Source organism: Miniopterus natalensis, chromosome 11, assembly GCF_054644295.1.
Source record: "Miniopterus natalensis isolate mMinNat1 chromosome 11, mMinNat1.hap1, whole genome shotgun sequence".
Taxonomy (NCBI): domain Eukaryota; kingdom Metazoa; phylum Chordata; class Mammalia; order Chiroptera; family Miniopteridae; genus Miniopterus; species Miniopterus natalensis.
Genome location: NC_142091.1, coordinates 74,690,544 through 74,821,978, shown reverse-complemented (window position 1 = coordinate 74,821,978; position 131,435 = coordinate 74,690,544). Strand labels below are relative to the sequence as shown.

The window sequence follows — 131,435 nt, the reverse complement described above, 5'->3', positions numbered from 1 at the left end:
CGACCACCCCTGCCCACCCCGCATGGGCGGTGTACACCCTCCTGTTGTAGTTGAGCCTTGATTCTTCCTGGCAGGTCAATGGGAGAGATTTACCCTGAGGCCAGTTGGCTGCAGAGACTGGCTGTGATGAACCAGATGTGCAGGGGCCCACCCCACAGAGCAGGGCTTACTTTAGTGGGACTCTGGTGCCCGCTGAGTCTGCCCCTTAAGTGCGTCTCTTGTGGAGGTGGTTGGGTGGTTCTTCAACATGGTCCAAAACTGTCCATCTGGTTCACTGGCTCTGGGGCCTTCCAGGAACACAGCCCGTTCTTATCAAGGGGTGACATGGAACCCCCTGAAAGGATTTTCAGAGCACATCTGCCGGTGTTCCCTCGACACACCTGTTTGAGAAGCTTTAAGAGATTTGGGTGCGCCTCTGGTTAAGATCAGCTGCTTCCCACTCCACCCCAACAGATGGAAGCTCTTAACTATAATTTGCTGTTTGAGGAAAGGACCAAGGAATGAATTTGAATTGAATCCAAAACATTGACTTTGAAGGCAAAATGATCATAGATCCACATTCATTTTTAGGACAGAATCATATGAGCACTATAAAGGTTTTGGCAAAAAGATGAACATTAAATGACAGAGGAGAAGATTGGGGATAAGAGCAGAAAATAGAAACCTTGACTGTTCTAGGCTTGGGTGCTCTTTGGACCAGAAAACAGACCTCAGACCTAAATGAGTGACTCTGGAACTTACTGTACCCACAGACCAGTTTAGTAGGCAGAATGCCTTTGGCCCCTTCTTTTATCCTCAGCACTGTCCACTGAAAGGCAAGTCAACCCTCACCAGAGTGGGTGGTACTGTTGTGACCTTTGACAAGATGCCAAGGGTGAGATTCATAACATGTTTTAAAATTAACAGGAGCAATAAAGTATTGATAGGTAGTGTTCTATTTTTGGAGTCAGTGACCTTAATTAAAGTTGAATTTTAAAGTCTCATCAGTATAGTGCTTTTAACATGGATCCTGCAAATTACTAGACCTGTTAACCTCTATTTCTTCATATTTAAATGTGGGTGATGATACATGCCTGATCATGGAGTTGGTGCGGGATCTGATGAAACTGCTCGTGGGAAAGCACTCTGATGCCTGGCCCACGTCACCCCTCGCTAATGTCTGGGTTGTTGCCATGTTTCAGGGGGCTGAGGCCATGGTTCTGGAGAGCGTGATGTTCGCCATTCTTGCAGAGAGGTCTCTAGGGCCGAAGCTCTATGGCATCTTTCCGCAAGGCCGCCTGGAGGAGTTTATTCCGGTAAGATGTGTTCACGTCTGGTTTCTGTCTCTTCACTACAGGAGCCTGAGATGTTGGGGTCTGAAATAGTAAATGACCTATATTTTTTCTTTTTCTTTTTTTTAAAAAATTGTTTTTAAAGATTTTTAAAATTGATTTTTAGAGAGAAGAAGGGGGAGAGAGCGAGAAACATCAATGTGAAAGCAAAACATTGATTGGCTGCCTCCTGCACTCCCCTTACTGGGGATCGAGCCCACAACCTGGGCATGTGCCCTGACTGGAAATCGAGTGCACAGGACGATGCCCAGTCAGCTGAGCCACACCGGCCAGGTTTGTTTTGTTTTGTTTTTTGGAGAGGAAGGGAGAGAGATGGGGGGAGAAACATCAGTGTGAGAGAGAAATATCAATCGGTCACCTCCCGCAAATGCCCTGACCAGGGATTGAACCCACAACCTGGGTATATGCCCTGACTGCCACCCTTTGGTGCACAGGATGACGTTGCAACCAATTTAGCCACACCAGCCAGGGCTACTGGCATTTTTTAAGAGCTCTAAAAGCTCAGTGAGCTGCCTTAATTAGTCCCTGGTGTCCTGCCACTAGAAGCTGAGTGCCCTGTCCCTGTCACAGCATGGTCATTGTGGAGTTTCCAGAGTTGAGAAGAGTGAGCCTGATGCTCTCAGCGGGCCTTAGCCCCAACCATAGGGCATCTGCCACTTGTTGCGACACTCCCTAGTTAGGTGCTGGTCCAGAGCCTCACTCACATTGTCTATGCTAGTTCAGAGCAGCCCTGTCAGGGACTTCATGTCATGTTGACATTTTACAGACACCAGAAAATGAGGCGCAGAAGTATAAGTAACATACCCTTAGCTGTGGAGCTTTAAAATGCGTATGGAAGCCAGAAGTTGAGGGGGGTGGGTATCTAGCTTGGGGACACTTGCTCTTAACCCCTTTGCTGTCCCACTTTGGATTTTCAGAGAAATGTTTCCGGGTTTCTGTAGGCCAGTAGTTTGTGTGGGAAAGATGAACAGGTCTTAAGTGACTGAGCTCCCATGAGTGGCTGTGGAAGGGCAGCCCCACACATGTGGCCTCAGGCTGTGTTGGGAAGCTGGGCATAAGCCCACCTCGCTGGGTGCCTTTTTCTTGTTGAAAGCCTTCTCTGTGCCAGGCTAGGTAAGTTCTGGGGACACTGCTGTGAATAATGGGACATGACTCACCTGAGCTCATGGCACTCCCTCACCTGCATGTGTGAGAGTGGACTATTCCAGCTGAGGAAGGAGCTAGATGCTGGGTCAACTAATAAACTGCTAGAGACCTGGGGTTTTTCACCTAGTGCTGGGTAGAGTGAACAGAGGGCAGGCATAGATTAGATGGGAGAAGGACTTTCAGCCAAAGGTTCAGAATGAAATTGACCTTTGAAGGTTGCTTGCCCTTCACTGAGTGCCCTGGCAGTTGCTGGGTTGCCGGTGATCTTTGGGCACCGTGCCCATTCTTAAGGAAATGTTGTGAACTGGCTGATACTTAGTCACCCCACAAACCTTGGCTTCTCTTCCATAGAGATTGTGTGAACTCACACTTCCTGGTTTACCTGGATAAATGCCATTTTCTAACTCCCTTTTTTATTTCAGAGCCGGCGATTAGAGACTGAAGAATTAAGTTTGCCAGATATTTCTGCAGAAATAGCTGAGAAAATGGCCACATTTCATGGTATGAAAATGCCATTCAATAAGGAACCGAAATGGCTTTTTGGAACAATGGAAAAGTAAGTGGTCAGATCGCTTTTCTCTGACTTAGTTTTGCATTGACAGCTCCTGGTGGTACCAGAGGTGAGCACCAGCTGGCCATGTGGTCAGAAGGCTTCCTTTGTGTGCTGGTGCGCCGCTGTTAGCTGGTGGTGTCTGCATCATGAATAGATCTTTCTTCCATGACAGAATCAGTTCCTGAACCAGGAAAGATGACTTGCAGAAATGCCACTGAACAGGTGGATGGGCGGGAAGTCTGCCTTCCAGGGCCCCTGGGCCCCGCTCCCTCTCCTTTCCCTGTCATTGAGATGGGGGGCCCCTGGATTGTGTGGTTACATGTAACTAGAGCCCAGGGACAGGCCATGAACTGAGCAATGCTCTTTTTGTTCTCCCCTTTCCTGCAAGGTACCTAAATCAAGTGCTGAGAGTTAAGTTTACCGAGGAGGCCAAAGTGAAGCAGCTCCACAGGTTCCTCAGTTACAACCTGCCTTTGGAACTGGAAAACCTGAGGTCAGTATTTGCTTCCATTTCCTGACTTAGAAAGTACACGTGTCCAGAAATGTAAATATTCATAGTCACTAAAGCAGCTGTCAGTAATCACTTACTAAGCATTGCCTCAGGTCTGGCATTTACATTTGGTGGTTGTGCAGGATGGGTTTAAACAGTGGCTTTCGTCACCTGGAATTAGTTTTATATGAGTGATGTCAATTCTCTGGTCATCCACGAAGGTTTCATTGAGGGAGTGCAGTTTCACAGGGACGGTTGGTGATTAGGGCAGTGGAGCACAGGCAGTAGGTTTTTTCTGAAACAAACCAAAACATCAAACCATGGGGACAGGCTGGGAATTCACATGACAGACATTACCCAGAGGCCATGTGCTGTTTGGAGCACTAATGCAGAGCAGGGCTTGCTGAGACAGCAGGACTATTTGCGTTGGACTTCTTAAAGGTTTGATAAGTAATAGCAAAACCTTCCTTTTCCAGATCATTGCTTGAATCCACTCCATCTCCAGTTGTATTTTGTCATAATGACTGTCAAGAAGGTAAGAATTGCCACCCACTCTGTGTGTGTGCACGCGCGCGCACACTGAAAGATTGCTTCCGGAGCGTATGGTTAATGCCGGGTGTCCAGGAAGAAAGAGGATTAGAGGCATTAACTTATGGCCCAGCCAGACATGACGTGTTGCATAACTATTAAAAGACGGGAGCGTTTGAGATCTTGCTTCTCAGTATGTCATGAGTTTGGCTCAAATAAACTCATAAAAATTCTCAAAAAAGAAAAAAAGAGAGTCAAGTTGAGTTTCATACCCGCCAACAGAAAAATCTCCAGGATGCAATAAAGGAAAAAAACAAGTTTTAGAAAAACATGTAGGATATCATCCCATTTTTGTAAAAAAATATATTCATAGAAAAAAATCAGAATATTCACTTAAACTGGGAGCTGGGTTAAAGGCCTTCAACTTCCTAAGCCACATGTTCAGTGTTTGACGCCTTCCTGTAGACATAGGACTCTTAACCTGAACAAGCAGTACGAAGGCAGGACCGCCTCAGTCAGTCTGGGTCCAGCCCTCTGCAGTGAGCAGCCCCTTGCAGCATATCAGAGCCACCTGCTCTCAGAACATCGGCTCACCTTCGGGCCCTTGGCCAGGCTGAGCAGTTTGTTTTATAGAACAGTCCCTATTGAAGACCAGTCATCAGTAAGACCTTCATTTAAGCCAAGTACCTCTTACTAATTAGCTGATCCGTTGCTGGCCAAGTCCAGTCAAACAGCCTGTGGCCACATCAACCAATTTTGTGTGTGTGGGAGGTCAGTTGGCCAGTGATGGCAGCATGTGGAGAGGACGGGAGAATGCGAGCTGTGCATTCGCTTTGTTCTGCTGTGGGCATCTGCCTCCACTTCTCCTGTTTTTGGCCAGTGGAAACAGAAAGTGTTGCTGAAAAGCCTAGAAACTGTGCCTCCTGCAGAATCCCTAGAGAGGGAGTGGCCAACAAATGAGCTCTGGCGAGCACTGCTCACACACCACCCCATGGGGACTGAGATGCTGGACATTGTGTAGAGTTGTGAGGGTCTCAGAACATAGGCCTGAGTGGCAGTGTGGCAGCCAACTCATTCCTGGCCCAGAATTCAGCCCTAAAGGAAATGTACAAACATTGCTTGTGGTCTTGGTTAGAAAACCTCGCAAGGGCCAAGTACTGGGGCCAGGTGTGGTCCCCGGAGCCCTGTGGAGGCTGACCTCACCCCTGGCATCCTCATTGGGAGGACACCAGAATACAGCGTCCCAGCATCCCCACCTCAGGCTTCCGGGGGGGTGTTGGCTAGCCAGAGCTCCAATGTACCAAATGGGCATTTCCCTTTGTTCCCCATGTGAAAAACTTGGCAAACACTGCTCCAGAAAACCAAGGGAGAGCCCAGGGCCATGTTCCTCTGAGGCTGCTGTAAACAGGTAGGGACCCCTGGCCTTCCGTCAAGGCCAGACCTCTCAGGACAGTGCTGCTCCAGGAGCCACCGGCATGGCAGTCACCTTTGCTCTGTGCGTGGTTAGCATTCCTTAAAGGATCAGGGACACTCTGGCTCTGCTGTCAGAACCTGTGCGTTCGAGTGTGAAACCTGCCCAGAGTGAAAGTCATGTCATGCAAACTTTTCTGCAGGTAACGTCTTACTGCTGGAAGGGAGAGAGAATTCTGAGAAGCAGAGACTGATGCTCATCGACTTTGAGTACAGCAGTTATAATTACAGGTAATGTGTTCCAATGTTTTCACTCCAGCACTGTTTTATTTGAATATGTGTATAAAACACCTATAGGGAAAACAGATAACAAAACCATTGTAAGTTACAACGTGTCTTCTGGAAGCAATGCTTTTTGTCCCCGTGCCACAATGGCCGCATGCAGACGCACAGCCTGTCCTTAGCTTGTGTTAGAGGGAGCAGGGCTGTGTGTGATCAGAATCCAGAATCTGGTTCTTTTCGTAAAAATGCTGATTGCAGGAGAAAGCTCTTGCACAGTTGCTCTTGAGCGGCAGGTTGGGTGGAGCTTTGCTGCTCCTGTTGGCCGTGGTTCTGGTAACGCCCCATTGGCTGTCCCTGTCCCTGGAGCAGGTGTACTCCTGGGACCTCAGGAAGTCTGCTCGTTTCTGGGAGGGATGCTCATGACTCAGCCTCTTTCTGTAAACAGAGCCTCATGGTGCGCAGGTTGCCTCACTCTCCGAATTTCTGACCTCTTTTTCAGGGGATTCGACATTGCAAACCATTTCTGTGAGTGGATGTATGATTATTCCTATGAGAAGTACCCCTTTTTCAGAGCAAACATCCTTAAGTTCCCCACCAGGAAGCAGCAGGTAGGGCTGGTGTGCATACACTGGCTGGTTGGTGAATTACCCATGTCAGCTTTATGTAGTTAGTGTTGGTTATATGTGCATTTTGAAAGATGCTCATTTTAAACTGTGTAATGGTTAGGCAAACGCTTTTGCTTTAAATGTTTTTTCATTAAATGTAAACACAAACATGACATTTGAGTCCAGCTCTGTGCCAGAGATACCTGTATTCATTCAGAGAGGAGCCAAGTCCCCTTTGTACTTCCTAGTTTTTTCCAAACAGCTCAGCCTCTGTTCTGCTTTCTGACTGCCTTCTGGAGATCACTGACCTCCCTCTGTTTCCTGCTGTGCAGGGAGGAGTCGTCTTGGGTAGCACGATGTAGTAGCTGCTGTGGTGTTAACTGTTCTCTAGCTTGTCCTGAGTTACGGGAGTCCAGTGACTAGGTTTTGCCTCCTGGAAACCCTTCTCTTCCATTCCTCAGCCCGCTGCTGAAGCCTGGGTTGAGGATAAGTAGGTAGCCAATGGAAGCAGACAGGGCTGGGGCAGTGCACGAAGCCCGCCTCCCCGCGCCTGCACAGGCGCAGCTCCACCACCCGCCCTCCTGGAACGTCCCGCCTGCTGAGAAGCATTCGCGGAGGCTGGGGGTGAGGACAGGGGTGCATTCAGTTGCTGCCATAGCCAACTGAGCAGGTGTTTCTTAGGCACCTACCCAGCTGAGTCAGGCACAGTGAGTCTTCTTTGTGGGCAGCCCACACTCTAGGGGCTGCCGTTCAAGTGCATGCAGGCTTCCTGTGGGGCCAAAACTGTGTTGCTCTCTTCTAGCCGTATTTTAAGGCTGACTATGAGGAACCTGGGTATGTCCAAAGTGTCCAGAATGGTCTGGACCTCAAGGTCGTGCTACATGAGAAGGAAGGGTGGGAGAAAGCCTGGGGAAGAGGGAACGCAGCACCAGTCTCCAGTATTCGACTTCTTGCCATGCTGAAGAGAAATCAGACTTCTATAAAAACCGGGTAGCTTTGGGGGTGAGGACTCTCCAACCGGTAAGGGGAGATCTTCAGCGCAGAGGCAGATTCATTTTAGTGGGAATTGAAGGCAGTTCTATTCCTTTTTTCTCGGAGGTTTTAAAAATCTTGCCGAGGTGTTGATCTTTGTGGGGTTACCTCATGAATGCAGAAAGGTTATGTCATGCTTTTCTGTCTCTAATTCATAATGAGATATTTTTAAATGTTAAACCATCCTGGAGTCGGCAGTAAGGGGATATCTTATTTTCTGAGTGATATCTGTTCTTTGAAAGTTTGATAGATTTTCGCAAAACAGTCTGGGCCCAGGGCTTTTTGGAGGGAGGGTCATTGATAGCATTTCATTAGGGCTCCGATCAGTTCAAGTCTTTTTGTTTTTTACCCTTCACCTGAGGATATTTTTTCCATTGCTTTTCGGAGAGTGGGGGGGGGAGGGAGTGAGAGAAAGAAACATGGATGAGAGAGAGACATCGACTGGTTGTTTCCTGCACACAGCCCCAGGGGCCGGAGCCTGCAGCTGGGGTACATGCCCCTGACCGGAATCGAACCCGGGACCCTTCAGTCTGCAGGCTGACTCTAACCACTGAGAAAAACTGCCTAGGGTTCAACTCAAGCTTTCTGTCTTCATTTGCCAGTTTTCAGCATTTAGTGTCTCCCAGAAATTAACCCTCCTAGTGCAGTGGTTCAAGTATGGGTTTTAAAAACTAATCAGTTTCCTCCTGCACACCCCCTCCCAGAGATCGAGCCTGTAACCCGGGCATGTGCCCTGACCGGGAATCAGCCTGCACCCTTTCAGTGCACAGACGACACTCAGCCACCTGCGCCACACTGGCCGGGCTTGGCACTTATCTTTTCTCTGTGGAGCTTTCTTCAGAGTGTCAGGCCCATCCCGGAGCCCCTGCCTAGGACAGTGCTTGAATTGAGGGACGCTTTTTGGTAGTGGAATGTGAAAGCTGATTTAAGAGAAGGAAGGGGGAAGAGGCCATACAGGGAGAGAAGGTGGAGGAAGAAGTGTGGGCACTCAAACTAGGTAACCAGTGAACAAGGAAGGGATGACCGACGGCCATTTTCTTGTGTACAAAAGAAAGCTCGGTGGTTTGCTGTCTTCTGTTGCCGTTTGATAGAGTATGAAATAACTCAAGAACCAGGGAGCTCCTAAATCCTAATGCACACATGGTCTAAATGTGCAAATCAAAATTAGACGTTGCCACTTTACAAGAAATAGTGGGTGAATAATCATGGCTGCTTAGGGGGGCCTTCACATTTTCTGGTCCAGCTCCCACTTTGAGGGAGCATCAAAACCTTAGAGCCACATACCTTGCATGCCTGTGGCCATGCTGGGGACTGGCTTACGCTGCTTTACAATCAGACGGTGGAAAGATGAGCATGGATTAGAGTAAAAAGATTCTAGCTAAATTACTTTCTCCAGAAGTAGCCTTAGGTTCCTATACCTGTTTGGTCAACAGTATGGCATGGAGCCAATTAGAACTGACTGTAACCCAGTGACTGCTGCTGAGGGGCACCTCCCAAGTCCCCCAGCCTGGGCAGAGTGGTGGTCCAGGCTCAGCCAGGCTTCCTCTAGGCTTCTCAGACGGGATCTAGCCCTTTGCGGTCATTTGTCTACTCTCAGCCATCAAAGCTTTTTTACCGTTCCGGTCGTATGTCTGCTCTCAGCCACCACAGCAAGGAACCATACGAATCTTAACTCTATTCATTCATGTATCAGTTCATAATTTCTCTTGTTTATCCTTCATAATCTTGCATGTTATGTATCACTGCTCTTGCAATGGAAATTAATTCCGACCAGTATGACACCCATGTCCAAATTTAATACGACCGCAAAGGGCTAGATGTGTGCGCTTCTGACAGCGTCGATTTCTAACCATCACTGGCCCTTACTTTTTTTTTTTTTTAGCTCCATTTTATTTCCAGTTACTTGGCTGCATTCCCAAATGAATTTGAAAACCTCAGTAATGAAGAAAAGTTCATTATAGAAGAAGAAATGCTGATTGAAATCAACAGGTAATTTTTTTCCTTTGCTGATTTGTAAAGAGCGCTTTCCTCTATGTAGAATTTGTTGGGTGCCTCCTGGCTATGGAGTATTTTAGGAGCTCTTAATAACCGTACCTCTCGAGGATTTGTACTCCATCAAAAACAGAGCATTGGTACTTCTCTTGGCTGAGTGTGTGCAGGTGTCAGCAGTTGAGAACAGGGCCTACACATGGACTGATGGAGTTCCAGACTAACCGTGTGTGAGACTCAGCTGGGCGAGGCTGTGGCCACCCAGGCCTGTGCACTCTTGTCTCTGGGGTTCATGGACTGGGGGTGCCATCTAATGATACGTCTTTAGAAAATAATTAAAAATTGTGTGTATTGGTTCTGAGTCTTTTTTTTTTTTTTTTAAATATGTCTTTATTGATTTCAGAGACAGGAAGGGAGAGAGTGAGAGAAACATCAGTGATGAGAGTGAGTCATTGATTAGCTGCCTCCTGCACACCCCCTACTGGAGATTGAGCCCGCAACCCAGGCATGTGCCCTGACCAGGAATCAAAGAGCGATCTCCTCGATCCTAGGTCGATGCTCAGCTGCTGAGCCACGCCCAGCCGGGTGATTCTGAGTCTTGCTTTTAACTTTTTCATTAGCTCTCAAAGCAGGGCTTGGAAAGTTTAAATTCTACAAAGGTCCAGACTTCTGTTGTTTCACTCACTTGACTCTTTAGACAAGAGGCCTGAATTAGTCTGAATCTTTGGGGTCTCCTAGAAGATTCTTTGGTAAAATGACTGTTGAAGTAACCTTGGCCCACCTTGCGCAGTGTGCCCCACTTCACTGATCACCTCTCCCTGGTTCACGTGTGTCCACACCCCTCACCGAGCACTGCCCTTTTCTGGTTCTTGACTGGATGGAAATCGAAGGGAGGTAGAGAGGCCCACACAGAAGGGGTAGTACCAGGGGACAGCGGTGGGTCGGGAACTGCCAGGAAGACAGGGCTGGGTTTAGTGAGGGAGCCAGAGCACTCATCCTCAGATGAGAGCTTTTTGTCATTTGTACGAGGCCCAAAGGTATGAATGTGAGGAGAATTTGGATTCTAGTGATGGGTATCGCGCAGCTTGGAGGGGTCACTGGCTCACTGTCCTGTGTTTGATTTCACTTCCTTGTGGGAGGAAGTGGTGAGGGCATCATCTCGCCTTCTAGAACAGGCTGTGAGCTATCAGAGGCCTGTGTTTCCTCTTGATGGTGATGGGGTGGGGGTGTGGGTGCTGTTCCTCACACACGGGCAGCACGGGGTCTCTGGGTGGCCCAGGCTTCACCAGCATGGCCACCAAGGCCTCCTGGTGAGCCCTGTGAATGTAGTCACGTGTGGGGAACAGGAAGTTGGGCATGGTCACACCTGCCAGAGGTGGGGAGAGGGCGGCTGTGGTGCTCCCAGTGTGGCCGTGGGACATAACCCCATGGAGTTTGCCCAGACAGATGGTTTGCGTCCAGATGAGTGGACATGAGTTAGGATGTCCGTCCAATAGAAGTGACCTCACCAGCCCTCTGATGGGGTCCCACACATCTATTCACGTGTGTTTCCTGCTTTTGTAATTACAGATTTGCCCTGGCCTCTCACTTCTTCTGGGCACTTTGGTCCATCATACAGGCCAAGATTTCATCGATCGAGTTTGGCTACATGGTAAGTTTAGAGGGTGGTTTTTCTCTTCTACTCCCCGGAGGAAAGGTTACAGTGTTTCGAATGCTGGTGGAGGTGATGGTCCCCCGTACAGCGGGTTACCTGGTCCCTCCCTGCAAGTTCCTGAACCAGGCACGTGGCACTGAGACAGCAGGCACAGCCAGGAAGCTGCAGGAGAAAGGCCACCTCATTTATGCCCCTCTGACTGAGGGCGCCCACCTGTGGAGGCTGCCGTTGCTCTCAGGGCCTGCAGGCCCTCCTTCCCTGCATCCGAAAGTGCTGTGTGGGCCTGTGGTTCTGATGGGCTGTAGAGATACAGACTTGAGAGGTATAGCCCCAACCTCAGTCTCCCCTGACATAGGGACACTGAGGGTAGTAGTGTGGGGTGCATCCATTACCACTCCATTCTCTGGCCTCCAGCCCCAACTTAGAGGTGGGAGCTGTGCTGAGTTAGACATCCTGCTTGTAGGAAGTTTGCATCACGCTGTGCTGTCATTTTTTATTTCAACCATAGGAACCGTCCTTGGCATAGACACTCATTACCCTCTATGAGTGTGGGCAGGGTGTCCTGGGGAGGGGGCCCAGAGGAAGAGTGAGTACCTTGCTTTGGGACAGGAGGTGGGAATTGACTAGTTCATTAGTTCATTTTTCCTCCTCGGACCTGTATTTCTGCTTCTAGGCAGAGGGTAAGGCATGCATAGGTGCCATGAGGCAGAAGAACTGGGGAAATTTGGATTTTTAAAGCAAATTGGAGTCACAGTCCAATGCACTGAGACCAAGTAGACTTTGTTCCATGTTTGGGAGTGCCCCGGGACCTTTTGCTTTGAAAGAGGAAGCTTTGTTAATATCCATCAGTCAGCGTGTTGAACACTGGAGATAAACAAGACGGGGACGGGGCAGTGCCAAATATGTAGACAAGGTCCTCTCTGGGTTGGGGGTGGCTACGCTGGCCATGGTGAACAAACTGGGCACCTTTAAAGTGAAGGTGTGGGGTGAACACTGCCAACAGCGCGAGATGTCTTTAGAGCAGATGAGCTCCTGGGCAGCTGAGCTGCGCTGTTGGTGGTCTGGGCAGGAGCCCCAGGTGAGGCTGCTGTTCCTGTATCTCCTAGGACTATGCCCAAGCGAGGTTTGATGCCTATTTCCACCAGAAGAGGAAGCTAGGGGTGTGACTGCGGGAGGACTTCATACACTCCATCCCTGGACTGCGTGGGGCAGCCGAGCCAGTGGGACCCTCTGCTCCGACCACTGTCCCTGCGGCAAGAAGCTGGGATGGCTCACCGCCGCACACAGATGTGTATGATATGAAAGACTATTAAAATTGAGTAACATTTATTTCATATCTTGTTTACGATTTCCTTAGGCCTCTGACATGAGCTCCGGCAGCAGAAACAGTTTCGTAGTGCAATAGTGAGATAGCTCAGATTCCTGTAGTCCAGAGCCGGCCTGAAGCTTGCTCGGACGTGCACACAGCCAGCACGTCACCGCGGCACTTCCGGTTAATGTTGATTTTTTTACAGGACTTTAATTACCCTGCTGGTGAGCACTGTACCTGGCTCTCTGTAGGTAACAATGTGTGTAGACACTGCTCATTCCTGAGAGTGGCAAGAGACAGGACAGACTGTGACGTTGCCCGTGGCCTGCCCACAAGTCTCCGGAAGCTGCTCCTTCACCCTTTTGTCCAAATGGCTAATGCTCCAGAAAGCAGACTGCACACAGCGGGTGCAAGCTGCTGTCTCCGTGTGATGACTGTAGCTCCCGGGACCTGCCGTGTGTTCTGTTGTCTGGACAAATCTCTCCCTAATGGGGTGTAACCTCTGCCATGCTCCCCTCACTGAATGTACTTTATTAACCCTGGCTCAGAGCCAGTGGCGGACCAGGGCCGCATGGGGGTGTGCAGACCCGTGCCTCCTGCCTGCTTCCCCAGGGGCAGCAGGGCTTTGTCTCCTCCCTGCAGCCTTTTCTCCTCGACTGTCCGGCCTGGAGCTGGCGGTTCTATGGCAGGACTGGCTGCCCCAGGGCCCCTTGAGAGGAACAGAAAACCCTGGCCAGGGCTCTCGGTGGCTGGCTCTCCCCGCCCTCACTGCTCCCTGACACCCCCGATGTCATCCTGGTGGGACCAGCAGCCTGTATGTGACATGTAGGGGTGTGGGTAGAATATAGCTGTGAAATTCATATATGTTAAAATATCCTTTGGGATAAAATTTTTTTTAACCTGAACTCTTATTTGAATTGTTTCTGTACATACATTTCTGCTACCACAGAGATTGTACTATACAAACAATAAAAAAATAAAAGCCCATCTTCGGCTGTCACCCTTGGTTGTGTCCTGAGTCGTGCCGACTGCGGGCCCCAGCTTGTGCACCAGCACCTGCGTCGGGGGTGCAGGCTGCAAGGGCACAGAAGCAACCAGCAGTGGAGTGGCTGGGAGGCTGGGCGCGGGGTCTGGGCAGGGGAAGACTTCCCATCGTTCACCTCGTAGATGTTTACAATTTAACCAGGTGAATGTGTTTTGATGTCCAAGCAATAGATGATACTGAGCTGCATGAGAGCTCACTTAAAGCTTCCAGCTCCTTCCTGTGCCCACAAGGCGTCTCCTGCATTAGACTGAGCAGGCAGCAGGCCTGTCCTCAGTGCAGGCAGCCTACCTGTCCATCACACCCGCGGGTACTCCTAGCGACCTCCAGGCCCCAGGAGTGCCCACTCCAGTGCCTTTGCATATACTGGTCCTCAGCAACCAGACCTGCAGCTCAGCTGCCATCCAACCATGTGTCAGCCAGCGTCTCCCTAGGATCATACCTGCCTCCTCACAAAACAGCGTCTGTCAGGGTCCCTCTGTCACCACCCTCACCCTGCAGTTCTCCCCAGGAAAGTGTAAGGCTGGGGCCTGAGCTCAGTCCAGATCCTTCCACAGCCTGAGTCCCACACTCCAGCTTTCTCTGTTCCTCACCAGACACTGCCATTGTTTCTGGGAGCCACGTCTGCCAGGTATGTGGGATTGCCACACAACCCTTGTACCCCAGCCTGGCATCTGGGGCCCTGGGGGACAGGCTCCTCCTGGCAGCTGGCCAGATGAGAGCCACAGTGATGGGGCCAGGCCACTGAGCTCACTGTGCTCAGGGCGTCTAGCCTCAAAGTGGCCTATGTTCCTGGGGGCTCAGCTATAGAAACTGAGGCCTCTGAGAAGCATCGACTGCCTCCCAGCTGGTGCTGGGACCCAGGCCAGAAACCTATAGGATGCCACCCCTGCCCCCCTCTAGCCAAAGGACAGGCCTGGGAACAGGACTGCCTGCCCAGAGAGACAAGAGGCCACAGCCTGCTGTGATGGGGAGGCGGGGCCTGGGGTCTAAACCTGCCATCTTCCTGACCCCTGGTGCTGTCCTGGCCAGCCGCTGCCCTTCTCTGCAGGATGAGGCCTCTGTGTATGACACCACTGCTCCCCCTGTGTGGAGTGCTTGGGGCCAGCGCCAGCATGAAGGATGGGAATACTGGCTGATTCTTGCCAGGCACCCCCCCCACACACACACCCATGGTATCCTGAACATTTTCTTACAACCAGTTTGCACACCCTCAAAGATGGGAAGCTCACCTCCCCTGGGAAGTAACTCATTCCGAGCTAGAATGTGCTGGGAACACCCCTCGGTCACTCACCCCAAGAATCTGGGATTGTTATAGATGGGCTCATGGTCCTCTCGAGGCCCCAGACAGTTCCTAGACCAGTGCCTCCCACCACCTCAGCTGTAAAGGAGGGTATAAGAGACAGGCATAGAGGCTGGCATGGGGTCCACCAAACCAAAAGAGGCTGACAGGCAGGACCAGCCCATGGCCACAGCCCAGGGCCGTGCCCCTGTGGTGTCCGCCCAGGCTCTGCCACACCAGCCTCCCGGCCCCTGCAATGCAGACAGGACCCAGACACAGTCCTGGACCTTTCTCTTTATTCCTTTCCTGCTTCAAGGCAGGCTGGGGGGGCACGGGTATGGCCACCTGCGAGCGCTACTCGTCCTCCACGGCAAAGGTGAAGGGGTTCAGCTTGTAGCCGGTGCCCGAGTAGAACTTGTTCTGGAACTCCACCCTGGGGTGAGAAGGGCCACTGGTGAGGGGAAGGCCCTGCACCCTGCCCCGAGCCGCCTGGGCAGCTGGCTGGGCCACTCACCAGTGCAGCCGCAGGGCATGTAAGAAGGCGGAGAGCCCCTCCATCACCAGCAGGATGGCCACGGTCATCACCGCGAAGGCGGCGAAGATGGGGACCAGCACGACGGCTGCCACACCCATCTCTCGGCCCATGCCCAGGCCCAAAGACATCACCATGGTCCACAGGACCTCCGACAGCTCTGTGGGTGAAGAGGGGGCGGTGGACACCAGGGGCCAGGGTGCCTCCCTGCAGCCTCAGCAGCCTGAAGCCCCCTTCTTGTGAGGCTAGCAGAGGACCTCCTCTTATGTCCCCACTTTACAGAGGGGGATCCTGAGGCCCAGAGAAGTGACGCGCCCAGACCACCCAGCCAGCAGCTTGCCCGTGGCCCGGCTGGCTGCCCACCACACTGGTCACTCACGGGCATGGGCCAGACTCAGGGCCCAGAGGCGCAGGTAGGAGGCCGTGTTGGAGATGCAGCCCAGGCAGAACTCGATGGTGTGGATGGCCTGGTGCATGAACACCTCGGAAAGAACAAACTGGGGGCAGGGGCGGCAGTAAGGGGCTGGCCAGGCGGCGGTCAGCCCCCCTCAGGAAGGCGCCACACCCACCTCGGCCTCCTGGAGGTCCCCTGGGTGCCCCGCCTTCTCCTCATCAACAGACGCATCGGGCGAGTCCAGAAGCCCAGGCTTGTCTTCGCCCTGGGGATGGGACGCAGGCACATCAGGCCCAGCCCTGACGGCCCGCACTGCCCCTTGCTGCCTGCACACGGACGCTCGCCAGAGGCTGGCGGGGGCCCCGCCTCCTAACGGCCCCCCCACACCCCACCCCTACCTGCATTTGGCCAGCCCGCCGCCGCCTCTGCCGGCGGTGACTCCAGTGAAGAAACAGGGGCGTGCCTAGCAGCAGGACCGGCACTGTGGCCAGGGCCAGGACCACCAGTGCAGACTGCACCGCCTCCTGCAGAGAGGGGCTCGGGTCAGGGTGCCCCCACAGGCAGCACACCCAGGGAGCCCGCGTCTGCCCCTCCCGCAGGGCCCCTCGCTAGGCAGGGACATCGCTGCGGAAGGAACACTCAGAAGGGCCTCAGGCTTCCCGCACCCACTGTGCCACCCCACGGGGAGCCTCACGGCCTCAGGCCTGCACCCCCCTCTCTCAAGAGGATCAGGGGCCAGGCCCCTGCAGGCGCTACCGCTCACCCGCCCCGCCCACCTGCGCCGGGAAGAGCGGCGGGTTGGTGGGGCTGCGGGAGAAGAGGAACATGTTGATGAAGTGGATCAGGATGCTGGGGGCGGAGGCGGAGTTGGCGGCCGAGACTCGCAGCCACTTGTAGGCGACCAGGAAGACCAGGTAGCCGAACAGGCCCAGGAGGAAGACCAGCTCGGGCAGGGTCTCCAGAATCAGCCGGTGCCACTGGCCAAAGTGTCTGGGGCGAGACAAGGGCCAGGTCACCGGACCACCCTGGCCCTGCAGTCCCCCGCCTCCCCCAGCACAGCCTGGGCTCTCACATGTGGTTGAAGACTCCTAGGACCACGCCAAAGGCCATGTGTGTGACCCCCAGGATGACAGACATCTTCATCTTGAAGGAGTTGAGGAAGCTCAGGTGGTTGAGGGACAGGCTCCAGATCTGCGGTGGCAGGAGGGGCAGGTGTCATGCAGGCGCCCTTCTGCCCTGGTCACTCTCATCACCCTGTTTGTCCCCCTTTGGGGCCTCAGCACAATCTATCACCTGCCCCCTGAGAGGCAGCAGGGGGCACTGGTTAAGAGCACAGATAGGGCCAGACAACCTGGCCCTCCTAACTGGGCGACCTTGGGTAATCTGTGCCTCAGCTTCCTCGTCTGTAAAATGGGAATGATGCTAAGGTATGCCTCGTGGAGTTGTCACAGGAATGAAATATAGTCACTGCACAGACAGGACATGCCTCTCTGCTTTGTGAAGTGGCTGCACGGAGGACCCAGCAAGGAGGCCCCGCATCCGTCTGGGGCCCCAAGCATCCTGCACCAGAACTGGGCTGCCCTCCTGCTTGCCCGCAGCACCCAGAGCCATCGGCCAGGACTCACGGGGTCGATGCCGAAGGGGTAGGGTCCCAGGAAGACGCCGGTGATGTTGGGGTTCAGGGTGAGCAGCGGGTGCTCAGCCAGGAACTTGTCACTGTGGCAACAGCGGGCAGGATGGTCAGGGCGGTGGGGACCGGGGGTGGAGGGGACTCGGGGACAGTGGGGCAGGCGGGCCTCACCTCCAGCCGGACTGGTTGGCCATGGCGGCCACGCTCCAGCCCGAGGGGAAGATGACCGTGGCGCGGCTGAAGCACTCGTTGTAGATGAAGCCGGTGTAGATGGAGAACAGGCCCATGAGCAGCAGCAGATAGCGGCCACTGAAGAAGGTCTGCCAGATCTGAGGGCGCCGCTGTGAGACAGGGCCCGCGCCGCCCCGCCCGCCCCGCCCGCCCCCCGCCTCCCGCACCCTCACCTCATTCTTTGCCGACTTTACGGCCGGCCGGTCCTCGGCCAGCACCATGGCCAGGGCGAAGAGAAACATGAGCAGCCCGTGGCCCACGTCCCCGAACATGACGGCGAAGAGGAAGGGGAAGGTGATGATGGTGTAGGGCGCTGCGGGACAGGGGCCTGCGCTCAGCCGGGCCCCGCAGCCACGTGCGCATCTCCGCAGAGACGACGTGGAGGCCCGAACCCAGGCTCTGGGGCGGCACCTGATTCAGACCTCCCCAAAACCACGATGTGGCCAAGCAGAACATGCCGCAGGCTCCTTGGGCCCGTGGCCTGCTGGTCCCCAGCCCTGACGACTGTGCCCCTTCCCAGTGCTGCTCTGAGTCCCACTTTTCAGGAGAGAAAACCGAGGCTCTGAGAAACTAAGGTGCCTATGGGGCTGAGTGAACAGGGACCTCAAACCCAGGCCCTCCTACTGCAGAGCCACTGCCCCGAGCTCAACCCCACGCCAGCTCCCTTGTAAGCTTCACCAAGGGGACGCTGGGGTTAACACCCCCAGCCCCCCACCCCTGCTCCACTGCACTCAAGTTGTGTGATGGGGAATGACAGGGAGTGTGCCGCTCCTCTCCAGAGGGCGGCACAGGCCCAATGTGAACGCCACCCTCCCGGCACTGTGGCTCTCACCGGGGTTGACCTCCTGGTAGCGGCCCACGCCGTAGGCGTCCACGATGCCCTGGAAGCTGGCCGTGAAGCGAGTGGTACGGATGAGCGTGGGGGGCATGTCCCGGTAGGGGATGCGGTGAACCACGGCGCTCACACCAGCCTCACTCTGGGGCACCCGGCAGGCAGGAAGGCAGGCAGGCACACAGATGAGACTGGTGGCAGGGCCTTCAGGGACCCTCAGACCCCCCAGGCAGACCCATATGGAGACACGGAGCACTGAGAGAGCTGGCTGGGTCAGTGCTGGGGATCCTGGGGCAACCCCTCCCTTCTCTGTGAAGTAGGCTGACCAACCCCACCTGCCCTCATTCAGGAGAATTTAGGGAGAGCCAGACACCAGCTGGCCTGGGAAAATGAAGTCTACCTAAGTGGCCCAGGAGAGGGAGCCCCATTGCCACCTGTGAGCACCTACCAGGCACCAGTAGCCTGTGGTGTGTTCACACTACAGTGACCCCTGGAGGCAGGGTCATTGCACCCACTTCACAGATGAGAATCCTGAGGCTCCCTCCAGTCTGCCCAAGGTCACAGGGCCAGAGCCTACAGAGCCTGGATTTGAACCTGGTTTCTGACTTAACGCCTATTGCAGTCACCAAGGTGCAACAGCCCACCCCAGGGGCTCTGGGAAGTCAGGGTGGACTCCCTGGTGGGGAGCGAGGCCCTGGCAAAGGCACAGCGCTGGAAACGGGAAGTGTGTTGTGAGGTGGACACAGGTGGCTTCCCAGGAGCAGGGGAGGGCAGGAGACCCCGACAGACTCACCGAGCTGTCATGCAGTGCCTGCTGCAGGGCGGGCAGGTCGCGTGTGGCGCACCAGGCCTCAGCAATGAGGCACTTGTACGTGGCACTAACGCTGCACTGGTTGAGGGCCAGGTACACAGCCTTCATCTTGCGGATCTGCACCTGCCAGGGCGGCAGCAGCCGCTGCACCCGGCCCAGCACCTGGCTCAGGAACCGCTCTGTTTCCCCCAGGACCTGAGGCCGGAGCGGGCAGTGAGGAGCAGGACAGGCCGGCTGGGGGTCAGAGGGGGGGCAGGGGGCAGGAGGAGCCAGATGGGAGGGGGGGACGGGCTGTGGGACAGGGCAGGGTGGGGGACGGGCGGGCACAAGGTCAGCCGGGCCACGGGCGCCCACCTCCCGCAGCTCCTGGCTCTGCTGCTGCAGCTGCTGCAGGGCCCCTTGGCGGACCTCCTCCTGCTCCTCGAACGGGAAGACGTGGCAGTGGAAGCTGGCAGGGAGGACGGGGACATGAGGTGAGGCCCAGGGGATTCCCGGCTGTGCAGAGGCTGGCGGCTGAGTCTGGAGGGAGCTCACAGGGCAGGGCAGGGACAGGGTGGGCTCCCTGGAGGGGACAGCAGGGGCCTGGGCACAAGGGCAGCGGGGGCCAGCCCCCCAGGGGCTCACCAGTCAGTGATCTTGCGGATCTTCTGCCCAATCTGTTCGCCCCAGTAGGAGATGAGGAAGGTCATCCACGTGGCAGGCTCGCCCTGCCAGAGCGGGGCCCAGGTTACCCTCAAGTCCCTGCTCTGCCCAGCACCCGACCCAGCCGGGGTGGCCCCCAGCTGGGGGACGGCGGACTGCTCACCGTCACTGGGTCCTCCAGCTGCTGCTCTGTCTCCCGGAAGCTGGCGATGAGGAAGCCACGGCAGGCCCTCCAGAGCAGGCGCTCCAGGGCGGCGGCCTTGTGCGGTTCCACGGCCCCTGCCACGAAGCTGCGGGCCAGCGGGGCTGGGGGGAGCCGCTCCTACCTCCCCCCGCACAGCCCCAGCCTGGCCGCCCCGAGGCCAGGCCCTGCCCAGGGTGGCCAACCAGGCACCCTGGCCCTGCCTCCAGGGAGAAGGCAAGAGCCTACCAGGCAGGGCCAGAGCTGGAGAAACCCCCATGAGTAAGGAAAATTCTAGGCCTAAGGGAGGAGGCAGGATGAGGGAGAGCACTGGACAAGGAGTCCAAGTTGGGCCTGGCCTGGCCCCATTACTCAGGGCCTCTGTGGCTGACAGAAAAGAGCGTGAAGCTGCCCCTCACTTACTTGACCCTCAGGTCCTGGTGTGGCCCCGCAGGGGACAGGAGCAGGGGGGTCCTTTCCGAGGGATCATCTGTGTGGGTGGCTGCCAACTAGGTGTAGAAAGGCACTGTGAGCTTGGGCTCAAATGAGGCCTGGCACCCCTCCCCTTCCCGTGCCCGCCTGGGTTGGAGCTGACCAGGGGGGCCTGGCCCTGGCCCAGCACGGCCACATGGAGCTGCAGCTTGTGCAGCTGGGCCCGCAGGGCCTGTTGGTTGCCCCGCACATCCCGGAGCTCCTGTGCCAGGCGATCAGTCTCCTCCTGAATGCGCAGCAGGTCGCGGGGTGGGGGTGCCGGTAGCCCACCCTCAGGTGGGGGCAGTGCCAGCCCAGCCCGCCGAACCTCCTCCTGCAGGAAACCTGGTGCAGAGGGACAGGCGTCAGGAGAGACCACACAGGAGGCCCCACCAGCTAATGGCCACTGTTAGCTAAGGGCCGACTAATGTCTAGGGGATCCCAAGTGCCACCCCAAACTCCACTGGCCATCAGCTAGCTGATTCATGGAGTCCAAGACCCCCAGAAAAAACCCAGGCCACACTTCTATCCCCACAGGTCTGCTCCCCTCCCTCTGAGCTCATCAGATTGCTCTCCCTCTCCATTCCCTTGGCCCCTGCCCAGCCCAGAGCCTGGGTCCCACAGTGGTCTTCTAGGCAGGTGGACCCTAGCATTGCAGGGCCTGGGGCGTGAGCTTGCAGGGAGGCCCACACAGCATCCGCCTGATTACTTATAAGCTATCGGTCAAACTCTCAAACCATTACAGTGTGCTCGATCCCACCCTGAAGGTTTCTCCAGAGTGGCACCAGAGCTGAGGTCCTGCTTGCCTAGGTCTAAGAAGGAGCTGCTCCCTGGGGACACCTGACCCTAGATCCTGGCCTCTGCCCACCCCAGTCCATCTGCAGCAGAGAAAACTGTTCATACTTAGAAACCACTGCAGCTCCATAGGACCCTCCACACAGTATTCAAGGCCGCTTCCAAGCCAGCTCTGGCCCAGGGCCTCTGCTCAGCTCACCCAAGGCTGCTCTGTTCCCAACAATGGAGGAATCTGTTCCCAAGATCAGTGGGATCCATTTCCACAGATCCCAGCTGCCCTCTCTTAGCTCTCCGGGGCCCAGCCTGGACCTCCCTTCTCTGTCTTCCATCTGGGTAACAGACTCTCCCTTTCAGATCAAGCTCCTCCTCCAGGAAGGCTGCCTGGGATGTGGGCCTGGGGCCAACTCACTGAAGGTCTTCTCCAGCTCCTCACAGCGGCGAACATCCACCACAAAGCGTCTCTGGAAGGCACTCACCGAGGCGTTGAGCTGTAGTTGTTGTGTGGAAGGGTCAGTTTTCTGGGGTGGGGGCCGCAGACTGTAGCTGACTCCCCCCAAAAGGTGCTGTGAACACCATGGACCTCCAGGTGCCCAGCTGCAGACAGACCAGACCCCATATGGCAAGGAGGGCATGGTAGGGCCGAGGTCTGGCTCAACTCAGACCATGTCAGGGGGACGTGACCCGTGAGAAACCCAGCCTCCTAAGAGCGCAGCATCTACGGCAGAGGCTGCGGGACCCCAGCAGGGCGGGCGCCATTGTGAGGGGAGAAGGTCCAGCAGCTGGGATGCCTAAAGACGCGGTCCCCTCCCACGGCCTACAGCCCACTCACGTCTCGGAACTCCACGAGGCCCAGCTCGCCCAGCTGGCTCACGCAGGTGTAGGCAGCAGCCGTGGGCAGGAAGAGCTGGACCAGCGACACCTCCTCACTCCGGAACATGGAGCCCATGGTCCTGCGGGGCAGGCCACAGGTAGGAATTCTGTACATCTCGGCTCACATAATCCTAGAGATCCTGCTACCACCCCTCTCCGACAGATGGGGAAACTGAGGCCCAGGAAGGCTCGATGGGGTGCTGAGGTCACATAGGAAGCAGCCTGGCCCACAGCCCAGCTTCAAGCTCTTTCCTAGCTGTCTCTGGCCTCTCTGAGACCCCTGCCCTCCACTCCTGGTGGATCCTGGTGACACTGGCTTTTCTTACACCTGGCCCCTGCTCCCATTGTCCCTCCTGTGTGACCTGCCCTAACCCTGGATCCTACACATCCTTGGGGCCCCAGGCCAAGGGTTGCCTCCAGCAACAGCTTCCTGGCTGCCACTGGTCACTAGCCCTTGTCTTCCTACCCCAGGGAGAGTCTGTGACAACCGACATGGCTGAGGTTGGAAGCCTGTCCCCACAGGCAGCTGGAGCCCTCCCCCTTCCCTGCGATGTCTGTGTATCCTAAGGGGATGGGCCTGTTCACTGGGTTCCCAGGGCAGAGAGAAGAGGGGGACACTGATGAACGATGAAAGGGGGACGTTCCCTGAGGCCCGGGCTGCCTGGCAGCAGCCATTGTGGGTACAGGCGGGAGCAGCCTTCCAGATGTCGAAACTACTGAAAGTGAAACTGTGCTAACTTCAAAAGCAGCCGGAAGGGTCTGGCAGGGCCTTGCTCAATTGCCCGCAGGGGGAGGGCCATGGTGGCCTCCAATGGGCCCTGCAGATGGCTCTGCCCACAGGCCAGGGCTCCATGGCCACTGTTCTTGGCACCCAGGGCCAGCCACTTCCCCTCTGTGAGACTCAGTTTCTTTAGCTCTCAAACTAGGGGGAGAAGGGGAAAGGCATGGGTTAGGGCCCCACCGAGGATGAAAGTTAGGCGCTAGAGTGCCAGGCCTGCCGTCTGGGGCCAGTGCAGCTGGTCACTTCCTCCCCTGGGGCCTGGTTTACTTAAGTCTAAATAGGGAATGCAGCTCTGTCCAGCCAGGGAGAGAAGACAATGCCCTGGAGGCGGCCCAAGGCTGTAGAAGCTCTGGGCCCAGGACAAGGATGGGTGTGGAAGGTGCTGGATTCCATTCCCAGAGGGGTCAGGGACCATAATGTAGGAGCGCTGCCCAAGCTGTGATTGGCTGTGTGACCTTGGGGGAGTCTCTCAACCTCTCTGAGTCTCCACTTCCTCTTTGGGTAAATGGGACTTGGCCACTCCCAGCAGACAGGACCTGGATGGGGAAATGATATAAATAACCAGAGTCCCGATGTAATCGCTTTACCCATACTATCTCATTTAAACTTAACAGCAATCTTGAAGGGAGAGGGTGCTGTAGCCTGTTTTATGGACAGGTCACATGAGAGGTGAGGTCCAAGATCAGATAGTCAGCAGGTGGCCAAGTCAGGCAGGAGCCAGGCCTGGGGCTGAAGATTTGGAAGTCCCAGAGACAAACATGTTCAGGGCTGTTCTCTGCCCTGGGCATCTCTAAACGTTGGGCTGGCCAAATGCAGGGCTGCAGGAAGCCAGGTCTGGGGATCCATGGGGTGCAATGGCTCTGAGCAGCAGTTGTGACAAATACAGCCTGTTGGCCCTGACTCAGGGTCCTCAAGACTGGGTACTTCCCTGGTTGGGACAAACTGTGGTGGGCATGGATACGTGGAAACCCAGCTAGGCCCCCTTCCCTAGCCCACAACCTACCACTCATTCTCCTGGGCCCCTGCGGGAGCCAGGGGCCACCCCAGTCCTGTTTAAGGAGTAAATGAAGGTGCCTCTGTGGCCTGCAGGGCCCAGCCCACCCCTCACTCTGTGCCCCTCCTCTCTTCCTGGTCCCTTGGGAGGCTGGAGGCTAAGGCCTGCTCCTCCAGGAACCTGCCAGATCTCCTCTGAGCGCCCGGCTCAGATGATGAGCTGGGCTGGAGGACAATGCCAGCCGGGTCCTCCACTCCAGAATGGTGGGCTCTGGAGTCAGAATGACCCCGCTTGCCTCTAGCTCTGCTTCTTCCTACTTGGGTGGGTCTCAGCTTCCCCATCTGCAGAATGGGTCGCTCCCTCCGGGGAAGATGCAGCAGAGAAAAGCTCGGCGGGCCACCAGGCCTGGCAGAGTTGGGCTGGGCAGTTGTCGGCAGCTGTTACCCCCCTCCCCCCTCCCCCTCGCCGCCCGTGGCCCCAGCGAGGCCTCACCCCCGCGCGGGCACTCACCCACCCCGGTCGCCCGCACAGGGCGCTCGCTCGCTCGCTCGCGTTCCGGGCTCTGAGCCGCGCGCAGCGGCCGCGCAGCCCCCTCTCCTCGGCAGGGCGGGCGGAACCGGGAGGGGCGGGGCTTGCCCGTTAGGCCCCGCCCCCCGCGTGGGCCGTGCCTGCGCCGGCTCGGCTTCCTCGCCCGAGGCTGAAAAACCGCGCGGGGCGCGGGGCGCGGGGCGCGGGGCGCGGGGCGCGGGGCGCGGGGCGCGGGGCGCGGGGCGCGGGGCGCGGGGCGCGGGGCGCGGGGCCCTGGGCCGCGAGGGGGACGCACCGGGCGCCCACCAGGCACGTGCACGCGGCGGGGCCGGGGGAGGCGCCGGGCCCAGGCGCATTCTGGGGGCTAGAGAGTGGGACCCCACCACCTAGAGGGCTCCTGGGCCTGTGGCTGATGGGACCCCAACACCCTCAGGCCTGGGCTCCAAGATACGCGTAGGGCCCAAGACCAGCACGCGCCCCACCCCTCGGACCCCCTCCTCCTTCCGTGAGCCCCAGTGGCGCCCGGTCCGTACACCCTCCAGCCTTTGACCACCCAGGATGGGGCCGGGCAGGCCCCGCGCTCCGTGCCCCGGGTGGATGGCTGCCCTCTCTGGGTCTCTTTCCTCAATGGCAGCAGGACACTGAGGGTCAGGCCATGGTTGTGTGTGTGCCGGCTAATGCTCTGCGCTTAGCTGTTGCTCCACCCGCTGCTGGGGTGGCCCAGGGACCTTGCTGATTCCTCTCCAGGGGGGTTTGTCTTGTCCCAGCACCCCTGAACTGGGGCTCACAGCTGCCCAGCTGCCAGCACTTTGGACAAGCCAGGACAGTATCCACTTGGGGGGGGGGGCTCAGCTTTGGTGATCCTTGAACCCCACACTGCAACATCCTAGGAGGGGTATGGGAGGTGAGCAAATGGAACCCCAGAACCGGGACTGGAAACTGAGTCACAGCCAAGGTCAACACCCAAGACAAGGGGGGAACATGTTCTGGAACATCATAGGGCTGTTCCCAGAGGGGACCCTCAACACAAACTGAGCAGCAGTGTGTGGGGAGGGGGGTCTCAGGCCAATACTGTGGGTGCAAGGGAAACTGGAACTCTTATGGAGTGCCAAAACGGCATTAGAGCTTCAGTCCTGACACAGGAAAATACCTCTGTTAGTAACAACCACGTCAGGAGCTGGATCAGTCTGAAACATTTTATGCAAGTGTTCTAGTTATGTGTGTACTAATATAGGCTCCATGCCAATTCACTAATGCTGGTTGTCTTGGAAATTAGAATAGATTTGGGACTTTTAAGTTCGCCTCTCGTGACTGCCTGTTTGCAGTGTTTGGCCACCAGGACTAGTAGTGGGCTGGACTTGCAGACACTTCCTGGGCTCTGGGCATCCCTTTGCATCCTGCACTTCTCACTTGTGTGCCATTCCTTGGGCTATGGGGGCCCCAAAGCCGTGGCCAGTGGTGGGGTCCACCCTGGCCCAGGGGTCAGCAGTGACCTGGGAAAAGGGGCTTCCTGGGAAAAGGCTGGGGAAAGACTGTTTCTTTGCTGCAGACCTTCTCAGAGCCTTGACTGTGCTAACATGCAGTGTCTGTCCCAGAGTGGAGGGCACTTGGGGCATTTCCCACACTTTCTGATCCACAGAACACCCTCCCACTTCTTCCCATTGGGAAATTAGTGTTTTATAAAATGTACTTTTGGAAATGATGGAGAAGGGGGACTGAGAACTCTTGGACGGGAGTTAGTTTTTTCATTGGCTATAAGCTGATTCTGAACAAGTCACTTCACCTCTCTGAGCCAGTTTCCCCACTACTGAGAATATACGGAAGTCCTTTCAGTGCTTAGCATGAACTTCAAGGGGGCTCATTTTGCCCATTCCACTGGCACTGGGCTTGCAAAGTGGTGTGGGGACCACTTTGCTGGGGTCGCAAAGCAGGAAGTCCTGAGCAGAAGCTAACTCGAGGAGAAAAGGGGATGTGGCTAGAGGGGAAGAAAGGCCAGCTCAGGGGCAGCAGTGCCTGTGTCACCATCTTGTGACTGTCACCCCCAGAGATAGCTTCCCCCAACCAACAAGGGTGACCTGGCTTTTCTGAGTTTCTGTCATTGACGTACTTCTGCTTGAGGCCTTGCGAGGCTCTATGTCTCTAGAGCCTTAGTTGTGGGTGGCCCTCAGGAGAGGGCAGGTCAGGACGCAGCCTCAGCCTGTGGACACCCAGGATCCTGGGAACCGGAGCTGACTGCCAGCCTGCTGAGCCCTGGGGAAAATGCCTGGGAAGATGTGTGGTTGACAGGGCTGCTGTGGGCTGGAGCCCAGCCCTGGGGAGGGCCTGACGGTGCCAGAGGCCCACAAGAAGGCTGGGCCAGCTCAGCTGGGTCCACTGAGGCAGCCGGTGGAACCCACAGGCTGCGGTCAGGCTGCAGCGACCCTGGCTTGGACAGCAGATTCATGACAGAGGCGGTGGGGGTCAGAGCTTCTTTATTGGCAGCAGGGGCTGCGGGCCAGCTGGGTGGGGCGTCACCGATAGAGATAGTCGGCCTGGATGTTGGCGGCGATCTCGGCTTCCCACTTGTCCCCGTTGTTCAGCAACTTTTCCTTGTTGTACAGCAGCTCCTCATGCGTCTCCGTGGAGAACTCAAAGTTGGGGCCCTGTGGATGGGGTGCAGGCATGGCCATGTCAGACCTCTCCAAGGAGCCTCTGCTCCGGCCTCCCCCACCCCAGGGCCCACTAACCTCGACAATGGCATCCACAGGGCAGGCCTCCTGGCAAAAGCCGCAGTAGATGCACTTGGTCATGTCTATGTCATAGCGGGTGGTCCGGCGGCTGCCATCGGCCCGTGGCTCAGCCTCGATAGTGATGGCCTAGGGAGTGGCACGAGGAACTGTCACCTGCCGGCCTCACCCAGCTCCGAGCATAGGGTCCAGCCCTCGCTGCTCATTTCCACCCCCCTCTGAACATGCCTGCTCCCTTCTAAGTCCCATGAGGGGAGGGCTGTCACTGGCTCTGTTTTGGCAGCACCTGGAGCCCTGAGGGGTCCCAGCCTGTAGCTGGTGCTCAGTTCTCCTCCCACTTATGTCTAGTTTTCCCCACTTGATGGACGAGAAAACAGGCTCAGAAGGTTGAGGGGCTTCCCAAAGCCCCACAGCAAGTGAGGGGCAGAGCCAAGGCTCGAAGGCCAGTCCTTAACTCTCAGTTCCTGGGTACAGCCTGTGCCAGCTGAGGAAATGAGTGGCCTATGGCCTCCCACAGCCAGGGGCACCTTCAAAGGCAGTGTGGCAAAGGCCCTCACGTGTCCACCACTCACAATTGGACCTCTGGCTGGTAGCTTCATCTCTTTGTACCTCAGTTTCCTCATCTATAAAAATGGGGACAGCCCTGGCCAGTGTGGCTCAGTTGGTTGACTGTCATCCCGTGCACCAAAGGTCACAGGTTCGATTCCTGGTCAGGGCACATGCCCGGGTTGCAGGCTCGATCCCTGGTAGGGGACGTGCAGGAGGCAGCCAGTTAATGTTTCTCTCTCTAAAAATCAACAAAAACACATTTAAAAACAAGGATAACAATCTCTGCTTCCCCAGAGTTGTTTAAAGATTAGTCATTAGCCTGGCACGGTGCCTGGTCCGTGGGCACTGGCTCCCCAGGAGCCACCACTGTTGTTATTGTATTGAGGCTTTCTTATGTGCTCCAGTTAGGTAGCTGGGCTGAAGACGTCAAGGCCATAGACTGTGGCCTGCAGGGCCTGGGAACGGTCCAGGAGACGTGCTAGGACTCAGAAAGGCGCTGTCCTGAGTCATGGACATGTGCCCTGGAGCTGCCACTGGGAGGGGATCATTGTGCCTGCTGCGGATGCCACAAGTCTGTCTACCAGGACTGTGTCTTTGTTTCTAACCTAACAGGCCCTGACTTTGGATGGTCCATGAGGGACCCTCCAAAAGAACCAAACACTGGGGTTCAAGGGAACAGTAACCAGGAGCAGCAAGGGCCTCGATTGTGGTTTGTGTGTCCTTGGGTCCGGTCCTGTGCAGGCACAAAGGCAGGGCTCCTGAAACTGCTGCTGTGTCTGGGGAAAATGGAGACCCTTGGGTGCCACGCAGTGGCTCACAGGCCTGAATGTCACATCCCTGACCAGACCTCCAAGGGCAGGACCCACTGGCATCACGTGGTCTGCACAGGGGGGAAAAACCTACCCGATGACTCACTGACTCTGAGTTGGCCCCAGCAACAAGACCTCCAGGTTCTCATTCACAGCGGGAAGTAGCTGAGAGGGAAAGGGAATTTCCTGGAGACACACCCAGTGGGGGCCAGAGTTCTGTCCAGGGCTGCCTCGCTTCCCTCTCAGTAGCAGGCTGTGGCCTCTGTCTCCCAGTGGCAGGGGCCAGGTGGCGGTCAGTTGGGGTCAGGGGCTCACCTGGGCAGGACAGACAGCCTCGCAAAGCTTGCAGGCGATGCAGCGCTCCTCCCCGGATGGGTAACGGCGCAGTGCGTGCTCCCCACGGAAGCGTGGGCTCAGTGGGCCCTTCTCAAATGGGTAGTTTATGGTGGCTGGCTCCCGGAACAGGTAGCTCAGGGTCATGCCCAGTCCTGTGGGCAGCATAAGCATGGTGGATGAGACCCCTCATCCCTGACCACTGGTGCCCACCCTAACCCACCTGGCCCTCCCACAAGGGCCCACCTCGAACGAGCTCAGTCCACAGCAGGGTTTGAGCTGCCCGGTCAGTCACTGACTTCATGTCCATCGAGGGCTCTTGCAGGTTCACATACTCTGCAGGGGAAGCAGGCAGAAAGGCCACGGCAGTCGGTCGGTCTCAGAGCCTCACTTCCCCCCCAAGAATGCAGCTCAGGGAGATGAGGCCCCCACCCCTCTGGCAGGTGCAACAGCCCTAGGGCTTTGTTCATTCACCAAACCTTCCCAAACTGGGCCTCTGGCCCTGGGCAGTCCTCGCTCACTTCTCCCTGTGCCTGTGTGGGCACCTGATCCCAGAAGCTGAGGGGTATGGGAAGGGGCTGAGGCGCAGGGGGTCCTGACGAAGAGACACGGGTGCCCAGGGCTCACACCTGGCAGTCCTCTCCGCCCCACACAAGGGAGCTCTGAGAGCACACTGTGCAGCCATAGGCCAGGCCCCCCACCCCCTGCAACAACACTGTTCCCGTGAATCATTCAGTCTTGACCATCACCCTTATTTTACAGAGTGGAAACTGGGGCTCATAGAGGGGAGATGCTGGCAACGCCAGGCCTCCTCCCCTGCCTCTGGCAGGGCCTGATCAGGAAAGCCTGTGGCTCCAGGAGCCCTGGGACTCACTGTAGGTGGCTGCCACTGCACTGCTGTGGAGGCTCCGGGCACTGGGATGCCCTGCAAAGAAAGGGGTTATGCTGTGCAGCTGCAGACTCAGGCTGGGACGCTGGGTTGCCCCATACCCAAAAAAGGCTCCCTTGGTCCTACCTGCACGAACAACCTGAGCCAGGGCCCGAAGCAGCATGGGTGTGGTCAGGCAGTGCATCTGTGGGCATGAAAAGGGAGGAAGGTGTGGTGGATCCCAGGCTGGCCCCCCAGAACTCTGGCTCTGCAGAAGCCCTGACCCTTGTGTCACCTTGTCCCCTACTTAACCCCATTCCGGTCAGAGGCACAGATGTCCTTCCTGTCCCCAGGTGTGGCACCTCTCAGCCTGCCAACCTGACTCAGCTAAGCTTGAGATAGATCCCAAGTTCTATCTATCTCATCTTTTAAGAAATCTTTAAAACCCACCCGTCCTCCCTCCCCGACCAGTGCTCCTGCCTCCCGCCTCTCCCCTCCTGTTCACCCTCCCCAATCTGACCCGAACAACACTGCCAGCCGCCAGCCGCAGGGACTGCAAGCTCAGGGCACCAGGCACTGTGCTGGGGCCACATACACTGTTATCTTCTCCTTACGGAGGACCCCGTGAGAGAGGCACAGATGAGCAGCTGCAGCTCGGCTGTGCTAAGTGACTTGTCCAAAGTCACACACTTGGAGGTCGGGACCAGGGCCCGAACCCAGGCCGGGCCCCTCCCTTTACATCCCCAGCTGGAAACCCTCTAGAGACTTAAATAACCCTCAAGATCAAATTCCTTTCCCCAGCATCAAGGCCCTTCTGGAGCTGTCTCAGGCGGCCAGGTGACCTTGGGCAGGTGGAGTCACCTGGCGTGTTTTCTCGTAAGAGAAACGGGGGGCAGCATAAGAACGAAGGGAGCTTCCACATGCCGAGGGTTCAGCCCAGAGCAGGGCACTCGGCCGGAGGCCAGGACAGTGCCTCCCGTGACCTCTAACGGGTCCGTGTCTTTTGACCACCGACTTCAGCGCCAGGCGCCCAGCCCAACATCTTCCGCGACCTTCCCCGTGACCTCTGACCCCAAGGACGCGGGCGGCGCATGCGCTCTGAGGACGCCGGCTTCCAGGTCTCTCGGCTGCACGCTCAAGGGCACAGGGACCGCGGGTCCTAAGCGGGCCGAGAGGAGGCCCGGGCGCAGAGCCAGCGAGACCAACAGGGGCCCCGCACTCGCTCCCGACGCCGCGCAGCCCAGGCCCGGCCTCAGCAGTGGAGCCCCGGACACCCACCTTGAAGCGTTGCCGCTCCTTCCCCAGCAAGCGGCCTGCTCGCGGAGAGGCGGAGCTTACACCCTAGGGCGCTGCCATTGGCTCGGCGGGCCTCGCCTTCCCCGCGCTGACGCTTCTTGCTGTGGCCTGATTGGCCAGTGGCGCAACCGAAGAAGGCGGGAATGCGGGAACACCTTTCCTCCGATTGGCTAGGGGGAGAGCAGGCGCTTGAAGTTAGGTCCAGCGCCGCCATGTTGTATTGGAGAAGCCAATAAGAGAGGAGCCTGAGGCAGCGGAGGCGGGACATCCGGGGCGTGGTTTAGGAAGCGGCTGAGGGTCGGCCGCCGCGGGACGCTTGTGGTCGTTCTTGGCTGTGAGAACCGCTCCGCGCTGTGGTCGGCGCGGGGGCCGCTCGCACTGCGCGCTGAACTTCACCCGGGCGGCGCTCTGTAATCCTCACAACAGCCCCGGAGGGAGGGTGGCTCGTCTCGCTTTACCGACGGGGACACAGACACGGACGTGTTAGCTTTGCCCGAGTCCTGCAGCTCAGTGACTGGGGAGCCCCGTCCCTCACCTGCCGCCAAACCTGTTCCCTCGCAGTGAGCTGTGGGGCAGAGGGACGCCTGAGGCTGCGGACCCTGGGAAGGGCCCTGAGGCCCCCTGCGTGCGTGGGAGGGGAGGTGGGAGGAGGCCCTGGAGCGGGTGACGCTCGTGCCGAGCGCGGGTGGGAGCTGAGCAGGCGGGAAGGGCAGGGGGCGAGCCCGCCCGGGGGGTGCAGAGGCCCTGCCAGGAAGGACACGTCACCTGCGATAGAGGAGGCAGGGACAGGCCGGGTGTGCGGGCACAGGGCCCGGCAGAGCTTCCCAAAGACTGTTCCGGGCCCAGATTTGTGGGCCGCAGGGAGCCTCTGCGGGGTTTCGGGCGGTCGGCTGCGCGGTCCCGTGAGTTTTGGGAAGATCAGTGGGTGGGCTGAGGAGCAGGCTGGGCTGGGGGAGGGCGTGGGTTGTGGATGGCCCCTAGCGCCGTGATTAGCGTGTGGATCAGGGAGGTTGCGTGGCGGTACAGAATCATCAGGACTTGCGGGAAGGTGGGACTCGGGAGATGAAAGGGGGTGTCCAGCAGGAGGCTGGTGAGTTGGGCTTTGTGGCTGAGTGTATGGGGGACCATTCCCATCTGGCGTTGGGGCCCAGAAGGATGAGCAGGACAGGGGCTAGGATGAGTCCAGCGTGGGACATGGTGTGGGTGAGGCGCCCAGGACTGGCCATTTGGGGGACAGGAGTGTGTCCGGAGCTCCCGAGAAGCCTGAGCTGAAGGGAAGGGAGATCCTGCTGCAGGCATCCCGGCCTGACCTGGAGGGAGAGGTGGGGAGAGAGAAGAGGGAGGCAGCCTCACCCCACTTAAACCAGGAGACAGGATGTCTGGAGGTTGGAGTCAGCAACTCGTATTTATTAAGCTCCCAAGTTTAATCTCAGAACCATCTGAGGTACTGATTGTTAGTCATCCCCACTGGACAGATAGGGAGCAGCTCAGGACAGGGATGGCCCGGTCACAACAGGTCCCCGATGTGGCCTGGACCAGATGTCAGCCCCCCTTCTGCTGCACCCTCCACAGGAAGGAGGTGGCTCAGAGGTGCCCATGTCCGCCCTCTCCCAGGACACAGTTGGCCAGCGTTGAGGTTTTCAATGCTCCTTCACATTAGCGCATCCTAGTTGGGGGGCAGCTGAGGGAGGAGGCTGAGGGTTAGAAGAGGGAAGCCCAGGAGGGAGGAAGGCAAGCACTGGAAGGTTGGGCTGTGGCCCTGGCAGATCTTTTCCTCTTTGTGCCCTGGACCCTAGGCCATGTCTCCACCAGCCACAGGTAATAGTGGAGGACTTGGACATAACCAGGAGGGACACTTGTTGCCCTGCTACTCGAGGTGAGCTCAGAGCAGGGTACAGCTGCAGCAACGGGTCTCCATGGCCACCAGCATCATCCTCAGGTTGCGTGGCGAGTAGGGTGGGTAGCGAATGGAGTAAATCTTCTCCATCCCTGGGCTGCGCAGCAGGCAGGCGCGGTGATGGGAGAAGGTGTCAAAGGAGAACTTGCCGTGGTAGCTGCCCATGCCACTGGCACCTGTATAGTGGTACAGAACATGGCAGTCAGGCCCTCGGTGGTCAGCTGAGGTGACATCAGACAGATGTGGATTCTGCCAATCACACAGTGCGACCTGGGTGGGCTACCTTACCCCTTCCAAGTCTTGGCCTCCCCATCTATAAACTGCGCTCGCTCATCATGAGAGACTGTGGGTAAAGGGATTAGTCCTGAGCCAGGCACCAGCTCAGTAAACATTGGAGACACCAGCTGCTGTGCCAGGTGTTAGGGTAAGACAGGTAGCCAGTGGTCAAGAATGTGGATTTTGGAATGACTGTCCGGAGTTGGATCTCAGCTCTGAACCAGCTGTGTCACCTTGGGCAGGTGACTTTGCTTTGGTCTCCTCCTCTGTGACATGGGGCGACAGTGGTTCCCAATCCTAGAGTTGTGGGGTATTGGGCACATGTTCACACCCATGGACGCTGTAAGCGCTGTATTGTTATGCATCCTCAGTGTCTAAGCAGGGAGGCAACAAGGATGAGGCAGTTTCTGCACTGAGAAGTCCAGCGGACCCAACCTGGTGGAGTTGGGGGTAATCAGGGAGAGCTTCCTGGAGTAAGGCCCGAGGGATGTGCAGTTGACGAGATGAAGAAGGTGGGTGTAGGGAAGACTTGGTCAAAATTCAGAGAGCCTTGGAGGTGCTTGACCTGTGGCATGTTAGGATGAGGGCAGAGCTCAGTGTAGCTGGGACAGCAGGCAGGGAAGCCGTGAGAGGAGGCTAGAGCAGAACCCCACAGCCAGATCAGGAAGGGCCAGCCTCCAGAAGCTGTGTCAGGGGCCTGGGACTAGGGGCCTGGGAGCCCTGGGAGGTTTTCATTGGGAGTAGAAGGATTGGATTCACTCCCAGACAGACCCCCACATACTTATGTCAGTGCAAAGGCAGGTCTGGAAGGTTCCATCCAGACTGCAGAAGGGAGCAGGATGGAGGTGCTGAGGCGCCATCCATCAAGCAAGGTAAGGACACAGGGCTCTGTTAGCACCTACCCACTCCTCCGAAAGGCAGGCTGGTGAGGATCATGTACATGAAGCCGTCGTTCCCGCAGAAGCTGCCGCTGCTGGTCCGGGCCAGCACCTGCTTGACCACCTGGGAAGAAGCAGCAGTGAGGCTGCATGTCTGGGCAGCAGGTCCCAGGGGCTCTGCCCAGCCCCTTTAGGGTCCCAGGGAGGGTCCAAGGACTCCCCGTGAGCGGAAGGGGATGGTGTGACAGGTGGAGGGAGTTGTGTGGCAGCCTGCCACCAAACTCCCCACTCAGAACACGTTTCCTGAGCACCTGCTCTGGTGTGCAGGGTGCTGGGGACAGATTCAGGCCCCAAGGGGAGTGGAAACCCAGCGTTTGCCTGGGGATATGCAGAGTGCAGGGCAGGTGCCAGGTAGTCAGGGAGGTGTCCCAGGAGAGGGATGTGATGTGCCTGCTGAGTCTTGAGGGGGACAGGAGTCATTCAGGCAGAGACGAAAAAGAGGGCCCCCAAGGCAGAGTGAAGGGCAGGTGGGGAGGCTGAGGGACAAGGAGGCGGGGTTAGGGGGACAGTGTGATGTGTAGCACAGGGAAGTCAGATGTGATCACGTGGTCAGATTGGATTTTAGAACTTGCCTTTGTTTGACTTAGACCTTTTCAATCTATAGGTTTATTTGAAGAATGAGGGGGGAAAGGATTAGTAGACATGAAATTGTGTATTTAGTTACAGTGTGTGGCCCTCAGATGACGCCTGTGTCAGGGCTTGTCTGATGGTGGGCAGAATAGACCCCCCATCATTGGGCTCAGAGGTCAGTTGAGACCAGCAGTGACCACAGAAGGAATCAGTGCTTGGAGAGGAGTAAGGGCGAGTCACCTGGGGGAGACATGTGTCTCAGGTGTCGCTGCATCCTGGGACCAGGGCTGGGCAGTCAGGAAAGCTTGAAAGCCACTATGCCTGGTGACCCCTGTTCCCAAAACCGCATGTTGCACTTTCTAAAGTGAACATAATCCCGATAAACCAGGGCTCCTGGAGGAATGGCTGTGTGTAGGGCTGGGTGGAGAAAATACAATTCGAGCCTGAGGTGTCTTGTAGACCCGGAAAGGAAGGAGATGGAAACAGGATGGGCGGGTCTCAGACACACTAGCTCCAGGTGAGGCTGAGAGACAGTCAACTAACAGGCCAAATGCACTGTGGGACCTTGGCTTGGATCCTGGGGCAGAAAGAAAAACTGGGGAAATCTGAATCAAGTCTGGAGTGTAGCTAACAGGGATGCGCACTGTCTGCTTCTCAGTCCTGATCAGTGTCAGGGCCCTTGACTGGGAACTGAGTGTGGGGTGCATGGTCCCTGGGCCATCTTTGTAACTTCTGTAAATCTTGTTATTCCAAAATAAAAAAGGTTATTTTAAAAAGCACTGTCTAGTCTGAGGGATCTCATGAGAGCTGGTTGAGGAGGGGAGATGTGTGCCGAGCTGCAGATGTTGGCCCTTGAGGCTCCGAGGCTGTCCCCAGGGGCTTGAGCAGAGCAGGGGGCTGGAGGCAAGGAGCCAGGAGTTGGGGAAGGGGACCAGGATTCATTCTTGGCCTGTGTGTGCTGGTCATTTACCGTCCCCATTCTAGCCCCTGTGTGTTCCTTCCATGACCCAGGCACTGGAAGGGGACACTGCAGCCACCAAGCTGAGATGGATGCAGGGCTGACTGGGGGGGGGGGCACTGGACACAGGACAGTGTGGCCTAGATTGCCGGTTGTGGGGGGCTGGCTGCTCCTGTGGGAAAGGGCAGAGACAGAACCAAGATTGCCGCCACCCAGGAAATCCTGTGACTTCTCAGAGGGGCCAGGATCCCCTGCCTCCCACTAGGTGCCTTGGTCCACTGCTGGCACCTGCCCCCACTTCCTTCTATCCCCTGCCCGCCCGAGCCCCACCTGGCTGCTGTTGGAGAAGGCGTACAGGGCCAGGGGCTTCTCCCGATGGTTGATGAAGTCGATGGCCTCGTCCAGGCTCCTCACATTCATGATGGGCAGGATGGGCCCAAAGATCTCCTCCTGCATCACCGGCTCCGTCTCCTGCACGTCCACCAGCACCGTGGGGGCTGCTCGGGCACAGGGGACGGCTCAGCCCCAGGCATGGGGCCTCGGGCAGGGCCCAGGAACCCGGGGCTCCAGGCTCGGGAATGTTCTAGGGAAGAGAGTCTCCCCATAGCCCCTGAGAAGTAACCAGGAACCGGGGTCCAGAGAACCCCCAGCTTGTTCTTACAGTCTCGGGGTGACTGCATCTCAGACCCCTGGAGCCCAAGGTCCCAGGTCCCAGCCTGTTGGAGCAGCAGCGTCACCACTGGGTTGTGTGGCCCAGAGGCTGGGGCTGCTTTGTAAGGACAGCCCAGTGGGTGCTCAGGACAGAAATTGTGGGCTCACAGGACCTGGGATCCCAGCCTTGGTGCAGCAGATGGTGGTATAGAAGCTGGGAACCTGAGCACCTGGGAGCTGTGGGGACCCAGCTCAGAATCCAGGGCTTGGACCAGAGTGGAGTCATGGGGCCACAGGCTCAGGCCACAGTAACGTGGCATTAGTGCCCCAGAATCGTGGCACCAGAGCTGTGGACCCAGCTAGGCTCCACCAGTGGGGCTGTGGGAACCTCAGGGCCCAGCTTGGCCTCCAGCATGGAGGGCCTTAGCCTGGGGGTCCTGTGGTCGGGAGAGCTGGACTCACCAATGTAGCGGTCGCTCTCCTCACTCTGGCCCCCGATGGCCACGCGGCCACAGCCCAGCAGGCCCCGGAGCCGCTGGAAGTGCTTCTCATTGATGATGCGGCCCAGGTCTGGGGAGCTCCTGGGGTCTTCGCCATAGAAGCGGGTGATGGCGCTCTGCAGGGCGGGCACCAGCCGCTCCTGCACCTCGGGGCTGCACAGGATGTAGTCGGGGGCCACGCAGGTCTGGCCAGCGTTGAAGTAGCGGAACAAGGCCACGCGGTTGGCCACGATCTGGGGGTCGCAGTTGTCGTCCACATAGCAGGGGTTCTTGCCCCCCAGCTCCAGTGTGACGGGCGTCAGGTGCTTGGCGGCTGCGGCCATGACAATCTTGCCAACTCGAGGGCTCCCTATGCATGAAAAAAACCCAGAGTCACCTTCATTCACCTGGACCTGGTGGGATGGGGTTGGCCTGGGGACTGGGACCCCTCAGCAGGGTTCACTTCCCGCCCTGTGCCTCCTAGGTGACTAGGTTGAGTCAGGCTCTCCCTTGCCAGTCACAGTACCAGTGGGACCTGCTGCATGTCCCCCTCCCCGCCACACGCTCTCCCTGCTTCAGATCCTTGGCTCACCCTGGAGGCATCTCTTTCATATGCTGCCCCGAACCCCTTGCCACCTCTGGAAGCTCCTCTAGAGCCCTGGGGCTAGGTGAAGGCCTCACCCCTCCCATCCTGCATGCCCCGCTGCCCAGCCACCCGCAGCAGGCTCCTCACCCGTGAAGAAGATGTAGTCGAACTTGTGTTCCAGCAGCTGCCCCGTCTCCTCGGGGCCGCCCAGCACCACGGCAAAGCAGCTCTATAAGGAGGGACAGGCCAAGGGCTCCCCCTGGGACCCCAGCCCAGGAGCTCCGAGGGCAGCCTCCCTGCCTGGGACAGCTCCCTCCATGCCTGGCCTGACTCAGGTCTGCCAGAGCTGGAGGTGGGCTGGGTGGGTGTGAGGTGGGGAGCAGGTCTGGGGCCTGGCAGCGTTGGTGGGAAGGCTGAGGCCATGGTTGGGGGCATAGGGACCCCCAGGAGACAGGTACCCGCAGGAGACAGGCTCCTCGGAGCACTGCTGTGGTTGCCACCCCCCTGTGTTACTAGGAGGGAAACTAAAGCTGAGAAAGGTGGTGACTTGGCCATGGCCGCAGCCCACAGGAGGGAGTGAGGTTGGAAGTTGGTCCCGCCCAGCCCGCGGGGGCCTCTGCCTCTGCTCACCTGGTCCAGGTATCGGGGCAGCACCTCGGCCAGGACCTTCTCCGTGTTCTTGCTGATCTCTGAGGGCTTCAACACCACGCAGTTCCCTGCAGGGCAGGGCAGAGAGGGCCAGAGCTGGGAGAGGGGAGCCATGCCATGTCTCCATTCACTCCTCACACCTGCGGGACAGGTGTCGGCCTCTCTTCTCTCCACCTTCAGGTGAAGAATCCGGCTGAGAGGTGACATGAAGGGCCCAGGGCCACACAGTGTGGTGATGGTGAGCCAGATGCCAGCGAGACTCTCTTAGCCACCTGGTGCCACCCACTCCTCCCTGGCTCTGTGGGCTCCATGAGGCCGGGTGGAAGGTGGAGGCTCGGCTCTCACCTGCAGCCAGGGCACCCACCAGAGGCACCAGGGTCAGGTTCAGGGGGTAGTTCCAGGGGGCGATGATGAGCACTAGACCCAAGGGCTCCTTCCGGATGAAGGCGGAGTCCAGCTGCGTGGCCTGCAGGGGGCCCAGCGCGGTGGTGAGTGGGGTGGTGAGTGGTGGGGGCTGAGACCCCAGCCCCTCAGCGCCACCCTCCACCCCAGAGGCTGCCCGGCAGGAGCCCCGCCCCCCAGGCCCTCGTGCCTGCCCCTCCCCCTCCCCAGGCTGCTCACCAGGTTCTTGGGCACTCGCTCATCCTTCATCCAGGCCCGCAGGTTCCTGAGGGCCAAGTTTATCTCCCCCTGGCTGATGCTGATCTCGGACACCTCTGACTCAAAGGCCGACTGCGGGGAGGGGCAGGGCAGGGGCCCAGGGCTGGGGTCAGCAGGTGGCCAGAGCCCCAGGGAGGGCACAGCCACTAGGCAAGGCCTGCTCTTATTTGCTCATTCAGTCATCCTCTCATGTTCGATGAGAGCTTATGGTGCGCAGTTGCTGTTCTTGAGCCAAGGATGCAGCAGTGGCCGAAACAGACAGAAAACCTGCCCTGTGGAGCTGCCATTGCAGGGGACAGTCAACGTGATAATGACAACACTGACTGTAACATTAGCATGAGACAGTGCAATGGATAGAGACTGCTGGAGTATGTGTGTGAGTGAGCAAGCGTGTGTGTGCATGCGAGGGCACGAGTGGTGTGTGTAAGAGTGAGTGTGTGAATGTGCAAGTGTATGTATGTGTTCGCTCTCTTTTATACAAGATGGTCAGTGCCAGGCTCTGGGATAAGGTTACATTTGTGCAGTGAAGAAAGGGGGGGAGGGAGCCCATGAATATACGGAGGCAGAATATTCTAGGCAGTGGTCCCAGCACATGCAAAGGCCCTGAGGTGGGCACAGGGCCTGCTATGTCCCTGATTAGCCAGGAGCAGAGTGGGCAAGGTGATGGGGCCACACAGCCGGGGTGAGGACTGTCAAGCAGAGTAGGCACAGGATTGAGCTTAAATTTTAACAGGATTGTTTGTGTCCCACTGTGGCCTGCTGTGTAGATATCAGTCTTCAGGGGACACTGGGGACAGGCATCCTGGGATAAATGCCATCAGTTCCCACAGCCTAGGAGCCAGGCATCACTGTCGGATTTCCAGGGCAGGAGGGAGGAGGGAAATCGGTAGGGACATTGTCCTGATCTTGGTCTCCACATGCCTGTCCCACCCCCTCCAGGAAGGTAAGAGACCCAGGCAGCATGAGGCCCATGGTTGGGGACACCAGAGCCACGTTGTCCTGATGCCTGAGACCTGGTCATCACAGCATAAGCCCTCCCCCACTAGAGGGCAGGGCAATGGTCCAAGGGTGCTGGGACAGTTTGAGCGTGAACTGAAGCCAGAGACTGGGATGCCCTGCTCAAGGTCACTCAGCAAGCCATTGGCAAGGCCAGGGCCAGAGCTGAACCCTGAGAGAAAGGGTGCTGGGACCTTGGGGGAGGGAGCCACACCCACCAGCGCTCCCAGGAGCTTCGAGCGGTTGGAGCCTGCTTTCCCTCCCCCTGTGTGCTCAGCCCGTGCTCCTGCCCAGCAAGCTGTGGCCTGACCACTGCACCTGGTGAGTCACCTATGGCCCTAGTGAGGTTTGGGCTGGTTTAAGGACAGTCTGGACCCACCTGAAAGCCGTAATTTTGGAAGAATGGGCTGTTTTGAGCTAGGGCTGTGTGTTCTCTCTGAGCTGCCTCTGGGGGTGACTGAGTGTGGCCACCCCACCTGAAAGGCCCGTTGGGGTTAAATGAAAGGATTCATGCAGACAGAGCAGGGCAGGTGCCACATGCTGGGAGGACTGGGGACGAGTTTGCAAAACCAGAAGGAGGGACTGGATAGATTTTCTGGGCCACTGCTCCTTTTGTGGGGCTGGGTTCCTGGCACCTTGAGGAGCTGGGATGGGAGGTGGAATGAAACCTGAGCCTGAAGGAGAAAAGGGACCAGACACAGTTGGCTCAGGTCTCCCGTGGAAGGGCAGCTGGGCCAGCAGGTGAATGATGGCAGAGGCTCAGTGGGGGTGCCACTCCCCACGGGGAAGCAAAGCCAGCCCCTCGAACTGGGGAGAGCAAAGGAGAATGGTCGGAAGCTCTGGTTTCATAAATGGGACAACAGATAATTCCAGAAAGGGCTGATGGGAGGGCTTGGGTGTCACCTGGCTCCGACAGTGGTAGAGAAGGTATGGGGACACTGAGAAAGGGAGCAGGTGTTACCAGGAGGCCATATCCTCAGGACAAATCTTCACCAGCCTTTGCTACCCTGTGGAATGGGGGCACCTCATCCACGACTCCAGGTGCTATGAGGCACTAGTGTTGAAGTTTGTGACTGTTCCAGGGACAGGGCAGGCATTTGGCTGGGAGCCTTTGGATAGGGCGGGTCCCAGGGAGCCGGGGAGGCTGCTGAGGGACCCCTGACCCTGAGTGGAGACGCTGACCCACTGGAAAAGTGGGGGAAGGGAGGGGCAGCTTGTGGCTGGCTGACCCTGGAGGGGCTGACCCGCAGGCCCAGCGCAGCAAGGGGTGGACCCCAGGCGTCAATGTAGAGTCCCGTGTGTGGGCTCAGGAGGCCCTAGGCCCTTCCCAGGACACGCTCAGGGCTCAGGGCTAAGATAAGCTCAGTACTCAACACAAGCCAACATGGGACTGTTCCTGTCCCCTGGGAACAGGAGGTGACCACAAAGGCTGGCCAGCAGCCGACATGCACTGTGGGCCCCTCCCAGTTGTTAAGTATCAAAATAGCACCTCGCCAGTGAACAAAGAGTCCCAGGCCTGGCCCCCGAGGCTCCAGGTGGAGAGGGGTGGATGGGACAAAAGGAAGGGTCTGGACACTGTGGCTTTGCATAGGAGACATTTTTCCAGAGGACCTGCTGGACAGCGTCCAGGGGCAGCCAGCAGGAGGGTCCTGTCAGCTGAGGAGGTGGGGGGCTGCTACGGGAAAGTGCGTTTCTGGGAGTCCTGCCACGGCTGCTGCTGGAATTGGGAGGGGCTGAGCCCCCGGCTTCCAGGGTTTGCACAGAGGCCGTGATGTCCACTGTACCAAGGGAAGTGAAGTCCCTCAGCCTGTGAAGTCCTGCATAGTGTGGCCTGCCTCTCTGTACCTCGTCTTTTGTATATCTCTCCTCCCATTCCAGCCATGCTGGCCTCCTTGCTGCTCCTCAAGCATAAACACAGCAAGCACCTCCTGCCCCAGGGCCTTTGCACATGCTGTGCCTGCTGCTGTTTCCCCCAGTATCCATGTGGACCCTTCCCCCTCCTCCTTTATATCTCTGCTTAGATGCCACCGTCTCAGAGAAACCTTCCCTGATCCCCAATACAAAGCAGCGCCCTGATCCTGGCCGTCTATCGCTCCTTTCACACCAGGAGTCTCTCCATTGCACTTACTACCATCAACATGCAATGTGATTACTTATTTACTATCATGTTTTTTCAGAAGGCCAGCTTGCTGGGCACAGGGACTTTGTTTTATTTTCTGTTGCATCCCCAGATCCCAGAACAGTACCTGGTACACAGTAGGTGCTCAATAAATGGTTGAGTAAAGGAAGAAATGAATGAATGGAGAAGAGTGGGTTATGGCACAGGGCAGGGACTGGACTTGGACAGGCTTTAGGTTTCATTTCATGGCGGATGCAGCTGTCCCCATGCCCAGCCCAGCCTCCCCACCCCTGCCCACCTCCCGCCACTCTTCACCTTGTGCAGGTCCTGCGCCAGCGCCTCTTGCAGAAGCTGCTTGTTGTCCTGCAGGAAGCGGCCCAGGCCCCTGAGCTGGGCGGCCCGGAACTCCGCAGGCCGCGTCCGCCCCGAGCTGAAGGCCTCCCGCAGCCGCTGCAGCGTGTCCTCGAAGGGGTCCATCCTGCGGGGGGAGTGGGAGCGTGGGCTGGGGCTCCCCACCTTCTGGACACCCCGTCACTCCTGCCTGCACCCATGTGAGCTCACAGACACCCTCGCTGGGACTCACGTGTAACCCCAGAGGGCCAGGGCTAGCCATGTTTACACATACACAAACACGTACACACACACACACACACATCGCACACACACCAACACACCCACAGACAACTCCCCTTGGCTAGTGGCAGGCGAGCCCAGGACCCTGAAGACTGGTGTGGGCTCGGGGACAGCTAGTCCACAGCCCCTAAGGGTGGCCAGGCAGCTGGGGACCAAAGAGAAATTAGCCGAGCCATGGCCCCACCCCTTTCTGGTGCCCCTCCTGGAGACAGGGCGGCCTCACCTGCCAAGCCTTCAGTAACTAGGAGGAGTTTGATAAGGAGAGGGACAGTCCACCAACCGCCACCATGGCCACCACTTGAGGACATTCCAGACACAGAATGCTTTGTCCCCACACCCTGCCCCCAGCCGGGAGGCCAGGCAGGCTGGCGTGGCGCAGAGGGCTGGGTAACAGAGAGCAGTGGCCTCCTCTCCCCATTCCCCAGCTCCCCAACATGACAGGGCCCTGCTGCCCACCCCAGCCTCGGCCGGCACTGTGTGGGAGGAGCGGGGAACAGTGGGGACAAGGGGTTAAGGGGCAGTTGTGCCTCCATGCTGCCATCAGCCGGGGCTGACAAGTGGGGTGGGGGCCCCACATCCCCCAGGCCCCCACCTGTTTACTTGAAACTCAACAGAGGCATGCTTTGACGCATCCACTCTGTCGCCTGGAGCCAAGGACCTGTGGGAACCCTTTCCTCCTGCCCTTTCTGACTTCCTTCTTTTCAGGTCTCAACTTACCTGCTGCCTCCTTCAGGCAGCTCACCCTGGTTACTCCCTCACACATACTCCCACAGTGGCCCCTTGGCTCTGCTCCCACTGCAATGGGTGACACTGTAATAAATACCTGGCTTCATCATACCCATCTCCCTGGATCTTCTCCTCGCCCCCCCCACTCACTCCCCCCACTGGACTGGGAGGCAGACTCCTCGTGGTCTACTTAACTCAGCACTGGGGTCCTAGCACCCCACTCTCCTCCTCTGTTAGGGGTAGTGGTAGCACCCACCAGCTGACCCAGTGTTTATCAGGGTGAGTCCAGGCTGGCATCAGTGCCTCCAAGGTTGCTAGCCACTGTCACCGTGGTCATCAGTTTTCTGGAAGGCTCCATGGCCCTGAGGGCCCAGCCTGCTTCAGCCAACAGGATGGCCTGGCCCAACCGGTCTCTGCTGAGAGCCTGGCTGGAGCCCTCTCTGTCCCCTGGGTGTGACGGGGCCAAGCTGACCCCACACGCCCCCTGTTCTGGTCAGGAAAAGCTGGGCAGTTCCCCCGGGCACCATGACCCTTAGAGAGGGTAGCAGTGCGACAGAGGGGGGGACCTTCTTAGAGCCCCTCTCGGCCCCAGGCTCGACCCTTTTCCTGGGAGAAGAACACCCTGGCTGGTGCTGAGACCCAAGAGCAAGAGCCCTGCCGGCCTCTGGACCCGCCACCTGGGCTTGTGCCCTGCCTCTTAATGGCCTGACCTTGGGCAAGTCACTCACCCTCTCTCTGCCTGTTTCCTCGCCTGTAAGGCAGGGAGGATCCTGCACTTGCTGTCGCCCAGAGGACTGAAGGACCACAAAGCCACATAAAGCATTCACACAGGTGCGCACGGTGCTCAGTGAAGCCGCTGGGTGTTCTCACTCGGAGCCCCTCCCCCAGCCCTCTGTCCAGCGCGCTCTCGGCCTTCTGATGGGTGCTGAGGGCACAGCACCCCACCCTTGCCTGCCTCCCAGGGTTGTCTGCACTTTCCTTGGTCTTTGCAGAACCTACAACAATGTAAGGCACTGCGGAGCAAGGGGGGCAGTGGGAGCTCTGTGGGGTGCAGGTCTACATGGAAACTTCCAGCAGCCTCTCCTGGCAACACTGCAGCAAACTCACCCAATATTGTCCCCTGCTTGTTGGTCACTGTGGGGAGAGGAGGGGGCAAGAGCTGCCCGCTGAGGAACGTAGAGCTAGGCCCAACCCAGGCAAACGGAGAGGCCAAGGCCACCTTCCACTAGGGGCCTGGGGTACCCTGGGCCTGCAATCTTGCAAAGGACCCACAAATTAGGGGGTTCCTGCATCATGCAGGGCTGGGGCTCCCTGAGTCCTCCCACCCCCCACCCCGGGTGTGTCTGAGCTGCCTAAGTTCCTAAGACAGTCAAGTTCCATTGCCCCCACCGGGGTGACTCACTGGACCACCAGGACAGTGGGGGGGGGGGGGCATGAAGACCATGGCAAAGGAGCAAGGGGCCTGCCCAGGCCACCCGGCTTCTTCACCCTGAAAATCCAGAATCTGGAGGAAGAGAGGGCTGCCCGCCCCACGCCCCACCACCCGCCCCGCACAGGCGAGCAGAGGCCACCTCTGGGCCTCCTGAACTGCGACCCGGGGCCGGCGGGCAGTGGGGTGTGGCACCCAGCGAGGGTGGGAAAGTGTGTTGTTTGTGCCCTGCTCCCTTGGCCTCTGCCTCCTCACTGTTCCTGACGGTCCCCACTCTGCTCCGCTTCTTGCCTCACCTGGCCGAGCCACTGAGGTCCCAGGGCTGGCAGGCCAGAGGTCTGGGGACACGGACCCCCACAGCGGACCGAGGTGGTCCCGGCTACAACCACTGGCTCGGCCGGTTCTTTTCAGGACCTGCTGCTTCTGTAGGTGAGCGGGGTGGGCCAGGAGTTGCTAAGTCATTTGATGGTGTCAAGGGACAGGCCTGTATCCTTGGCCTGGGACCTGGGGAGGGCCAAGCAGGTCCCCTCAAGGCCATAAGCCTGGGGGTTCCTCTATTAAGAGCAACCAGGTGCTCGCTGTGCCAGGCCCTGAGCCAGTGTGGGTACAGCTGGAGCCCGGTGTCCCTGAAGGAAGCTGAGGCCCAGAAAGGTCACATGGACTTGAGGAGGGGCACGGATGGCTGGGCTCTCAGGCCTGCTGGCCCCAAGGCACCATCAAGAATCTACTTCCGAGCCCACCCCCAACCTCTGCGCAGTCCCTCGTCTTCCTGCCTTGGTTTCCTCACCAGAGGCTTTCTGAGAGCACCTTCCGCGTATGATGTGTCAGGGGCCCAGGGACCTGGGCTTGAGCGCTAGCAGCTCCATTTATCAGCTCGGAGGCCTTGGGCAGGTGGCGCAGCCTCTCTGTGGCTCACTTTCCCCATCTGTGAAATGGGCGTGGCACCTGTCGCTGCCCTGGGTGGTGCTGGGAGACTGTGGACCACACTCTGCCAGGCCGGGCTGTGAATGCTCAGTGATGATGTCTCCAAGGGACTGTATTCAGATTGTGAAAGACGCAGGGGGTTCCGGGGAGGAGACATTGGGGAGCCCGAGGAGAACTGAACCCAGTGAACACCAGGGAGGCAAGGACTTCAACCTGTGACCCGGGTCGGGGCAGGGATCTTTCCCAGGAGCTGGGAAAGATGACAGAGGTAAGCGTGGTGGCCTGAGGGCCTGGGGACACCCCTCAGCTGACAGAAGTGGAGGCCACAGGGCCACCTGAAAGGTCCCCATACTCTAGTGTGTCCAATCTGATCTCCGCCCTGGACCCTTAACCTGGATTTCTACAAGGTCCCCAGAAGCTCTGGCAGCTGCCCCATCCCTGAGGGCCGTGGGGAGCTGGGGACCAACCCCAGCCCCACCCCACAGAGAGGCCTGCCTCGGCTCCCTTGCCCGCAAAGCCTCTGGATGATCAGTTCCTCCTCAAGGCAGGGCAGCCTCGCTGCTCCCTCCCCCCTGGAGCCTGGCGGAGTCTGCTCCGAGAACGCGACCCCCTCCGGATTCCTCCCTGCAGGCCCTGGCCCGGCTCCAGGCTCTTGCAGCGCCCAGGAAACGTGTGTTGCTAAATGGATGCTTGACTCCACCCCCCCCCCCCAAGATGAGCTGTTCTTCCTCCTGGGGCCACCAGGTCTAGAGTTGGGGCCCTGGGCTCCCTTACAGGGTGTGTAACCCCAGTGAGAGGAAGGCTGGCGGCCCAGCTCAGACAGAACGACGGTGCCGACGGTGCCGCTGGCTGCCTGGCTCAGGGGCTCCCGGGCCTCTCCTCGGTCTCCCTCTCCCGCTCCTTGGGTCTCATCAAAGGGAAGTCCCTCCTTTCCCTTTCTCCCCAAGCAGGCAGGGGAGCTCTGAGGACAAAGCCAGTCTGTGTATGTGGCCAGAGTGGCCCTGCCTGCCTGGACAGCCCGCAGCCCCGGGTCCTGAGCCAGCCCGCCAGCCAGGTCCCCAGCTCTGACCGCGCGCTGCTGTCCCCCAGCCTCCCCAGGATGCCGTACCTGAGACTCTGCCAGGCTGCCCTTCCTTCTGGTGTCCGGCTCCACTAGCCAGCGCCCTGCCCTGTGTTATGAAATGTCCAGGGCTGGGCCGGCCCCTGGGGCGGGGCTGCCTGGCCTGGTGCCTGGGCTGAGATTCCCCACCACCTCCCTCAGCGAGCCGGAGACACTGTTCAGTGCTGTGACCCCCGCTGGACCTCCGAGCTACACCCAGCCCAACAGAGGTTGCCTCCCCTGAGTCCCCTCAGAGACTCTCATGGGCCCTCCGCCAGCCCCAGGCACGCTGGTTGAGAACAGACCCCTGCCAGTCTCCAGGCAGGCAGTCCCCTCCCAGGCTGGGACCGTCCCGCCGCGGGGGCCCCCAGCCATCCGGGCCTGTCCTACCTAACTCCTGAGCGCTGCCCGGAGCCCCGTCACCTGCCACTGCTTCACTTGGTTCCCTTAATGAACCGGGATGTGCTGGCGGAGCTGCCCGCCTCTTGCTTCGGTCTCTCGGCCCCAGGGGGCTCTGGGCTAGGGGTCCAGCCCGAGAAGGAGGAAAGACCAAGGCGGTGGCCCTGGGAATGATGGGGTGCAGTGGGGCCCAGGGGCCTGGAATAGCAGGAGAACCCTGCCCTCCACCCCCCTGCCCCCCGGTTCACCTGAGTCTCAGTTTCCCTTCCGCAGAATGAAGAGGGCAGGTCCAGAGATGGCTGGAGTCAGGAGCACGATCTCGGGCCCAGGCCCTTGGGTGTCCGTGTCAATCAGCACCACCTCGTCTGGCACCTACTCCCGAAGCCTGTCCCCGGCATCCTGACATTTACAATGAGGAAATGGAGTCCCAGAGAGGGGACAGGGGCCCACACTGGAAGCTTGTTTCTATGAGCAGGGGCTCGTTCATTCCCAGCCGTCCCCTCCCAACTCCCTGGGAAGGGCACCGCCCTCCGCCCTCTAGGGCAGCTGTCACGATTATATGTATCACCATGGTGGCTCCTGGGCTCTCGCTCCTCAGGTGCCTGAGCGATGCCAGGGGGACCTGTCCTTTGCCTCCCTGGCCCCCACCCCGTCACACCTGTTGGAGGAGCCAACACAAAGCGGGGAGATTCCCGAGCAGCTGCTGGTGTCAGACAGGAGATGATTAGGTTACAGGTGTGGGGGCAGGAGCATCCTTTGTGCCATCACCTGGTGCCTGCTACCATTGGCCCTCTGCCACTGTCCCCATTGCCCCTTTGCCTTGGTGCCCCCGGGTCTGCCTGGGATCCTGGCCTGGGACCTGCGGGCCGCCCAGGGCCCTGGGAGAGGCTCCTCACCACCCCCACCCTCTCCGCTCCCCCTGCCTACCTGGGAGGGCAGGAGAGGCCTCCTGGCCCACACCTGCTCTGGTGGCCCCTGGAGGCTTCAGCCACTTGGGACAGGGGTTAGGGGCTGCAGAGGCCCTGATCCTCAGTGTGGGATGCAGCCCCCAGCCGCTGCCTGTCACGTGGCTCAGCATGTGACAGCCCAGTCCTGCTGTCTGGAGCTGAGCCAGGCAGAGGCAGAGGCAGAGCTGGTTCCAGATGGGGCTGGGCTAGAGTTGAGCCTGGCAGCCCTAGGCCAGGAAATAAGCCCAGAGAGAGACAGCCACTGGTCTAAGGCCACACAGTGAATCAGGGACCCAGCTGGGGAGGTACTGGTGAGTGGGAGGGGTGCTACAGGATCTGAAGGGCCCCTTCCTGGCCAGGGATTCCCCCTGCTGGGGCTACTCTTGAACTTGTCAGGAATTCAAGAACCTCCTGAAAGGTCCCCGAAGAGACTCGACCTCCTGGCACAGGGGTCCTAACTGGGTCCGGCGGGCACTGTTTCTTGGGGAGGAATAGGGGCCAGTCCTTTCCCCTCTCTGGGTTGGATACCTCTGTCACAGATGAGACAATAGGCTCAGAGAGATGCGGTGACCAGGCCAGGGCCACACAGTCAGAGGGACTGGTGAGGATTCTAGCCCAGCCAGATGAGATGTCCTGTCCCTTGTTTAGGAGCTGGGGGGTGGGGAGGTCACCCCTCTTCCTGAGAGCCTCCAGTCTCAGCTGAAAGCAGCAGCCACCGTTTCCTGGACACCTGGGTGCCAGGCGCTGGGCAGGGTCCAGCTTGGGGTCTCCCCACAGCCTGTGATGACAATAGTCCCCACAGCATTTAGTTTTAAAAAGTGGTGAAGATCTGCTCCGGTGCAGGAAAGTGGTGTCAGTGAGTGCGAAGCGGGCCCAGCATGTGCCTACTGGGGACGTGATGCAGGGTGACACGCGTTGGCTTCTCCACATCCCAGGAGCTGTTGTTTCAGGGTGTTTGAATTGGGAGCAACACTGGTCTCTCCTGTTTGCTTTCCTGTTTGCTTTTTTCTTATTTCACAATGAGAACAAAAAATAAAATCTATTATAGAGAAAATCATTTGAAAACAGTGAGGGAGGTGCGGCTGTTCATTCCTGGGGGTGTGACCGTGAGTGTTATCTGGTCCCCCAATGCCAGCTCACAGGCAGTCCCGGGCTGGGGGGTGAAAGGGAGGAAAGCAGTGTCCTTAGCCTCCAGAGAGTCAGGGTCACCCAGGGGCCTGGTCTGTGGGTACTGGATCCTGAAGGAGCCAAACCACACCCACAGGCCTCCAGGAAGAAATCCCGTGGCTTCACCCCCATCTTCCAGCAGTGCCTCCCAGTGCCTCCCAGTGCCTCCCAGTGGCTGATCCAGTCAGGGAGCCTGTTGCTCAGGTAACTGAAAGCTCTTATCTCAGGAGCAGTTTGCCAGTCCCATTCAAACGCCTTGTCTGGACTGCTCTGGTCATGTTTTTTCTTGCTAATGGACAGAGATTCTGAGCATCAGCAGGTTTTAGAGCCTTGGGTTGGAAGCACCTGCCTCTCAAACTCACCTGGTGTCACTGAACAGAACACTAGGAAGACCGAAATGACAAGTTAGTTCTTGATCCTTGGAACATCATGCTTGTATTCCTTGTGTCGGTCCCTTTAAAAAACTGGATTTTTTTGACATTTAGATTGTGTGCGAATTGATTTTAATAAAGCATTTAAAACTAAACATTACTAACAGAGCACAGGAGTCCACGTGTAACAAGGACTTTGAGTTAAATAATTCTGGCACCATCACTGTAATCTCTTTTTCAGGCATGGACAGTGACCTTGGAGAGAGAAACACGAATGCTATGGAAAGTCAGCCCATAAGAAGTAGCTACTATCAGCTGGGCAAGCACCTCCCCATCAGCTGGTGGGGAGGGTGTGGGAGGCATTTGGACACACTGGCACTGGTGGGCCTTCTGTGGGGCAGACCAGCCTCCTTCCCTCCTGCCTTCTCTTTGTTTTCTAGCTGTTTCTTAAAACACTCTGGTTGATTTCATCTTGGGGGTCCCTTCTGGTGGGAGATATAAAACCAATGAGTTCAACAAGCCTTGTCCGTCCCCACTTTGAGCAGATAAGTCCACCCTGGAGAACTTTACCCTTCCTTGGACAACAGACACCCACTCAGGGTGACACACACCTGGCCAACTCGAAATGCACACACTGGGCCTGCGAATTTCTCTTCCTGCCTCGGCCAGCAGTGCGGGCTCCCACCCCGCCATGCAGTCAGCTCTCCGGTGCAGCTTCAAGAGGCAGCACCTGGGAGCTTCCTGACCCCTTCCCAGGCCACCGTCTCCCCTCTCGCCCTCTGTAGGACTTTTGTGGGCCTGCCCTCTGTCCAATGTGGTGACATCTAAAAGCCTCACCTGTCCCATCTCCCTCCACAAGAGCCACCCGCCAGGTCTGCTCTGCCTCCTGCCTGCCAGCCTGTCCCCCTCCATCCTGTCCTCAGTCCACAGAAGCGCTCTTCTGCTATTCCTGTGTTGCAGGTGTGCTGTGTGGCCAACAGTCGAGGTGAGCAGCTCCCCACACTAAAGCCCAGAGAAGACCAGACACCCGGCTGGGAGGACGCCCTGGAAACCCTGTTTCATGGTGAGAGGGCCCCTCTCCAACCTGTTCCTCCCTGCTCGTCCTGGATTCTCTGTTGGAGGAGCCAGGAGACGTGGCTGCCCATCCAATGCACTTCCTGAATTACTTCTTTCCTTAGTGGCCTCAAGCAGAGAAGTGGGCAGAGAGGGAAGAGGTGATTTTTGTAAGTGGTGAAAGATAGAAGTCCAGTTTCATTTGTCTGCATATGGTTATCCCGTTTTTCCAATGCCACTTGTTGAAGAGGCTATCCTGGGAAGTGCATAGTTTAAAATCCTTCCCAAGCGTTTGTAACCAGGGCAACAGCCAGTGCTAGGAAGCCTCCCCTCCAGCAAGGCTGGAACTTCATGGCCTCCCCCCCAGCCCTGGACCCAGTGCCCAGCGGGGTGGCTTGGAGAAGCTCTGAACCCTCCTGCAGGGTGGTGATGGGGTCACCCCACTGTAGTCCAGCAGCCATCACAATCTCGGCCTCCGAGTGGCCCCGCCAGAGCTTCCACTTGCAGATGCCAACACTGAAGCTGGAGGGAGCGTGGGAGGTGGCATGGGCTGCCAAGTCCTGTGGTACGAGCCCTGGGGGCTGCTATGGGGGCTCTTTGCTGACCTGCAAACACACGGAGTGGGGCCTGGAGGTGGGGCTGGGGATGACAGTAGTAACAATGAGGGGGCTTATTATGGGCCTAGCACTTTTCTAAGGCTTTGCATTAACTCAAGAATCCAGCAAGGGCTCTAGGAAGTAGTGCCCAGGATGAGGAAACTGAGGCCCAGAGAAGCCGAATGAATTCCCAAAGTCACAAAGCCAGGAAGTGGCCGAGCCCTGGGGAGTTGACCCAGCATCTCACGTTCCTGAGGCTGGGTCCTGGCCGCACATGGACACTGCCCTCCACCCACCCACCCACACCCCCCGACACGCCCCCAGCTGGCAGGCGGCCCGAGGGGCGGGGCGGGCCAGGTCCACACACACGCACGCGCGCACACACACGCACGCACGCGCACACACACGCGCACGCACACACGCGCACACACGCGCACACACACACACGCACGCGCGCACACACACACACAGAGACACGCCCCCAGCTGGCAGGCGGCCCGAGGGGCGGGGCGGGGCGGGTCCCGGCGCCTGGAGGAAGCGCGCGGCGCTGCGGGGACGCTCGGGCGCCTCCGCGAGTCCTCGGACGGGACGCGCTATGGCCGAGCCGCCGCTCTACCCGGTGGCGGGCGCCGCGGGTCCCCAGGGCGATGAGGACCGACTCGGGCTTCCCGACGGGGCCGGGGCCCCGGTGAGCGGGGGGGGAGCGTGAGGGGGCGCGGGGAGCCGGTGGGCCGGGGCGTCCGGGACGGGGGCGGGGCGCGGGGGCGGGGCGCGGGGCGCGGGCGCGGGGCGGTGGCGTGAGCGTCTGCGCCCGCAGCTGGACGAGCTGGTGGGCGCGTACCCCAACTACAACGAGGAGGAGGAGGAGCGCCGCTACTACCGCCGCAAGCGCCTGGGCGTCCTCAAGAACGTGCTGGCGGCCAGCGCGGGGGGCACGCTCACCTACGGCGTCTACCTGGGTGCGTACCCCGCGGGAGGGCCCCTCGGCCCCGCACCCCCGCCCTCCCCGTCCAGGCCCGGCCTGGGGAACAGAAACCTTGGGGACCAGTCGGCCTCCCTTCCTCTTTCGCTTCCCAGTCCGCTGCCCGCGCAGCTGCAGCTGCCCGGCTCCCCGCGTGGGGGTGGGGTGGGACCGTGCGTGTCTCCCCGCCCCAGCAGGAGCCCCGCGAACACGTGGGCAGGGGGCTGGGGTCCGAGAGACCTGCCGAGCGACGCAGGCGGGCCCAGGCTGGCAGGACGCTTGCCCAGCCCGGCTCTCCCCCCCACCCCCATGCGCGTTGGACAGGGGACCCTTTGGCACAGGCGTTCCAGCCTCTGCTCGCTCTGCTTGGTGCCCCGTCCCCCAGCCAGGCCGCCCCCTCCACGCGCTCCCTGTCCCCAGGCCTCCTGCAGATGCAGCTGATCCTGCACTATGACGAGACCTACCGGGAGGTGAAATACGGCAACATGGGGCTGCCCGACATCGACAGCAAGATGCTCATAGGCATCAACGTGACGCCCATCGCCGCCCTCCTCTACACGCCCGTGCTCATCAGGTGCCTGCTGCTGCCCCGCAGGCCCGGGCTTTCACCCCCACCTCGAAGGGGTGCAGGGGCTGCCCTGCTGGTCTTGGGAGTTGGGAGGCACCTCGCCTATCTGGAGGGGTGAGAGGGAAGGGGTGAAGCCCCGGCTTGGGGAAGGAAACAGCTTTGCCCAGGGCCCATATGGTTTCACATTCACCCAGGCTCCTTCCTTCAGCTTGTCTGGGAACCATGTGGCATCGTCCCCATGCCCTTTCCTCTGTGGCCTGGAGCCACAGTGACCTTTTGGGGTCAGGGGTCAGGGCTGTAGAATCTCTGGCCAGAAGCTGATCAGCAAGACCCAGGCACCCACCCCTGACCCAGTCAGCTGTGGCTGGTGTTGAGGGACATTTGGCACTGAAAGAGTGTGGCTGGGCGGGTGCCCCTAGACTGAGCCGGAAGGCATCTGGTCCAGCCTCCCAGGCCCCCTGTCCACCAGGCGGTAGGTCTGTGCTCAGACAGGAACCAGAGACCAGTGGGCAAATTAGATGGGTTTCAATTCCCTTAACTTAAAAAAAAAAAAAAAAATTATCACAATTGCACAAACAGCGTTAGGAACATAATTGAAAACAGAAAAAAGAAAATCCCTCCCAAGCCCTCTAGTAAGCTGGCTGCCTTTGCTGTCCCACCGGCACGCGTGGGTGGTGTCTGCGGCCTTGTCACCAGAGCATGTGTGTGCCGTGTTCACTTTTACCTGCCTTCTTCTCACTGCGCACCTCTCGGCCTGCCCCCTGCTTTCTGGGAGGGGAAGGGGGACATGACTCCATGATGGTAGCGTTGTCTGCAGAGTCGCGGGCACCCAGCTGTGGCTCAGAGTTGTACACTGAGGTGCCCTCTCCTGTTTTGCATGTTCTCTTTGTGCTTTGTAGCTGTTTTCTTCTTAGAATTAAAAAAATTCCCAGGATAAATTGCCAGCAGGGCCCTTACGAGGTCACAGGCCTATGAAAGGCTGTGTGGCCCTTGAAACCCATCACTACTAATACCAGCCGCTTGCTCGTCTCACTTCCTGTGTGCGGGGCACTTTCATGGGCACTATCTCTCATTCCTTACCGTCTGAGGTAGGTGCTCTTAAGCGTAGACACGGAGGAACCAGGAGATGGAACAGCTTGCCCAAGGCCCACGGGCAGCATGTGGCAGACTGAAGGTTTGAGCCCAGGCAGAGTGGCTCCAAACCCCATACTTGTCCCTTGCCCAAACTGCCAGGGCTGTGCCAATCTGCGTGACCACTGGCTGAGTGTGTCATTTTTGACACCACAGCCTCACCAGCAATGATTGCTAGTGTTTTCACTTTTTTCTGTTTTACTCTGTTAAAATGTACAGTGCATTTTGTGCGCCCTGCCCTCCCCCAGATAGATCAGAGGGGGCTGCCTATCTACTTATTATGGGGCAAAAATAAGGATATTGAAACAACCAGGGCCCTGTAATAGAAGAGAAAGTAATCATATGAGGTAACCAGGGTCATTGTACTTTGAGCTGCCTGGAAACCAAATACTTAAAAATGGCACAAATACTTAAAAAGCAAAACAAAATGCCTGTGGTACCAGCATCCCTCCCATTGCCCACAGGTTTTTTGGCACCAAGTGGATGATGTTCCTGGGCGTGGGCATCTACGCCCTCTTTGTCTCCACCAACTACTGGGAACGCTACTACACACTTGTGCCCTCAGCCGTGGCCCTGGGCATGGCCATCGTGCCTCTTTGGGCCTCCATGGGCAACTACATAACCAGGTGAGCCTGGTGGGCAGCAGGGCGGGAGGCTGGAGACCTGGCCAAGCCTTTGCTGAATTGCCAACCTCAACCAGGGACCTAGGATTGGTCCCTTCTGCCCTCTGGGCCTCAGTTCCGTCATCCATAAGATGCAAGGACTGGCCAGCCCGTAGCTCTGGGTGCGGGAAGCAGACGTGTCCGGCAGAGGTGGGGCTGGGGAAAGCCTTCTCCTTTGTGGTCCAGGATGGCCCAGAAGTACTATGAGTACTCCCACTACAAGGAGCGGGATGAGCAAGGCCCCCAACATCGCCCACCACGGGGCTCCCACGCGCCCTATCTCCTGGTCTTTCAAGCCATCTTCTATAGCTTCTTCCATGTGAGTACCACATATGGGGCACTGGGTGTGGGTTTTCTGGCCTGAGAACCCACACATTGGAGCCCAGTCCACAGTCCTTTCAGCCTTCTATTCCCACTGCTCTTTCTTGGGCCAACCCCTGCTTGCTTACCCCAAGTGACTGAGACATCATTCCTTTGCTGTCCACAGTGCTGACCAGGGGGAAGTCCTCCGCCATTGGGCTATCTCCCCCTACCAGCAGGCTGCCCGAGAGGTGGAAGGCCCTTGTCCCCCAAGGCTGTGCCCAGACCCCTCCCAGATCGTGCCTGTGCCTCTGCCTGGTTGCATGCCCCAAGCCTGACCCAAGCTGTTTTCCTACCTACAGCTGAGCTTCGCCTGCGCCCAGCTGCCCATGATCTACTTCCTGAACCACTACCTGTATGACCTGAACCACACACTGTGCAACGTGCATAGCTGCGGTTAGTCCTCATGGGGGTGGGGTCCCCAAGTCCTGCTCACGTCCCCCATTGAGTTATCCTGCAGACACTGGGCACTCAAGGGCAGAGAGGATGCTCTCTCACAGGGTTCAGAGGTGTGAGTCCAGTGTCGTGCGGCTCTGGTGGGCGAGGCACAGAGCCATGTTGGAGTATGTAGTTAATCTGACCCAGCAAAGGGAAGGCTGCCTGGAGTAGGTGCCACCTGGGATGAAGCCGCCTGTAGGATCTCTCTTGGGGCCAAGTCATATCCTCAGGGCTCAGTCAGTGCAGGGTGAATGTATGGAGGTGGGAGATGGACTGACGCCCCCACTCCCCATCCCCTCAGCCTTGGGGGAGGGTGTTCCTTTCCTTGAAGTACTGTCAGCCCTGGCGGCCCTCCCCTCCAAACTGCTCCCCAGGAACCCTGCCTTCGCATGCACCGCCCTTACCCGCCCCGCTAGCCCTCCCCTCCCACCACCTTGGTGCATTTCTTTGTGACTGAGTTGAGAGTTTGCCCTGCTCCCTGCCTCACGACACTCCCGCCGCCCCCTCTCAGGCACGAACAGCCAGGGCATCCTCATCGGCTTCAACAAGACGGTTCTCCGGACGCTGCCGCGGAGCCGAAACCTCATCGTGGTGGAGAGCGCGCTCATGGCGGTGGCCTTCCTGGCCATGCTGCTGGTGCGGCCCGGGCGGGCATGGGGTGGGGCTGGGCACGCGGCGAGCCAGTGAAGTCTGGGGGCCGAGGCGGGCGGACAGGGGTGCAGGCTGGCCGGTGGCTGGCGGCCTGGGCAGGGTTGTGGTCCGAGTCGGGAGCCAGGGCTGAGTCGTGGGGGGGCCCCCGCCTGAGCCGCGGAGCCACAGGGCAGGAAGATGCCCGTGGACTGCGAGGGGCCGGAGGGGAGCCCGGCCTGGGCTGGGGCGGAGCTGCAGGCTGGGTCCGAGGGGACCGGCGGAGACCGGGCTGGGGCGGGACCCAGGGCCGAGGGTCGCAAGGTGTGGCTCCAACGCTGCAGAGCGAGGCGTGGCCGGGGGCGGAGCCAGGTCTGGGGCGTGTCTAGGGGCGGAACCTCGATATGGGGCGTGTCTAGGGGCGGGGCCTGTGCCTGGGGCGTGCCTAGGGGGCGGGCCCTCGGCCTGGGGCGTGTCTAGGGGCCCGGCCTGTGCCTGGGGCGTGTCTAGGGGGCGGGCTCTCGGCCTGGGGCGTGTCTAGGGGCGGGGCCTGTGTCTGGGGGCGTGTCTAGGGGCCCGGCCTGTGTCTGGGGGCGTGTCTAGGGGGCGGGCCCTCGGCCTGGGGGCGGGGCCGGCCGCCGCCCTCACCGCGCGCGCCCGCAGGTGCTGGGCCTGTGCGGAGCCGCGTACCGGCCCACGGAGGAGATCGACCTGCGCAGTGTGGGCTGGGGCAACATCTTCCAGCTGCCCTTCAAGCACGTGCGCGACTTCCGCCTGCGCCACCTCGTGCCCTTCTTCGTCTACAGCGGCTTCGAGGTGCTCTTCGCGTGCACGGGTCTCACCCTGGTAGGTGCGGCCTGCGGCCTGCGTGCGGTGCCGGGTGACGTACAGGGGGTGTGGTTCAGCCCGAGCTGCTTAAGCAGCGCCTAGGTTTGGAACGTGGGTGTAAGAATGCACAAGTGTGTCCCAAATATTCCCCTCCCTCTTCTCCCTTCCTTCCCCCTCCACCTTGGATAAATTATTCTAACCTCTGGGCCTCAGTTTCCTCCCCTGTGAAGTGTCCAGGGATGTGGCTCGCTCCCCGAGGTGTTAGTTGGCTGAGATAGGATAACACCCATAAAGCATTTGGTTCCGTGTGGGGTGCAGCCTTGGTGCCTGGGGACAATGTCCCAGCATTTTCCCTGCTGCCACCCTCCCGGAACCTTCCCAAGAGCCTCGAGGGAGTTAGCCCCAAGGTGGCCTGGAGAGGGCAGGGTGTAGCCTAAGTGAGACCTCACGCGGGCAGAGCCAGAGCCTGGGCCAGCTGACCTCACACGCTCACCCTTGCCCCCCTCCCTCTCCCAGGGCTATGGCGTGTGCTCCGTGGGGCTGGAACGCCTGGCCTACCTCCTCGTGGCTTACGGCCTGGGCGCCTCAGCCTCCTCAGTCCTGGGCCTGCTGGGGCTGTGGCTGCCGCGCCAGGTGACCCTGGTGTCCGGGGCCGGACTGCACATGCTGCTCACTCTCAGCCTCTTTTTCTGGGCCCCCAAACCTCGCGTCCTGCAACACACCTGGATCCTGTATGCAGCAGTCATCCTCTGGGGTGTGGGCAGTGCCCTCAATAAGACCGGGCTCACCAGTGAGTATAGCCATGGGCACTGGGATGGCTGGGTAACTCTGTGGCTACCTCGGGGCCACTGGGGGCAGTACAGACATCCCAGGGACAGACATGGGTCCCATGGACACACAGGAGGTCTGTCGTGGGGTTCTGTAGACATGATAGAGGTAGGAGAGGATCCCTGTGGACACTACAGGGGTGGAAGGAAGTTCCGTGGACACTGTAGGGACAGATGGGGAGGACTGTGGACACCCTGGGGGCAGGTGTGGGAGTCCTAGGCCATGGACACCCTGTGGACAGCCAGGGTAGGCATGGGGCCCTGTGGACACTGAGGCGTCAGTGTGAGGTCTTAAGGCTGCATGGGGTAGGTGAGGGATAGGTGATGGATAGTGTGAAAAACACATTGCAGACACTGCTTTCACACCAGGGGACAGGGCCCATTTGACATAGTTTCTGTGACACTGGGAACAGATTCCAGGTCTGTGCCCTAGGGAGCACGGGAAGCAGAGGTGGCCCTGTCCACACCCCAGGTGTAGGTGCAGGTTTGGCTTTTATAGAGGGGAGCTGGGAGCAGGCATGAAGCCCAACACCAATCTACAGAGCAGCAGAGTCCAGGCCCCAAGTCTGGGCTGCTGAGGTCAGGGCACCAGGGAGCACAGCCCTGTTTGCAGAAAGGAAGCAGTAGGTCAGAGTGCAGCTCTGAGACGTTCTCTGCCCTCAGGTGGGCACATCCCAGTGACACGCAGTGGGTACCCACAGCTCAGCCGTTGGGCCCTCCTGATCTGATGGACCCGAGCTGTTAACAGTCTAGAACGTCGCCCCTGGGCGTGTGGCATGGTGGAGGTCAAGCTTGCTGCAGGCAGGGCAGGGGCTGGCTCAGGGCACCCTGGCACTTACCATCAGAGAGAGAGGTGGGCATCTGTATGTCAGGGGACGGAGCCCCACTCTGTGGACCATACTCTCTTGGCTGTTTTGCTCAGGGGCAGCCAGCCCTGGGCAGCAGCCAGCCTGGGTACCTTGGACCTATATGTCTGGACTTGGGCCTGGTCCCAGCAGCCCCTTCTGCCCAGCCCTGCTTCCTGTCCCCTTTTTGCAGACCCCAGGCCTCCATGTCCCTTCATAGCAGCCCCATGAGGTGCAGTCACACTGCAGGGCCTTAGGATGGGGGTATTCATGTCCAAGTAGCAGGCGAGGGTGCGATTTGCCAGGTACTGTGTGGGTTTCTCACATAAAACCTCACAGTGTAACATATATGCCTGATCCCGTTTAGATGGGAAAGGTGGCCCTGGTGAGTTAACTTCTCCAAGTCACCCACAAAGCCAACATTTGAATCCACATCTCTGTACCCACTCTCTCCACTTTACCAGCCTGAGAGCAGAGTCTGAGTCCCCTGACTCCCTGTCCAGTTCTCTTGTTCACCCCAGGGAAGATTCTTTGGGAAATATGTTCAAATCCCCCAACTTCAGATTTGATTTGTAGAAAGCTTGTTCCTACAAGCAGGTTGCGTTCCCTGAGCCGGGGGGGGGGGGGGGGGGGGGGGGGGGGGGAAGAAACTGTCCTTGCGGACCTGGCGCTGAACAGCTGGGGTCTGAGAGGGGACTAGGATGTGATTGCACACAAAGCTTTCCACTTTTCAGGCCACCCCTGGCCAGGAGGGAGGTCCACCTGCATCCCATTTCACCCTTACCCTGCTCAGCTCCCGGGCAGCGTGATAACCAGGGTCTCCACAAGGGGGCAGGCCAGGACCTGTCTACCACAGCTTTCTGGGGGGGGCAGCCCTGGGACCCCACCGCCTAGGAGGGTCACTAGAGGGAGATCAGCCTGGGCGACACTTCTCCCCTCCCTGCCCTGCCCTCCCGCAGCACTCCTGGGCATCCTGTACGAAGACAAAGAGAGGCAAGACTTCATCTTCACCATCTACCACTGGTGGCAGGCGGTGGCCATCTTCATTGTGTACCTGGGCTTCAGCCTGCCCATGAAGGTGAGGCTGAGTGGGGCGGGAGAGAGCCTCTGGGGCATTAGGCACCCCATGCGTCCCCCAACTCAGACAGCAGATCCCTCCTGAGTGCCCACCCTGGCCTCGCAGCCCCTGAAGGGCACCACTCACCAAGGCTTGGGCCCTGAGCCAAACCCACTGGGTGGCCCCCAAACCCAGCCTTCGCTTGGTGCCTCTGCTCCTGAGGGCCTGAGTTGATCAGCAGACACCGGTAAACCGAGACCCACTGAAAAGGGGTTCCCAGTTTGCTCTTTGCCTGCGGGTGCATCCCAGCGCCTTGTGTGCAGCGGGGTAACCTGTTCACCCGTTGTCGGGCTCTGAGAGGGATGTTGGGGGTCTCTCTTCGTGGCCATCGAGGAGCAGGGGTCCCCGTGCTCTGCTCCCACTCAGCTGATGGGTCAGTTGAGCAGGTCATTCCTGACCAGTATTTTAAACATGAAGTAGAAAGTAGCAGAGAGCAGGTGTGCGAATGTGGGTGTGTAGGGACTGAGGTGTGATGGAAGAATCCTTTCCGACTGTGGGTTACAGTAGAAAACCGCTCAGAAGCATGGCGTATGGTCCCGGTGGTAAGGGACAGAGTAATCTAAGCCCTGGTAAAGGTGGGCAGACCCGTGTCCCACATTTGTCATCACGTCTGCCTATAAAGGGCAGAGTCTTGCTGGCAGGAGGGTCCCAGGAAACCAGGGGGAGCAGGCCTATCCGGGCTAGGGACCAGGCAGGGGAGGCTGGGGGCGACGGCCCGTGGTCCTCAGCACCCCTCCCTGTGTGCCCAGGCCAAGCTGGGCGTGCTGCTGGTGACGCTGGTGGTGGCCACACTCTCGTACCTGTCGATGGAGCAGAAGCTGCGGCGGGGAGTGGCCCCGCGCCAGCCCCGCATCCCCCGGCCCCAGCACAAGGTGCGTGGCTACCGCTACCTGGAGGAAGACAATTCCGACGAGAGCGACGCCGAGGGCGAGCCCGGCGGAGGCCGGGGGGACTGCGCGGAGGAGGAGCCGCTGCCCGCCGGGCCCCGGCCCGGCCCCGAGCCAGCCGCCTTCTGCCGCCGGCCCTGCCCCTACGAACAGGCGCAGGAAGGCGACGGGCCAGAGGAGCAGTGAGGGGCCTGGCCTCCTCGCCTGCCTCAGTTTACCGCGTTTCGGGGCGCGGGGGGGGTCCTGTGATTCCTGTGCCATCTTCAGGAAGGACCTTTTGCCCCCCCCCCTTTGGGAATACCCCCTTCCAGAACCTGGGACCTCCTGGAGCTTGGGCTCCACTCCCCAGCCGCCTCCTAGGTGGGGTGGGACTTCCAGACCCCTTGGCCAGGCCTAGGGTTTGCGAGAGCACAGCCAAACCCACCCCCGGAGGGGTCCGCTCTCCAAGACCCACTCCCCAGGCCCCCTGTCCCCCAGCAAGTGCCCCAGCCCCAGAGCAGGGACAGGGTCCTCCTGCCGCACCCCTTCCCCTGTCCTACCCCAGCTCTCTGCTACAGGCCTGGGTGGAGCTTGTCTTGCGTTTTGCACCTCCTATCCCTGTGGCCCACTAAGAGGCACTACTTTTTATAGAAAATAAACAATAAAGAGATTTTGTATTATCCTGACTGGAAGTCTCAGGATGTGGGGAGTATAGAGCTCCCTGGTGTGTGTGGCTGACCCAGCTTCTGGGGCACTGTCGTCAGAGGCCCTGGCATCCCCCTGGTGGGGAAGGCCTCCTAAGGCCTGCCCACGAGCTTGGCCTCCCTCCTGGAGCCCACCAGGTTTTGCCAGTCCCGCCCCAACGGGCCAGGAGCAGGAAGTGCCTGAGGTGCCCTGTAGGGACCTCAGTAGAGACTGACAGGTCTAGAAGATAGGACAGATTCCAGAGAGCCAGGCCCAGCTGCCCCTCCTGTGGTCTTTCTTCATAAGCATGCCCAGCCTTCCTGCCCACCCCCATACTTTTTCTATCTGTTGGGGGCATTTCTGCCCACAGCTCCCCAAGGGACTCCTTGAGGACAGGGTCCACTTCTAAGCCACATCAGAGTCACCTTGTGTCCAGTATGGGCCAGCAGAATGGTTGTCCGAGCCCAGGTAAACTTGGCCATGAGAGACTCAGACACCCTAGAGCCTGAGGGTGCCACCGTGAAGGCTTTAAATGCCTGGGTGAGGACTGGCAAGGGGACTACAGAGCGTCATGGAGCCCCCAAATGCACCCCAACAGCTCCTCTGCTGGGGCCACACCATTCCTCACGCTCCGAGCCCCCTCCACCCCTGGCTGAAGGCCAGACCCTTGTCCACACCCACCCTAGCTAGCTTCAGGTCTAGATTCTCCCACCCAGAACCGGTGCCCTCCCCACCCCCGGCTCTGCCCCCCACTGCCCTCACTTGAGTTTTGTTCTCGCAGCCTCTAGGGGATGCTGGAGGCAGGCTTGTGACTTCAGGCAAGGGATCCGCCTGTCTGAGCCACAGGCTCCTCTGGAGAGAGTATCTGTAAGAGAGGCACGTGTGAAACCCCCAGCAGGTGCCTCCAAGGTCCCGGGCTTGTAGGAAACTCCAAAGCCCAGAGGATATTCTACATTTTCTGCATTTTCGAGCGGAGTGGTGGTTCCATACATCTTTGAGCAAGTTCAGAGGTCCAGGTGGTTCACAGTTTCGACATCAGCTCACTCCACATTTCCTTCATGTTGTAACTTTGAGATGCTGGATTTCCTACAGTTTTGGGGATAAAAAGTGAAAATCATCATGGAACAGGAAATGGTGCTGGGGTGTCCCGCCTGATTTCGAGGCTGAGAAGCTGGCCAGGGCTGTAAGTAGTGGTGGTTATTAAAGAGTATATTGAAAGCACCATTTTTTTCTTTCTATTGATGTGAATTCTATTTTCTAAGTGACTACTAAGTTGTTAGCACAGAAATACTTACAAGTTACTTAGACCTAAAGTAACTCATATGTAGAACCGCTGGCTATTTCTTCTGGCCTGCGAAGCACCATGAAAAATGACTGAAACACTAAGGGTTCCAGGACTGAGGAAGTCTGGGCCCCCTCCCCCGCCTAGACAACTGGCTGTGGCCTTTTTGGGCCCAGTTCTACGGAAGGTGATTAAACCTATAGCCTGTGACACCTTCAAATGAAGCACCCCCACCCCCAGTCTGCTGCAAACCAGTTAAGCCAGTTACCAGGCAGATTCGGGGGCCCTGCAGTCTTGGTGGCAGTGGGAGCTACAGCTGTAGTGAGGGCCACAGGCCACCTCTCCCCAGACTCCCCACCAGGGGGTGGTACACTCAGGCAGGCGAAGGCCAAAAGCCTGCCTTGCATGCAGACTTGCAGTGACAGGCAGGCCCAGAAAGGGTCATGCGGCGTGGCCCACAGGCTGGGTGAAGCCCCAGGGCCCTGTTCCTCCAGGTCCTCACCAACGTCTGGATTGGAAGGGAAAGTTTTTTGACAGCAGATGTGGCAACATCCTCCTGGCAGGATTCCAGCTAAGCTCCAGTCGAGGTTGGGCAACCAGATATGTGGGGCAAGGGGCCGGCCGTTTAGAAGAGTGTGGCCCTGGGCATGTGGGGCAGGGGTGGGGACGGGTCTTCAGTTTGACAGTTTGGTGTTGAGCAGATGCAAAGGTGACCCGGGCACATGGAGCAGCCCCTTGGGGACAGAGCGTGGCTTTGAATCACGCTTCCTCGCGCCAGGGTGGGTTCCACATCGAAGACTCCACACACGACAGCAAAAGACACGCACTCCCAGGACAGGCGGTGTAGCCGTTCGTGGCTGCAGACTCCAGCAGGCTAGCGCTGGGGCGGGTGCTCGGAGCTATCGGATGAGAATGTCTGCCCTCGGCAGCTTGCAGCCTGGCCCTAAGGTGTGACATTGACGTATCTCCTGTCTCTGTCACCTCTGGCTAAGGTGACTGGGTGGAGGATCTGGAGACTCTGTGTCATGGCTGCTGTCTCTGTGATTCTGTCCATCTGCCCCAGGGATGTGTTAAAATTATTATGATTCCCCGACTCTACAGGCTAAGACTGTAACTGGCTTTAGCTTCTCAATAGCATCTGAAATGGGTCAGAATGTTCTGTTCTTAGCCAGCCCTGCCCTCAGGGGAAACTCGCAGAGCCTCACCTGCCGGGAGGAGGGGACGGCCCAGCTGCAGCCCCCGTTAGCCTTCCCTGTGGGCTAAGGGACAGACGGAACCCCAGGCCACTCTAGCCATCCCGCCCCACCTAAGGAGGGAAGGGGAGAAGCTGGGGCTCAGGCTCACCAGGGGACGGAGACCTGATCACAGGACAGCAGGGCACAGCCTCGCCCCCACCCATCGCCTCTTCATTTCTAAAGGCCTGTTTGCCGAGGTCCCTTTCACCCAGCACATCATGTCTGCCTCCAAACGAGATTACAAGGCAGCCCTGGCTCGGTTGGTTGCATGGGTGTCCTGTGCCCTGGAAGGGGGTGGGTTCGATTTCTGGTCAGGGTGCATGTCCACGTTGTGGGTTTGGTCCCAGGTCAGCCGATTGATGTTTCTCTCTCACATTGGTGTTTCTCTCTTTCTCTCTCAAAAAAAAAAAAAAAAAATTACAAGCAGACTAAAAGGCACAAAACCCAATGTGAAGAGACCGAACAAATATCAGAACCAAAATTAGACAAGGATCATGTAAGCAGAGAGATGGAGATCTTGAGGAAGAATCAAAAAGAGATGCTAGAAATAAAAAAACAACAACAGTGCAACAGGCGTGAAGATTAAAGAGCCCCTTGGCAGACCGGACATGGCTGAGGAAAGAATCCTGGGCTTGAGGGTGTGACCCCAGAAACGGCCTAAAATGAAGAGCAAAGACAAGGAGACTTAAAAAGCAACACTGTCCATAGCAGCCACGTGACCCTAGCAGCCGGCTGGGGCCCCCGCAGACCTCGGGGGGCCCCCGCAGACCTCGGGGGGCCCCCGCAGACCTCGGGGCTCCCCGCGCTGCCTGGGCACCGCCCAGCCGAAGAGCAGCTGGGGACAGAACGCGCCCGCACGGTGGGGGCCGACATGGGCTGCACTGGACTGAGTTTCGGCGCAGCACAGAACTTTTGGACCTTGGCCTTTGTACTGGGCTTGATGAAGACAAGATTGGACTCTTTTCCCCAGAGGAATGGACAGAGATGGGGCGTCGGGAACCTGGGGGCAGCCTTCTGTCTCCACCCAAATACATCTTACCAGGAGGCCTCAACCTCCCGTTTGATGAATGACTAACACAGTACCTGGCTCCGTGTGGAGGCCGATAAATGCTTGTTGGTTGAAAGCATGACTCCGAAATTTAACGGAGAGAGCCTTTGCCCGGTGCACACAGCACTGCGGTGCTCACCTCGTAAAAGCGGATTTCGGTGCAGAGGCATAGCTATAAAATCGTAATTAAAACGACGGCGTGATAGCCCAGTAATCTGGCACATGTATGAACTGCTCCTGAGAAGGTGCGTCCCGGCAGGAGGTGAGAGCCTGCTGACAGAGTGTGATTGTAGAGCCACTGCTCAGAGGAACAGTCTCAGCGCAAGGTTTGGTGCTCAGGGGGGCCCCGCCCATTTATCAAATGCAGGTAGAAACACAGTAGGCGCCTGGAGCCGGCTGCCCTTCAGACTTGCTTCCAAAGAGCAGAATATGAAAACGTGGGGGGGTAAATAAGAAAATGTGGGGGAGGGGTAAATATGAAAATGTGGGGGGGTAAATAAGAAAATGTGGGGGAGGGGTAAATATGAAAACGTGGGGGGGTAAATATGAAAACGTGGGGGGGTAAATATGAAAACGTGGGGGGGTAAATATGAAAACGTGTGGGGGGGTAAATATGAAAATGTGGGGGAGGGGGTATCCACATGATGGAGAAACCTTGGCTACAACTCCTCAGCCAGGTGATCAAGGCCAACGCCAACAGTAAAAAGTCACGTCGACAGCATGGAACTGCTGATAGGATGTGACGGGAACAGCAGGGTAAACCTCCCTGGTTTTCCTCCCAGTCTAATCATGAGAAAAACATCAGACTAACCCCAATTCTACAAACTACTCAACCCAGCACTCCTCAGGACTGGCAAAGCCATCGAAAACAAGCAAAATCTGTGAAACTGCTGCTGCCAAGGGGAACCGAATATGACGGCCGTGCAGTGTCCTGGCCGGGATCCCGGTGGAAGGCCTCGTGAGAGACGCATGGGGTGTGAAGCCTGGTGGACGGTGACGTGCCGATGTCCACCTCTCAGTTGTGACCGGCGTGCCGTGGAGCTGTAACACAATGCCAAGAGAGGAGGCTGGGTGGCAATGTACGAGAACTTTCAGGATGATCTCTGCAGTCTCTGCAAATCTAAACTATTCTAAAATAAAGAGCTTATTTCAAAAAGCAAAAAAAAACCCACCAACAGACCGGAATACCCAGGGACCGTGGGAAGCTCCCAAACAAGTGACCTGTGCCGGGGTGAATGACCGAGGACGCTGGAGGACTGCCCCCCGCTGGACTCCGGGGCGCCACACAGCCCGGCGAGCAGGGCAGCTGGCGCTGGTGAGAGAACAGGGGACCTGATTCGAAAACGGGCCAAAGGCTGAAGCACGCGCCTCACCAGAGAAGGCCCCGGCGGTAGGTCAGCGCCTGAAAAGGTGCTTCATAGGCCATCGGGGGCACGCAAACGAAAACAACAGCGAGATGCCACCACGCAGCCGTGAGGGTGGCCCAAGGCCGGAGCACCGACCACACCCGACGCCGGTGAAAACGGGGAGCAGCCTGACCACACCCGACGCCGGTGAAAACGGGGAGCAGCCTGACCACACCCGACGCCGGTGAAAACGGGGAGCAGCCTGACCACACCTGACGCCGGTGAAAACGGGGAGCAGCCTGACCACACCTGACGCCGGTGAAAACGGGGAGCAGCCTGACCACACCCGACGCCGCTGAAAACGGGGAGCAGCCGGCGCTCGCGGTGCCCGGGGCAACGAGAAACAACAGCCGCGTGGGAGGGCAGCTCGGCGGCTTCTTACAAAACCGAACCTGCTTGTACCCTGCGATCGAGCAACTGTGTTTTCTTGGTCTTTACCCAGAGGAACTGAAAACTTGCATCCACACAAAAACCTGCACACAGATGTTTATAGCGGCTCTCTCCATAACTGCTAAAGCCTGGATGCAACCAACATGTCCTTCGGCAGGTGATGGATAAATAAACGGTAATGAATTCAGGCAACGGAATTTTATCCAGTGCTCGAAAGAAATGAGCTACAGAGCCGTGAAAAGACATGGAGTAACCAATGTGCCACTCGGGGGGGGATGCCAGTCGTGCAGATGCTGACTCTGGGTGTGTGTGGGGGGAGACAAGAGGCACACGGGAAATTTCTGTACTTTTTGCTTAATTATGCTGTGACCCTAAAACTGCTCTATAGAAAATAAAGTTTATTAACTCGAAAAAAGAGATACTTGGCAAGAGATTACTATTGCAAATATATCAATAATTCCTGCAAATCAATAAGACAAAATTAAAATAACACAATGGAAAATTAACCAAAGAAACTGAACCGAAAAGAAGCCTGAATAGCCCATAAGCAACTGAGAATATGCTCCACCCCAACAGCAACGGTAAAATGTAAGATAAAACAATTGTAAGATGCCTTTGCACACCCATCGTTAGTTTCCCAGGATTGCCACAGCAAATGACCACGGGCTCGGCCACTTAAGAGACAGATATTTATTCTCTGGCAGTTCTGGAGGCCAGAAGTCCAAAGTCAAGGCGTTGAAGGGCCATGCCCTCTCTAAAGGCTCCTTTCTTTAGCTTCCGGTGGCTCCAGGCGTCACTGGATTGTGGCCGTGTCACTCCAGACTCTGCCTCGTCTTCACGTGGCCGTCTCTTCTGTCTCAAATCTCTCTCTCTCTTAGAAGGACACTGGCCATTGTATTCAGAGCCACCCAGACAATCCCGGATAATCTCATCTCAAGAGCCTTAACTTAATTAAATCTGTAATTTTATCTTATTTTCCAAATAAGGTCACATCCACAGATTCCAGGGTTAGACCATGGACATACCTTTTTTGGGGGGTGGGGGAGGGGAGCATCATTCCACCCACTAGAGTCATTGGCAAAAGGTAAAAAGCCTGACAATCCCAAGTGTTGGAAAAGAGGTGCGTCCGCGGGGAATCGCGTACGGCCTTAGGTGTGTTACTGGATACTGAGAAGCGAGGAAAATTCCAGGACGGGAGGGACAGGGAAACTGAGGCAAGAAAATGAAACAAGGCCAGGCAGCTTCCAGCCAGTTTGCAGCAGGACCTTGTTTTGAGAGCAAGTGGTTAATTAATACCCCTGTTCTCACCAACCAAAGAATGCAGGGCAGGAGGGGGCAGGGCAGGGCAGGGGCAGGAGGGGAGTTTTAATGCCTCTTCTCGCCACCCTGGAACTGCCAAGGCTGGAAGGGGAAAGGAGGAGAGAAGACAGAGTTTTCATCTCCGTGTTTGAGCAGAGAAGCCGGCAGTCACAGGGCTCGGCAAGATGAAATTGCCAGGGGCTTCCAGTAAGTTCCGGGAAAGCCGTGCAGAGTAAACGGGAACCCAGAGAGTCCGTGTGCACCCCGATGCCCGCGGAGGGACTTAAAGCCCAGGGACGGGGGTGCATGAGCCCTTGGCCCGCCGCGCTCCAGGCAGGTGCCATTTGATAGATTCGCTTGCCTTGTTTCTTTAGGAAGTTTCCTTGCTTCACCTCTTTAATAAATTGGCTTCACTGCAACGCCATCGTTTGAATTTCCTCCTAGGAGACTGGTAAGCACGGAGGCGGGGACAGCGCTCTCCCCTCGACTCAGGGGGCTGTCCACTGACACCCTTCCTGGTGTTGGGGTGCCTAGAGCAGGTGCAGTTTCATTTAGTCGGTCTCTTTGGAGGCCACGTGCAGGCCACATGCAGTGTACCTGGGAAGGCTACGGCTACGCGGAATGTGTCGTCTGCCTGCTCCACTGCCCTGGCCACACCCACGGGAGACACGAAGCAGCACCCGGTGCTCCTGGCAGCGACCTTTGTAATCGCCCAACACTCACGGTCTGAGGTTTAAAAACACGCAAAGCAGTCCAGGGTAACGTTGAATGACTGGGTTCAAAACCTCAGGAGCTTCCCCATGTGCTCCGAAAGCCACCCCCTGCTGGGAGCGACCCGAGAAAGGGGCAGGTCCCTCCAGTGACCCGGAAACTTACTTACCAGGCTTGTCTTGGGCCCCACACCCAGGGGTCTTACCTGATCCGGTCACGTCTACCATCCGGACAGTCTCAACACCCTGATATAGCTGCCAGGCCGGGTCAGGCTGCCTTCTCCATAAAATAACGTCCCTCTCCTTTGTTTGTGGGACTTGCCTGTGGCTTTGGCTGTAGCTTGCGCCTCCCGAATTGCAAGTCTTTGCTGTTCCAAATTAACCCATTTTACTGGTAAAATAACTGTTATTTTGAAGGTCAACGCGCCCCAGAGCCTCAGGAGGGAGCGCAGCCCTGCAGGCACTTTGATTTGGGACTCTGGCCTCCACAGCCGAGGCAATGTGTTCGCAAGGGCGTCTTACAATTGCTTTATTTTACATTTTACCAGTTGTTGGAGGTTGAGCAGATTTTCGTTTGCTTGTGGGCTCCTCAGGCTTCTTGTTGGTTCAGTTTTGTTTTAACAGCTTTATTGAGATAGAGTCACGCATTTGACGTGAACGGCGGTGGGGTGCCAGGCCTCCTGAGTCACGCCATCCACACCCCTGCCCTGACTTTCCTTCCTGGTGCGGCGCTGACTCCACTGGGGTTTGTGGGGACTGTGGCTCCCTCTGGGCTATAGGGGACTGTGTTTGTGGGGGACTGTGTTTGTGGGGGACTGTGGCTCCCACTGGGCTCTGGGGGACTGTGTTTGTGGGGGACTGTAGCTCCTACTGGGCTGGCCCCCGTCACAGCCAAGGATGACCTCAGGTGTGTGGGCGCGCACAGGTTCTCACATGCTCCGCGTGGAACGGTTGACCTGCTTCCCAGAACCTAGGAAGTGCTTGAGAAATACTTGCAGAAAGAAGAGCCAGCATTTGTGGACTCTGACTTTGTACCAGGAGCTATGCTTCTTACCAGGTGATTTTTCTCAAGAACCATGGCAGTTAAGCACTATCGTTACCGCAGAGAGACTCAGAGGTTAAGCCACTTGCTCAGGGTCACACAGTAAATAGGAGCTTAAAGGAACAAAGGAAGGATGCACCGCTCTGCAGCCACAGTTTCCCTGGCCAGCGCAGGCTCTCTCTGCTGCAGCCGGGCCGCTTCTTCTGCCGGGAGGATGCCAGGCAGGCGCCGGAGGAGAGTGCAGATGAAGGAACCTGTGGTGTGGGTGGGGTGGTGGACATGAGGACCTGGTGTAGGGACCTGGGTGGGCTATAGAGCTTTGCTGACTGAGGGCTTCCTGGAGGAGGCATCATTTGCTGCCAGGGTTCTGCTGATACTTTCATCCGGTAATTTCCACCCCCGCTCTCATCCCCAGGTTTTTCTGTTTGTCAGGTAATTTCCTGACAGCCTGGACTTACCACACCTGTTCCAGATCAGCTGAGGGCAGGGAGAAGTGTAGGTGTGTGACCTGGGGGCAGGTGGACTGGCCCGGTGGGTCTGTCATGTCACCCAGGTGCTGCACCCCTCTCAGAGGCCGCCTCGTGGTAGCCAGTGTCTCCCGGGAGGACGAGCAGGAGGCAGAGACGGTGTGAGACCTGGGCAGGGGCAGAGTTGGGTCATCTGGAGGCAGAATGTCGGGCACAGAGGGCAAAGGTCCAGTGAAGGATCCAAGGTCGCAGCCCACACTGGGGTATGTGGGGCCATGGGGGCGAGGGGCGGGCCAGAGGGGCCGGGGAATGAAAGGCACCGGGGCATCAGCGCGGAGGGACTGGCATGTGGGGCCACAGCGGGCACTTCGCTCCACGCAGGGGTAGATGCCATCCTGCCCTGGTTGAGCCCAGTGTCCTCAGCTCAGTTCCACTGTCCGAATCTCACTGTCCCCCGTGGACACACCTGGGAGCAGCCTCAGAGGAAACCATCCCGGCCCAGGGCTGGCCTGGCCCCCGGGGGGGGACAGACCCCTTCCTCCCTTGAGGGGCTCCCAGGTTGGGGGGAGGTGGGGACCGACAGGGCCCAAGCATGTGTCTCCAGGCTGTGCGGGGAGCAGAGGAGAGGAACGGGACTGAGTCTGGTTCCAGGTTATAAAGGCGACACTGTTCGTTTCGGGTCCTGGAAGTGTTGCGTTCTCACTGTAGACGATCTGGAAGCTGCGGAAAGTTGCTGAGAAGTCGATAGAAAGCTCAGGCACAGGCTGGCGCGGTTGGCAGGGCCTGTAGGGGAGGGCTGGGGGGGGCTGGACCCCCACATCACAGCGGTTGGGAGGGCAACTCAGGTGGCCTCTCGGAGCCTAGGTTTCCTCATGCTTACGATGGGTGACAGTAAGGCCTGGAGGCCCAGGTAAGAGGACTCACGCCGTATGTTCAGCTCCAGACGCCAGCTCTGCTTCCCCCCTGGGTGCCATGGTACATCCACTGCCCCCGGAATAAATCCCGACTCCCCAGGGAAGCTCCTGCCCAGCTGCATCTTGTTTCTCACGATCCACCATCGCAGGGCCTTTGCACACACTGGGCCTCTGTCCAAATCCCCTGCTCCCCTCCGCGGTAGGAGTCTCTAGCCAGCCTCCCCCAGGGCTGGCAGCTCCCACTCATGGCTGTAAGGCCCTTGTGTTCGGTGTCATTGTTGTCCCCTGTCTAGGCTTGTGAGTTCCTCCCGAGGGCTGGCAGGTCTGCCGCAGAGGGCAGGTCCAGTAGCACCTGCCGGGTAGGCAGCCGGGAGGCCCTCGTGGGCCCGGGTTCCTGCTCCCGCAGAGGGTGGCGAGGGAAGGAAGCACCACAGGTGAGAGGCAGGACCAGCTGTCCAGCTCCAGCCCCTCTGGGGACGCTGCTGACACCAGCCCCCGCCCCCCAATGGTCTGCTTCCTCGTTTTACTGGGCAACGCTGGGTCTGCACCTGCGGATGGGGCTGCGTACAAGCTAAGCCTGAAGCTGTCCCAGGCATTCCGGTGTGCACAGCGAGGACACAGGCCATGAAGGCTGAGGAAGGCAGGGAAATGATGCCTGAGCTGGGGCTCGGGTCCGGGGATGGACGGCAGGACATCTAGGCGCCACAGTTCATTCCAGACTTCTCCGCTCCGGGCCTGGACTCAGGGCCGAGGCATGGAGGCCTAGAGAGGCCCCAGGGAGCGGTGGGCGAAGTTAGAGCAGGGCTGATGGAAGGAGCTGCTCAAACCCCGGGCAGGGAAGCGGGGCGCGGGCAAGTGATGCTGGCATGCCAGGCAGCGCCCTCGGGCAGTCCTGGAGCCTGAAGGAGCTCCAGGCCAACTCTGGGACTGCGGGTGGCAGTGCCCACGGCCAGAGCTGGGCCCCAAACAGCCCCATCCAGCCCAGCTGCTCCGGGAAGCAGGTGTTTCCTGGGCTACCCAGCATCTGCCCCTATCTCCCCCATTCCTCAGCCGGGAACACCCACTGAGCCAGCACCAGTTGCTTTGCTTGTCTAATCTGGCTTGTGGTCTGGTGTTCTGGGTGGGGGTGGGGAGGCATGAATGTGGGCAGGTGCATGTGTTTGTGGGGTGCAGGGCCAGCCCTGGCCCTCTGGGGTTACATGTGAGTCCCAGTGAGGGTGCCTGTGAGCCCTCACTGTGGGGGTGGGCAGAGGCAGGGTGGGTGTCCAGAAGGTGGGGAGCCCCAGCCCACGCTCCCACTCCCCCCGCAGGATGGACCCCTTCGAGGACACGCTGCAGCGGCTGCGGGAGGCCTTCAGCTCGGGGCGGACGCGGCCTGCGGAGTTCCGGGCCGCCCAGCTCAGGGGCCTGGGCCGCTTCCTGCAGGACAACAAGCAGCTTCTGCAAGAGGCGATGGTGCTGGACCTGCACAAGGTGGGGAGGGGAGGGGAGGGGAGGGGAGGGGAGGGGAGGGGAGGGGAGGGGAGGGGAGGGCAGGAGCCGGCCATGTCCCCAGCTCATTCCCGCCCATCTCACAGACCTTCCCTGGCACGCAGTGCCCACAGGTGCTCTCAGCATTAACTCCTCAAACCTGCGAGGCAGGCTCGAGTGCTGTCCCCATGTTACTGATGGGGAAACTGAGGCACGTGAGGGTTATATTACTTCCTGGTCCCACAGCCAGGAAGTGGTAGAGCTGGCTTGGAGCCCAGGCCACCTGGTCCAGGGCCCGTGCAGTGCTCATGGGACCAGCTGTGCTGTCCCTGGAGACTGTATCCATGTCCAGGGCAGGGACCCCACACACCAGATCTCTTCCCCATCCTGCCCCCGGCCTGACCCTTGACTTGACCTTCAACCCATCCAGTCGGCCTTCTCTTCGGACCTGTCTGAGCTCATATTGTGCCAGAAGGAGGTGGCCCTGGCGCTCCAGAACCTGCACACCTGGATGGAGGACCAGCTGGTGGCCAAGAACCTGGTGAGCTGCTGTCTGCGCCAGAGGCAGCTCCAACCCAGGCCCCCTCGCCACACTGACCAAGGGCGAGTCACTGACTTCTTCAGGACCTCTGTGTCCTCATGGGGACGCCACTGCACAGGCACCTCAAGGACCCTGGAAGTAGGGGGCTTTGGGGGGGTCCCTGGCTAGACCTCACCATCTATCCTGTACCCCAGTTAATGACGCTGAGCTCCACCTTCATCCGAAAGGAGCCCTTCGGCTTGGTGGCCATCATCAGCCCCTGGAACTACCCTGTGTACCTAAGCCTGCTGCCCCTGGTGGGCGCCCTGGCCACAGGTGAGGACAGGGTCGGAGTCCTATGCCCCCCTGGCCCACAGCCCCTCCCACCGGGGAGCCTCAGGATTCCATCATGTGCCCCTAGCCTCACCCACCCTCCCTGCCTCTGTGCTTTCTGATGCCAGCCCCTGGGTGGGTGTGGGGACAGCAGCGCCCCACTGTGTCCCCGATCTGCTCCTGCAGGGAACTGCGTGGTGCTGAAACCATCAGAAATCAGCCGGGGCACAGAGAGGGTCCTGGCCGAGGTGCTGCCTCAGTACCTGGACCAGGTGAGTGTGGCTCTGCCCCATCAGCCCCAGTGTCTCTCATTCCTGCCCCTGCCAGCCTCGGAGGCCAAACTATCCCCGGGGTCCACGGTGTCCCCTGAGCTACCTGCCCCTCCTCGCAGAGCTGCTTTGCCGTGGTGCTGGGTGGGCCCGAGGAGACCGGGCAGCTGCTGGAACACAAGTTCGACTACATCTTCTTCACGGGTGAGGATGGCCCCGCCAGTGTCCTAGGGGGAGCAGGGACATCCCAGAGCAGGGTTGAAAAGGCCGTGAGGGTAGGTGGCTGTGGCCTGCAGTGAGGAGAGTCCCAGAGGGCAACCAGCCAGGCCTCTGGGCCTTGGAGGGGTGGGATCCTGGGGCGACACGGCCAAGGGCAGATCTGAGGTGGTGCCTGAACCATCTGGCCAAAGCCAGTTGAAGATGGAGGTCAACCCATATCCCCAGGGAGCCCTCGAGTTGGCAAGATTGTCATGGCCGCAGCCGCCAAGCACCTGACGCCCGTCACACTGGAGCTGGGGGGCAAGAACCCCTGCTATGTGGACGACAACTGCGACCCCCAGATCGTGGCCAACCGCGTGGCCTTGTTCCGCTACTTCAACGCTGGCCAGACCTGCGTGGCCCCCGACTACATCCTGTGCAGCCCCGAGATGCAGGAGCGGCTGGTGCCCGCCCTGCAGAGCGCCATCACCTGCTTCTATGGCGAAGACCCCAGGAGCTCCCCAGACCTGGGCCGCATCATCAATGAGAAGCACTTCCAGCGGCTCCGGGGCCTGCTGCGCTGTGGCCGCGTGGCCATCGGGGGCCAGAGTGAGGAGAGCGACCGCTACATTGGTGAGTCCAGCTCTCCCGACCACAGGACCCCCAGGCTAAGGCCCTCCATGCTGGAGGCCAAGCTGGGCCCTGAGGTCCCCACAGCCCCACTGGTGGAGCCTAGCTGGGTCCACAGCTCTGGTGCCACGATTCTGGGGCACTAATGCCACGTTACTGTGGCCTGAGCCTGTGGCCCCATGACTCCACTCTGGTCCAAGCCCTGGATTCTGAGCTGGGTCCCCACAGCTCCCAGGTGCTCAGGTTCCCAGCTTCTATACCACCATCTGCTGCACCAAGGCCGGGATCCCAGGTCCTGTGAGCCCACAATTTCTGTCCTGAGCACCCACTGGGCTGTCCTTACAAAGCAGCCCCAGCCTCTGGGCCACACAACCCAGTGGTGACGCTGCTGCTCCAACAGGCTGGGACCTGGGACCTTGGGCTCCAGGGGTCTGAGATGCAGTCACCCCGAGACTGTAAGAACAAGCTGGGGGTTCTCTGGACCCCGGTTCCTGGTTACTTCTCAGGGGCTATGGGGAGACTCTCTTCCCTAGAACATTCCCGAGCCTGGAGCCCTGGGTTCCTGGGCCCTGCCCGAGGCCCCATGCCTGGGGCTGAGCTGTCCCCTGTGCCCGAGCAGCCCCCACGGTGCTGGTGGACGTGCAGGAGACAGAGCCGGTGATGCAGGAGGAGATCTTTGGGCCCATCCTGCCCATCATGAATGTGAGGAGCCTGGACGAGGCCATCGACTTCATCAACCGTCGGGAGAAGCCCCTGGCCCTGTACGCCTTCTCCAACAGCAGCCAGGTGGGGCTCCGGTGGGGCTGGGGCAACAGAATAGCTGAAAGGGGTGCAGACTCCTCTGTTGGATCACCTGGAGGATGGCTCCCTACACAAGGGTGCCTGGCAGGGGAGGGCTTGGCACCAAAATCCTGCCAGATGCCTGGCCGGTCAGCTGTCTGCCCAGCAGCCTCCACCTAGACAGAGAACCCCCTGGCAGCTGAGAGTACCCCATTTTCCTAAACCATGCAAAGGCTCTGTATGAGTGAGCAGAGCCCTAGAGGGAATGGGGTGGAGCAAAGCTGCCACCTGCCAGGCAGCCAGGCTGGGCTTGCTACCCTTTCAGCCGCGACGTCCGGTCACAGGCCCTCCATGTGGTGCTGGAGAGGTTTGCTCAGGAGACGATGGGGACAGGGGACGCTCCTCTGCTCCCTGTGGAATGGTCGGGCCCGAGCCCCTTTCCTGATGACTAGCCTGCCTCCCCCCCGTCCCCCAGGTCGTGAACCAGATGCTGGAGTCAACCAGCAGCGGCAGCTTCGGAGGCAATGATGGCTTCAAGTACCTGAGTCTGTCATCCATGCCGATGGGGGGAGTCGGTGAGCCCTGCCCTCCTTCACCCTCCAGCCCCCACCCCAGGGAAGCCTGCATTGGTACCCCAGACCCAGGAAAGCCCAGTTTGGCCTTCACTCGCTGTTAACCTTGGTCCAGGCCTTGGGCCTCTCAAAGCCTCAGTTTCCCTATCTGCAAAATGGCTCTTAGAATGGCCTGGGTCTCCTTGAGCTCGCTGCCGGGGGTCGGCAATGGGTGCTGCTGAGGCTGGGTGGGCTGCCCGGCCTCGGACCCTCACTTCCGTGCCCATGCAGGCAACAGCGGGATGGGAAGATACCACGGCAAGTTCTCCTTCAACACCTTCTCCCATCAGCGCGCCTGCCTGCTCTCCTGCTCGGGCCTGGAGAAGCTCAATGAAATCCAGTACCCACCCTATACTGCCTGGAAGAAGAAGCTGATAAGCTGGACCTTGGCCTCCCAGAGCTGCACCCTTCTGTGATTGCTCTGCCCATCTCCAGCGCCCGACCTCCACAGCCCCTCTGTCTCACTGCTGCCCAGGTGCTCAGTGGTCCATGAAAGGCAGGCATCCCATCCAGGACTGCACAGACCCTGCTCCCGGCGTCTTTGTCTAAACTGTCCCCCTGCTGGACAGGACCTCTGGGCTGCTAGGCCATCTCTCTGGGTGCCAGAGTCCCCTATGCATCCTCCTGACAGATTTGTTGACCCTCTACTTGGATATGTCTGGTGACGGAGAACTCACCCCCATAAGGTTGGGCAGCTCCTGTGGTGAGAAAGCACTCCCTGATATTAGATCTATACTTAGGCTCCCAAAATACAAAGCTGTTTCTAACTGCACCACTCACACCTGGTTTGGGGAGCTGTTTGTCTGACCCGAAGTGACCTGATCTTGAGCCCAGATCTGGCGAATTGCTTGACGTACATAATTGACAAGAACTCTGCTGCTGTGGGGAATCAGTAGGAAGCAGTGCTGCGGTTGATGGGCCATGTCTGCTCTGAGCACAGGAAGGGTTTGGCACAGGTGGTCGCAGCTGTCTTCCCTGCTCTAGACCCCCAGGAGAAGATCACTGTGTCTGACATATGGGGAAACTGAGGCCTAGAGACAGGACCAGGCTAGACTGAGTTGACACAGTAAAGCAGGGCAGAGCTGAGTGATGGGAGGCTTTACGGAGAAGTGTGGGGTAGGGATCAGTAAACAGAGCATATCTGGTTCATTGCGACCAGCCTCTTGCTCTCTCCCCGGTCTTTAACCAGGAGGCCCACTTCCATTACCCCCAGTCTTGCTTTGGTGGGCTCCTCACCCCGCAGAGCCTGGGCTATGCCCTGAGGTTGAGGGAATAAGGGGGCGTATGGTCGTCCTGATTCCCTGGGAATTGTTGGGCAGGAATGGGCAGGTGGTCCTGGCGAGGGCTGGGATAAAGGAGCAGGCTGTGAGGAGGGTGACGAGAAAGCAGGAGGAGGGCGGTGAGCAAAGGCCGAAGGGGAGGCGGAGCCTGCTGAGGACGGTGAGTGTTCAGGCAGGGGCTCCAAAGCCACCGGACAGGAGCCCTTAGGAGTGGCTCCCAGGTCACGTGGCTCTCCTGGGTCAAGCCTTACAATTTTGTGGGTTGACTCAGGTTTTGACCCCTCTCTGGGCCTCAGTTTCCCCAACCGCAGTGAAGAAGTTGGCTTGGCCTGCCCCTTCTCTCCTCCTTTACTCCTCCCAGCTGCCAGGGGGCCAAGACAGCCTAGGCCCAGAGAGAGCACCGACTCTCCCCAAGTCACACAGCCTGTCAGGGATGGATGCCAGAACCAAGGGGGCCCGGGGATGCCTCTACTTCCTGGGGCTCAGAGGTGGGACTCAGCAGGCCCACCTCCAGCCTGTCCCTGCTACTGCAACACAGACATGTGTACACATGACACAGGAACACACGGATCCTCAGGCTAGCACACACACGTGCACACATGCATGTACTCAGTCTGGTTTGGGGGCTGCTGTATCTGGGTCCTCTTGCCCCAGCCGAGGGCCCCCTTCCATTCTGTAAATACCCTCTGAAACAGGGAAGCTGAATCCCTGCCTAGGGAAACAAAACTGCAGGACCCCCTACTGCTGTCCTCCCCAGAGCTGGGGGCTCAGCACCTCCTGGCCGGAAGTACCCTGGCCCCCAGCAACCCCCACAATAGCCAAGTCTGCTGAACAGGCCCTTCCTTCCTCCCCAAGAGGCCCTGCCCGAGTCAGCGGAATCTCAGCAGAGCTGGGGGGCCCCTCTATCAGAGACGGTGGTTTCTGACTCATAGCCATGGCCCCTGAGGCCCCTGCCCAGAGTGCAGACCGCAGGGACTAGGAGAGGCAGACACAGGCTCACCCGCTGACTCCTCCGCCACCACCAGTCTCAGCCAAGTCATTCCACTTCCCAGAGCCCAGGTTTGATCATGAACCCAAGGGGGTGATAGCTACCCACCCTTTGCTGCCCTCCAGACTCCAGGAGGAGGTGCCCTCACCCCTCTCCCCAAGAGCTATCAGGGAGTCCTGCTCTCTTGGTGATCTGATTTCACACCTCATCACCCCCACCCTGTCAAGGTACCAGCCACCCTGATGGGAGCCACACTCCCCTTGACTAGGGGTGGCAGACAGGAAAGTGGAGGCGGGCCCAGGCCTCACCAGGAGTTGAGTGTGACCTGAGCAGCTGCAAAAAAAGTTGGCCTGGAAGGTTCCAGCAAGGCCACCAGAGCCCCCACCTGCTGAGCCTACTTCTGGCCAGGGCTGGACCAGCCTGGGAAGACTAAGTCTGGGGGCGAAGAAGGCCTGGGATGCCTTGGGGGGGTCCAACCTCAGGGACCTAGGGCCTGGCACAGAGTAGGCACTGGGTGACCAGACTGAACAGTTCACTGCCCAGCTCTGCCTCTCTCCTCTGACCTTTGGATCATCCTCGAGGCGTGACAGAGCTCTGGGAAGCCCTGGGAGGTATGTGTCGGGGGCCCCTCTGCAGCCAGGGCCTCTGTGCCCGATGCTGGTTCTACTTACAGAAGAGTCTGGCCCCACTGCACCCGGGAGTGGGGGCCCCTGGGGCTAAGACACTTGCGATCTCCTTTGGCCCTCACACCAACCCTAAGCTTGGGGAGGAACAGGCGTAGAGGTTGGACTCAGACAGAATACCCCCAGGCTCCAGCTCCAGCTCTACCTGGTGCCCTTGGGCATTCCGTCTGAGCCCCAGCTGCCACATCTGTGAAATGGGTCTGAGGGTCTTCTCCAAAACAGAGCAAGCTGAATCACGAGCTACACCCGTCCCTCTGGGGGCTGCAAGGGCAGGAGCATGTTGCCGAGGGGATGAAGGGAGAACGACATTCTTATCTGGGTGGCCGCCAAGGCACGTGACTCAATAAGTAATGTAGTGGCTGGTCTGGTGCGGCCCAGGCAGTCAGTGGGGCGAGCGGGGGCTGTATTCCAGGCCCCCGCCCTGGGCTGGGCACCTGTGAAGTAAACAGCTTGTTTGGCAGCCCTTGGGGCCCTATCGGGGTGGGAGGTGGGGGGACTTCAAGTTCATCCCAGGCCTTAAAGTGTCCCTGCGAGTTATTTCCCGAGGCCATGCGGAGCTCCCCACTGGGAGCCCTACCTGGCTCTGGACAGTGGGGCTGTCCTATGCCTAGAGGAGAGACAGAGGGCAAGGACACCAGCCTGGCTGCAGGACCTGAACTCAGTGGACTGTGGCAGCGGCAAGCAGCGGTGTGAGGCAGAGCTGGGTGGGGAGACCCCTGGCTGGACCTCAGCCTGCGGCCCCCCCCCCCGCTCTCTTTCAGCTCGTCACAGACACTTCCTGCCTGGGGATCTCTGGGCCCACAAATACCCTCTGCTTTAGATGGTGCACACCCAGCCCCAGAGGGAGGCCCCGGAAGCCAGGACGCCATCGGCAGGTAACCACCATGTCCCTCTGCCCCTGCATGGCTCAGGCGAGCAGGCGGGAGTGGAAAGGAGCAGGAGCTGCCTGGAGCCCTGGCACCTGACAGCTGGTGCACTGGACGCTCCCTGCTTCCCACGCTGTGCCCTGGTTTCCCCGTTTATGACACGGAGGCCTAAGCCTCTTGCTATCGAGAGCACCCTGCTGAATCCATCGCCCTGAATGCCTGGGCCCCTCATCTCAACTTAGGGGAAAGAAAGTCCTGGTCAAAGGCAGAGGAAATGGTCTCGGAGATGGGAGGGAGGGCAATGCTTACCCTCCCAGGAAGGGTGCTCAAGGCACTGCAGGCACCAGGAGTTAGAAGCCTTGAGCTGGGTCACTGGAGGTGCCATGGAACTCAACTGAGTGACCTACGTCACATCTTTTGACAGGCAGCAGACCTGCCTGGCTTGGACTCATCAGATCTCAGGGAGCTCACCACCACCACCCCAGCTCTGAGCGCTGGGCCCCGCTTCTGTGCTTCAGCCGCCTAGGCAGGTCCCCCCACCGGGGCCGCCACCCGCAGAGGGATGTGCTCAAAGCCTGTGCCTCGAGAGCCCCTGCGCCGCGTGGCGGTGACCGGAGGCACCCATGGCAATGAGATGTCTGGCGTCTGCCTGGCCCAGTACTGGATGCAGGCCCCAGGGGAGCTGCAGAGACCCAGCTTCTCCGCCATGCCCCTGCTGGCCAACCCCGCGGCCACGGCCGCCTGCCGCCGCTATGTGGGCCGGGACCTCAACCGCACCTTCACCAGCGCCTTCCTCACGTGAGTGTCCTTGTTGCGGTGGGGCCCCTGCCTGCCAGGTTGGCCCAGCCCGTTGGACTGGCACTGAGGCCCTCACCTCAAACTCTCCCTCCTCTGCTTTCGAGGGGCACACCCCTCTGCTTTCAGCACCCATTCTTCCGTTCTCAGCTTAGAGCAATCCAAATTGATATCATCTCCTCCAGGAAGCCCTTCCTGATCTCAGGGTGGGTCAGGGCTTCCTCTGGGTTCCCCAGACCCAGGGCTTGCCTCAGATCAGCCCCACAGGCTACATTTACTGGTACCCCAACCATTGTTCCACCTTCCTTTAATGGATATTCGCTGAGCCCCGTCTCTGAGCCAGGCTCTGGCCAGCTCGGGTGAGAGAATGGGGAGTAGAAACAAGGTGCTGTTCTCAGCTTACTGGGGGAGACAGAGGGAGAACCCAGTAACCACAACCCAGGAGGCTAAATGCAGGGTGGGGGTTACACAAACCTGACCAAGGGTAGTCAGGGAAGGCTTCCTGGAGGAGGTGGTATCTTAGCCAAGCTCTGAGAGTGAGTAGAAGTTAATCAGGTGAGGAGAGGAGAAAAGGAGTTTCCAGGGAAGGGCCCAGCATGTGCACAAGTCTGGAAGTGAGACCAGCACTTTGCTTGGAAGTGTGGCTGGAGTGAGAGCTGGTGAGGCAGGCGGGCAGAGCAGGCCAAGGGTTTGAGCCTTATGGGGGCAGCAGGAAGCCAGCAAGAGCCTGAGAGGGGCAGGCATGCTGCAGAGGCATGGATGAGCCCTGGAGCTACTCTGTCTCTCCTGCAGGGTCTCAGGGGCTTCACTCCTGTCAGCACACGAGGCTTTCTGCCCTCACCCCATTAAACCTCTGATGCTTGACTGGGACTGTGAGTGGCTGATACCCCCATCCCTGCCCCTGCAGTGCCAAGGCACACCCAGATGACCCATACGAGGTGACAAGGGCCCGAGAGCTGAACCAGCTGCTGGGACCCAAGGCCTCGGGCCAGGCCTTTGACTTCATACTGGACCTGCACAACACCACGGCCAACATGGGCACCTGCCTCATCGTGGATTCCACCCACAACGTCTTTGCCATGCACCTGTGCCGCCACCTACAGGTGGCTCCGTGCTGAAGAGTGCAGAGCCAGGGAGGGTGGGGAAGAGATCTGGGATGGTGCTGGCGCCTCCTCTCTCGGAGCCTGGGATTGGGGGAGAGGCGGCTTCCTGAGCTCCAGTCCCAGGGCCCTGCCACCTGGGGTACTCCTCTGTATCCCCCCACCCCTCCCCACCTGCTGCTCTGTGCTTCCTCCATGCTTCACCCCTCGCCTCAGTTTCCCCTCCTAGGTAAGCCTGGAGCCCTGACCCACCCCTCCACTCACAGCTGCAGAGCCCGGAGCTGCCCTGCCGGGTCATCCTGTACCAGTTGACAGGAGAAGAGAGTTACAGCCTGAACTCGGTGGCCAAGAATGGAATGGGTGGGCCCAGACCCCGGGAGAAATAGTGTGGAGCCGGGAAGGGCGGGGCTGGGAAGGGCGGGCCAGATGATGGGTGGTGTCAGGGGTCTGGGGTGCGGAGCATCTGCCTCTCCAAGCACCTTCCTGACCCCTTCCTCCTGGCCCCCAGCCCTGGAGCTGGGCCCCCAGCCTCAGGGAGTGCTGCGGGCTGACCTTTTCACCAGGATGAGGGCCCTGGTGGCCGCAGCTCTGGACTTCATCCAGCTCTTCAACCAGGGTGAGACCCCGGGACTTGCCAGGAAACTGAGGCCCAGAGAGGAGGGGACCTGGCCCAGCGGCCAAGGAGCCAGGCTCTCCGGTGGGCTGGAAACCAGCCCTGAGTGGCCCACACGGTCCACTCTGCCCCAGGCCTGGAAGGGGGGTTCTGGAGAGAGGGTCCTGGAGGGCGGGTCCTGGAGGGCGGGTCCTGGAGGGAGGGTCCTGGAGGGCAGGGCCTGGAGGGCGGGGCGGGTCAAGCACGCAGCCTCCTGCACAGGCGCAGCTTTTCCTGCCTTTGAGATGGAGGTCTACAGAACCCTGGGCAGTGTGGACTTCCCACGCACGGAGGCCGGGGACCTGGCAGGCACTGTGCATCCTCAGCTGCAGGTGTGTGTGTGCGTGGCAGGGTGGGACTCCTAGGTCACAGTCTTGGGAGGCGTCAGAAAACTGAGGCACAGACAGGGACCACAGTGCCTCCCATACGGTCACCGGCACCTCAGAATCAGGAGCAGGGGGCAGTGGCCTGGACGCCCTTGCCCACCTGTACTGCGTCTGCAGGAACCCTGCTTGTCCACAAGCCTGGGACTCTGCACAGCGATGCTCCCAGTGTCTGTGGAGGGCACCTGGGGGCTCTTCAGCAGCCTGGGCACACCTCTTCTGGCTGCAGAAGGCAGAGGTGGGGAGGGGGTGGGAGCAGTGACCCTGCTTGGAGGTGCAAATACAGAGCCCTCTAATATCCAGTTAATTCCTGGAGTTTGCCTATGTGCTTCAGCAGGGAGTCCAGCACCTTCCTCTCCAGGCCCCCCCTTCCTGAATGTTCCGGGAACTGGGTAATCCTACTCCTGCACCTGGAGGGAGGCAGGAAAGAATGGGCGGCCAACAGCTGCCGTTCTGCTGCCACATGGGGTGTCTGTGGAACAAGGCCCACGCCCTCCGAGGCCTTTGCTTCCTGCAGTGCCCAGGTGGCAGGGCTGCCCGAGATAGGTGTCTCAGCCCTAGCCTTATTAGGAAGTGTTCCCCAAACCCCCCTCTGGCCTTCAGACTTGAGAGGGGCTTCAGAGGGGCCACCTGCCCTGTTGGCACAGGCCCCCCTCACTCTACCTCAGAGCTCAGCTGCTGAGCCCAGGGACCAGCCAGAGCCCCTCTCCCATGATGAGTCCTTGTGGGCCAGTGGGATCCTCTTCTGCCAGTGGAACCTGGGTGAGGGACCCTCCAGTGTCGGAGGTGTCTGAGTAATTCTGAACCCCTGCAAGGATGGGGTTCTGTCTCGGGCAACTCCACCTCCCTCGGTCAGCCCTGTCCATCCCGCAGCAGGGGGGCGACCTGGCAACGCTGAGAGCACCGCAGAGCACGGGCATGAGGGAGAGAGACTACTGGGAAGACTGTGATGTTTCAAAAATATTCTAGAAGACCAAAGTAACAATTGTAGGAAAAGTCAGAACTTGGTTGGACTTTTCTGTTTCCTTTTGAGGTGTTATCTTAGTGTCGTGGTGGAGGCGCTCCACCCTTTCAGGGTGTAGGGCTGGAGTCCTTAACCACCCTGCCCATCTCCCCTGCAGAGGCGAAGTAGTAACAGTCATTTTGAGTGATTTCTTCCACAATTTTAAATTTTATTTAATAAAGTTCTATATTATATTTCTTAAGTGCCAGACATTTTTAAGCACTACTAGCCATTTAATTTAAACCTTAGGGTGACAAGGGGAGAGATTATAATCCCTATTTTAAAGCTGAGGGAGCTGAGGAACAGAGAGGCTAGGTGACTTGCTCCAGGTCACACAGCCAGCAAGAATTTGAACCCAGACTTCACTATCTGTGCTCGTAACCACTGGGCTACGCTTCCACAATGACAAATGTCTTTCTAAGGAGACCCGTGTCTCCAGTTCTAGACACAGGGCCTGTTGGCATCTCAGTAGACACCCTGTCACATTGATTGAGGAAGTAAAGGAGAGAGTGGGCGAGGCCATAAGTGAAGGCATCTCCTGGGCAGTCCCTGCTGGCATCGCCCCCACTGGGGCCGGGGCACAGGTCGGCCCCAGCACCTTTGGCCCTTGGCTCTCCTCCCAGGACCGAGACTTTGAGCCGCTGCGGCCCGGGGCACCCATCTTCCAGATGTTCAACGGCGAAGACGTGCTCTACAAAGGGGCGTCCACCGTGTACCCCATGTTCATCAACGAGGCCGCCTACTACGAGAAGGGCATTGCCTTCTTCCAGACGGAGAAGCTCACGTTCTCCGTGCCCGCCCTGCCCGCGCTGGCCCCCGCCCCCGGCCCGGCTCCCTAACCCGGGCCGCACCTGCTGGCCTTGGCCCTCCCTCCTGAGGCACAGTGCGCAGCTCAGGGGCCTCCTTGGCCATCATCCTGGCCACACACACCCTCACCGCCATGCCTCAGTTTCCCATCCTATAAAGTGGAAGGATGTCAAAGGGTCCCTGGTTTGTGTCCTCCATCCTGTGTGGTGGCTCTCTGTGGCCTCGGGATCTGGGGCAAGTCTGCCCCATGTGGCCTTGTGCATGCTGTGTGTCCTGGGGCCAGTGGTAGCTGTCTCTGTGCCCATGCTTGTCCAGGGAAGATCCTACATTGTGGGGGGAATTGTCCTCGGGCTAGCAGAGGGGGTCCCCAACCTCCTACACTCCTGGGGCCAGAGAGCCAGTCAGGGAGAGCAGAAGTGTGTGCCCATGTACGTGCACACGTGTCCGGGTGCCCACGCGTGTGCCTGCACCAGGTGTTGTGCGTGCAGACGCGTTTCCGAGAACCCAGGACCTCGGCTGTTCTGGGAGGACCTGCGTGTGGCTGGACGTGTTTCCAGGTGTGTACTGAGCCGGTGCCCATGGGAGCTCAGGGCAGTCAGGGCTGGGGAAGAGCTCTCTCCACCCAGGACAGCGGGTCCAGGGGCGGGCACACAGGGAGCAGGTGCCGGGACGCCCCATCACGGTCGGGGCAGGGGTGTGCCCAGGGCCTAGCTCTGGGGTCCCTCGGTCTTGACCTGGACGCTCCGTACAAGGCAGAGAGGACCTGGGGGCGGACGGGCCGCGAGGGCGGCCTCCCACTGCCCACGCCGGGAGCCCGGCAGGACCTGCTTCCCGCGGGACTGGGGGGCCCAGAGCTCCGTGCTCTCCAGGCATCACTCCCTGGCCCCCACCCCGCCTGGCCCATCCATCTCCCCGCGGCCACAGCTGCCACACCGCCTCCTGCTATCGAGCAGTGAGATGAGAAGGTGTGAAGGATACGGGGACACCAGGGACAGGCTGGCAGACAAGATGGATGAGGGGGCAGGGGGCCAGGAGGTGCCTCTGGCAGGAAGGGCCGGCCGGCCGGGAGGGGCCGCGGGGAGGCGTGCCTGTGCGCTGGTGTGTGCGCGTGGGGATGTGTGTGTGAGCGTGTCTGTGCACACAGGAGCTTGTGCACGTGCAAGCACCGGTGGTGGCAGGTTGGCGTCTGTGTGTACGTGTGTGCGTGTGGGTTGGCATGTAAGTGTGGTCATGTTCACGTGTGGGGGTGTTGGGTTCCCAACACACAGACCAAGGTGTGTGCAAGTACACACATCCACACTCAGACATACATATAGCCCCCCCCACACACAAGTGACAGAATCCCAGGCTGGCCCCACCCTAGGGTCCGGGCTGAGAGGGAGCTCCCAGGCCCCTCCATCATCAACCCCACCTCCCACTCACCCCACTGTGGATCCTGGGACAGGGTGGCATGGCCATACCTCACCGGGTGGCCCCTGGGTGCCGCTAGGACCCTCCATCACACGCACAGAGAACACCCTCTCATCTTGCCAAGCAGCAAACCCCAGAGCTGGCGCAGCCTCCCCCCCACGGCTGGACACAGGCGTGTGCCAGGACCGGCCCACCCTCTCCCTGTGGGACCCCTCCAGCTCAGCAGGCAGGCGTCCGGGACCCAGGGACTGAGGCAGCAGGCATGCCTGAGCCGAAGGGGGGAGAGACTGGTGAGACATGAGATTCTGAGAGGAGCAGCCCCTCCCACGGCTGGCCCCTCTGTACCCCTTCGTAGGCATGGGCTTCTGCCAACCCCACATTCCCAGTGCCAGCCTCTGGAGGAAGTGGGGGTGGGGTGGGACGAGCTGGCCTTGGGGACCCCGGTCGAGCATGTACAGCCCAGCCTGGGGTGCCCTGACTTGCTGCTCTGGCCTGAGGGCTAGCCTGGGATGCTCCCTCCCAGAGTGGGCTAACCTCGGGTCCAGCCACATGCCCCTCCCTGGGCCATGTGGAAGGGACCAAGTGGCCAAACAGCACTCTCAACTGAAAGCAACCAGCTTTGGGGGACCCCACGCCCCTTGCCTTCCTGACCAGTGATCTGTGTGTCCCTCGAACGCCCGGCACAGGACCAGCAGGGAGGAGCCTGGAGCAGATGCCTGGTCTGGCTGGAAAGATTAGGCATCCCCGCGGGCCGAGCAGACACCACCCCAGCGGCCTCGGCCCTGGGCCAGCCTCCCATCCAGTGGGGCCTGTGCAGGCTTCTCCACCAGGACAGGACCAGCCTACTGCCCCCCTAGGCTGGGCCAGCCCATCCCAGGCAGTTGGGGAAATCGAGGCACAGGGACTGTCAGGGACCTGCCACAGTAGCACAGCGCACTGGGCCAAGCTATAGGAAGACGGGCTTCCTCCCACCTGGCCCGGGCTCTGTCTGCCAGCACTTGCTGCGGCCCCTGCGTCCTGCTGGAGCTTCCCTGGTGACTCCTCGCCAGCAGCCCCAGGTCAGGGGTCTGGGTCCTGGTGAGAGAACACGGCCTCTGCCATTCAGTCCTTGCTGCTGGCGCCACTGCTGTGGCCTCCGCAGCCTCCCTGAGGCCCCATCGGCCCCCAGCCCCTCCAGTCAGCCAGGCCTGGGCCCCATCGGCCCCCAGCCGGTCCTCAAGATGGGCCCCCACCCTGTGCTTGGCCCATTGATCAGGAATGGCTGGGGGCTCCCAGCTGGGGAAGGGAGGGAGCCAGGAGGGGGACCGGCCAGGGAGAGGGAGGCTTTGCCACGTCAGAGCCTCCCCACCTGCCCTCCTCCCACACGGCCTCGCGCAAGCAGGACAAGGCGGCAGTGGCCTCAGACAGTGCAGTGCGAGGGTGGCTTGGAGAAGGGGGCCCTGCCCTGCCCAGAGCCAGAGTCCCACCTGCAGAGATCAGGTGCAGAACCAAGACCTGGGTGATCGAGGAGGGAAGGACAGTCCTGCCGAGAGGCCGGGCCGAGTGTGCACCTGAGAGCCGAGCTGTGCGCTGAATGGACCGGGAGCCCGGGAGTGGCTGACACCCCTCCCGGCAGGCAGGGGCCAGAACTGAGCAGGGCTGCTCTCGGAGCTGGACATCAGCCGTCCCCATGGCAGGTATGGTGGGGAGCCAAGGCCACCCTCGTGGGCTCAGGCTCCATAGTGAGTGGGGCAGAAAAGGTACTGGGTGTGGGGACTGGACCCAGGACCTGGGCAAGAGGGGGAGGCAGGGGCACCCCCAGGCTGTCTGGGCAGGGATGATGGACTTGCAGCCAGGTGCAATTATGGGGTGTTGATAGGCAGGGGACAGAGCCGTTTCCGAGAGGTGAAAGCTGTGTCAGGCGTGGGTGACCTTGGGCCTGTCCCCTCCCCTCTCTGGGCCTCACCCCTTGAGTGTCACGGTCAGGGCTGGGTGAGAAGCCCCTGACTTCCCTCCAGACCTGGCTTGGTGCCTATGGGAAGTATCATCTCCTGACCCTGAGCAGTGCTGGCTTTAGAGGAACTGGGCTGAGGACAGGCCCCTCTCCAGTTTCTTTTCTTTTTTAAAAATACATCTTTATTGATTTCAGACAGAGGAAGGGAGAGGGAAAGAGAGACAGATAGAACCATCAATGATGAGAGTCATTGATCGGCTGCCTCCTGCATGCCACCGACCGGTGATCGAGCCCGCAACCCGGGCATGTGCCCTGACCGGGAATCGAACCCTGATCTCCTGGATCCTAGGCCAATGCTCAACTGCTGAGCCACGCCCAGCCAGGCTCTCCCCAGTTTCTGAGGGCGATGAGGGGTGGGATGTTTACAGGGATGGGCAGGGGGCTCGTAGAAGACTTGGGAGCCACTGACCAGCCTGGGAAGCCCCCAGACCCAGACAAGCCATGAGCTTCTCCCCTTGGGACTTCCACCGTGGACCCTGGGGGCTGCCATCAGTTACCTGGATGTCATACCTGCAGCTGCTCATCTCATGGCCTGGTTCCATGACATCGTCTGTTCACTCTTTAGGCCCCCCCATTGGGGGCTGCATACCTGACGTCCCACCCCACCCACTCTCAGACCCCAGAAATACCAGGAGCTTTATCAAGGCGCCCTTTCTCCCACGTGGCCTTGGGCCCCACATTCTCACCAGGTACCTACTCAGTGCCAGCTCGGGCCAGGGTAGCTCTTTAGACGCTCCCGCCACCCACCCATCTGTCTGTCTGTCCACCCACCTGCCACTGATATTCCACCTCTGCCCAGGGGATCCCAGGGTTTTACCAGGCCCTCGGCTCCTCCTGAAGCTGCTACACATGAGTCACCTGTGTTTCAGGATGCTTTTTCTATCTTAAAATTTTAATTGTGCAAAATATGCATAACATTAAAATTACTGTTTTAACCATTTTTAAATGCGTAGCTCAGTGGCATTAAGAACATTCACAGTGTTGTGCAGCCGTCACCACCATCTCCAGAGCTTTTTGCACCTTGTAAAACCGAAACTCTGTCTCCCCACTAAACATAACGCCCCATTCCTTCCCCCAGCCCCTGGCACCCACTGTCCTCCTTTCTGTCTACGAATTTGACAACTCTAGGCACATCCTGTGGGTGGGATCACACAGTGTCTGTCCTGTCTCTGGCTTATTCACTCAGCACAATGTCCTCGAGGTCCGTCCATGTTGCAGCCGCTGTCGGGATTCCCTTCCCTTTAAGGCTGACAATACTGACTGATGCGTCTGGATGCACCCCACTCTGCTCCTCCGTTCGTCCGCTGAGGGACACTGGGCTGCTTTCCACCTTTGCCCCTTGTGAATACTGCTGCTGTGACCGCGGGTCACAGACACCTGTTCAGGTCGCTGCTCTCAGATCTTCTGAGTATATACCTGGGAGTTAAGTTATTAGGTCATATGGTAATTCTAAGTTGAGTTCTTTAAGGAACCACCATTCTGTTTTCCACAGCAGCTGCACCATTTTCTTTTTTATTATTATTTTTAAATATATCTTTATTGATTTCAGAGAGAGGAAGGGAGAGGGAGAGAGAGAAACATCAATGATGAGAGAGATACATGGATCGGCTGCCTCCTGCACGCCCCCAACTGGGGCTCGAGCCCGCAACCCGGGCATGTGTCCTGACCTGGAATCGAACCCCGGTCTCCTGGATTCTAGGTCAATGCTCAACTGCTGAGCCACACCAGCCGGGCCGGCTGCACCGTTTTACATCCCCACCAACAGTGCACAAGGGTTCCCACTGCTCCACATCCTCACCAGCACTCATAATGTTCTGTTATTGTTTTGTTTTGGTAATTGCAATCCTCGTGAGTGTAAAGCAGAATCTCGTTGTATTAGGATTTTTTTTTTTTTTTTAACCAGGAGGGTGGAGGGTGGCAAAGCTTTTGGCCAAGGCTTGTGCCAGGATTGCAGATCAAAAGGCAGGATCTTGAGAAAAAAATGAGGAGGCCAGAGCAAAAAGATGGCTTCTGGAGGTAGGATTTGGGCAGGTTTTCGAGGCAGAGATGTATAGGAGCAATTTGTGGTAATTCAGGGGATCTCCTCTCAGCTCAGTGCTTCTTAAGCAGGACAAGGCAGTAGGGTCTCCACAGAGCTGAGAAAGACTCCCACCCTAAAATCCACCATCTCACGTGTCCCATTATCTATAATGTGTCATTTATGAAGAGCCTACTGTGTGCCAGGCCCTGTAAGTGCCCTCACAAATCCTCACATCAGCCCTGTGAAGCAGGTATTAAGAACCCCTTGTGACGGATGTGGGAACTGAGGCTCAGGGAGGTGAAACAATTTGCTCACAGTCACCTGATGGCTCACAGATCCCCTGGGGAGCCGGACAGGCCTGGTCTCTGGCCTCCAGGAGCTTTAAGTGAGCATTTACCTCACAGAATGATGCTGAGTCACGTTAACTGTGGGGACACACAGAGCTGGCAGTCAGGGAGCGCTTCCTGGAGAAGGAGGCACCTAGATGCAGCCTGCAGGATGAGGGCTCGCTGGGCGGAGTGGGGGCAGGTGAGGCGAGCAGGGGCCCATGCTTCTGTCCTCTGTCCCCAGCCTTCCTCTCTGCCAGCCTTGGGGTGCTTGCAGCCTCAGAGACCTACACCCTGCCCATGAGCAGCTCCAGCTGGGAGCCCCAGCTGGTTTCTCCGTTCCCATCAGGCCCTTCCACAGGCTCCACAGGGGCCCAAGCCATGGGCGAGCCCGCCAGGCAGGGCCCCAAGAACCCGCATGTGTCCAGCGTTACGGTACAGCTGGAGATGAAGGCCCTGTGGGAGGAATTCAACCAGCTGGGCACAGAGATGATCGTCACCAAGGCAGGCAGGTGCGAGCGGCTGCTGGGGTGGGCACGCGTGGTGTGGCCGGGCGGCCAGGGCCGCATTCAGGCCGCTGGCACCTCCCCCTGCAGGAGGATGTTCCCCACCTTCCAGGTGAAGATCCTGGGGATGGACTCACTGGCCGACTACGCCCTGCTCATGGACTTCGTGCCCCTGGATGACAAGAGATACAGGTCTGGGGGACCACTGCGGGGAGCAGCTCAGACCTCGGGTGCCGAGAGGGGAAGCAGACCCCTAGCTGCACTCAGGGGAGGCAGAGGCCAGTCCGAGCGGCATCAGGGGGCCTATCCTGGGGCAATAGTGGGGAGCCTGGAGGCAGGGGAGCCCAGCACAGGGCGGCCAACAGCCCGGTAGGCAGTGAGCCAGCCTGGACAGGCAGAGTGGGCTAGCCCAGGGCAGCAGGTGTGGCCACAGGAAACCCTTGGGGCCTCCGGCTCCTCGTGTGCAAGATGGGGGTAGAGCGTGGGCAGCAGCGGGGCCGCTGACAGTCCCGGTGCCCCGCGGGTCTCGGCTCCAGGCAGGGGCAGCGGGTGAGGGTGCTGCGCGGTGCAGACGGGCACCCTCCCCGCCTTGCTCTGCTCCCCAGGTACGCCTTCCACAGCTCGGCCTGGCTCGTGGCGGGCAAGGCCGACCCGGCCACGCCTGGCCGCATGCACTTCCACCCCGACTCGCCCGCCAAGGGCGCACAGTGGATGCGCCAGATCGTGTCCTTCGACAAGCTCAAGCTGACCAACAACCTGCTGGACGACAACGGCCACGTGAGGCCCGGGTCACCGGGGGAGGGGCTGGGCCTGGTCAGGGGATGCTGAGGCCGATTGTGACTCAGCCAGGAGCCAGGGCTGGCCGGGCCTTTGGCGCCCAGCATCCCCACCCGCTGCTGATGGTCAACGGTGGGGGGCCAAGCTCACCTGGTCCAGGGCTGGACTGCAGAGGGGACTGTTCGGGGGGGTGGAGAAGTGGGCTGAGGGAGCGGGCGTGTTCTGGCAAACACTGTCCTTCCTGTGGACAATGTACGGCCATCCACCGCGAAGCAGGCCCACTGTCAGACACGCAGGACTGCTGACACTGTCGGTCAGAGGGAGATCCCTGCCCTCACGGGGCTTACCTCCTGGGGCAAAGGCACTGAGGCCAGAGAAGTGCTGGGAGAGTTGGGGGGACTGCAAGGGGGCCTCCCGAGGGGGTAGGGAGAGGCCCTAGAGGCGTCAGGCTCCTCTGCAGGGCCATGTGGCTGCGGGGGGGATTCTGGGTTTTACTCGGTGGGGTGGGAGCCACAGGAGGGTTCTGAGGAAGGCATGGCATGCGTGGCTCAGAGGCGCCAGGTGGAGGCGGGCAGGCTAACCAGGAGGCAGCAGAGGAGCCCCGGGTGAAAGGCGATGGAGGGCAGGCGGGAGGGGCGATGGCAGAGGCAGCACACTGGGTAGTTCTGAAGGCAAAGTGGGCAGCTGAGGGCGGGTGAGAGCGGGCAGAGCGGCACGGACGCTCAACCAAAGGGCTCCTGACACTGACCCTGCACTGCCAGCGCAAGAAAGGGGAGCCGCAGGCCCAGGGCATCCTCTCTGCCCCGGGGGCAGGGCTGCAGCCTCAGCGAGAGCTTGCTGCCCCCCCCCAGATCATCCTCAACTCCATGCACCGCTACCAGCCCCGCTTCCACGTGGTCTTCGTGGACCCACGCAAGGACAGCGAGCGCTACGCCCAGGAGAACTTCAAGTCCTTCGTCTTCACAGAGACCCAGTTCACGGCCGTGACCGCCTATCAGAACCACCGGGTGGGTTGGGCCACAGCTTGTGGAGCACCTGCCAGCCCATTTCACAGGGATGGAGACTGAGGCTCAAGGCTCTTAGCCCCCACACGTGCACAGACCGTAGCCCTTCTCTCCTTCCCTGGGGCTCAGTGACCATCTGCCCGGTCACTCCCCTCCCTTCCCACCCACTGTGGTTCCGGGTTCCAGGGCCTGACTGCGGGGTCCAGGGAGGTCGGGATGGGTGAGCCTGGGGTCCCACAGCCTTTCCCCAGTTCAGGGCTGACCCATAACTTCACTTTCTCCTCTGCAGATCACCCAGCTGAAAATTGCCAGCAACCCTTTTGCCAAGGGCTTTAGAGAGAGTGACCCAGACTCCTGGTACTGCCTGACCCCTGCCAGTTTTGCCCCCCTCCCCTGCCCCGGCCCCTCAGCCCCAGCCCCAGGCACCTTCTAAGGCTTTGGCTCCTGACCCTTGTTTCAGGGTCACACCCAGTCACTGGTCCTGGGGTCTCACTGGCTGACTCTGAACCAGACCCTTGGCCTGGTTCTTCACCTTGACTCCCTGACCCCATTCCTGGCCCCCATCTTCAGGACTGTCCCCCCGCGGCCCCTGCTCAGCACGCCAGCCCGGAGTCGCAGCAGCCTTGGCCCCTGTCTGCTGAAGGGCTCCACAGAGCAGGACAAAGGTTAGTCCCCAGACCCACAGACACAGTGGGACCAGAGCGGGCATGATGGGTGAGTAGCAAGGGGACAGTGCCACAGGGCCTCCAAGAAGGGACCAGCATGCTCAGCAAGCCCACTGGGCACCTGTGTAGGCAGAGGGGGGAGGCAGAGGTTTCTGAGACAATTTGGGACTCAGGGCAGAGAGAATGGGGTAGGGACAAGGTGCTAAGGTTAGGGGTAGGGGGTGTCAAGTGGGCTTCCTGGAGGAGGGTTTCCTGAACTGGGCTATGGAGGACTGGGAAGGGTTTGGATAGAGGGAGAAAGTGGGAAACAAATTCCAGGCAGAGGGAAGAGCAAGAGCCAAGGCTGAGAGGTGGGCAACTTGGGGTGGGAGGGGCAGAGAAGGGGACAGGGCAGGTGTGGATGTGAGGGGAGGTCTGGGGTTCACTCAGACCATTTCCTCCCTCAGATCCCAACAAAGCTCCAGCTTCCACCCCCAGGACCCCTCCTGCCCAGCTCCATCATCAGCTGCTGGCCACCCCTGAGGCTCTGCTGGCCCCCGCCACCTACCGGGCCCTCACCTATCAGGACCTGTATACTGGAGCCTCAAGCCCCCTTGGAATCCCAAGGGCCCGACCGACACCATATCCGCTCCCCAATATCCAGGCTGACAGGGATCAAGGGCGCCTGCCCCTCCGAGCTGGTCTAGGGCTCCTGTCCCCCACTGCTGTGTGCCTGAGGTCTCGCCAGGACCCTCAGTGATTGTGGGTGCCTGTGGACAGAGTCCTCCTACCCTGGACCCCACCCCTTCCCTTCCCACAAAGAAGAGTGAAGATACAAGCCCAGAGAGGAAGGTCACCAGCCCAGAATCACAGCGAGGCTGGGACAGAGCCAGGCTTGGAACCAGACCTACTACCTCCCCACCTGCCCCCTTCTGCCTTGGGGGTGACTGCTCCAAATCTGCTTTCCCTCCTCCTTACCCCAAACATTAAACCATTTGGCATGTGTGGTCAGAGCACTTCTGTCCTCAGGGATCAGGGTGGAGGGCCTCCGGGATGCCCAAACCCGAGTCTGGTCTGCGGACACCCCAAAGCTCTCCAGTGCGATTGGCATCCCTGAAAGCACAGAGTGATGGCAAAGGTGGTGACACCAGCCCAGTGGCACAGGCCTGTGTGGGAGGCTGGGGTTCCTGCCCCCAACCTGTGTGCCCAGGTGAGGGCTGAAACTGCAGCTCAGAGAGGTACTTGAAGTCAAGGCGTGGTGACACCTGCCATTCCACCTTAGGTGCTGTGCCTAAGGGCGGGGTCCTGCGGTCCTCGAGGGGCGGGGTCCGGCAGAGGGTTACAGAGCCACGTGGCAATGACCACGTGGGCCAAGGTGGGGTGGGGGTGGGACTTGAGAATCTGATCAAGGCTCCAGACAGGAGAGCTTCTGTGGAAAGCGACACCTAAACCAGCCCCTCCGCCGCCGGCGCGGCTCAGGGGTGCGCGCCCTCCCTCCAACCCGGAGGCCAGGGCTGGACTCCCCCGCGGGGCACCTGCCCGGGGTGCGCGCTCCATGCCCAGCAGGGGGCGCGCCGGAGGCAGCCGGTCGACGTTTCTATCTTTCCCTCGCCCTTTCTCTCTCTAAAATCAATCAATAAAAACGTGTTAACAATAAGTAAACAAGCCAACACCTAAAGGAGTAGAGGCTGCAGGGGAGAGAGGACCGGAAGGAGGGGAGACAGCGCAGGGAAAAGGCCGGGCTGGAGCGGGTCCCGCGGGCGCGCCGCCTCGCGGAGCCGGCGAGAGGGCCTGAGGGCGCTCCCCACCGCCCCCTAGGGGTCGCCCCGGGAACCCCCTAAACGCCGACTCGGCCCATCTGGGAGCACTGCCCGTGGGGTCCTTGGAGAGAAATAGATACACGCGGGCGCAGAGGGACGGGAGCCCGGCGGGGCCTCAACGGCAGACACCCCGACCCCCGAACTCCGTGTCCGAAGGGGCTGAGCGCGGTCGCCGGGCGGAGCACGAGCCGAGCGAGGCGGGAGGATGGACAGCCCTGAGCGCCCCGCCCGCTGGCCCCGCCCAGCCCGGCCTGGCCCCACCCCGCCCACCTGGCCCCGCCCACCCCACTGGGCCCACCCTGGCCCCGCCCCCCACTGGGCCACGCCCGCATGGCCCCGCCCAGCCCGGCCCCACCCCGCCCACCTGGCCCCGCCCGCCCCGCTGGGCCCCGCCCGCCTGGCCCCGCCCATCCCACGTGGCCCCGCCCTGGCCCCGCCCCCTGGGCCGCCCGGGACAGCGGTCTACGCCCCTTCCGGCCCCGCCCACGCGCGGCGAGGCCCCGCCCGCTGCTTCCCCGTCCGAGGCCCGGCCGGGTCCCCGAGGTCGGGCCCCCGAGGTCGGTCCCCGAGGCCCCGCCCCGTGAGGCCCCGCCCCTTCCCTCCGCGGCCCGCGAGCTCCCGCCAGGGCAGCGCCGCCGGACATGCTGCCCGACTGCTTGTCGGCGGAGGGCGAGCGGCGCTGCCGGCGGCTGCTGGCCGAGGCCACGGCCCGGCTGCGCGCGCGGCCCGCGGCGGCCGCGGTGCTCGTGCCGCTGTGCTCGGTGCGCGGGGCCCCGGCGCTGCTCTACACCTTGCGGTCCAGCCGCCTGGCCGGGAGGCACAAGGGCGACGTCAGGTACCCCGCCCGGGAACCCGTCCCGCTAGGAGGCCGCCGGGCCCCGGAGACCGCAGGGGCCCTGGCCAGGGCGCTCGGCCGCCGCCTCTGTAGGACGGGGCTGCGGAGGCGCGGCCCGGGCGGCGCCCTGGAAGCTCGGCCGCCTCGCCCCGCGCTGGCGACGCCCCTCTGAGCCGCGACCCCTCCCTAAAAAGGCGGGACCTCGCCCCCTCGCGGCCACTATGGGGAGATTCGGGTCCCCAGGCCGTGGGAGCATTCGGGGCGGGCTTTCCGGCTTCCTGCCCCCGCCCCCCGCCCTCGGCGGGAATTGGGGACACCCTAGGGTCAAATGTCAGCGTCAGTGGCCACCATAGACAGAATTTGCGTGCCTGAGTTCCCTCTCCCTTACCTCCATTGTTCAGGGAGGTAAACTGAGCCTGGAGAGGCCTTGTGGCTTGCTGGAGGCCTCCCTGCAGACTAGGGCAGGAGCTAAGGTGGGTCAGTGGCCCTCTGCCGCAACCGCTGCCCGCACCCCTCCACGGCCGCAGCAGCTGAAGGACCACGCTGCCTGTGCCTGTTTAGTTTCCCAGGTGGCAAGTGTGAGCCCGCTGACCAGGATGTGGTGCACACAGCCCTGAGGGAGACCCAGGAAGAGCTGGGCCTGACTGTGCCTGAGGACCGTGTGTGGGGCGCCCTGCAGCCCGTGTACGACCAGGTGAGCCCACTAGGCCTGAGGCCACAGCCACCCCTTACCCCATTCACCTACTCCGCCTGCCCGGGGCTAGGAGCCGACCGCCACAAGCAGCATGGTCATGGACTTTGGCAGGCGTGGAGTGCAGTGGCACATCAGGCGCTTGGTTGGCTTCCCTCCGCACACAACCCACCAGGGAGGGGCCTGGAGTATTTTCATCCCATTTTCACCCGGGATACTGAGGCTCAGGTTCCGGGGTGGAAGTGGCTCTGGGGTGAGCCAGCTCTGCTTAGTTTGGTGGATGAGGGTTGGGGAAGGCCTCATGGTAGGAAAGGATTGAATGACAAGTGACAGATTTTAGGGTAGTAAAAGTAAAGGAAGATTGTTCTAAGTGGAGGGAACGGTCTGCAAAGGCCCAGAGGCCTGAATGGAGAACCTGAGTCAGTCAGCATGGCTGGAGTGAGCCCCAGGACAGAGGCCAGGTGGACCTGGCCTTGGCTGCTAAAGGCATCGGATGGCAAGGGTGGGGTCTTCCTCTCAGCCTCCCTTCTCGAGCCCCAAAGCCCTGCTGAGGCCATGCCTCCCTGACTGCCTGCCTTCCGGCCACAGGCAAAGAACACCGTGGTGCCAGTGCTTGCCGGCGTGGGCCCACTCGACCCCCAGAGACTCAAGCCCAACCCAGAGGAGGTGAGTAGGGGCAGGGATGCTGGGGGACTGGGTAGTCCCAATGAGGGAGGCTGCAGTGGCCAGTCCTCTGTCCACCCTCTCGCTGCCTCCTGTCCACAGGTGGAGGAAGTGTTTGCACTGCCCCTGGCCCACCTGCTGCAGGCGCAGAACCAAGGCTACACCCACTTCTGCCGGGGTGGCCACTTCCGCTACACAATGCCTGTCTTCCTTCACGGGCCACACCGTGTCTGGGGGCTCACAGCTATCATCACTGAGTTCACCCTGCAGTTGTTGGCACCTGGTGCCTACCAGCCCCGCCTGGATTTTCCTGGGTGGCGCAGAGGCTAAAGACCGGATCTTAAGCAGCCCTGCCTTCACCCTGCCAGGCTAGCTCCACTTCAGGACTGAATAAAGAGCCTTTAGTGACTCTTGGGCAACCGTGTCTTCTGCGCTAGGGCCCTGACCTTGGGCAGACTCCATGGGACAGCTGGTCTCCTGGCCGAGGCGCCTCTGTCCAAGCACAGTCACCCAGAGCAGTGGGCACTTACTGTGTACCAGGTACTTGGCATAATTTCTCATTTCACCCTCACCTGAGCCCTGTGAGGTGGGGCCAACACTGTCCCTGGTAAGAATGGGGTTCAGAGAGGATAGACACCTTGCCCAAACTGGGATTCGAACCCGGCCCTGACTAGAGCCCAAACTCTCAGCTGCTGTACTGTTCCCTTCTCCGTGCCTGGCTGACCATGTACCAGGCCGCAGGAGTCTGGAGAGGAGCCCAGCTCATTACTAATGAGCGCCCACCATGCGCCAGCTGCTGTGCTGGGGCCACATCTGCAGACCAGCCAGATGCTGTCCTGGCCTCTGGGGGGTGGGGGGTGGGGGGTGGGGCTCAGACTAGGGAAAACCTGAGACCAGGTCACACTGATGATTGTGTGATTGCACGTTTATCAATTACATATAAATAATAGTGGAATTATCTATTAATGAATGCACAGGGTTCTGTGAATGAATTGAGGGGGAGGATGTTTGGGCTTGGACATGTGGACTGGGCAGTGTTAGCCAGGACAAGTGGTAGAAACCCCACCCACTGGCTGACGTTGCCAAAAGAGGAATGGTCATTACGAACTCCAGAGATAATTAGCTTCAGGCATGGCTGGGTCCAGGGGCCCTTTCTCTGGCTGTGTTTTCTGTGTTGGCCTCACTCCCAGGAACAGTCTCTACTCCACAGGGATGGGAGATGAGGAGAGGGCAACAGCTCTAGGATGGCACCAGCGTTCCATCAACAGAAAACATTTTCTCAGCCCATTTAATCCAGAATTGCACTGTATTAGCCTGCTTTGGGTCACATACCCTTCCCTGAGCCTGTCATGTAGCCTGCTGGATTTGGAATTCATTGATTGGCAGGGTCTGGGGCACAAGCCTGGGGAGGAAGGTGAACCTCCTGGACTAGGAACAGGGAAGGGGGTGGCCTCCAAAGGACCACTGGGAAGAGGGAATGCTGAGCAGGTAAAAGCCAGCCAAGTTCCCCTTCAGAGAGTGACCTTGAAACCAAAGGCAAGTGGGAATGAGCCAGGTCAACAGGCAGGGCAGGAACAGCACACGAACAAAGCTTGGGGTGTTCCAGGAAACCATGAAGAGTAATGTGGGGGTGCCCAGGGGTCACACCTCAGTGATGGGTTAGGATTTTATTCCAAGCCCATAAGAGAGAGAAATGTTGACGTGATTGACCCGTTTTTAAAATGCTGGAGCTGCAAGGGGACCAGGTTGCAGATGCCCTCTTCCCTAGGTGCCCCCCTTCTTCCCGGGCACCCCTCCCTCTCCACATGAGCCCTCCCACCTCACCTCCCTATGCGCCCCCTCCACACCTTCCAAAGTGCCCCCACACCCCTCCCCACATGCCCCCTCCTCCTGCACCCCTTCCCTCTCACCTGCCTTTCCATCCCCACACACCCCTCCCATTGCCCCTCACACCCCTGTCACCTCTGGGCATCCAGCCTCCTCGCATTGGAGCAGGACCCGTGATGCTGGTAAAAATAACACAGCGTGTGGTGGGGGGAGGGGCTGACGAGGAGGGAGGGAGGCTGAGGCCCCCTCCCCCTTACTAAGTCTGGGACCCTTGGAGTTGAGGGCCCGGAGGTGCCCTCTCCGGAGCCTTGGAGGTGAGCTCTGAGCTCCGCCCCCTCCCCTGCGGTACCAGAGAGGCCCTGGGTCACACGGATGAGTCACCTCAGTCAGGAGCACACCCAGCGCCAGCAAGAGCGGAGCTAGGTGGAGGAGCTCTCAGAAGTAAGTAGCCCAGCCGGCAGCCGGCACACCGGGTCCCCCTCCAGGCTGGAGCCCCCCACTTCTATCCCACCCACCCAACCCTGCCCTCTGTCCTCAGGTCCCGGCTGCCACCCAGGACCCTCCTTACCACCCTCAGTGATGCCTCCTCACCATGTCTCGTTGGCTCAGTGTGGTCCCCTCATGTCCAGTCCAAGGGGGATTGTCTGAGCCGCTGCCCCATGCCTGAGCCCCCATGGCGGGCACTGGGGCAGCGAGCTGGAGGCGGCCACAGCGGGTGAGCATGCAGGAGCACATGGCCATCAATGTGAACCCAGGACCCATCCGGCCCATCCGCCTCATTTCTGACTACTTCCCGCACTTCTACCCCTTCACTGAGCCCGCCCTGCGTGCCCCAGATCCACACCCTGCAGTGGCCCCCACCGTCCACTCTGCACCCCAGCCGCAGCCAGAGCCAGAGCCAGAGGGAGACTCGGATGACAGCAGTGAGCAGGGGCAGGGAATGAGGACCCTGGGCCCAGCCCAGCCAGGGTGGGGCCTGAGGTACCCCACGCATCTGACCTGTGAGGGGCAGGGCAGGAGGCTGGTGCCATTGTGGGGGTTCAGGAGGAACTGACCCTGTGTGCCACCTGCCTTTAGCTACCCTGGGCACCCTCGAGTTCACACTTCTTTTTGATGCGGACAACAGCGCCCTGCACTGCACTGCCCACCGAGCCAAGGTAAGGATGGGGTGTGGGGCCCTGGGCCATGGGCCTGGGCCACAGCCTGCCCCATATCCATTGTCTCTTCCCAGGGCCTCAAGCCACCAGCCTCAGGCTCCTTAGACACCTATGTCAAAGCCAATCTGCTGCCAGGGGCCAGCAAGGTGAGGGCAAGACCCAGGCCCCTACTGCTGCCCCTTGGCCACACACCCAGCCTGGAATACCCACCCATCCTGCCCGGGTCCTTCCCCATAAGGCCTGGACATCGGGCCTGGAGCTCCCCATTGCTCTATGTACAACTGGGCATTCTATCAGGGAGGTGGGCCAGGGTGGGGCCCTGGAGCTGGAGGAAGCCCTGACCCACCCTGCCCGGCCCTCAGGCCAGCCAACTGCGGACACATACAGTTCGGGGCACAAGGGGACCTGTCTGGGAAGAGACGCTCACTTATCATGGCTTCACCCACCAGGATGCTGGGAGCAAGACCCTGCGGTGAGGATTGGCCTGGTCATGAGGGAGCAGGGAGGAGTGGGGACTTGCCTGTCCTGGTCTGACTTGGGCGGCCACCAGGTTGTGTGTATGTGAGGACCCGTGGCTGCATCGACGGAGGCGAGTGCCTCCCCTGGGGGAGCTGCGGGTACCCCTGAGGAAGCTGGTGCCCAACCAAGCCAGGAGCTTTAATGTGTGTCTGGAGAAGCGGAGGCTGGTGAGTGGGGACGGTGCACAAGGTGGGGCTTCAGGGTCCAGCAACCTCGTGATGGGGGAGCTGGAGAGGGGAGGGGCATGGAGGGGAACTTGGGCAGTGTCCAGCCAAGGTGACCAGGCTCTCTGCTCTTTCAGACCAAGAAGCCCAGGAGCCTGGACACATCCCGTGGCATATCCCTGTATGAGGTGCATAGGACAGTGGGACTGAGCACGAAGGTGGAGGGGACAGGCCTGGGGCACCAGGCGTCAGGCAGGGGCCAAGGCGGGCTTGGGAAGCTGAGGCCATCCCTCTCCTGTGTTCTGTGAGTGCTTAGAGCCCTGGGGAGCAGCCAGGTCAAGGAGATGTGGGGCACTGGGCTAAGCACAGCCCTCAGTGGGCAGAGACCCAGGCCACCTGGAGGCAGGGGCTGAAATTGGTGGCATTTGTGGCCAGAGAAGCTGGGAGGGCAGGAGAGAATGGCCCAGGTGGGGCTCCCTCATGGGTAGGTTGACACCTGGGGCGGTATGGGTGTCACTTGCCAGGAGGCAGTCACAGTGACTGCAGGGGCCCCATGGGAAACCAAAGGCTAGGCCAAAACCCTTTTGGCCTGGGAGGAGCAAGGTTACTGCAAGGCTGAGGCAGGCCTGGCCCAGGACCCTGATGGAAGGGACAGGTGCTACTGCCCTGCCCCTTAGTGGAGCCGCAAGTTACTGCAGCTGATGGCTAAGGGAGGCCAGGCAAGTCCCACTGCGGTGGGGCAGGCACCCTGTGCCACCCCTTCCTGTCCCAGACCCCACACACTGTAGTGCCTGGGTGCACAGCAGGTGCTCACGGAACACTCCTATACTAAGAACTAAATGCTAGCACAGTGGCTGGGCTTTCTGCAGATCGAATCCCATGTTGAGTATGGTAGAAACGTGTTCTTCCCAGCCTCCCCCACTCCTTTTGGAAGAAGCATCAGGGGCTATGTGGCAAAGGCATTCAGGACCTGGTCCCCAGGACGGTGGGGGTGAAGAGGGTGGGTTTTGTCCTTGGGTAGAGAACAGCCTCTGAGAACTGCTTCCATGACATGGGACTTGCCCTGTAAGAGGGTGGCGATGGGCACTTAGTGGGAGGCCACTTAGCAAGCTCCTGGCATGTCTGTGGCACTCAGGAACACCAGTTTCCCTCCTCTCCACAACAAACATGTGAAGTGACCAGTCACGGGTCTGAGCAAGCCCCTCCCCTTCTTAGGTTCCCTTCTGGGGCACCAGGTCAATGACTGTTAATGAAGTGAAATCATTGACCCGATTTCTTTGCAGCCAGTCTGAGCTCTCACATCCTGGCAGATATTGGAGGGTGGGTGGGCTTCGGGCCACACACGGGCTGACCCCAGCCTCCCCTGCAGGAGGAGGTAGAGGCAGAGGTGGCTGGGGAGGAGCGTGGGCGCATCCTGCTGTCCCTGTGCTACAGCTCTCAGCGGGGTGGCCTGCTGGTGGGGGTGCTGCGCTGCGCCCACCTTGCTCCCATGGATGCCAATGGCTACTCGGACCCCTTCGTCCGCCTGTGAGTGTGAATGGAGGTAGACAGGTGGGCATGGGGGTTCCTCAGCACCCCTCTGGGACTCACCTCTCCAGAGCCACACCTAACATGACCCCATCCTCCCCAATCAGATTCCTGCATCCAAATGTGGGGAAAAAATCTAAATATAAGACCAGTGTTCGGAAGAAGACCCTGAATCCCGAATTCAATGAGGTAGGCCAGGGCGGGGCCAGTGCAGTCCTGGCTGCTCTGGGGTGGGGGAGGTCAGCGTCCTGCCTCAGTCAGAGACTGCAGGTCCCTGCTAACCTGTGTCCCTCACCAGCCAGAGCCTGTTTCTGAAGGTGTGAAGGACCTGGGGCTGCCTCCTTCCTTTCTGTCTCCCCTGCAGGAATTCTTCTACGCAGGCGCAAGGGAGGAGCTGGCCCAGAAGACATTGCTGGTGTCTGTGTGGGACTATGACCTGGGCACAGCGAACGACTTCATTGGTGAGTGGAACGCAGGGGAGTTGGGTGGGGGGCCCAATGGGCTCCCACACATCTGACCCCTATCCCTCAACCCAGGCCTGGTGCAGCTGAGTGGCCAGGCCAGTGGAGAGCGCCAGCGGCACTGGAGAGAGTGCCTGGACCACAGTGACCAGAGGCTGGAGCTGTGGCATGCGCTGGATGGTGCGCCCCTCCAGCTCAGCGACTAGCTGGGGCACCTGGCCTGGCCCTGCTCACCGCTTCTCCCCCAGACTGACCCAGACATCTCCACAGAGTTGGGACGACCTGGGGCTGCCTCAGCCACCGTGCGTAGCCCCTAGTCAAATTGTTTCCTCCCTTCTCCCCTTTCAAATTTGCCCACTACCAAATGAGGAAGCAGGAATAAACCTCTCCTCCAAACCAGACTAGACCAAGCCTGTTCTTTCCTTGCCCATCACCTTACAAGGCAAACTGGGCCCTGCTCCGTTGTCCCCACTCCCCAGAGGCCCAGGTTCTGACCCCAGGCCATAGCTTTCCCCTCCTCCCCACCCCTGCTTCCTGCACTGAAGGCTGGGTGTTCAGAATGGTCTAGGACAGACTCACTGACCCACAGGAGGCCAAGGTCTGGATTCACTACATAACCTTCAGCTGACCTATCCTTTCCAAGCCTCCCCATCTGGGAAACAGGTCTCAGTGAGGAATGGACCCCAGGTGGCAGGGTGGAGAACAAAGCCACAGAGAAGCTGCAACAGGATAGTGGGCAGCACTTGCTTTATTGTCCCACCATCTGGGTAGACAAGCGCCAGCCCAGGGCAGCAGGTTCAGGAGGCTGCTTGCCTGACCTGGTGCTGCTGGGCAAATCGCTGCATCCGGTCCTCGAGCTCTGGCCGGAAGTGGCGGATCAGGCCCTGGGGGGGGAACACCGTGAGAACTGGGGTCTAAAAATCCCCTCCTGCCCTAGGTTCTCAGCACCCCACACCAGCGCACAGGGCAGGGCAGCAAGTACCTGCACAGGCCAGGCGGCCCCGTCACCCAGAGCACAGATGGTATGGCCCTCTATCTGCTTGCTGATCTCCCACAGGGAGTCAATCTCAGCAGGCCGGGCGTCGCCCCTCACAAAGCGGGCCATCACCTTGTTCATCCAGTCCACACCTGCAGCCACAGTAGGGAGAGACTGAGGAGCCACAGCAGGCCACAGGCAGCATTCAGGGTCCAGAGCCCACCCCACCTTTGACCTATGCCCGGCCCAGGGTGAGCCACAGAGAAAGCCCCACCCTGCCTGGGGTGCTCACCCTCTCGGCATGGGGTACACTGGCCGCAGCTCTCGTGCTTGTAGAACTCAATGAGGCGGGCGATGGCTTTCACAATGTCCGTCTGGAGGGACAAAAGACAGTGAACAGTCACCCAAGGCCTGAGCCTCAGCCCCCAGGAGCAGCCACTTCTGATCCAACAGTGTCCTGGCCGCTCCCCCACCCTCTCCAGGGTGTCCTGCACTGCCCACTCCCCATGGGCATCCTGCCTCAGGGCAGCCTGGCTCCCCTCCTCTCCCACCTGTATCTCAGGCTACAGGGTCTGGAACCCCAGAGCTGGCAAGAGTGCTCAGAGAAACCCAGGGAGGGTGGCATGTGCTCAGAGAAGTGCCAAGCAGGCTGGCATGAGGCAGGGACTGGGTAGGAAGCATGGGCCAGCCCTTACCGAGCGGTCCATGACGATCACCGCAGCCGTACCCAGGCCTGTCTGCGCCTGCACCAGTGCGTCGAAGTCCATCAACACCGTTTCACACACGGACTTGGGGATCAGCGGGGTGGACGAGCCGCCGGGGATCACAGCAAGGAGGTTGTCCCAGCCACCCGTGACACCCCCTGGTGTCCCAGTCAGTCCCCAAATGATGGATGGTCAGGGCTGGGGCTGGCATACTTGCTTAGTCCTGAGCCCAGGACCTGTCAACCCCACCCCAGTCCCTGCCCCAGCCCCTGAGGCCCTTCCAGGCCTGGCTCTCTTCCAGTAGACCCTGCCCTGCCCTCCCTGCACGGCCCCAGGCCTCACCGGCATGCTTTTCAATCAGCTCTTTCAGTGGCACAGACATCTCCTCCTCCACGGTGCATGGATGGTTGACGTGCCCAGAGATGTTGAACAGTTTGGTGCCTGAGTTGCGCTCACGGCCAAAGCCGGCAAACCAGGCACCCCCACGGCGGCAGATGGTGGGGGACACAGACACTGTCTCCACATTGGCCACCGTGGTGGGGCAGCCAAATACTCCTGTGAGGAAATGGGACAAGAGACCAGTGGCTGCCCGGGGTGGGAACAAATTGGGGCAATGGTTCTGTCCAGGGTCCTGCTCCCAAGGCAGAGAGCCCCCCATTCTACTGCTTTATCACTCATCCCCACTGGACCCCACACTCTGAGCAGGTCCTGAGCTGCCTTGTTCCCCACCCTGCCCTTTGCTCCTGGAGGGTGGGAAGGGACTTGGGTGTCTGACGTGGGGGCTGAGGCAGGTGGCACCAGTGGAACCTCTGTGTTGTTACCACCCTGCTCTCTGTCTGGCCCCCAGTGCAGAAGGAACTCAGAAATTCCCTAAGGAAGACCAGTGGGGACCTGCACCCAGATCCCGGATTCCACAGGACATAGGACAAGGCCCAGGCTTCAGCGGGGTCTTACCCACATCTGCTGGGAAGGGTGGCTTCAGGCGGGGCTTGCCCTGCTTGCCCTCGATGGACTCTATGAGCGCCGTCTCCTCCCCACAGATGTAGGCCCCAGCCCCGCGCACCACAAACACATCAAAATCATAGCCGGAGTCGCAGGCATTCTTGCCAATCAGACCAGCCTCGTAGGCCTCTCTGATAGCCACCTGTGGAACAAGGGTGAGAGGTGAGGGCACTGTCCCCAAGGGCCTGGGAATACTGGGTGTGTGTGTATGTGTGTGTGGGGGGGGAATACAGGCCCACCACCAAATCCAGGGCAAAAGCCCCCTTTGACATGAGTGGAAGACACTCTGGGAGGAGGTAAGGACGTCTACAGTGTGCATGCTATTGTAATAACAACACTTAAAAATTCTCCAACTACTTTTAGAAGAAAAACATTAGAATAAAGAAAACTTAGCAAGTAGTTTCTCTAGGTAGTAGGTCTATGTGAGATGTTTCTCTTTCATGTGTGTAGTTTCCTATCTTTATAATAAGTACTGCTTCTGCAACAGAGGGAAAGACCTAGAGGTTTAACTTTAAAATATGTAATAACAATCTTATATGTAATGCTACTATGTGCCGGACACTGTTCCAGGTACTGTTCCTGCATCCCTCGTTGCTGTTGTGTAGGAGCCTAATAGAGAGGTGTGACTCTGGCCCTGGCCCGATCACTACAGGCATCACCAAGCTAAGAATTACTGAAACGATCCCTTGACCCTTCTGCAGGAATACGCCCTCTTACGAGTTCCCCAGCCCACCCACACCCTAGAAGTCATGCAGCCCTGGAAAACCATCCAAATTGAGGCTCTGAAGCATACTGGGAGGGCCCAGAGAAGGCGGCTTTGGGGGCGATGTCCCACTCACAACACGAGTGACCACCACTCTCCCAGTTTGACCCCAGACAAATCAGGTGCTAAAATCTAAGAACTATGCCAGGTAAGTGGATGTGAGTGTACACAGAGCACCTCCTCCTCTGTGATGCCCCTCCCCTGGCCCACCTGCAGATTAGAGGCCTCATTGTAGAATTCCCCACGGATGTAGATGTAGGCTGCACGGGCACCCATGGCCCGGCCCCCCACTAGGCAGCCTTCCACCAACTTGTGGGGGTCGTGGCGCATGATCTCCCGGTCTTTGCAGGTGCCTGGCTCCCCCTCATCCGCGTTCACCACCAGATACTTGGGCCTGTGGGGGGCCAGCAGGTTAGTTAGGCTATAGGGCCACCAGGGATGGTCTTTCAACCCCCACTCTACCCAGCAAAGTCTCAAAGATGTCTCCTCGAACAGCCAATCCCTCTCTGCCCTCCCAATATGTTCCCAGGAGTTCTGCTTGCTCACCACCAATGACAGAGAGCTCAGTTTATTCCATCTTTGGGTGGCTATGACCACAGGAAAGATCTCTGCTCTGCTCAGTCCAAATGTCTTTCTTTGTGCTTTCCCAAGAGCCCAAATTCTGCTTTTGGTCACAAAGGGCCTTCCTGAACCTCTACCATAGCACTGGGGCCAAAAGGAGGTAAAGTAGCTGAAATTTATCATTTGCTTTCTATGTGCTGACCAAGGAGCAGGCCAAAAGCCATACGAACATTACTGCTTTAATCCCTACAAAATATAATATCCATTTACAGAAAAGGCCAAAAAGGCCAAGAGACTGCCCAAAGCTCAATGATTAGAAGGCAGAGCTAGGAACTGATCAGTTAAGTCTGCCTGAGTCAAAATCTTATGCTGCCCTGGCCGGGTGGTTCAGTTTGTTGAAGCATTGTCTTGTACACCAAAAGGCTGCGGGTTCAATTCCCAGTCAGGGCACATACCTAGACTGCATGTTCAATCCCTCGATGGGGTGTGCATGGGAGGCAACCGATCAATGTTTCTCTCACATCAATGTTTCTCTCTCTCCCTTCCTCTCTCTCTAAAATCAATGAACATATCCTCAGAATGAGGGTTAAAAAATAATAATCTTGTGCAGATTCTGCTACCCCTCAAGCCTCCCCTGAGGAACACCAGCGAGAACTGAGTCCCGCCTACTTAAGCTCTGGTAGGTACCATTTCCCACTTTATTCACTCCAAGGAAACAACCCAAAGCCCTAGGTAAGCCAGAGCCACCTGCAGGTTTCTCCTGCAACCCCATCTCTGCCTCCCTAAACACACCTGCCATCTGAGGGCTTATTCATGAAGCTCCACTTGAGGCCAGTGGGGAAGCCAGCGCCTCCACGGCCCCGCAAGCCAGATGTCTTGATCTCACCCAGGATCCAGTCAGGCCCCTTCAGCAGTATCTCCTTTGTCTTGTACCAGTCACCTCGACTCTGGGCACCTTTCAGCCTGGACAGAGTAGGGAAGGCAGTGAAGGGAAGGTCCTACCCTGCCCTGTGACCCACTAGGATAAGGGGACCATCTTACCTCCAGTCATGGCGTCCATACAGGTTGGTGAAGATCCGGTCTTCATCCTTCAGTGAGCCAAATGAGGTTTTCTTGGGCGCTGTCTGGGGACAAAGAGGGTCAGGAGGTCCAGCAGAGCTCTGGTGTCATGAGGGGCCAGGCCAGAAGCTACAGATTCTTGGGTCCCTCTGATTAGAGGGGGCTGGGCTGGAGAGAGGGTAGGGGCCTAAGCCTTAGAACCCTTGTAGCATCATAGCTTCCACCACCACTTAGTAAGCATTTCCTGTTCAGCAGGCGCTAGGCTAAGCATTTTATATCCAAAACCCCATTTCCTCCTCATAACCCTGAGACGGAATGATTTTAGAGGAGGGAACTGAGGCTCAGAGCAAAATGAACTATGTAAGGGTATACAGCCAAAAGCAACTGATGGAATTTGAGCTCAGGTCTATCTGTGGCCAAAGCCCACAGCACCATACTACCACCCTGAGCTCAGTGTGATGTTGTGTCATTTCCTTGTCTGGCTGTCCTGCTGGACCAAAACTTGGTTAGGCCAGGACCTTATATTACTAACTCTGCTGAAGGCAAAATGTGTTTACCGATGGAAAAGAAATGCCTCCCTAGGGCTGGGTGATGGAGGGAGGCCCACTTGGGATGAAACTGATGAGGAGCGGCGGGATCTGGAATTCTACATAATCCAGTGGTGAGCACCCCAGGTGACAGCTATGGGGAACTGGCTTCCAGACTCCGATCCCCTTAAAAGACACTACAAGAAGCAGAGCGCTGCACGGGGAATCGGGCGGTGCACCTCCCTCTCCAAAACTGTTCTCTGCATCTACAAAGTGGTGCAATGACACATTCACGCCCTACAAGGCTGTGGCAAGGGAGGAATGAGACACGGGCGCTTCACCAGCTGCAAAACTTCCCTCTAAGAGAAGCCGGAGGTGGGAGGGAGTCAGCCTCCCGCCGGCACCCGTTCCCCTTCCACCCCAAGCCGGAGGGGAGCCTTCCGGCCGGGCTGCGGAGACAAGGAGGGCTCTCCAGAGGGCACTGCAGCCTCAAGGGACAGCGAGCGCAGAGACGCGGCCGCCAGAGCCGCCCGCGAACTCCCCGGGGCCGAGCCAGGCCGGGCCTCACCGTGTCGCCGCTGAAACGCACAGACACCCGCGCGGGGAGCGACCCGCCGAGCAGTCGCCGAGCCGCCAGCATCGCGGGGGCCAGCTCAGTCACCTCCCACTGTCACCTTCACGGCTCCGAAGCGGAGGAACCGGCGCGACCCACACGCTCGGCGGCGCACAGGAAGCGCGTCACGCGCCCCGGCACCGGCGGCGCGCCCAAGCATTTTGTGCGTCTCCGAATCCTCGTCCCCTCCGGGGGGGAGGGACCGGAACAGAGAGGCCGGAAGTGGCCTGTCCGACGCTGGGGCTGCTGGGAGATGTAGTCCGACCGGCCCCGGGCCCGCCTGTGTCCCGCCCGCGGGCTGGCAAGCGCTCGCTCGCTGGGACAACCCCTCGCCTGCTCCCTTAGCGTTTGCTTCCGGGCCCAGCCTTTCGAACCTCAAGTAAACAAACCTCGCGCGTCGCCTCCTGCGGGGTTCTGGTGTTTTCCATTTTCTACGGGTTCAGCATTTAGTGCGCAGCTGCTGTATGCGCAGGTGTATGGGGGGGGGGGGCAGGCCCGACCCTCGCGACTGTGTCGTGACTGTTCTGTCCCAGCCCAAGCCCTCCTAGGCTGTGAACCCCCCCGACCCCCCTGTGCTCAGGAAGGGATTGGCTCATTAGCAGCAGAGGGCCAGGGGAGCTCCAGAGGTAAGCAGGGGCTGACGGCGGAGGTCTTCCCGGAGGAGGTGCGTCTAGAGTCCTAGGTTGAGTGAGGCCAAGAGCACGGAGATGGGCACTGGGTGGCACACCCTCTTGCCCGCTCTGCTAAGCTCTGCCAGTCATTCCCTCTTCGCCTGCGTCTGGAGAGTTGGCACTTGGCGCTCCTGCTCAGAATCCTGGGCTGGCTCCTATACCTTTGCAATGAGGCCCTTCCCCTGCAGGGTCATTCTGCCCAGGTCACATCAGCTCCCTCCTATCCATCATAGGAGTTTGCTGAGGGTAAAAGTGATCAGGACTAGAACTCATGTAAGGCCATCTGGAGCTGGGGCCTCTCCTTAGGGTGATCTGATCACTGTTTCCATTTCTTTTGTGGTTATTTATTTCCTTGAGCCAATTTTGAACGCCAATATTTTAAAGAATGTTTTCTTGATGGATTGTTTGTTGTTGTTGTTTTCTAATTCGATATATTTATTTCTGTGTCTTTTTTTAACAATCTTGCCTTGAGGTCCGGCTTCTCTGATAGTACTATTGCTACACAAGCTTTCTTTTCATTTGCAGTTGGTATTTTTTCTGTCTTTTTATTTTCAATCTTTCTCCTGTTTTAAGGATACCTCTTAAAAACAACATCTAATGAAATTTCATTTTGTTTTATTTTAATCCAATCAGTGCCTTTCTTTTAAAAGAGGGTTTTACCCATTTACATTTATTGTATTGCCACTGGAACTTATATCTGCCATATTATATTTCTATTTAGCTTTTTTTTTTTTTAGCACTCTTTATTTCCTTTTTCCTCTATTTTCCTATTTTCTGTTGAATTAATTGAGTTCTCTTTGTGCTATAGTCCCTTCTCCCCCACTATTGGTTTGGAAGTTATACATTTTATTTCTATTTTTAGTGGCTTTCCTTATGTTTCTAACAGTCATAACTAATTTTTTTTCCCCAGAAAAAGCTAATTAATATGTCTATCCTCTTGCTGAATATGAATCTAAAACAGAGTATACTGAGCCCCTCTGGCCTTCCTTCCCTCCCAGATTCTGACTCCTGTTTTCTAGGTTGGCTCCATTTGTGACATGGCAGGGAGGGTGTTTCTGGCTCCCCCCTTCATGCCACTGGTGGAGACCTGGCCTTAGTCATAGGGGGGTCTCAGCTTTGCTCTCCAGAGCTGGGCACAGACCGAGGACCTGGCCCAAAGCTCTGTGCACTCAACCTGGCTGTATTCCTGCCTCCTGGTTGAGACACAGGCTTCAGCTCCACCCGCAAACTGTGGGGTTTTTCTTATCTCTTTCCTTCAGAGAGAGGTTTATTTCACGTCCACACAGAATTGCCATTTTCATTTCTGTGTGTCAGAGATTTCATTACTAACAATTTTTTTCTTCTCTGATTTTGATGTGTTTGAGGACAGGGTGGATTTCAGGCTGTACTCTGCTATCTTCGTGAACTGGAAATGTTCCCTTTTCCCCCGATTAATTTAAACTTGAGAAAGTAAAGTCAGCCAGTCATGGCTGGTAGGGTACACACGGAACAAGGTGAGCGCCTTTGGGGAAGCAATGCAAGGATGAGCCTGGCCAGGTGTCCCCTGCTGTCCAGCGCAGGGCGCCCTCACACGCTCTGCAGACTCCAGCACCGCCCTGAGAAGCTGCCTGTTAGCCCGCCCATGTCTCAGGGTCCCTCCTTGGCTCACACTGTCCTGAAGCACTGGACACTGTCTGCCGCCTCCATCAGGAGGACCTGTGAGGTCTCAGTCGGGCACAGGTCCCAGGCACCAGCCCAGTCCCCTCGGCCCACCCTCCCCAGCACCTCCCTGGCAGCAGCAAACCACGTTCTGCCACCCAGCAGAGCAGGTCTAGGTACCTGGAGTACCCACCACGTTGGCTCTTTGCCACAAAAGCTTCAACATAAGAGCTTCAGTCTATTATTTTTCATCCCTTAAGGCCCTCGATGGCTATTTGGGATAAAAGACACAGGAAGAGCTTACACCCCCTTGACTAATCCCAAACTGTTGGAAACGTGAGACTCGTCTTCCCCATTCCTCGCGCACTCGGTGTTCAGAAATGCCAGGCCCTGGCTTGTAAATCAGCGAAAAGAACAACCTGTTGAGTGTTTATTATTAGAAACAGGTTGGGCTGTTTGTCTTCCATCACATGTCCTTCCTCCCATGAGCACTTCACAAAGCCAGTTTCCTCCCAATATGCAAAACTCGAGCGCCACAAAGCACATCTGGAGGGGACTCCGGCGCTGAAACAGGTCCTGACCCCACAGCCGGTATTTAGGGCTTCCTTCCTCCTGCACGAACCCCACACCCCCTTCGCCTCCGGCCAGCACCTCAGCTGCTGGGGGGGCCTCCCCAGGCGGGGCGCCTTCATGTCATGGGGGTGTCACATCTCCAGTTTAATCCATAAGCTCACTGTGAATTCCAATCAAAACCCCATCAAGGCTTCTCATAGAGCACGGAAAATGTTAGGGAAACAGAGATAGAAAATCAAAGGGCCAAGGGTGGCCAAGCCATTTGGAAGAAGGAAGCAGTGGCAGGGGGCGTGCGTGGGCGTGTGTGTGTGTGCGTGTGTGTGCGCGTGCATGCGTGTGTGTGTGTGCACGTGTGGAGTCTGTCCTGCGAGACAGCGGAGTAATTACAAAGTCGGGCTAATCGAGAGCGGCAGACCGTCCGTAGCGCTTCACGATCACGGTTTGCTAGCAGTTGTGCAGTTTTGGTTTTGATTCCCCCTTGGACATGAGCCATTTTAAAACAGATTTGTAAACGCACGTATAACTGTTACAACTTGGTAAGCTTCGTAACTATAGACATTAGGGCCTTTTTCCCCCCGGTTTTATTTTGTTATTGTCTTATAGTCCTTTCGTGAGAGTCTGTTGTCTGGACTGTGTCTCTCTCCCTCTGGAACGTTCTGAAATCTTCTCTGTGTCATAATAGTTATCGTAGTAAACGTCCCAAGAGCAACGGAAAGGAAGGCGGCTGCTCGTGTTTCCTGTTGCAGAGTTTGAAATCTGTTGTTTCCAGCTGCCGAAATCTATTTTTTCCCCTGGCTTTCACTTTATAAATGGGGGGGGGGGGGCATGGAAGCCTGTGACTGAAACCGCACCCGATGTCTCCCACCTTTGGGAGAGACGGAGTGTGTCTTGGTTTTTCATGGTATTTTTTGGCTTTGGGAGGATTCTGAAAGATTAGTGGGGATGCCAACTCCAGCATTAAAAGCCACAGGTGTTTGCAAATTTTTTTTTTTTTTTAGTTTACCCTCTCCCTGATCGTCTGACAAGCAATAACCATCACTGTACAAGCGAAACCCTTACTTTGTGTGTGATTCAAACTTGTGCATTTGGGGACCTTGTTTAAAACCGTCACCCTGGCACAAGGTCACCCAGAAATCCTACATTTTCCTCCCGTTCGTATTCTATTTTTCGATCTCACGTGTCCGTGCGCTTCGTTGCAGGGCTTCTCCGTCTCGCATACGGACATTTGGGGCTGCGCCATTCTGCGTTCGGGCAGCTGTCTTGTGCTCTGTAGGACGTTTGGCGGGGTTCCCCAAATGCCGGTAAGCACCCCGCAAGTTGGGACGACAAAAATGTCTCCAGACATTGCCGAATGTCACCTGGGCAACAAAACCACCCGCTGTTGAGAACTGCTGACCTATCTGGAGTTTGCTGTATATGGCTTGAGGGAAGATTCCAGTAATTTTTCTCAATGTGGCAAGTTGGTTTCACTAACACTAAAGAACCCTTTTCAAATCTACTTACGGCGCCACGGCTGTGACGCACCAAGTCCCCGTATCTTCGTGAACCTGTCGTTGCCTGTGGTAGACCCTCTCCCTGGGCACAGAGCCCCCTCGCCTCCGAGTGGGGCAGAAGAGGAGACTGTCCCGCCAGGTGCCACCCAGCTTCCCGGACGACGGGCCTGCGGGAGCGTCCGCGCATTCGCCCGCATGTTTCCCGGGCCTCGCAGGAACTCTGGAGAGATTCCGGATTCCTCACCCCTCGGGCGTAAGGTTCGCCTTCCTCTCTCTGGAAGGTGGCGGGGTCTTCGCTTTCTTTCTGGGGCTGTGCAGTTTCACCCTCCGTTTTTGGATCGGCCTTTGGTCTTTTTTTTCACTCACTGTGCTCGGCACCCAGTGTGCCTTTCAACCCAAAGCTCGTCTCCTCCGTCCAGGGAAGTGTCACTGTATTGTCCAGTTGGTCACCTACTCCCTATTTTATTCCGTTCCCTCCCCTCTCTCCCTCTCTGGACCACCTCGAATAATCATTTTTCTTCTCTTTCTGTGCTTTTATCTTCTGTTCATACGTACTTTTCAACTTCATCTTTGAGGCTTTTCATTTCTATCCTATTTTGACGCTTCAGGCCCCTTCTGCCTCCGACTGTGCTTTACGAAGGCAGATAGCACCCTTTTCCCGTCTCCTGGACGCAGCGTCTTTTGCTGTCTCCCCGAGGGCAGCGATGAAAGTTTATCTGAAGTTTTCTTTTGCAGGCTGCGTGGCCTCAGTCTTCTCCGCGCTCCTTTTACGTTCCTGTTTGTTATCTCTCTCTTTTATGTTAGAGATTTCTCTCAAGTATCTGACAGTTATTTCTTGACCATTGATATTTGTCTTGTTAGGACCTAGTGAGGAAAGTTGGCGGAACCTCTGGGTGAGAGAGGGGCTTGTAAACTTCGAGGCAGCCTTCGTGGATGCAGACCTGGTCACTGGGGTCGCCCAATGTCAGGTTCCACCTCTCCCACCCGCTGGATGGGCCTCTCTCTGCACATCCGGAAGCCCGGCTGGTGAGCCAGCAAGGAGTCCAGGGTGGAGGGTGCAGACCCTGCCCCCGGCCTGCAGGGGCCCCACCCCACCCACTGAGTGTGGCCTCCCTGCCCTTCCTGAGTTCCTGATAGAATGGTGCCAAGTGCGTTATGCGGCAATAGGTGCCTGAAAACCCACTGGGTGGGCCTGGGAAGGACAACTCGGGGACAGCCTCCTGGGGGGTCATCGCCCTGACCGCCTGCAGCCTCTTTCTGCAGCAGGGTTGGCTGGGCAGGCGTTCCCATGGGATGTGCAGGTTGGCATGCCTGGGCCACCCCCAAGGCCCTCCCTTAAACCTCTTTACCAGCAACCCCAACGCCAGCCCTCCAGTCTTGCCTCTTGCGAGCTCCCGGATGCCGGCCTCTGCCAAGGACTGAGGATGCTGACCTCGGTCTTCTCTCCCCGGGCAAAGTGGACAGTGCAAAGTGCCATTCGAAGTCCTGCCTGGGGACAGCTTCCTTCTCCAGAGCCCTTCAGGGCTGCCCACAGGGTCCGCAGCCGCCAGCCACGGGCACAGAGCCCCGAGGGAGCCATGCCCTTGGGGAAGGCCCAGAGGCCCGAGGGCTCGGTGCGGCAGCTGCCATCTCTGTGGAGGTGTGACCACTCCCGCGGGTTCCCGGCCTCGGGCCGCGCAGCAGGTCCCGCAGTAACCGCACCCGGAGGCAGTGCCACGGGGAACACCACCGCTCACCTGGGAGTTCTAGGGCAGCTCAGACATTCCTCTGCCGTCCCTTGATCGGGTGTCCCCAGGGCCCAGAAACAAGTCAGGAGCTGTTCTTGGAAAGAACGCTTGGGCTCCTGCTCTCTCCCTGGGGGACGTTTCTCCACCCGAGTTTCAGATTCCCGAGGAAAAGGCTTCCAGTTGGTGAGGCTGGAGACAGTGTGCGAATGCCCGCTGGCCAGACGGTGCACGGAAACAGAATTCTGACGCACAGCCTGCGTCGCCCTGCCCGGGAAGCCAGCCTCTTGCCCACAGGAACCAACCAGGAGGCCGGCCGGCCTGGGCTCAGTGGAAGTCAGACTGTCCGTCTCCGGGAACAATCCAGGAAGCCAGGCCATAGCCCCGTGACATCGCCCAGAACGGCCAGGACTTCACAAATTTACCCCCTTTTGGAGCTTAGGAGCAACCAGAGAAAGCCCAGTCCGCTCCTCTAAGCAGTGACGGGGGACACCCGCTGCCAGTCAGCTCGCCCGCCCTCGGTTTCCAGGCCGACAGCCTCCCAGCAGGGCACCTCTGACGTCTCCTCTCCCCCCATGAAGCTCTCTGCTCCTGCCTGAGTCTCTGCCAACTCAAGTGACAGTGGCCGACCCCCTCGCTGTCACAAGCTCTGCGGCAACAGCGTCCTTGCTCGCACCTGAGGGTCTCCGTTTACTTTCAGAGGCAGCTGCCCAGCGAGCGAGGAGGGAAGTGGAGTTGTGCCCGCGTGGGAGAAGCGTCCACCATCCCAGACGTCGCGGCCCGGTGGCGGGGAGGCTGGTGCTGGGGTTTCGTCGCTGGCAGCTTCACGCTGTGTCGCGTCAGTCCCTCACCCTCTCCACCCACAGCGGCCGGGGCACAGGGGCGTCTCCTTGTTTTCCAAGGGGGAAGCCGCCCCGTGAGCACCTGACGCACTCAGCTGGTCTCCTGCTGGACCCTTACGCCGGTTCAGTCTGTGCGACCACAGTCTGAAGAACCACCTGGTTTCTGCCTCATTCACACATCAGCAAGTTACTTAATTTTTTTTTTTTTAAATATTTTTATTGATTTCAGGGAGAGGGAGAGGGAGAGGGAGAAACATCCATCAGCTGCCTCCTGCACGGCCCCCACTGGGGACTGAGCCCACAACCTGGGGCGTGTGCCCTGACCGGGAATCGAACTGTGACCTCCTGGTTCATAGGTCGATGCTCAACCACTGAGCCACGCCTATCAAGCCACTGAAACTTTGTGACTCGGTTTCCTCAACCACAAATAGAGCTAGGTATCTACTGAACGGTGGCAAGCACTAGGAAGGTGACATACCCCAGCCAATCTCATCACACCTGGCACGGACCGGGCGTTCAGAGTTAGCAGCTCCAGTTGTTACCTGCAAGTGTGGCTGGAGGCAGCTGAAGGATCCACCTTTTCAGTTTGGACCCACACTTCCAGAGCCCAAAAGCCCTCCCCCAGGCAATGTCCGTTCCAGCCTCTAACCCAGTTCCTCAGCCTCCTGGGCAACACCCCGGGAGCGCGGGCGCTGCTCTGCGCACCCAGGACTGCCCGGTGGTGGCCGAGCGTTCCGTCCTGACGCCTGGCCCACGATCGCTCAGACACCACAAACAGTCCCGATGCGGGGCCCCCGAGCTCCTGCCCACAGCCATCTGTCCCCTGCGGGGCCCCTCAGCTCCCGCTGTCCAGGACTCATGTCCTCTGGCAAGCGGCCTGCTGGGACTGGGAAGCAGGGTTACGCACTGAGCCCTTTCTCTTGAGACTGGGGCCCTCCAGGGTAGGGACCACGGTTATTTCTCTTTCTCTTTTTTCTCTCTTCCTGGAGCTCAGCAGACTGGGTGAATGCTCCGGGAAGACACCCTGATTGTGTTTTAGGATTTCGAGTATCCTAGCCGGCCGTCACCCCCCGAGTCTGACAAGTGAGGGTCCCACAGCCCCCCTGCCCAGGAAACTCAATGCCCACAGCACCGCTTTTGTCTTAGAAACTTTATTGGTCCTGGGGGAGGGGAGGCAGCAGCCCCTGCCTCCTGCTGAGGGGGCCACGGGCCCTCACTGTTTCCCATTGCCATTGATGGGGCGGTTCACATGCTCGGGGGAGGCCAGGAAGGCCTTGAGCTTGGGCCGGGAGCTGAGGCGAGCCACGTAGGAGGAGAGCAGGGGGAAGGCGTCCAGGCAGCCGGGGGCCAGGACCTGGTGGTTCAGCAGCAGGTCCAGCAGGTTGTAGTCAGTGAAGGAGATCTGCAGGGCAGGGGCCGGGGGTCAGCAGGTGGGAGCAGGCCAGGGGGTCGGGGGGCAGGGGGCCAAGGGCCTGAGCCGTTCCCTAGGTCTGCCCAGCAATGAATGGGTCACATGCTCTCTCTGCACCTGTTTCCATCTGTAAGAGAGGTTAGCATGGTAGGGGCAGGACAGGGACAGCTGCTCACCTGGTTGCCCACAATAAAGGCCTGGCCCCCCTGATTCTGGGAGAGCAGGGTCTCAAAAGGCTTCAGTTGCCCCGGCAGCTCCTTCACATAGTCCTCCTTGCCCGCCTCCTGCCAAAAAGACGCCACTGGTATCACCCTCCTGACGCTCACACGGCTGCCCAGCCCGGACATGCCCTTCTGTTGGCCCCACGTGAGAATCGCCACCCTCGGGGCCTCACGCTCCTCTGCTGACTCCCGCGCCCGGGCTGTGGCCACAGCCTGTCCGCCTCAGCAACCAACTCTCCCTCTCTACCCCGTGACCTCCCAGCAGGCTCCTGCGCAAGCCTTGAGGATCCATCCTTCCAGACCTCACATTTGGACACCACCCTGCTCAGATGCCTCCACGGCTCCCTCCTGCCGGCAGGAGCGGGTCTAAGCCAGGGGCTTCGGACCTTCGGGCCCTGGGCCTGCTGCCCCTCCAGCCCCACCTCCCGCCCCTCTCCCTCCCTCTCACACACAAGCCCTTCCTCTGCTAAACTGGCCTCGGTCCGCGCCTGCATACTTCGTGCACCTGAAAGTGCCTGCACCCGCTTCCAGGAGCTGGCTGTAGACCCCCCTTCCCCGCCTGCTCCAGGAAGCCCTCCTGGCCGCCCCGGCTCCATGGCTCCTGTCCTTGTTGCTGGTGACTGCCCCCGGCACAGAGCCCGACCCAGCCCAGGCCCGACGGGGAGGGCGCAGCTGGGGCCAGTGAGGGGTGTGGGGTGGTGGGAGTTCGGGGAGCCCCTTCCCTCGTGGCCCGCGCTCACGTAGTTGGTGTAGATGAGGGTGCAGTACTTGCGGCGGAGGTCCTCCACGCCCTCGTTCACCACGTCCACCAGGGCGGCCTCCCGCTGGTCCTTCCCGTACAGCCCTGGGGGCCGGGGCGGGAGGGGAGACAGCAAGACCGGGGGCTGAGCTACTCACGGCCACGTGGCCGCCTGTGGGCCACGGCCAGGGAGGGGGGCACGGGCGCAGGCAGGGGCAGTGCCGACCCACGGTGGGCGCTCGGAACCCGGTGGGAGGCAGCCTGGCCTGGCGCAGGGGTTGCGGGCGACCTGGGCTTGACCTTGGGCAACTAATGCATTTCACCTCCAGGCGCCTGCGTTTCCTCCGCGGGCCGGCGTGCTGGGCAGAGCAGGGCCCACCCCACCCCTGGACTTCACCACCTGCACCCTCAGCTCTCACCTAGGGAGCGGCCCAGGTGGCGCAGGATGGCATTGGACTGGTACAGGGTCAGGTCTCCGTCCTGGAACTTGGGGAGTTGTCCGTACAGCTGGGGGTGGCACAACTCGGTCAAAGGTGCTCAGCCTGGCTGCCCCCCCCACCTTTGCCCTCAGGGCCCAGCCCCTGATCCCTGCTGCACAGGCGCTTACACACGAGGCCTTGAGAGAGCCCTGCAGCCAGGTGTCCAGGGTGACCACCTCCTCCTTCCAGCTCTGGCCCTGGTCGGCCAGCAGCATGCGCATGGCCTCGCAGCGCCCTGGGGAGGGGAGACGGGAGCGGGGGCGCAGAGGCCCCAGCCTCTCAGGGCCCTGGCGGGGGCCTCCTCCGACGGCTCAGCACGCGGGGGAGGGGACGGGCCCCGGGAGGTTGGAGACTCCAGCCTAGCGAGCTCAGGGCACGGAAAGGTCCGGGCTAGTGGCCACGTAAGCGGGGTTTGGGGCCCCCCCGGGTCGGTAAGCGGCCATGGCTGCAGCCCCCCTCCCGCGCAGCCCCAGGCCCCTACCTCGAGCATGGAAGTAGGTTATGGTGTAAGGCGCCACTGCAGGGGACAGAAAAACCTGTTAGAGCCCTCAGGAAGGTGCTGTGAGGGGCAGTGCCCCCCCGGGGCCCCGCCCCCCGCTCTGGGCGCCCCGGGTCCCCGAGGGGCCCGTCTCTGCGCCCCGGAGGCCGGGCCCCTGCGAGCTCCAGCCGCGCGCTGGGGCCCGGGATCCCCGCGCGGCCTTGCGGGGGGCAGGGGGCAGGCTTCGCGGGCGCGCGGGGCGAGGGCCGGGCCGGGAGCCGGGCGCTGCAGGCCCCTGGGCGCCCCGCTGCCCGCCCCGCGCCCCCGGAGGCGCCCCGAGGACTCACTGGCAACGGAGCGGACCCAGCGACGGCGGCAGCACTCTGGCGGGCCCCGCGGCCCGGGCGAGCCTAAAGCGGTGGGGTCCCGCCCGCGCCCCGCCCCGCGCGAGTCACGTGCCGGCCCCGCCCCCCGCGGCCCCGCCCGCGCCCCGGCTCCGTGCCCGCGCCCGGCGTCCCCGCGGCGGAGCTCCACGCGCGGCCCGCGGAGGTGTTGCCCCGGTCGGCCTGCAGCGGGTGGACTCAGGTGAGGGTGGGGTGCGGGGCCCAGAGTCCTCGAGGCCGTGGCTTTGCGCTCTGGGCCCTGTCTCTGCTTGGGGCGCACATTCCAGAGGCGCAGACCCTTGCATTTGCTCCCACAGACGAAAGACGTGATAGACGCTGCACAGAGATGGTCAGAGCCGCTTGGCCTGCACACAGACCCGCGAGCACCCGCACAAACGCGCGAGCACAAACACACCCCAGGCTGGGTTACCAGCCATTCGGATGCCACCTTCATGGTTCCTGTCATGTATCCGGATGCTATCTACCATTTTTCTCATAATCACCTCACTTAGCTCAAATAGCCTATTTAAAAGGAACCTGTTTCACTCCTAAGTGGAAATGGGTGCTGCTGGTTAAAAGTCGAGGTCACTGTAAAAACAGTCACAAGGAGAGCAATTTGGTTTTAAAAACCTATCTGTATAAAGGACACTGGACCCTCTTTTCAAAATAACATTAGCGAGTTCAGGTGTTTCTGGCTGTGTCGTCAGGATTGAGGACAATTGCTGAGGGTTCCGGGATGAGCGGCAAGGCTGTTTAACCCCCTCTGTCTGCCTGGGAATCCCTTTGTGGAAGTTCAGGCCCTACTCCGGGACCCCCTGATGGCAGGGTTTCATAAAGACCCTTCCCACAGAGCTGGCAAAGTGCTGAGGCTGCAGCCAAGGCCCCAGGTGGGAGCTGGCCTGGGCATCCAGGTGGAAGCTTCCAGGCTTGGTGGTTGCTGGGGAGGGAGACTTGGAGGGAGTGGGAGGGGTCCTTCCTTCACTGGGATGGAGATCCAGGAGGAGAGGCAGCCACTGAGGGCACACGGCGTTCCCTGGGTGACTGTGGGATTGGTTGGCGGGGGTCCCCGGGAAAGAAAACTCAAATAGGAGCTCAGCAGAGAGATCAGGTCGAGTCAGGAGCACCCGATTCCTGCTGAGGGCTGGTGCCCTCTCTTCATCTTTGACGCCCCTTCCTGCCCAGAGCAGTAATTCTTCAGGAGCAATAAGAAGTTTGAAAACGCCATCAATATAATGTATAAGGTAACTTTTTATGTGGACAATAAAATTATCATTTCCTTACAGTGCCCTGGCAGGCAGAAGGCAGGGGTGGCACCCTCCAGGACTGGCCCACGGGAGGTGGTACAGGCAAGGATAGGTGCTGTCCTGGGGCAGACAGCCTGGCCGTCTGAGGGCCGGGCCAAGCCACCGTCAGCACAGTGCCCCGGGCCTGACAGCAGGCTCCAGCTTCCAGCCCAGGGGCCTGGGCTTAGGGTCTGTGCTCCTCCCCCCCACCCCTCGTGACCTTCCCTTGGGTCCTGCCAACACCCTCTTTATCCCTTAACATGCAAAACTCTTTTCTTATTTTTCTCCCAGGAAAGCCTAATGTGCTCATTTTACTTGTGCTAAAAGCAACCTGAAAGTTGCCTTCCCCCTCCCTGGCTGGTATTTAATGCGCTACAAACGAACAGAGAAACAATTGCAGTTCTATATGCGAAACAGTGTGAACGGTTCCTTTTTTGCTACATTCTTTCCTGTGCAGCAAACTCCACAGCCCTGGAGGACACTTCCCCATCTCCATAAAACACAACTCTCTCCCCCTCTCTCCCCCTCTCTCCCCCTCTCTCTCCCTCTCTCTCCCTCTCTGCCTCCCCCCTCTGTCACACACACACACACACACACACACACACACACACTCACTCACTCACACACTCACCCACAAGAACTGGAATCTCGTAGGCGACACAGAGACCACCTCCTCTGGGATCTTCAGAGCCTGACAGGGAGCAAGCAACCCCCACCCCCAGGGGCCCCCAGAGCTGTCCCCACACCTCCCACGGGGCTGTGGAGCTCCATGGTGGGGAAGAAGCGGAGATCAGGCCTTCGGCCCAGGTGAGTTTTTCCCCTTCCCCCTCGGGACACCCCCCCCTCGGGCCCCCCTAGCTGGGGACTTGCCAGGTGCAGGTCCGGGGCAGTGAGGAGACTGTCTCCGGAGGTGGAGCCCCAGACCCAGGCCTGGCTGCCTCCAAGCAGACACCAAGGTTCTGGCGCCCTCCTGAGGCAAAACCAGGGAGTGCAGCAGCTAGGACGGTGACCAGAGAATGCACCCCGGGTAGCAGACACCCCCTTCAACAGACATTCCTGCAGCACCTGCCGAGGGCCCAGGCACTGGGAACTCACCTGGAAATGAGACAGAGTCCCTGTGCTCGGGCGCTTGCTTGTATCTACCTCCCTGTGCGCTGAAACATTGTGTCAGCAAATGTCCTCGGAAGTCCTGCTGCCAGTCACACCTTCTCAACATCAGAAAAACACAAAATGCTCCCTATCACTTGCCCCTGCTGTCCTCAGCTGGGTCTCCGGACCAGGGCTTGTATGTGGGGCCTTACTTTGGAGAGTGGTCCACGGAGCAGGAGCAGGGGACTGGGAGAGTGGGACGGGGCAAGAGGACTAGCCTAAGGTCAGAAGCATGCAGAGCTCCCAGCTGACCGAGTCAGTAAATTTGCCTCTGTCTGAGTGGGGTTTCTGTGGCTGGCGGTCAAAATTGTCCTGACAAATATGAATGGAAGAGAAAGCATTAGGAGGGAGCCCTGATCCTCCTGGGGTGTGGGGGACACTTGCTGGAGTGTAGGACCACTGTGCTGCTGCACCTGAGCATGTCAACAGGGTCGGAGCAGGGCTACTAGGAGCATCCCAGGGACCGGGACACCCACACTTCTCAGTACGTGGGTTCCACTCAGCTATAACCAACCCCACAGTGGGTCTGAGTCCTCGTGCTCAGCCTCGACCAGAAGCAAAAGCCGCAGCCTCAGAGGCGCTCGGGGCACCGGGCCAGCAGCTGCTGTGGGCCGAGCTGGGGGTCCGAGGGCTCTGACCCACCCAGCTGTGCTCACGGGCTCGCCCCCTGGCCCGAGCGCTGTGCCTGGGGCCGGGGCTCGGTGAGTGACTGGGCTTGGGTCCCGCGTGTCTGGAGGACAGGCCTTCCCAGCTGGAGACGAGGGATCTGGTGGGGTTGCCAGCTTTATGAGCCAAAGTTGAGGGGGCCCTATTTTGGAAAAAACTGCTTCAAACTCTCAAAATGGTAACTTTCCACAGATGTGGCCTAATCGGTGGGTCTGTCTGAAGACTGAGCCTGAACCTCTGGGAGGTCACCCCGGCACCCCCCTTCTTGTGGTGGACACGCTTTCGAGCCAGAATCAGATCGTGGACACGGCACACAGGCGGCCCAGACGTCTGTTTACTTCTCTCCCCTGGGCGTCGCTCCTAAGAACAAGCTCATGAAAGTAAGTGGAAGGGGCTGCAAACAGCCCACGCCTGCAGGACGCTCGGCTGTCGCCCTGAGCTTGTCCCATCTGCAGGCACAAAGGCTGCCCCTTGCCCCATCCAGCCTTCTGATCGATGGGAAGGTTTGGAGCTCAAATGTGGTTCCATTGCCAAAAATGCCTCCCAGACAGACACTCGGCAGTTCCTGGGGGTAACTGTCCCCCAGATTCGGTGAAAGGAGCCTCGGTGGTGCACACTCACCCCGACTTCATCCCCAACGTTTGCCGGTGCCGAGCTGGTGAAAGCAGGCCAGGGGTTGGCCGTGACCTATGCTCTTTCTTCTAAAAGTCCCCGTGACTGTGAGTTGATTTCCATCAGGATATTTAACATTTAACTAAAATTAACATGGTAAATAATCACTCCATTGACCACTGCATTTGTCCAGAGCATTTCCTGGGGCTGTTTGGGAAAGAACCTTGGCAGCCAGGGTGCAAATTCCAGCTCTGATCTCAGTTTTCTCATCTGTAAAATGAAGTCTGAAGACCTGCTGAGTGTCTGGCTCCCACATGTGGTTGGTAAACAGTGTGGCACTTTGTGACTGCCCGAGATGTGAGAAAATGGGCTTGGAACTCCTCTGTCTCCAGAAGCAACCTAGGAAGGGGCAGATGGTCCCCTGTGCCCACCAGGTCCCTCACTGACCACAACACAGCTTTCCTCTCACTGTGTTTATTGGTTCCCAAGGGCAGGCCCTTTCCTGGAGGTGCCGCGTGGGCTCATATCTTTTGGGCTCCAGAGATGGGGCAGTTCAGGTGCTAGGGGGAGGCCAGGAAGGCCTTGAGCTTGGGCCGGGCTCTGAGGCGAGCCATGTAGGAGGAGAGCAGGGGGAGGGTGTGCAGGCAGCCGGGGACCAGGATCTGGTGATTCAGCAGCAGGTCCAGCAGGTCCTAGTTGGCGAAGGAGATCTGCAGGGCAGGGGCCCAGGTCTTGAGCAGGGTCAGGGGAGTCAGAGGCTGGGCCAGAACTCTGGCTGCTCCAATGAACCAGTCATGGTCCCGCTCTGGACCTCTGTTTGCCCATCTGAGAAATGGACCCACAATGGGCCAGACCCAGCACTCACCTGGTCGCCCATGACGAAGGCCTGGTCCCCCTGGTTCTGGGTCAGCAGAGTCTCGAAAGGCTTCAGGTGCCCCGGCAGCTCCTGAACATACTGGGCTTTGCCTTCCTCCTGAGAGCAGGGGTGATCCCAGTGGCCGTGTGCAGTGTTCCTGGCCAGGTGAACCCCGGGCCCCAAGCAGCAGCCCCAGCCCACTCACAGTTGTGGCAGAGGAGGTGGCCACAGAGCTTCGGGAGGTCCTCCAACCGTCATTGACCATGTCCACTGGCGGCCGCCTCCCGCTGGTCTTTGCTGTAGAGCCCTGGGTCATGGCCAGGCTGCAGGTCAGGCTCTGTCTGGGCTGCACCCCCTCCCCAGGAGCCTGCTGGCCTCAGGCCTGGCCCTGCTCTGGCCCCACTCTGCCCAACAATGCCTTTTCCCATCTCCATGAGCCCAGGGGGTGAGAGGGAGTAGCAGCGGGGCGGGGGGGGGGGGGGGGGGGCATATCCAGCTGAAGCCCATGCCTGCTTCCTGGGCCACACCCCTGCCCAAATGGCCCCGAGCCCCCTCCCCGAAGCCTGAGGTGACAGGCTGCAGAAGGCCTCTGCCCTCACCTGGGTCCTGCAGGAGTTAGGGTCCCACTGCTCCTCTGCCCCTGTTCCTAGTTGCCACATCCTCCTGGGACCTGAGGCTTTTCTGCAGCCCCCCCCAGGCTGGCTAAAGAAGAGGGGGACACCTCCCTAAGCCGTGTCCCTGCCACCCTTGAAACAAGGCCACAGGCCTGCCCTTGGAGCACAGGAACCCCTAGCCTCCTGCAGCCCACGCGTGGGGGCTGGCGGCCTCCTCTGAGCTGTCGTCCAGGAAATGGCCCAGAGAACCCATCTGGCACCACCTGGCTGGGGGTTGGCCTGAGCTGTGGCCCCTGCCCAGGTGGACTGGCCATCGCAGCCCGTGACCGAGAGCCCTCCTGACTCTGGCCCTGCGCCTTCCCCAAGCGCCCTCCGCCTGCTGGTCAGCAGGGCAGGACCCTGGTAGCTGTGCTTCAGCTCAGGCCCCTGAACGTCCTGCTGTGACCTGGAGGGTACTTTTCTGGACCTCAGGACTCACCAAGGGAGCAGCCCAGGTGGCGCAGGATGGCATTGGACTGGTACAGGGTCAGGTCTCCGTCCTGGAACTTGGGGACCTGCCCATACAGCTGGGGGGATGGCACGGCTCGGTGAGGGATGCTGAGCTCAGCTGTCCCCCAGCTTAGTTTTGCCTCCCAAGGCCCAGCCCCTGACCCCGCCAGGCACAAGTGCTCACACAGGAGGCTTTGAGTAACCCTGCAGCCAGGTGTCCATGGTCACCACCTCCTCCTTCCAGCTCTGGCCCTGGTCAGCCAGCAGCATGCGCGTGGCCTCGCAGTGCTCCGGGGGAGGGGAGACAGGGATGTGCGGACGGGACAGAGGACCAGGACAGAAACCCTAACCTTGCAGCCTGTTGGGAGAGGGTGCACCACAGGGGAAGAGTGGAGACCATGACCCCAACAGTGTCTGAGAGGGGGACACCCAGCCCCACAGTGTCCCAGGAAAGACAGAGGAATAGTGGCAGAAGCTGCCACTCCCCACTCCCCCCCCCCCCCCCCCCCCGCCCTGCCCCGCGCCCAGGGAGCAGCCTGAGTGCCTGGCCCAGGCCCTGCCAGTGCCCTTCATCCGGCCCAGGAGCAGGTGCCCTGCGGGCGAGAAGGCGCCGGTGTAGGGCGTCACTAGGAGAGACACAGCTAGGCGAGGGCCTGCCTGCGGGGCTGCGGGACCAGACACCCTGGGGAGAGGGTGGCTTGGCCAGGGCCTGCTCCCCACCCAGTCCAGACCCTACTCTCTGGCGAGTGGCGAAGGGAGAGTGCGCAGGAGGTGAAGAGGAGCCCAGAGGCCTAATATTTACCGTTCAAACCTCAGCCCTCCCTGCCTCACCTCAGGAATGTGCAGTCACTCTGCCTGGTCCCAGGCATGGCTGGGTGTGGTGGGGGCAGGGCCTGGCAGGCCTACCTGCTCATCTGCAAGGGTATGCCTGCCTGCCCGGCAGAGGCTATGCAAGGGACATCACGGGCCACATAGCTCCTCAGGGCCCACCGAGGACCAGGATGAGTACCTCGCTCACTGCTGGGTCCCCTGCACCAGCACACGGTAAATGCTTGTTGCACGAATGAATGCAGTTTCAGCAGACTTACCCATCTGCACGTCCTCCGTCCGTGATAATAATAACAGCGAACCCTTAGGGGCCGAGGACCGTGTTGAGAACTTTGCAAATATCACAGCCCTAAGCTTGGTACTGTTCTGATCCTTGTTTTACAGAGAATGAAACAGAAACAGAGAAGTTAAGTGACTTTCCCAAGGCCACACAGCTAGTAAACAGGACCCAAACCCAGGTCTGGCCGGCTTCAGAGGCCTCACTTTTAACTCTCTTTCTTTCTTCTGCAGGTTCTGTCATCTCCAAGCCATTTTTACTGAGTCTGAGTGCTCCGCACCCTTCAGGCTGGACCTGGGGCTACGAGTGGATGGAAAGAAAGACAGAAAGACTGGAATGAGCAGGACCTCCTGAGGCAGTAGAGGGACACCTGGCGGCCAGGAAGCCAAGTTAAGACTAGGTGGCCAGAAGGAAGGCAGGATAAGCTGACTGCAAAAATGTCACCACGTCTCCACTCCCTACTCAAAAACACAGAGGTAGCTGATTTTATCTCCCTCTCACTGCCTGCTTCCTTGCAGACTGCTGAAACTACCCACCCTCCCTGCGCAGCTGAGGGGGGTTTGACAACTATATGACCTTCCTGGTGTGGCACTAGTGAGCTACACCTCCATCCAGCCCCACGTCAGGTGTGAACACAGTTACCAGGCAACGCAGCAGGAAAAAGAAGTCACAAGACCCTGACGTGGAAAATTTTCAAAAAGCCTGCCTTTTCCCATAAGCCGGCTTTGTCCCCAGCTTATAAAAGAAGCCTATCAGAGCCAGCTCCCCCCAGGCCAATTCCGAGGCCCTTCCTTTCCTTTGGGCTGTCTCCCTTGTGCCCGAGTACAGGCTTAATAAAATCTGTCTGGAAATTTCTCTGGGGTTTCCTCTCAATTTCTATCTTGAGGAACCTAAGAGCTCCAACACTGTTAACATTCCTAGACCTGGGAGGGCTGTGTCCTTCCAGGCAGAGCCCAGTGTCTGCCTCCCCTCGGGCCCACCTGGCACCCGTAGCCCAGTTCTCCTAGTTGCCCCTTCTGGAGACGGTGGCGCGGAGTGGCTCTCGGTGGGTGTGGCAGTCTTTCTTGGGGCCTGACAGCTGACTGTCTCGGCCTGGTTTTCTTGTCCGAGCTGCAAGGAGAGGGAGGTATTCTTCCCAGGGACATAAGTACCCACCCAAAGCGTGGGGGGAAACCATCCCACCTAATCACCAGCATCTCTTAGCCCCATTTGAGCTCACAGCTGTCTACATCTGGGAGGGCGTGAGGGAGGGGGTGCCAGACCTGAGTTCTATCCCTGATCCACAGCTGGAGGAACATCTGCCCAGCACTTAGCAGCTTACAAAGAGCTTTCATATAGACGGTGTCATTTAATCTCCACAGCACCCTGGGAGGGAGTCTTGTTCCCATTTTGCAGACAAAGACACCAAGGCTCAGAGAGGTTCATTCACCTGCTCTGGCCCGGAGCATATGTGCCTCGCCCTGTGCACACGCATCACAGACCTGGGAGAATGGGAGACCCCCTGCGGTCCAGTGGGCCAGCCTCCTGGAGCTCACACCTTCCAGCCATCACGCTCAGGTCCACTGGGTGGGCTGTTGCCCAGGGTGGCTTGGCACTATACCGCAATGTTCCAGGTCGCCGCTTTTACCTGCAGTCCTCTGGCTCCATGGGCCCAGCCCGTGGTCCAGCTCCGTGGCCACCCTGGGGCCTCCAGATGCACAGCGTTCCCAGTCCAACCCGCCAGGCACCTCCCTGTGTCCAATTCCCACCTCCAGTTCATGTATATATCAGCATCAGCGTCTGTCTTTGGTGGGGTTTTAAATGTATATAAATGAACAGCTTTATCGCCCTGGCAGGTGTGGCTCAGTTGGTTGGGCATCACCCCATGCACCCAGAGGGCACCCGTTCAGTCGGGGCGCACCCCGGGTTGCGGGATAGATCCCCAGCAGGGGGCGTGCGGGGGACAGCCGATCGGCCCATCGATGTTTCTCTCTCTCCCTTCCTCTCTCTCTAAAATCAATCAAAACACATATTTTTTAAAGTAAATAAATAAACAGCGTTCTTGTTACATAAAATTTTCCTTTCTAAAGTGTGCATTCCGTAGTTTCAGTATATTCGGTGTTGTGCAACAGTCACCACCATCTAATTCCAGAATATTTTCATCTCAAAAAGGAACCCAGGCCCGCGAGCAGTCAGTCCTTACCCCTCTCCCCACCCCTTGGCACCCGCTCACCTGTGTTCGTGGCCACGGATTTGCTTACTCTGGGCATTTCCTATAAACGGGGTTGTGTCTGGCTACTTTCACTTAGCGTGTTTTCAAGGTTCGTCTACACTGTGGTGTGTGTCACTATATCATTCCTTTCTCTTTTTTTCCCCCTTTTTTTTCGTTAATCTTCACCGGAGAATATTTTTTCATTGATTTTCAGAGAGAGTGGAAGAGAGAGAGAGAGAGAGAGACACGGACGTGAGAGAGACGCGTGGACCGGTCACCTCCTGCACGTGCCCCAACCAGGGCCCAGGACTGAACCTGCAACCCAGGTACGTGCCCCTGACTGGGAGTGGAGCCCGCGGGCCGGCGCTCTGAGTGCTGGGCCCCCGCCAGGGCGCACCCTGTCCTTTCTGCGCCCAGCACCCCCACGGCTGTGCTCACGGGCGCCCCGCGCCCTGGCGGGCGTTTGCGCCGCGTTACCTGGCCGCTGCTCTGAGTGGCGCTGTCCTGGGCATCGGCGCACACGCTTTGCGAGGACTCGTGTTTGGGTTCCCCGGGCATGTGCCTGGAGTGGAGTCCCCGGGTCCCCCTCCAAGGAGCTGCCGGGCGCCCCCTCGGAGCCGTGCCGCGTCGCGACCAGCAGCGGCGACTGTCTTTTCGCGCTGGCCGTCCCAGGGCTGCGTGGCCACTGTTCCCCGGCCTCGATGGCCACCTGTCCCTTCGCTTGGTCACTCCCACCATCCCTATGGTCTTGGCTCACGTGTCCTGTCACTTCCGCAGGCCCCCAGGCCCAGCAGGGCTCCCACTCCCCTCCCTCTCGACAGCCTGGTAGCCCTTCCCCGCACTCGCCCCGCACAATCGTTCTGCCTTGGCCGAGCATGTGTCTCCCACCCGGTGGAAGGTTCTAGGAGGCAGGGCCGGGTCCAGCGCCCAGGAGGGCACCCCCAGGTGCTCCACAAGCCTTTGTGAAAGACGCAGCCCCTCTGACATTTTCTCCCCCCTCTTGCCTCCCATTTCCTCTCGGGGGGCTACTGACCCCCACCTCCCCTGAGGGCCTCCGCCCAGCACATCCTGTGGATTCCCGCACCGGGAACACTCCGAGCTCACAGCCCATCCCAGGCTCAGGGTAAACCTGGGTGGGCAATGCCGAGAACGTTCCCCATCCCCTCGTCTCCTCCGTGAAGCCGCCCAGGCACGCGGAGACAGTCCGTTGGTCCCTTTCTGAGTTAGGTGAGCCTGAGGGCTGGGCCCTTGGGCAGCTGTGTGGCCCCAGCAGCCGGCCTGGGTCCGGTTCTCAGGCGGCCTCGGTGTTTGCAAAAGGAACACATGAATGGATGGCGGCGCGGCCGGGACAGGCCAGAGCCAGGAGCTCAGGTGGCAGGCCTCTGGCAGGATCTGGTTCCCCCGGACAAAAGCTGGTGGGGGGGCAGGTAAATAAATCATGAGGGGCCTGGAGCAGGGCTGGACAGGACAGCTGACCTCATTCCGGGAGGTGAGGAGCAGGCAGCTGGGTGGTAAGTGGTCTGGGGACATAAAAGGGGGCACAGGAGGCCGGCGGGGCCCCCTGGTTCACCCCAGTCTTTTCCCTGAGAAGCAGGAGGGTGGAGGTCAGCAGTGGCTCAGAGGGAGGTGCTGGCAGGAGGGGAGCGTGGGAGGGGGGCTCAGAGGTTCCCTGCAGCGGGAGAAAGGGGAGGGCCTGGGGTGAGGCTGGGGACCTGTCTTCCACAATCCAGGAGCATGCTAGGAGGGGGGATGGCGGGGAGAATAGAAGAACAGGACAGACAGACAGAAAGACAGACCACCGGAGAAAGAGGGAGGGAAGGGATGGGCCTGAGTGGTCAGAGACCCCCAGACACCGCAGACAGATGTCAGCAGGGGGCAGGGGGGCAGAGGGGGCTGCAAGGGAGACAGACACGGAGAGACCTCACGGAGCAGAGGGGCAGAGGGAGGGCCAGAGAGCAGGACAGAAACGGGAGGCGTGAGTGCAAGGGATTCAGGAGCCAGGAGCCGGGAGCCAGAGTGACTGGGCCCCGGGGCCGCCGCAGGTGTGCGGAGCCCAGCGGGTCCTGGGGAGCCCGAGTGTGGCCTGTGGCCAGCATGAGGTTGGAGGGGGACAGGTGGGGGAAGGCTAGGATTTTGGGGAGGCACTATATGAGGGGCATGGGGAGCTAGGAAAGAGATGGGACTTGGGGGACCTGGGGCCCTCCCAGCCCACGGAGCGGGGAACAGGGAGGAGAGAAGCAGGGACCCACAGCTTCTCACTGAGCCACCCTCCCACAGGACCAAGGAGACCGGAGTGGGGCGGTGCCCCTCAGCCAGCAAGAGGGGCCAAGCCCTCGTCTCCATGGCCCTTCCTCAGGGCCCAGAAGGTGACAGCCTCCCCACAGGGGACCCCAAGCCCTCTGAGGACACTGCAGGGCCCAGCCAAGCCCCTGTGAGCCCAGCAGTCAACAGGCGGCGGCTCCTGCAGGAGCTCGAGGCCCAGGTGCAGGCGGCCTTCGGGCAGGTAAAGTGGGCAGGGCTGTGGGATTAACCCAAACGAGGGGGCCATGAGCGAGCAGAGGGGATCCCCCACCCCAACTGGGGCGCTTTAGGACAGGCCCAGGGCAGAGCCCAGGGAGGAAGCCCTAGACGTGCATGTTGATTGAGGGGTGAGTCGGTCAGCTGCTCAGGAGGGAGCTGGTGTCCCCCCACCTCTGACCCCGCTGAGCCCTTCGCCGGCCCCTGGCACCCAGAGTCAGCTCCCTTCAGCTCCTCAAGCGTCGGGGGGCTGGTTCAGGCAGGGGTGCCGAGGGCAGGCGGGCGGGCAGGTCCCCGCGGCGAGAGCCGGCTGAGGTGCTGGCAGGAAGGAGCAGGGTCTCCCGGGCTGGGCAGAGGCTGCAGCCCCTCAGGACACGCAGCAAGCAGAGGATCCGCAGGGTCCATACCACCTGGTACCGCCTGCTGTTCGGACGGGGGAGGTGCCCCAGACCACCCTGGCACACCGGGCGCCTGGCTTCCTCCTCTCAGGTCCAGGCCCTGCTTCTGAAGAAATCACATCTCTCCTGATTGGGAGAGATTAGGGGCAGGGGTGAGGGGAGAGGGGTGCTGGAGAGGGGGTGTCTGGAAGACCCTCAGGAGTGAACGCAGGGAGACTGAGCACTCCAGGG

At 59.3% G+C, this 131,435-nt stretch overlaps 13 protein-coding genes and 2 long non-coding RNA genes across 21 annotated transcripts in view; 9 read left to right on the top strand and 6 right to left on the bottom strand.

The window, feature by feature from the left end:
* CHKA (choline kinase alpha) overlaps positions 1 to 13,316 on the top strand; it is a 40,471-nt gene extending 27,155 nt beyond the window's left edge. For all 3 annotated transcript variants that reach the window (XM_087822046.1, XM_087822045.1, XM_087822047.1), the window contains 9 exons: positions 1,182 to 1,295; positions 2,900 to 3,033; positions 3,419 to 3,523; positions 3,997 to 4,055; positions 5,662 to 5,749; positions 6,240 to 6,348; positions 9,260 to 9,366; positions 10,936 to 11,017; positions 12,127 to 13,316. In XM_087822046.1, coding sequence (XP_087678172.1) covers positions 1,182 to 1,295; positions 2,900 to 3,033; positions 3,419 to 3,523; positions 3,997 to 4,055; positions 5,662 to 5,749; positions 6,240 to 6,348; positions 9,260 to 9,366; positions 10,936 to 11,017; positions 12,127 to 12,186 — 858 coding nt within the window. In that variant the 3' untranslated portion in view covers positions 12,187 to 13,316. The remainder of the gene's footprint in view (positions 1 to 1,181; positions 1,296 to 2,899; positions 3,034 to 3,418; positions 3,524 to 3,996; positions 4,056 to 5,661; positions 5,750 to 6,239; positions 6,349 to 9,259; positions 9,367 to 10,935; positions 11,018 to 12,126) is intronic.
* A 1,613-nt stretch (positions 13,317 to 14,929) lies between these two features.
* On the bottom strand, positions 14,930 to 22,231 carry TCIRG1 (T cell immune regulator 1, ATPase H+ transporting V0 subunit a3). Its single transcript, XM_087822044.1, has 19 exons — positions 22,002 to 22,231; positions 21,582 to 21,660; positions 20,502 to 20,722; positions 20,330 to 20,415; positions 19,889 to 20,015; positions 19,708 to 19,790; positions 19,438 to 19,531; positions 19,066 to 19,278; positions 18,273 to 18,417; positions 17,614 to 17,753; positions 17,381 to 17,538; positions 17,205 to 17,295; positions 16,652 to 16,770; positions 16,356 to 16,569; positions 15,978 to 16,103; positions 15,755 to 15,844; positions 15,565 to 15,682; positions 15,168 to 15,345; positions 14,930 to 15,086 (listed from the first exon to the last, which is right to left on the bottom strand). The coding sequence occupies exons 1-19, from the start codon at positions 22,155 to 22,157 to the stop codon at positions 15,008 to 15,010; spliced, it is 2,517 nt and encodes an 838-aa protein (XP_087678170.1). The 5' UTR covers positions 22,158 to 22,231; the 3' UTR covers positions 14,930 to 15,007.
* A 4,565-nt stretch (positions 22,232 to 26,796) lies between these two features.
* NDUFS8 (NADH:ubiquinone oxidoreductase core subunit S8) lies at positions 26,797 to 30,954 on the bottom strand. Of its 2 annotated transcripts, none has more exons than XM_016213425.2 (7): positions 30,909 to 30,954; positions 29,778 to 29,835; positions 29,637 to 29,687; positions 29,009 to 29,098; positions 28,745 to 28,917; positions 27,072 to 27,200; positions 26,797 to 26,987 (listed from the first exon to the last, which is right to left on the bottom strand). In XM_016213425.2, the coding sequence occupies exons 2-7, from the start codon at positions 29,833 to 29,835 to the stop codon at positions 26,856 to 26,858; spliced, it is 633 nt and encodes a 210-aa protein (XP_016068911.1). In that variant the 5' UTR covers positions 30,909 to 30,954; the 3' UTR covers positions 26,797 to 26,855. The 2 variants fall into 2 exon arrangements, with proteins under 2 accessions (XP_016068911.1, XP_016068912.1); XM_016213426.2 differs by lacking the exon at positions 30,909 to 30,954 and adding an exon at positions 30,492 to 30,670.
* Positions 30,955 to 32,322: 1,368 nt separating this feature from the next.
* Positions 32,323 to 47,960, bottom strand: ALDH3B1 (aldehyde dehydrogenase 3 family member B1). Its single transcript, XM_087822043.1, has 11 exons — positions 47,842 to 47,960; positions 47,163 to 47,313; positions 42,020 to 42,182; positions 38,551 to 38,661; positions 38,275 to 38,395; positions 37,912 to 37,997; positions 37,429 to 37,510; positions 36,679 to 37,065; positions 35,896 to 36,062; positions 34,002 to 34,101; positions 32,323 to 32,999 (listed from the first exon to the last, which is right to left on the bottom strand). The coding sequence occupies exons 3-11, from the start codon at positions 42,179 to 42,181 to the stop codon at positions 32,809 to 32,811; spliced, it is 1,407 nt and encodes a 468-aa protein (XP_087678169.1). The 5' UTR covers position 42,182; positions 47,163 to 47,313; positions 47,842 to 47,960; the 3' UTR covers positions 32,323 to 32,808.
* Positions 47,961 to 51,626: 3,666 nt separating this feature from the next.
* On the top strand, positions 51,627 to 60,891 carry UNC93B1 (unc-93B1 regulator of TLR signaling). Its single transcript, XM_087822446.1, has 11 exons — positions 51,627 to 51,736; positions 51,866 to 52,007; positions 52,430 to 52,583; positions 54,173 to 54,334; positions 54,557 to 54,689; positions 55,033 to 55,126; positions 55,680 to 55,804; positions 56,459 to 56,641; positions 57,140 to 57,413; positions 59,255 to 59,373; positions 60,162 to 60,891. Exons 1-11 carry the CDS (start codon positions 51,644 to 51,646, stop codon positions 60,483 to 60,485), a joined length of 1,803 nt encoding a protein of 600 aa, XP_087678572.1. The 5' UTR covers positions 51,627 to 51,643; the 3' UTR covers positions 60,486 to 60,891.
* Positions 60,892 to 70,045: 9,154 nt separating this feature from the next.
* On the top strand, positions 70,046 to 75,982 carry LOC107537419 (aldehyde dehydrogenase family 3 member B2-like). 4 transcript variants are annotated; one of them, XM_087822445.1, is made up of 10 exons: positions 70,046 to 70,086; positions 72,066 to 72,228; positions 72,656 to 72,766; positions 72,961 to 73,081; positions 73,265 to 73,350; positions 73,470 to 73,551; positions 73,792 to 74,178; positions 74,795 to 74,961; positions 75,431 to 75,530; positions 75,798 to 75,982. In XM_087822445.1, the coding sequence occupies exons 1-10, from the start codon at positions 70,046 to 70,048 to the stop codon at positions 75,980 to 75,982; spliced, it is 1,443 nt and encodes a 480-aa protein (XP_087678571.1). The 4 variants fall into 4 exon arrangements, with proteins under 4 accessions (XP_087678571.1, XP_016068919.2, XP_016068920.2 ...); XM_016213433.2 differs by having other exon boundaries at positions 70,046 to 70,104; XM_016213434.2 differs by lacking the exons at positions 70,046 to 70,086; positions 72,656 to 72,766 and having other exon boundaries at positions 72,067 to 72,228.
* A 3,881-nt stretch (positions 75,983 to 79,863) lies between these two features.
* ACY3 (aminoacylase 3) lies at positions 79,864 to 84,155 on the top strand. The gene is made up of 6 exons (XM_016213413.2): positions 79,864 to 80,181; positions 81,086 to 81,281; positions 81,545 to 81,638; positions 81,787 to 81,894; positions 82,153 to 82,262; positions 83,940 to 84,155. Exons 1-6 carry the CDS (start codon positions 79,946 to 79,948, stop codon positions 84,153 to 84,155), a joined length of 960 nt encoding a protein of 319 aa, XP_016068899.2. The 5' UTR covers positions 79,864 to 79,945.
* Positions 84,156 to 89,529: 5,374 nt separating this feature from the next.
* On the top strand, positions 89,530 to 93,563 carry TBX10 (T-box transcription factor 10). Its single transcript, XM_087822306.1, has 8 exons — positions 89,530 to 89,542; positions 89,988 to 90,384; positions 90,469 to 90,570; positions 90,984 to 91,155; positions 92,007 to 92,162; positions 92,449 to 92,516; positions 92,730 to 92,824; positions 93,271 to 93,563. The coding sequence occupies exons 1-8, from the start codon at positions 89,530 to 89,532 to the stop codon at positions 93,561 to 93,563; spliced, it is 1,296 nt and encodes a 431-aa protein (XP_087678432.1).
* Positions 93,564 to 95,264: 1,701 nt separating this feature from the next.
* Positions 95,265 to 97,142, top strand: NUDT8 (nudix hydrolase 8). The gene is made up of 4 exons (XM_087822042.1): positions 95,265 to 95,458; positions 96,020 to 96,152; positions 96,738 to 96,815; positions 96,915 to 97,142. Exons 1-4 carry the CDS (start codon positions 95,265 to 95,267, stop codon positions 97,140 to 97,142), a joined length of 633 nt encoding a protein of 210 aa, XP_087678168.1.
* Positions 97,143 to 99,312: 2,170 nt separating this feature from the next.
* Positions 99,313 to 102,838, top strand: LOC107537436 (double C2-like domain-containing protein gamma). Its single transcript, XM_016213462.2, has 10 exons — positions 99,313 to 99,562; positions 99,717 to 99,796; positions 99,871 to 99,942; positions 100,159 to 100,268; positions 100,347 to 100,482; positions 100,617 to 100,667; positions 101,849 to 102,006; positions 102,114 to 102,195; positions 102,371 to 102,467; positions 102,543 to 102,838. Exons 1-10 carry the CDS (start codon positions 99,313 to 99,315, stop codon positions 102,671 to 102,673), a joined length of 1,167 nt encoding a protein of 388 aa, XP_016068948.2. The 3' UTR covers positions 102,674 to 102,838.
* A 359-nt stretch (positions 102,839 to 103,197) lies between these two features.
* On the bottom strand, positions 103,198 to 108,736 carry NDUFV1 (NADH:ubiquinone oxidoreductase core subunit V1). Its single transcript, XM_016213461.2, has 10 exons — positions 108,628 to 108,736; positions 107,515 to 107,597; positions 107,266 to 107,436; positions 106,123 to 106,306; positions 105,102 to 105,291; positions 104,490 to 104,702; positions 104,139 to 104,305; positions 103,736 to 103,817; positions 103,450 to 103,595; positions 103,198 to 103,351 (listed from the first exon to the last, which is right to left on the bottom strand). Exons 1-10 carry the CDS (start codon positions 108,697 to 108,699, stop codon positions 103,265 to 103,267), a joined length of 1,395 nt encoding a protein of 464 aa, XP_016068947.1. The 5' UTR covers positions 108,700 to 108,736; the 3' UTR covers positions 103,198 to 103,264.
* LOC148092117 (uncharacterized) lies at positions 104,305 to 108,480 on the top strand. The gene is made up of 3 exons (XR_015715301.1): positions 104,305 to 105,311; positions 105,851 to 107,152; positions 108,115 to 108,480. It is a non-coding gene; the product is annotated as an uncharacterized LOC148092117 (long non-coding RNA).
* An 8,012-nt stretch (positions 108,737 to 116,748) lies between the features above and the next one.
* On the bottom strand, positions 116,749 to 119,355 carry LOC107537399 (glutathione S-transferase P). Its single transcript, XM_087822444.1, has 7 exons — positions 119,289 to 119,355; positions 118,945 to 118,980; positions 118,592 to 118,698; positions 118,404 to 118,491; positions 117,986 to 118,089; positions 117,201 to 117,308; positions 116,749 to 117,015 (listed from the first exon to the last, which is right to left on the bottom strand). Coding segments are annotated over exons 1-7 (633 nt in total). The 5' UTR covers positions 119,290 to 119,355; the 3' UTR covers positions 116,749 to 116,826.
* A 1,891-nt stretch (positions 119,356 to 121,246) lies between these two features.
* Positions 121,247 to 126,874, top strand: LOC148092116 (uncharacterized). The gene is made up of 3 exons (XR_015715317.1): positions 121,247 to 121,414; positions 122,615 to 122,802; positions 126,332 to 126,874. It is a non-coding gene; the product is annotated as an uncharacterized LOC148092116 (long non-coding RNA).
* GSTP1 (glutathione S-transferase pi 1) lies at positions 123,556 to 126,085 on the bottom strand. Its single transcript, XM_087822128.1, is given in 9 exon segments — positions 123,556 to 123,744; positions 123,900 to 124,007; positions 124,096 to 124,161; positions 124,163 to 124,197; positions 124,983 to 125,070; positions 125,178 to 125,194; positions 125,197 to 125,281; positions 125,344 to 125,351; positions 126,082 to 126,085. Coding segments are annotated over 9 exon segments (600 nt in total).
* Positions 126,875 to 131,435: the final 4,561 nt, after the last annotated feature.

Excerpts from the sequence above, each read along its gene's own strand:
- TCIRG1 (XM_087822044.1), bottom strand. The coding sequence starts at position 22,157 with ATGTACAGAATTCCTACCTGTGGCCTGCCCCGCAGGACCATGGGCTCC. Across the intron at positions 19,279-19,437 it reads AGAGCCAGGAGCTGCGGGAG|GTCCTGGGGGAAACAGAGCG; the intron begins GTGGGCGCCCGT and ends CTCCGGCCTCAG. Across the intron at positions 15,845-15,977 it reads GGCGGGCTGGCCAAATGCAG|GGCGAAGACAAGCCTGGGCT; the intron begins GTAGGGGTGGGG and ends TCCCATCCCCAG.
- NDUFS8 (XM_016213425.2), bottom strand. The coding sequence starts at position 29,835 with ATGCACTGCCTGACCACACCCATGCTGCTTCGGGCCCTGGCTCAGGTT. Across the intron at positions 28,918-29,008 it reads GTGGACTGAGCTCGTTCGAG|GACTGGGCATGACCCTGAGC; the intron begins GTGGGCCCTTGT and ends TGCTGCCCACAG. Across the intron at positions 27,201-28,744 it reads AGGCTGTCTGTCCTGCCCAG|GCCATCACTATCGAGGCTGA; the intron begins GTGAGCCCCTGA and ends GCCACTCCCTAG.
- ALDH3B1 (XM_087822043.1), bottom strand. The coding sequence starts at position 42,181 with ATGGACCCCTTCGAGGACACGCTGCAGCGGCTGCGGGAGGCCTTCAGC. Across the intron at positions 38,396-38,550 it reads AGCGAGTGCCCAAGAACCTG|GCCACGCAGCTGGACTCCGC; the intron begins GTGAGCAGCCTG and ends GGCCCCCTGCAG. Across the intron at positions 37,998-38,274 it reads GGTGGGTGCCCTGGCTGCAG|GGAACTGCGTGGTGTTGAAG; the intron begins GTGAGAGCCGAG and ends CCTGCCCTGCAG.
- UNC93B1 (XM_087822446.1), top strand. The coding sequence starts at position 51,644 with ATGGCCGAGCCGCCGCTCTACCCGGTGGCGGGCGCCGCGGGTCCCCAG. Across the intron at positions 56,642-57,139 it reads CGTGCACGGGTCTCACCCTG|GGCTATGGCGTGTGCTCCGT; the intron begins GTAGGTGCGGCC and ends TCCCTCTCCCAG. Across the intron at positions 59,374-60,161 it reads GCTTCAGCCTGCCCATGAAG|GCCAAGCTGGGCGTGCTGCT; the intron begins GTGAGGCTGAGT and ends CTGTGTGCCCAG.
- LOC107537419 (XM_016213433.2), top strand. The coding sequence starts at position 70,046 with ATGTCGGGCACAGAGGGCAAAGGTCCAGTGAAGGATCCAAGGTCGCAG. Across the intron at positions 72,229-72,655 it reads TGGTGCTGGACCTGCACAAG|TCGGCCTTCTCTTCGGACCT; the intron begins GTGGGGAGGGGA and ends CAACCCATCCAG. Across the intron at positions 73,082-73,264 it reads GGTGGGCGCCCTGGCCACAG|GGAACTGCGTGGTGCTGAAA; the intron begins GTGAGGACAGGG and ends CTGCTCCTGCAG.
- ACY3 (XM_016213413.2), top strand. The coding sequence starts at position 79,946 with ATGTGCTCAAAGCCTGTGCCTCGAGAGCCCCTGCGCCGCGTGGCGGTG. Across the intron at positions 80,182-81,085 it reads TTCACCAGCGCCTTCCTCAC|TGCCAAGGCACACCCAGATG; the intron begins GTGAGTGTCCTT and ends CTGCCCCTGCAG. Across the intron at positions 81,639-81,786 it reads GGTGGCCAAGAATGGAATGG|CCCTGGAGCTGGGCCCCCAG; the intron begins GTGGGCCCAGAC and ends CCTGGCCCCCAG.
- TBX10 (XM_087822306.1), top strand. Across the intron at positions 92,517-92,729 it reads GAGAGTGACCCAGACTCCTG|GACTGTCCCCCCGCGGCCCC; the intron begins GTACTGCCTGAC and ends CCCCATCTTCAG. Across the intron at positions 92,825-93,270 it reads CTCCACAGAGCAGGACAAAG|ATCCCAACAAAGCTCCAGCT; the intron begins GTTAGTCCCCAG and ends TTCCTCCCTCAG.
- NUDT8 (XM_087822042.1), top strand. The coding sequence starts at position 95,265 with ATGCTGCCCGACTGCTTGTCGGCGGAGGGCGAGCGGCGCTGCCGGCGG. Across the intron at positions 95,459-96,019 it reads AGGCACAAGGGCGACGTCAG|TTTCCCAGGTGGCAAGTGTG; the intron begins GTACCCCGCCCG and ends GTGCCTGTTTAG. Across the intron at positions 96,153-96,737 it reads TGCAGCCCGTGTACGACCAG|GCAAAGAACACCGTGGTGCC; the intron begins GTGAGCCCACTA and ends TTCCGGCCACAG.
- LOC107537436 (XM_016213462.2), top strand. The coding sequence starts at position 99,313 with ATGGCGGGCACTGGGGCAGCGAGCTGGAGGCGGCCACAGCGGGTGAGC. Across the intron at positions 100,269-100,346 it reads GCTGGGAGCAAGACCCTGCG|GTTGTGTGTATGTGAGGACC; the intron begins GTGAGGATTGGC and ends GGCGGCCACCAG. Across the intron at positions 102,007-102,113 it reads TCGGACCCCTTCGTCCGCCT|ATTCCTGCATCCAAATGTGG; the intron begins GTGAGTGTGAAT and ends CTCCCCAATCAG.
- NDUFV1 (XM_016213461.2), bottom strand. The coding sequence starts at position 108,699 with ATGCTGGCGGCTCGGCGACTGCTCGGCGGGTCGCTCCCCGCGCGGGTG. Across the intron at positions 106,307-107,265 it reads AATAAGCCCTCAGATGGCAG|GCCCAAGTATCTGGTGGTGA; the intron begins GTGTGTTTAGGG and ends GGCCCCCCACAG. Across the intron at positions 103,818-104,138 it reads TGATCGTCATGGACCGCTCG|ACGGACATTGTGAAAGCCAT; the intron begins GTAAGGGCTGGC and ends TTGTCCCTCCAG.
- LOC107537399 (XM_087822444.1), bottom strand. Across the intron at positions 118,699-118,944 it reads AACCTACTTCCATGCTCGAG|GGCGCTGCGAGGCCATGCGC; the intron begins GTAGGGGCCTGG and ends TCCCCTCCCCAG. Across the intron at positions 118,090-118,403 it reads CCACCTGGGCCGCTCCCTAG|GGCTGTACGGGAAGGACCAG; the intron begins GTGAGAGCTGAG and ends CCCGGCCCCCAG.